The sequence below is a fragment of the Anguilla anguilla genome, chromosome 3 (genome assembly GCF_013347855.1).
Source record: "Anguilla anguilla isolate fAngAng1 chromosome 3, fAngAng1.pri, whole genome shotgun sequence".
NCBI classification, from domain to species: Eukaryota; Metazoa; Chordata; class Actinopteri; order Anguilliformes; family Anguillidae; genus Anguilla; species Anguilla anguilla.
In genome coordinates, this window is record NC_049203.1 from 48868711 (window position 1) to 48981767 (window position 113057).

General features: G+C 44.1%; 2 protein-coding genes across 8 annotated transcripts; both read left to right on the top strand.

Annotated features, from left to right (window-relative positions):
* Nucleotides 1-1045: 1045 nt before the first annotated feature.
* On the top strand, nt 1046-26249 carry kpnb3 (karyopherin (importin) beta 3). The gene is made up of 26 exons (XM_035407875.1): nt 1046-1187; nt 3945-4025; nt 10773-10965; nt 11668-11770; nt 12165-12261; nt 12503-12607; nt 13263-13385; nt 14087-14207; nt 15285-15372; nt 15924-16030; nt 16484-16608; nt 16829-16918; nt 17339-17512; nt 18107-18325; nt 19431-19514; nt 19601-19733; nt 20162-20283; nt 20746-20842; nt 21358-21530; nt 22030-22141; nt 23022-23077; nt 23666-23788; nt 24340-24559; nt 24745-24973; nt 25072-25213; nt 25374-26249. Exons 1-26 carry the CDS (start codon nt 1110-1112, stop codon nt 25458-25460), a joined length of 3282 nt encoding a protein of 1093 aa, XP_035263766.1. The 5' UTR covers nt 1046-1109; the 3' UTR covers nt 25461-26249.
* A 1441-nt stretch (nt 26250-27690) lies between these two features.
* Nucleotides 27691-111755, top strand: farp1 (FERM, RhoGEF (ARHGEF) and pleckstrin domain protein 1 (chondrocyte-derived)). 7 transcript variants are annotated; one of them, XM_035407877.1, is made up of 27 exons: nt 27691-27970; nt 38636-38832; nt 77838-77942; nt 78954-78996; nt 79956-80034; nt 83618-83715; nt 84901-85015; nt 86960-87107; nt 87672-87767; nt 88928-89094; nt 89285-89353; nt 89864-89939; nt 90265-90481; nt 96700-96887; nt 97192-97281; nt 98465-98598; nt 100294-100375; nt 101466-101703; nt 102109-102239; nt 102741-102809; nt 103439-103528; nt 104953-105035; nt 105439-105551; nt 106024-106187; nt 108173-108280; nt 109257-109408; nt 110449-111755. In XM_035407877.1, the coding sequence occupies exons 2-27, from the start codon at nt 38662-38664 to the stop codon at nt 110528-110530; spliced, it is 3108 nt and encodes a 1035-aa protein (XP_035263768.1). In that variant the 5' UTR covers nt 27691-27970; nt 38636-38661; the 3' UTR covers nt 110531-111755. The 7 variants fall into 7 exon arrangements, with proteins under 7 accessions (XP_035263768.1, XP_035263773.1, XP_035263772.1 ...); XM_035407882.1 differs by having other exon boundaries at nt 38640-38832; nt 96700-96875; XM_035407881.1 differs by having other exon boundaries at nt 38640-38832; nt 88931-89094.
* The last annotated feature ends 1302 nt before the right edge of the window (nt 111756-113057 follow it).

Here is a 113057-nt window from a genome sequence, read left to right on the forward strand (position 1 = left end):
GAAAGGATGTGAGCTTTAACAAACAAAATCTTACATAAGGAATACCATGTCTCTAGTTTTACATGGGCACTTCTGCAGTCAGTTGACATAAGTCATGTTGAACAATAAACCTGATTCGATTTTGGCTGTCTGTAAATTGGCATGAGATACATTGGGCCTAGACACAAAAGAATTTCTTGAGAGAAGACATTTAACACAAAATATATGTGGAAAAACAAAACTGATATGAGCCAAAAGGAATGCATGGATGCAATTATTGATTGTTTTTATATATTAATTTCCATAGTTCATCGAACAGAAATAATAACAATCACAGGCATTCTGGAAATGTGTCACTTGGTCAGTAAATAAATAAATAAATAACATGCTCATTGACTAATCGATAACATGACAACGAGATACTTATGAAACAATTCATGACGTTTTTTGAAGTCATTTTAGCCTACCATTCTCAATCAAATATACTGAGAAAATGCCCTGTCAATACAGACTACGCTATTCTGTCTACTAAAGCAATTAAACACTAAATCAGGGCCCCACCCAACCATAAAATCAAACGTCCTTCACCCTACTAAAAAACACCACCATCCATCCATGTGTTGTACTATTTTGTTATAAACAGGGGTCAAATCTATTAATTGATAGTACTGCTGAAATAAATGCTGCCACAATATTCTTTCGATGTAAGGTATTAGTTTCTTGAATACTTCTCTGCTTTTTTGCACATCTCCCGCGCTTTCAGTTGCAATTTCTGTTTTCACATGACATCATCCTCTCGCTCGTTTCCCAACCCACAAATTTTTTAGCGCGGATGTAACGCGGAATCCACCAGTGGCGTTACGGGAAGCTTTTTGTGGCGTTTGCTTGAACCAATAAAAATGTAAGCATTTGCGCAGGCTATCCAATGGCTGGTGAATTTTGTCTGGAGGACCTTCATCCAATCTTGCAGTTTTGACTCTTGTGGCTACCCAATCTGTTTTGAGGTGGTTCATTGTTCTCTCCAATCAGATCTTGCGGGTTGTCGTGTCCGGTTCGAGAGGTCGCTCCGCCCGCCGGCTTACCTTCCGTCTTCCTCCAGGCTGTGGCCTCTTTTCTTGGATCGCACTGCAATGGCGGAGCAGCAGCCGTTCTACCTCTTACTGGGCAACCTAATGAGCCCTGACAACAATGTCAGGAAACAGTCAGAGGTATGAAATTATTTCTGTAATGATTTTTATAACAACTGCGGGTGAGAAGGAAACAACTATGTTGTTAGCTAGCTAGAATGGTGTGGAATGGAACCAGCTGTTTAAGGCTGGCCCAGCACACGTGTGAGGCAGCGGGCTTCGTAATAGCGTCAAGTAAGGTATTGGAGTGAAGAAATGTATCCGCCACAGCCCGGGACACGTAGCTAGAGCGCTCTGTCATCAAGATTGCAGGTTAATTGCTTACGTTAATAAATTCTTCGCTGGGCCTTAGCTAGTTAAACAGTGTAATCAAGCGAACAAATAGCTGTCTCTCTTGATGACCATCGTTTAAATTAGTTGCAGCAGTACGTTTGCTAGCTTAGGAGGTAAGTTGGCTAGCTTTCATTAAAAGTGACTGGATGCAGAAATGTATGCTGATTTATTTCTAGCTAACTTATTTGCGTTTTGATTTGAGGTTGATGGTGTGTCGCTAACTAGATTAGTTGGCACGCTAGCAGTGCAACCTAGCTATCGCTGTGGCTAGCGAGTGCATAATTTGTTTATATTCATATATTGGCAAGCTAGCTGTGCTCTCTTGACGAAACGGTCATGAACGTTTGCTAGCTAGTGATCTTCGTGTATGGTGTTTCAAAGAAGTGACTCGCTTGCTAATGCTAGCTGAATATCATTCGTTGGCAAGTCGACGATCTTTAGCTAGCTAGTCTCGTTAAGTTGTTAACATGTTCCACGCCGAACAGGTGGGCGTTTCTCTGTCGAAATGGTAAATTTGTTTTCCTTTTGACGGGGTTCACGCTAGTGCCGCTGACTTGTTGATGAAAATCGATCATTTGGCTATCATTAGTTACCTAGCCTAATTTTAAGTAACGTTAGCCAACGCTTGTCCAATATTTCCAGTCAGGTGGAGCCGACAAATTTGGCGTTCTGTGCCGCATGTTTTATTAGTGAGTTGTCTACTAGCTATCTGGGTTGACTTTCGGCTTATTAGCTAAGCAAAGTAATTTGTGTCCCGTGTATGGAGAAAAAGCACGGTCAGAAATTTTTTTCCCGCAACTATGCAGAGTGCTAGCTAGTCCAAAATCACGCTAAACCATAAATATGTATTCTATCAGTATCCGCTCTCTTGTAGCTAAACGTAAACTGGTTGGTCACTCACTTAAGGCGGGGAAAGCTAATACTTTCACTGGCCTCTCATAGATGACTAGTCAAGTCCCTTTTGGGATTAATGTGAGCTGTCGAGTTAATTCTTTTGTTCCCACTGAGTTTAAGCGTATCATTTCTAAAGCTGAGCGGGGAAGCCATACTGAATTAATGTGGACTCCCGGGTTTGCTACAGCAGGACCTTTCATTTGGATGCGAGGGCTGAATCTTATCACACGGCAGCCCCTCAGCGGTCAGCACATTCTTTAGTGAAGACAATGAGCGGCTAGTGTGCAGCTAATGCCTAGCGAAATCCTTTAGTCAGACACGGGATGAGCTAACGTTACTCCGCTGTCAGGAACATTTCCTCCCTCGCTTTGGACACACTGCGGCGTTTGTTTTATGAGGATTTCTGGTTCATCTTTTTGTCTGAAGTGATGCATGTGTCAGTAAAATATTAAATGGGGCGTTGGAACTGTCGACCTCAGTGTTGTTTTCTAATAAAGAAAATGAACCCTACTTAAGGACGCACTTAGATAATCTGCCTCTGGCACAGGTGGAAGGTGACAAAGGAAAATTAACTTGTTTTGTGCTCAGGAGGAGAACTATGAAAACAGGCCAGACTGCAATTGACAGCCAAAACTGTATTTCCAGAACTCCTGTACCGTTTAAACCCAGATTGTTTTAGTCTGTTAACTTTAACAGGGCCATTTTTCTGTTGGATTTGGTACATTTAGAATAACTGAATGTTGATGTTTTTATTTTAATGCCCTAAATTAATTTTGAAATGGTCCAGAGGCCATTTGCTGCAGTTCTATTTAAAGTAGTGACATGTACATGGTTGTTGTTCAGATTTTACATGGTAACGCACACATATCAAAGCAAATGGTGTATCCACAGCAATGATTAATACAGGTTTTCAGAGGCCTGTATTTTGTGAATGTTGATGATCTGTGGATGTTGTAACTGAAAGAAGGCTGCTGGTTATGTTTTCTCATTGGCCCGTTAGCTGCTGAGTGTTAGTCACTTTCATGTATGTGTCAATCTCTGAGGTTACTCTGCAATGCTGTGGTACGTGCTAGTCATACTGCTACCAACATGAATAAAGCTGTTGGCAATGAATTTGACTCTGGTGCAATTGAGAACATATGACACGTCTGTCTATGGTGTGCATTTCCACATTGACTAAGGCTTAAATATCCAGAACATCACTGGAATCCCCACACAGTTTTTGCATTCCGATAATTTTATGTACAACTGGCTGGTAATATGCATAATATAATGAGACCTTATGTTTGGTGTTCAAAGTACTAATTGGGTGATCGTGTCACATGACTGAGTAAACAGGTGTTTACTCTGGGGGAAAGGGAGAATGGCATTCAGTCTTTTTTTAAAATACCGCTAGTATTCTGAAGACATCGGTTTCCTTATGTGCTAAAGAAATGTAATATCCTCCACTTCCTTTCCTCCAGCTGGTGGTGTTTGAGGCCTGATCTGCTTGGTCAAAAGCAGCGCTTGTTTCAGAGGCCTAGTGCCTTGTGTTGCTGTCCTGTAAGCTTTTTTTATGAACTGGCCAGCAGATGTGGTGTAATGTCCTCTGTTGCTTCCCGTCTTATGCAGGAGACCTATGACAACATCCCAGGTCAGACGAAGATCACGTTCTTGCTTCAGGCCATCCGAGATGTGTCCGTCGCTGAAGAGGTATGTAGCCTTGGGCCTACGCTGTCATACAGTCAGGGGAAATGAAAGCTCCATGCCAGTCAGTTACTCATGTTAGCAGATCATGAACAAGCCACCCGGCAGTACTGTTGAAGAACACTTCAGTTTGAAAGCTGCCGTTTCAAGTTCCAGTGTGACATTGCTGCTAATTTACTTGAATTGCTGGAGTGAGTTGTCCAGCTGTGTGTAAATTCAGGTTAGGATTTAAGTAGATCTGCAAAGGAAATGTGCAACAATGGTCGCCATTTCCTTTGGCTTCGTTATAATTTCTCCATTATGACTTTCTCGCTTGTTTTTACATTTTGTTTTAGTAGTAATCGAGTTTCAAGGTTTTTTTCGTCACAAAATGCATTTGCTTGAAAATACAGGTTTTAAAGATGTGCCAGGTATCTATGACTAACGTGAGCTCAATTTTGATCTCTAAAGGATGCCAATTAATGGTGCATTGTGCTACAGTAGCTCTGGGTGCTGCCTTCAGCCACTGACACCCCAGTGGAACTGACCCTTCAATGAGTAGTACAGTAGTGATAACGAGCAGAAATAAAAAGCAGAAAAGCCGCATCATCCTCATAAACATGGTAGAGCCCTCAGGATAAAAGGGAATGAAAGTGCATCTGTGAATGAGAGGAAGGTTGAATTTATAGTGGAAGAAGTGCACTGTCGGCCAAGTAAGGGATCAAGAGAGACTAATGTTTTGGTATGAATTAAACATTATTAACATTGCACTCTTCATTATCACAGTATACAATACTTTAAGGTGATTTAAGATTTACTGACCACCTTAAACTGTGATTAAGAAATGTTTTAATTATAAGGAGAATAAATCCAGAAGTGCCTGCTAGCTTTGAAATTTAAAACTAGGGCCTGTATCATGAAGCAGGATTACTAAATTAGCTGGATAACTGCACTGTGTAAAACCTGGAGCAGCCCATGTTCCAGATTTGGGAGAGTTCCATGTTTGACTCGGTGCAATTCTCTAGCTAACTCAGTAATCCAGCTTCATGATGCAGGCCTCTTCATGCAACATTTTCAAGCATGGAGAGGGAATACCAGCTGTGAGACGGGTTTTATTAACATGTGGTTGAGCCTCATAGCTAGGGCTATTTTCACCAGTTAAACAGGTAGTTGCGCCATTTTTTTGGCGATATTATAGAAGGCAAAGTAAAAATTTCAGTACGTTTGCCCTTAATTGTGATGGTTAGCCACATACCAGTATTTTGACTATTGGGTGTGATAACTATTCAGCTAATCTGGTAGACGAGCTAGCTGTTAATATTTACACAAGACTTTACACAAGATTTTGTGAAATGAGAATTAAGAATCAGGATTGAAAATTATTTTTTTAATCCATTATCTATTATATTTTGGCTCTGTGGATAGCTATGCTGTGGTATACACATGCACTTTAATTTCCAGTTTCCAGTTAGGTCTATGTTCTGTTTCTTTGATGTATATTAGACAAACCAGAAGCTGCAGTCCTTTAGCAAGATGGTTAGCTGCTACTAAGTCTCAAGTCATACCATATCCTTTGAAGACTAGCAGGCCCACTATTAATCAGTTCAGCTTTACTTTGCTTGCAATTCATTATACTGTAGCTTTATCTTGGAGGCAACAGTTACGTGTGTGGGTCCCAAAATATTAATACAATGTAAATTACTATTATAATAGACAGACTTGTGTAAAATGCCTCCTTAAACCTTTGACGAAACTGTGCTTTATTTCCTGCGTGGTATTTGAAAATGAGTCGTCTGTATGTTTGTTAGATGTTTACATGTATGTTTTTAGGGTAGAGATTTATGGAGTTCAAGTTGTTTTATACTTGTTCTTATCTACTCTCTAGTGGTTAAAGAAGTACCAGCTATGAACTGGATGTTCTCATTAAAGATTCTTTAGTAGCTCATACTTGCCATCCTCCTCACTGTCTGCCTCTAACCAACTTATCTAAGCTTTTTCTGTGAGAAACATTGGCAGTGTTCTAATGAAAGACATCTATCAAATGGAATGATTTTGGGATACAAACTCTGTTCAAATTGTTTTGTTTTATTTATTTATTTTTTAATTCTGTGACAAGTCAGAGAGGATGCAGAATAGGCATTTGGGTGTACCCAGAGGTAATATTTCTCTCTAATTCTTGATTTTGTAATTCACCAATCACCTACAGATTTTACTTGGTTGTACACACATATAAGCGATGTTCGCTTAATAGTTTTTACCGAAACTATTGTTCTGTGCAATTTATACGCAAACTTCCTTGTTTAAAAAGTTTATTTGGTTTTTATTTGGTGTAGTGTCATGTGAGGTTTTCGGCCCTGTTGCTTCAGGGTGTGCTGAGTATTGCGTTTCTGAGCATGTGTCGTGGAGGCAGATTCCAGTATCATGATACCCGTAGCCAGGTGTGAGGGACCATGTCTGTCTCATAACTCATCTGTTCGGCTATTGGCCTTGTTCCTCATGTTGTGATGTGTGCTTAATGCAGGCTGGAAGGCCCTCTTGGCTGATGGGCTTTGCCAAACCAATGGAAAGGGAAGCTTCCGGGCATTGGGGTGAAAGCTGTAGTGTGCTTTCCTGTGGCTGTGATGTCGTCTCTCACACTGATCCCTGCTCTGTGGCCTGGGCAGGATGGGCTTTGTCTGGGTAGTGGGGGCTAGGGGATTCTGCTCTTTGAGTTGCCGGGTGAAGAGGGTTTTTTTTTTTTTTTTTTTTTTTTTTTTTTTTTTTTTGCAGTGCGGGGTGGGGGGAGGTTGGTTTATTGGGGTGTTCCCCTCTTTGGCTGAGCGCCTATTCTTCCTCAATAGGCCAGAGGCCCCTTCAGTGGGAGGCCCAGTTCAGTTGGACATCTTTTATAATGGCAGGGCTGGTTGGGCATGACTCCCAGACGCCAAGTCCAACCGTCCTCCCACCCCCCACTGGGCCGGGCTGCTTGATGGCTATGTTGAAGCGTTGCGTGGAAGGAGATGCCTGGTCAGCCTGTTCCAGTGAGCAGAGCACTGGACTCTGCCATCACTGTTAGAGATCCAGGGTTCAGTAAAGCCTGCGTACATTCAGACTGATGTTGGAGGGGGCGGCTGTTTCATTGTATGGGAACTCTATTGTTTAGGCAATAAGGAGCTGTGGGTACTGTGTAAGTGGAGCAATTACAGGATCTACCTGAATGAGCCAAATGTTAAATTGACTCCATATGATTCCATAAATTTTTTAAATGATTGAGCTGTCTGCTCTGCCTCCCCAAGGGTTTGTATGTTTTACCATGGATTAACAAGAGAGTTTTCAGTCAGCACTAAGAGGCTCTCTCACATCATTTTTTTCCTGGAGAAAGAGATTGGTCAACTTATAACTTTTCTCTGGAAGCCTCCTGACTGACTGGGGCATTCAGCAGAAACTGTTTCACATGAACTGGGCCCTTTTAATGACATCGTAGCACATGCGCTCATTTCTAAGGTCTCCCACAGCAGTGTTCAAATATTTTTTGCACTGCTGCCGTATTTGCTGGAATTTTAATGTCCATAGAAAGCTTTATTGACCTATCCTTCTACTAAACAGATTTTCAGCCAGATGCGTTTGTCTGTGCAGTAAGCTCACAACCAGGGTCCTGAGCGCATCAAGGTACTTTTGGTTTTTGTGGCAGTTACATACGGTACACATCAGTCACACTTTCTGTAAGACTGTAGAGACTGCTCTTTCCAATGTGATAGAGACTAGGGATGAGTGTTTTGATAATCTTTAGTGCTTGTGTACCTGGGGCGGGGGGGGGATTTCGATAATATTTCAGTGCTCGTTCATTCCACGGGGGTCCCATGATTCTTGCTGCGATTTCCTCAGTTTTTACTGCTTTCCATTACTTTTCGGCAATTTGAATGGGAACTGTCATCCTTACCGTAGCACCTTCACCATGTTATTGCCGAGAGAAACAAAATGCTAGAATGTCGATTCTAGAATTTTCTGGGATCGAAAATTCAGTCATTTCAGATGTTGTGATGAAATGTTTGACAGCACCTGTCAACAGAGATGCACCTGTTACTGTTGCTGCAGTTGCACCTGTCGTTTCACGCATTAGATGTATTAATTTAATAAATGAATGCCGCTTTTTTCAGTTTTCCTGATTTTCCACAACTTTGCCGTGATTGACAACAATCAACAATACAAGTTGAAAGTCCCATTTTGACATAATTTTCTAAGCAATTGAATGCTCAAAATTGCTTAAAATCATCGACAGCGGTCAAAGAACATCGGTGTTGGCTGGGTTTGTACCCTGAGGCCGACAGTGGTGAAAACTCCACCACTTTGTCACAACACCTGCTGAAATAACCAGACTGCGGGAGCAGGGATTTCTGAAACAGAATTACCCATAAAATAACCAACTGCTGAAGCTGCCTTATAAGAATAAAGAATAAAACTAAACGCTTTAATTTGCCTGAATTTATTTTCAGGTTTTTTTTTTTTTCAGTACTGTATAGTGCTCGAGCAGTCCCCCATCTCTAATAGAGATGTTATTGGGCATGCAGTTACACATTTTAATCTCAATAGCCGTGAAACTGTAATTGACTCAGTCTGTACAATTTTGTTGTCTGTCAATAGTGACATGTAGAATTTGAATATGGCTAGGTAACCCTACCTTGCCTGCAGGAGCAATAAATAGAATTGACTCCTGTCAGAGCTGTGTGCAACATTAAGGAAGTAACATGACCATTTCTCCTTCTACTCCCAGGTTTCCCCCTCACTAGTTTTCATGTTTGATTCCCTATGTACAGTGAGCTCCATAATGGTTGGGACTGTACTCAACCATTTTAGATTTGTAATTGGTGTACATGTGGTTAAAGTGCTGATGCTTTACTTTCATTAAAGGGTGTACTGCAAGATGCAAACCACTAGTTAGCCATAAAAACGGGACGGCCAGGTTAAACTTCGCTAAGAACTACCTAAGAGAGAGCAATTAAAGGTAGAGCAAAAAAGAGGTCTTGTGGAAAGATGAGACCTAGATTCACTTATCAGAGTGACGATGTGTGGAGGCCAAAAAGAACTGTCCAAGATCCAAAGCACACCCCTCCCCCCCAATCTGTGAGGCCGGGGTGTTATGGATTGGGCATGTATTCCTGCTACAGATACTGGCTCACTTGTCTTCATTGATGATGTAACTACTTACGGCAGCAGCAGAATGAATTTTGAAGTGTGCAGAAGCATGCTATCAGTTCAAGCAAATGCCTTCAAACTCAGTGGATGGCACTTCATCCAACAGCAAGACAAGCAGTGCTAAAGCAACAAAGGAGTTTCAGTTTTTTCCAAAAATGTTCTATTTTCAGGCGCCCGCCATCCTCAAATTAGGCGACCCCACATGGGGCTGCCACCCACAGTTTGGGGGCCCCTGCATTATGGTTTATGTCATCTTGGCTTCACGTTCACATTAGCACTTCAGGAATGTGAGGTAGGAAGTTGACATTTGCACAATTCCTGAATGTGTCGTGATGTCATGTGCGGTAGATGAAGCCAAAGTCTTCGCGTGACCTTCCTTTCCTGCGCTGTTTACGTCTGAGCCAGAGCACCACAAATCATTTGCGGAGGCTGCCTTTTTTGGGCCGTAGCCTAAAAGCAGGCAGCGCGGTTTTGTTTAAGATCGGCGAAGCTGACGTGGGTCGGTCCGCAGGCCCGGGCACTCGCTCTGCCTGCTGCTCCTGCCGTGGCTCAGGATATTTTTAGAGCCGGGAAACGGGAGCAGCGTGCCCCGGCTCCAGGAGCAGCGGCTCTGCGGTGACTTGTCTTGTCTCCGGAGTTTTTAGGCTGCGGCCCCATTCACTCTTTAGTGCTGGTGAATGGGAGTGCTACCCCTGTTTCAGAACCATTCATGTTTTTTCCTTTGTGCATTTTAATGTTTTTACATGTAGACATAGTTAAATTTGGTTCATTTTGATTTTTTTTTTTTTGTGATGGACTAAATAGAATTTTAGTTTTAGTCGTATTTTCGTAGTTTGCATGATGTTTGTTTCAGTCTTGTTTTAATCGATGAATACTAAAGTAGTTTTAGTTGACAGAGTGCAGCAGCTTTATTCGATGGAAACTAACCATTTTAGTCTAATTCTAATGAAACATTTTCCATAATTTTCTTTTTGTTGGAATGTTCTTATAAATTATTACTGCCTGCCTGACACAGATGCCACAATCATTGTAACTTATTGCACAGTATTTCTGTAGGAATATGAAAGAAATATATTCCAGTTCTGGAACTTGGATGGTATTTATCCATCTCTGTCATAGATTACATCTTGATCTGTGCAGAGGTGATTTCTTGGAGGCAAAAAAGGCAATTGCTTCATCTTATGGGGGAAAAAAAAGCAACTTGTATTTTATTTTATGTAAATGGGGGTGAAGACAGGCTCAGCAGGAGAATCAAAACCACAGGCCATTTGATACCGTAAATATTTTAGTATTGAAAAATGTACTTCGCTAACTACTTACATCATGTTATAGTATCTTATAACTAATGTATAAATATAGAATAATTTAAAGAATAAAAAGAAAATTGAATGCGCCTTAAACAAACAAAAAAACACCTACCAGCTTCACATACGCTTTGACATATGACTCTCAGGATGCAAAATAGAAAATGCCACTCAAGCCAATAAACTTAGCTGGGTAGCTAACTTGACTGCAGTGCAAGCCACCAGTCGTAGCTTGGCCGCTGGTCCGGTCGGTTTTGGGCGTGCGTCACGCTGAAGCCCCTCCCCCCGCTCTCCCCAGGTCAGGCAGATGGCGGCGGTGCTGCTGCGGAGGCTCCTGTCGTCGTCCTTCGACGAGATCTACCCCTCCCTCCCGCCCGACATGCAGACCGCCATCAAGTCCGAGCTGCTGCTGGGCATCCAGTCCGAGGCCCTGCCCAACATCCGCAAGAAAGTGTGCGACATCGCCGCCGAGCTCTCCCGCAACCTCATCGGTGGGTAGAACCGGCCGGACCAGGGGTGCCGAACGGGGTCTCGGGTAGCCCAGAGCAGGGTCAAACGCCAGGTTCTTCCTGCTAAGATCCACATGGGCTGAGCAATTGTCTGGGGTCTCTAAAATCGGGTAAATCGGAGCATGAGTTCTGCACACCTGGTTATGAGCCCCAGGGTGTATCGTCATTGTTAATTTGACACGCAGCATTTGGTTATCTGCTTAGACATTAAGTATGCCTTTAAGTGCATCTACATTAGATTTTGGCAACAATCGCTCTTGAGTATTGATTGTGGAAAATACATTAATCGGAAGGTCACGTACGTTTTGGAATTGGCCACCATGATTTGTTTTAAAATGAAATGGCCTGATTTAGTTCACGTGACTTTTTAAGGTCTTGTCTGATATATAGGTATCCATATTTTATGGCCTATATGTTCCTAGCTCAAAGCAAAGGGCCACTTGTACAGGCACAGCGTGCCACCCCCACAGCTGATTAATGGTCAGTACAACAGCGCAGTTACGTACTGTCATCGGATTAAGAGTATTTGAGTATTTTGCATGCCCCTCCCCCCGAGGAAAACTGTTTCCCCCCCAATCTACTAAAATGCCGGCCACTTGTGAAGATGGGTGGGTTTTGCTGCAGTTGAGTGTGTTCTGATCCAGGCCAGTGGAGTCCTCATTCGTGTGCTTGTCCTCCCCTCAGATGATGATGGTAATAACCAGTGGCCCGAGGTCCTGAAGTTCCTGTTCGACTCTGTGAACTCTCAGGATGTGGGCCTGCGGGAGTCTGCCCTGCACATGTTCTGGTGAGCCTGCTGTGACCTCACACACGGCACCTGCTTCTTCCCTCCAACGCTGGCCATTTTCTGTTTGGTCTTAGCTCTAAGTTTGTAAGTTTAAAACTGGTGGTTGGTTTTCATATTAAATGATTTTTCCATTAAATTATTTGTCTATTTAAAAAAAACCACTAAGATAATGTATCCGTAGTGAGCAACTTTTGCCAGTTATTCTATGGATTTATTTTGACAGTATCTTTTGATTACTCAAAAGTTCAAGTTACAAGCGTGCGCGTGAGTGTCTCTGTTGGACCCTATTTCTTTTTGCTCTTCTTCACTCGCTCCTCAGTCTGTGAACAGTGCGTAGCCAGCGTATAACTGCACGTCAGAGTCCGGCAGTGTTTGATGCGTGTGTGCCTTGTAGGAATTTCCCGGGGATTTTTGGGAACCAGCAGCAGCACTACCTGGAGGTGATCAAGCGCATGCTGGTGCAGTGCATGCAGGACCAGGACAACCCGCCGGTGAGCAAGGCCCACGCCTCCGTCCCCCCTGAGCTTCAGAGACCCGCCTTTCCCCGTCCAAACCAGGACTTTTCTGTCCCCTTACTTCACGTGATCGTTTTCTTATGATGGCAAATGTAATACTTTTGCCCAATGAAAGCATTCCTTAGATGGAGTGAATTTGAAATTGGTCGTCGCTGGTCACTGCAGGGGTCTGTGGTGGAAATCTTTCTGATCGTTCTGTTATATTGTTCTGCCCCAGATCAAAACCCTAGCGGCCCGGGCTGCGGCCTCCTTCGTTCTGTCCAACGAGACCAACACGGCCCTGCTCAAGCACTTCTCCGACCTGCTGCCGGGAATCCTTCAGGTGAGACCCGTGCCCCGTAGCTGACCCCGGGCTGACCCTCTCCTGACCTCTCACCATCCTATCAGAACGTGTGGAGTCACAGCTATGGCTCTTCTGACCTCACGCCATCCAGTCAGAACGTGTGGAGTCACAGCTATAGCTCTTCTGACCTCACGCCATCCAATCAGAATGTGTGGAGTCTCAGCTATAACTCTTCTAACCTCACGCCATCCAATCAGAACGTGTGGAGTCGCAGCTATAGCTCTTCTAACCTCACGCCATCCATTCAGAACGTGTGGAGTGACAGCTATTGCATGAATATGTACTGTGGACTGGCTATAACGCAGGAGGAAATTGGGACATGCAGCTCTAGTCTTGTCATTGTGCTTATGTGAAATTGTAGCATAACTGCTGACGTGTTGTAATGGATGTTGGCAACAAAGTAGCGAATTTTAATAGTGGTGATGGAGCACACAGCAGAGTATCAGGCTTAGTGTTCATTTATCTAGCCTTATGAATGATACATAGGATGTAAGCTGTGCAGTCCACCCTGGACAAAGCTCTGCCTGTCATTTAAATCTCTGAGCGTGTTCTGTGATTGATAAATGGCTCAATATGGTCGTTGCATTAACGTGGTGAGCATTGTTTATTTTCTTATTCTTCTTCCCGCGCACAGGCCGTGAACGAGTCCTGTTACCAGGGAGACGACTCCGTGCTGAAGTCGCTGGTGGAGATCGCCGACACCGCGCCCAAGTACCTGAGACCCCACCTGGAGCCCACACTGCAGCTCAGCTTAAAGGTGAGCCCCTCCAGGGTTACCACGGCGCTAACGCAACCTGCCTGCAGTGGAGGCTTGGGTATGTGAACACAGGAACAGTGCCACTCGCCTTTATTTCCTGTTCTTTTCTCATCATCATCATCATCAGAGTGCTCTTATACAGAGGCACTCCCTTGGCACACACTTTTAAATTAAAGTTCAGTTTATTACTATTTTCAAAAGATTTTGGGTAACGTTAAGGTGTTTCCCGTTGGCCAGGGCTCAGCTCTCGATGAACGACTGCTTAATTTGTCAGTTCGGATTTGTCTGCCTGCCATTGGAGTTATTTTCTGAAGTAAGGATCAGATCAAAAAAGGATCAAAAGAAAATATCGGCATTAAGTCTTTGCATCACAAGCGCCAAATAAAAAAGATTGCATCTGTAATCAAAAGTGACCTGAGACCAAAGCCAGTTTTTTTTTTTTCCTCCTTTTTTTGGTCAACGAGTGGAACAGTGTGCCAAGTCATGTAGTAGAAGCAGAGACTCTTGGGTTAAGTCCAGGCTCGACACAGTGCTGAATACCCTTCAGTGTACCGGTACATTGTGAGCTTGGATGTTCTGAATGGCCTGTTCTAGTCTATTGAGCTTGCTGCTGTTTGAAACTGTTTTATTGGGGCTAAGCTGGCAGTAGAGGGGCTTGAGTTTGCTGTAAAGTTGAGCGTTGCGTCGCTGTGCTTCCCCAGCTGTGCGCAGACACCAACCTGACCAACATGCAGAGGCAGCTGGCGCTGGAGGTGATCGTCACGCTGTCCGAGACCGCAGCCGCCATGCTGAGGAAACACAACAACATCGTGGCCCAGAGCGGTAAGGGACCGGCCGTGTCTGCTGCACAGTGGGATATCTGGGCGCTTTAGGAAATCTTTGGTAGAGCCCTTTAAAGAAATGTTTTCCATGCATTACATTACGTTTATTTAACAGTCGCTTTTATTCAAAGGGATGCACAAAAGTGCATGTCATGATCATGGCCATGCATTGATTTGTACTTTATTTAAAAAAATGTTCTCCCCCCTGTTTGGAATGGCCAGTCCTTTTTTATCCGTGCCCATTGCTGCAACATCTGCAGTCACGGTACCATTGGTGGGCCTTTCTGACCCCTGGGCAAGGCTACAGCCAGTTACGCGTCCGACAAGGTTTTCAGTAATTTATACACTAGAACAGTGCCTTAAGAATAGGACCGCTCAAATGGCCTCCTAGGGACCTTTCATTGGCAGTCAGAGAATCGGCCAGTCATTATAGGAGGCTTGCAAGGTGGAGCCTGTTGTACCTTTTTAATATGGTCATTTTATTTTGCTGTAGCCAAGTGGGCCATTAATTTAAAAACAAGGGCTCTCTGAAAAGGTAGCTGTGTGAGATTCCATTGGGTAGAAGTTTTGTTTTACTTGGGAAAAGTTCACTTGTGATATGGCAGTGGAGTAAATTGTCTGGTTAAATTAGTATTTATTATTGGGTCTTGGTGCTCCTCAGTGCTCTGGCAGGCAGTGTTAATATTTCGCCTGTTCTGATCTTCCTGTTCTGTTTCCACACTTATCCCCAGCTCTGATGGGATGAGAATGCGACCTGCATATCGATCAGTTTTATAGAAATGCCCTCTGACTTGCAAAGCTCATTAAAATTCACATGAAGTGCCATCCTTTCTTTATTTGGGACAGTGTGCCTAAATGACACTGAGAGAACCAGTGGGTACACCCCAGCACGAAGAACAATTTAATATTTGCTTGTTTCTCTGGCAGATCTTCCAGTATTTAACATGTGGCCATGATGATATTTCTGATATTTTCAAGTCTTTGGTTGGGTTTCCTTTGTGACCATGAAGTGTTGTAAAAACAGGTGGTATGCTGAGAGAAGTGCATCATGCTAATCGTCCATATTGTTTCTGCTCAGTCCCCCAGATGCTGGCGATGATGGTGGATCTGGAGGAGGATGAGGAGTGGGCCATGGCAGATGAGCTGGAGGACGATGACTTTGACAGGTACGGCACCCTCTGCTGTTCAGTGGCCACCCAGCGCCTCTACGGCTGCCCAACCCTGTTCCTGGTGATCTACCGTCCTGTAGGTTTTCATTTCAACCCTAATTTGGCACGCCTGATTCTACTAACCAGCAGCTCAACGAGATCTCTAGCTGTTGAATGAGGTGTGCTATGTTAAGGTTGGTGTGAACCTGCAAGGACAGTAGATCTCCAGGAACAGGGTTGGGCAGCCCTGCACTACACGGAGAAAGGAAATCTATCCTTGAGGTGTTATTTCTGCCGATGTGTTTACACCAGTGCTGTAGTTATGTGCCAAAAAAGGGAACCCCTGGCTGTAGAACAGTGCATTTGTCTGACTGGTTACTTAGTCGCTTTGGCTTGCTGTGGGTGGAGAGGCAGCAGCAGAAGGCAGCCGTGCCCTTTGAGGCAGTGAAATTGTAACTGCCGCACGACAGGCAGCCTGAGCAGCATAATGGGGCTTTTATTGTAGCGTCTCTGAGCCCCATCGAGACGGGCCATGCAGTTTAAACGCTCTTATTTCCCTCCCCACGCAGTAACGCGGTGGCGGGCGAGAGCGCTCTGGACAGGATCGCCTGCGGCCTGGGAGGCAAGATCGTGCTGCCCATGATCAAACAGCACATCATGCAGATGCTGCAGAACCGTGAGTACACGCAGGTGCACGCACACGTATGTGCACATGTACATGCATGCACACACTCGTATTTGTCATTTAACTAGGTTGAGTGTGTTGTTTACAACAATTTTGCCTGTAGGCTCAGTAAATAGAAACGCATGTGTGAACATGCATGTTCCCCATTCACGACTTTCAATGTTACTCAAAAACCCCAGCTTTCGCTACATCACACTCATCCCACTGAGCAAAACATCAACGAGCATCTCCTATATTAATGCCCACGTTGGTCATTAAGCAGACCATGAAATTGCTCTGAGCGCAAATGCATTAACTTAAAGAAGGCATAATGATGATGATGCTAAAAGTCTTGCTAGCCCTTGGTGGTGAATGCAAGGCATCAATTGTAAAGCGCTTTGGATAAAAGCGCTATATAAACGCAGTCCGTTTAGCCCTTGAGAGTGGTTTTGACTGTGTCTGCAGCGGACTGGAAGTACCGGCACGCTGGCCTCATGGCCCTGTCAGCCATTGGAGAGGGCTGCCACCAGCAGATGGAGGCCATCCTCAATGAGATCGTCAGCTTTGTGCTGCTCTTCTGCCAAGACCCAGTAAGTCCCACTTACCTTCTGTAGCTGACCATGTCCCTGTAGTACATGCTTTGTACTTATACTTGCAATGTATAGATGTTTACTGTAGTCAGGTGAAGTACCTTAAAGGGCATATAACAGCAGGTTTAAAATGGCTTCTCTTCCTTGTGCTGTTTAAAGCTGTATGTTAGGTACTATGTTCTTAGAGGCTCTATCCAATGACTTCCCGCTCCTCTTGCAGCACCCCAGAGTCCGCTACGCTGCCTGCAACGCCATTGGACAGATGGCCACAGACTTTGCCCCCACCTTCCAGAAGAAATTCCACGACAAGGTACGGTATTTGAACTAAGCAGCCCCAAGGACCAGCCTCAGCGGCTGTGACAGACGCCGTCACTGAAATCTGCTTTGTCTGAAGGGTGCATGATGTGTAAAGCTGAAGTTTTAAATGGTGCATACTCGAGGGTCGTTGGTCATTGGTCACTTCCTCCCTGACTGACCTAGCTTGCTCTCTCATTGGTCATCTCCTCCCTGACTGACCTTGGTTGCTCTGTCATTGGGCATCTCCTCCCTGACTGACCTTGGTTGCTGTCATTGGTCATCTCCTCCCTGACTGACCTAGCTTGCTGTCTCATTGGTCATCTCCTCCCTGACTGACCTTGCTTGCTCTGTCATTGGTCATCTCCTCCCTGACTGACCTTGCTTGCGCTCTCATTGGTCATCTCCCTGACTGACCTTGCTTGCTCTCTCGCAGGTCATCTCGTCCCTGCTCCAGACCATGGAGGACCAGACCAACCCCCGCGTCCAGGCTCACGCCGCCGCCGCACTCATCAACTTCACAGAGGACTGCCCCAAAGCCCTGCTCATCCCCTACCTGGACAACCTGGTTCAGCACCTGCACGTCATCATGGTGGCCAAGCTGCAGGAGGTAGAGCTAGCACACATTGGAGCTCATCTGAACTTATGCATGTTATACAGTATATGTGCATCCTTAGGGATGTTTTCCTGTGTGCGTCATGCTTTTTTCAGAAACTGCCTTGACATGAGGTCAGCTAACGGTCAGCTCAAGAAAGTTTTGCAACTACTTCATTAAAAAGGCTGTGTTTATATTTCAGGATTCTACTGTGGTCTCATTTTAGGAGCATTTCCTCCTGAAAATTGCTGTCTGCTAACTGGAAAAAGAATTTAGGGAGGACATCTGCTAATTGTGATGCATTAGTGTGCTCCTAAATTATTCAACTTTTTTCCCCTCCTAATATTTTCGGCAAAAAATGTAGTACAGAACCCTGTATTTTCAGCTCTGCTTATTGCTGTTAAATAATGTGAACCCACTGGCACAGCTCAAGTAAACGGCTATGAAAGTGACCAGGAAAAGGACACCAGCTGGATTAAGCATGTTTGCAGCCCTAGAGTATACTTTAATGCAGACTGTTTCTCTACAATATGAGCACATGTAGAATATGTCCTGGATGTGTGAATGAACCCATGGGAACTCTGCTCACCATGCTGTCTCCTCACACAGCTGATCCAGAAGGGCACCAAGCTGGTGCTGGAGCAGGTGGTGACCTCCATCGCGTCGGTGGCGGACACGGCTGAGGAGAAGTTCGTGCCGTACTACGACCTGTTCATGCCCTCGCTCCGGCACATCGTGGAGAACGCCGTGCAGAAGGAGCTGAGGCTTCTGAGGGGCAAGACCATCGAGTGCATCAGCCTGATCGGCCTGGCTGTGGGCAAGGAGAAGGTATTTAGTATACACCTCAACACCATCAGTTTAATATACACCTCAACACCATCAGTTTAATATACACCTCAACACCATCAGTTTAATATACACCTCAACACCATCAGTTTAATATACACCTCAACACCATCCGTTTAATATACACCTCAACACCATCAGCCTGGCTGTGGGCAAGGAGAAGGTATTTAATATACCCCTCAACACCATCCGTTTAATATACACCTCAACACCTTCAGCCTGGCTGTGGGCAAGGAGAAGGTATTTAATATACACCTCAACACCATCAGTGTAATATACACCTCAACACCATCAGTTTAGTATACACCTCAATACCATCAGCCTGATCGGCCTGGCTGTGGGCAAGGAGAAGGTATTTAATATACACCTCAACACTATCAGTTTAGTATACACCTCAACACCTTCAGCCTGGCTGTGGGCAAGGAGAAGGTATTTAATATACACCTCAACACCATCAGTTTAATATACACCTCAACACCATCCGTTTAATATACACCTCGACACCATCAGCCTGATCTGTGGGCAAGAAGGTATTTAATATACACCTCAACACCATCAGTTTAATATACACCTCAACACCATCAGTCTGATCGGCCTGGCTGTGGGCAAGGAGAAGGTATTTAATATACACCTCAACACCATCAGTCTGATCGGCCTGGCTGTGGGCAAGGAGAAGGTACTGCACGCGGGGTTAGTGTACATATCACCACCATCAACCTCATTTAATGTACACCTCAACACCATCAGTACCATTGTCCTAGCGGTGGGCAAGGAAAAAGGACCACACATCATTCCCTTATGCAGGTTTAATACTGGTGCATACTGGTTCCTGATATGTAAAGAAAGGAAGCGCTTTCAATGTTTAGTCGTTCCCAGCATAAAGGGAGGTTGGAGATTTTTAAATTTATGAAGGGAATTAAAATTGAAGTAAAGATTTTTCAGGTTGACTTAGTTATTAGGGGATTATAGGTTAGAGTTTGGCTAGAAGTTACTTTTGGTTAGAATTTTCCATCTTTGCTGCAAGTCTGGCAGTAGAGTTCAGTCTTAACAGCATTTTGGTAAGAGTCCATGTCTTCGCTGTTCTCAGTTCATGCCGGACGCCTCGGCCGTGATGCAGCTGCTCCTGAAGACCCAGACCGACTTCAACGACCTGGAGGACGACGACCCCCAGGTGAGCGCTGAGCCGCGACTACGACTTCCCTTTCTGCGGCGGTTTGAGAATGCGGCTGACTGTGACCTTGTGGGCCCTGTGTGCAGATCTCCTACATGATCTCGGCGTGGGCCCGGATGTGTAAGATCCTGGGGAAGGAGTTCCAGCAGTACCTGCCCGTGGTGATGGGCCCGCTCATGAAGACCGCCTCCATCAAGCCTGAGGTGGCCCTTCTGGACAGTGAGTCTCTGCCTTCCGTGTTTTTACCAACAGTGTTCTGTGTGTGGTAGGGAGAGGGCACAACCTGTCTGCAAAGCAGGCCAAGGACTGTGAGTGGGTCTCTACAGAGTAGGAGGGTCATTCAGAAAGTCAGTGTAGAACAAAATGCTGTACTGATGAGGTCAGAATTGCTGCTTGGGGTAATGGTAATAGTATTTTGAAGTAATGTCGAACATTGCGTACATTTCACTGTTTTGAAGACCACCTCCATTTCTGAAGTGTTTGCATCTGAGAGGGTTTACTGTGCGCGTAAAAGTTAAAAGCTCCAGATACGTGGCACAGGTGTTCTTTAACTTCGCCATAAACTACGTCAGCGGGTTTTACAAGGCGCTTTACGGCGACGCGTACGCGATTCAAAGTGGTCTTTCCGTCACGGTCAACCCCTCCAGCCCAAGACATGGAGAACATGTGTGAGGACGACGGCTGGGAGTTTGTGAACCTGGGCGACCAGCAGAGCTTCGGCATCAAGACCGCCGGCCTGGAGGAGAAGGCCACCGCCTGCCAGATGCTGGTGAGTCTTCCAGGCCCACAGTTGGGCTGAGGGGTGGGGCTAGAGGGACCGGCTCTGCTCCTGTCTTCTAGGCCACTCCCTGTTGAAAGTAAATTAAATGGTGGTACGTTAACTGTAAGGTAGTGCTAGTAGGAGGCATGGGTATATTAAATAGTATTGTGTCATTTGGCATGCTTTTGGCAGTACTACTCTGGTTGCCATGTCCATAAAGCACCATTGAAATTAAATTTGTACAGCTCTGATGAATTAAGTGCTCAGATTACATGGGGAGCCGGTGGATGCAATCAGTTATTCAGTTTGAGAATTTAATTTTTTGTGTTTGGAGAGAGTAGTGTTACTGTTACTGGATGGATAATGCTCTTTGACAGAAGTTTTTACTGGCTGGCTGTTGGTATCCCTATTGCAGCATGTTTATGAAAATAATATTTTAAATAAATGCATTTGTTGTTTGCCTCCTCTTAGGTTTGCTATGCTAAAGAACTGAAGGAAGGATTTGTGGAATACACAGAGCAGGTGGTGAAGCTGATGGTCCCGCTGCTCAAGTTCTACTTCCATGACGATATCCTTCCCCTGGAGCCTTGAAATGTCCAATCAGGAGAATAGAAGCATTTGTGCTAATCAGTCACCTGACATGAATCATCAAGTCACGCTTGCAGCCAGTTATGCTACACTATATTGGATTTCTGCTTGAACTAAAGTGGCTTTGTTTGTTGGTTCTAATGAGCGATTTAATCTTATTTTAAACTAGAATTACTGAAATGGATGTTGGTGCGCTTTGGATGCCCTTGGACCATCTGTTTTTCAGAAGCATTTTCAGAATTTCAGAACACCATTAATTGACTTTGCACCAGGTCAAATTTAACTTGATTTTAGCTAAAAGCTTAATTTTTTACGGTCGCCTAATAAAAACCGCTCCACTGCCGATGAGCGCATTTGAGCCTAAAGCATATGCCTGGTAGATTGGAGTCCACTCCCGGTTCAGTGTGTGAGTCACGTAATGCTGAAAAGCTGGAGTGAGAGCTGATTGGCGTGTGTGAACATGCTGATGCCAGTGTGGTCCTTGACTGTGCCCACGTGTGCGGGTGGCAGCGGCCGAGTCCATGCCCCTGCTGCTGGAGTGCGCGCGGGTGAGGGGGCCTGAGTACCTCACCCAGATGTGGCACTTCATGTGCGATGCCCTCATCAAGGCCATCGGCACCGAGCCCGACTCCGACGTCTTATCCGAGATCATGCATTCCTTCGCCAAGGTAACCTCCCTGAGAGCCGAGAGAGCTCCGAAGCACTCCCTGAACTCGCGAAAAGTAGCACGTTTATTTTAAATGTCGTTCTTTGGTCCTTCTGACCTTCAGAGAGGCTTTTCAAAGCTCTGGCGTGTAGCTTAGTTCAGCTTGTTAAACCTCTTTTTTTCCCCTCTCAAAATGCATATGTGGAAATTTTCTTCATTACATGAGTTTTACAATACATTTCATTGCGTTTTAACTTTTGTTCCACCTGCAAAAAATATTTGCTCATGAAAAGAGCTGCTTTCTCAACATTCCCAAGAGAGTTTAACAGTTGAGAGCTCTGGTGTTGTCTGTTCTCTTCAGTGAGTAGTTTTAGTCAAAGCTTAAAATCCTGGGCATTGACGCAAAGGCACCCATTTTAGAGCCAAAATGGCTTCCTCCCCAGCCAATAGAAGTGAAGCTGTTGACCCTGAAACGTTTGTGAGGTTGTTGAATGGTGTTGATGAGCCTCTCTGTCTCTCAGTGTATTGAGCTGATGGGAGATGGTTGCCTGAACAATGAGCACTTTGAGGAGCTGGGAGGAATCCTGAAGGGGAAGTTGGAAGAGCACTTTAAAAACCAGGAGCTGAGACAAGGTGAGCAATGGTCTTTAGCAGAACTAGCACACATGCACCATATTATATATGTGCTAAATGGATATGTTTAGTACATCTAGGTCATATGCACCCCAGCACATATTTGCTAAATGTTTGTATAGCATGCAAGCAGCTAAGCAAATATGATAAATAGGCCTATTTACCATATCTTGCTGTGTGTCTTTATTATTATTAAATTATTCACACCTCTGGGGGAAAAAAACCTAACTACTCAGCTATAGGTTTATTCTTTACTGTGGAAAATATTCTGCTTTAATAATCATTCAGATTCAACCAAATTAACAAATTCTGAAATATACATTTTTCATAAAGATGTCAAATGTTCACACCTATGGATCTCGAGCTGTGGCTCTTAATTATTCCTGAGCCATCTGCCTCACTGCATGTGGGCTGGGTCTCGTTAAAGTGCTTTAACCCACAACCTCTGCCAGTCGGTTTTACCACTGTTGCAGTGATTTTTTATTTTTTATTTTTTTTAAGTTTATAAAGTCAGCAGACTTGTTCAGGTTACCCTTTGTCTTGTTTCTTCAGAAAGCTCTTTTCTCATAGTTATGGATGAAATGTATATTTTGCATGTGTGCAACCTCATTTTTATACCCTAATGAAATGGTGAGCCTGGAGGCTGCAGTTTTATTCCCTAAGATTGAGATGAATTTAGTTTCCGCATGTTAATACAGATTTTATTGTCAATTTTATTTTAATGAATGAGTATTTTGCCAGCCTCATTACCTGCATTTATGTTCTACACCCTCCATTGCTTGTGTTTATCAAGGGTGTAAAATAATTTTGGACAGCAGGGTATTTAGAAGCCTTTAGCGTCTTTCTGTTCTCCCTCATTTAAATGTCTTTTTTTATTCAGCCAAAAGACAGGATGAAGATTATGATGAACAAGTGGAGGAAACGTTACAAGATGAGGTAAGCATACAGCACAAATGTAACTATTAGAGGAGGGCACATTAGGTAGCATTAGCATAATAGCAGCTGAATGGTTAGCTGATAAATTAGCATCATACATCAGCAGCTGGGTGATAATTAGTTGGGTATACTCTGATTGCCTGCCTGTTTTTATCGGATTACTCTTACTGTAATTAAAGGCCAGTGGACAGTGATTGATACCTTGCTAGCCAACTAGACATGGATACCTTTGAAGTTTATTTCTGGAACTTGTTGAGGTAGCTGGCTAGTGATAAGTGCACCTGTACATCACATTGAGGTTGTAACTGGTACAAGGAAGCTGTTGCGAGCTCACTTGTCTGTGCAATTAATGCAGCTGTTTTATATATTGACGTAGATTGTTTCTTAGTTTTTTACAGCATCTTGAAACGTGGCAAAAAAAACATCTATGATAAAAACCACTTGTCCACTTTAGGACATCCAGCAAAAAGATTTTAATCAACAAGATTCTTAGTGCTCTTCTCTAATTTGTTTGTCTTAACTGGTTTTCAGTTGGTTATTTGAAATCAATGATGTTGCGCATTTTTCCACTCCATTTTCATGATGTAGGATGAAAACGACGTGTACATCCTAACGAAGGTGTCGGACATCCTGCACTCTGTGTTCAGCAGCTACAAAGAAAAGGTGTTGCCCTGGTTCGAGCAGCTCCTGCAGCTCATAGTCAATCTCATTGTGAGTACCTCCACTCCAATAACCAATATGGGATGTGTTTCTAACTGTACTTCAATCCTCTTTGGGAAGCATTTCCATGTTTTGTTAGGATTTTGCAATGGGGTCACACTGAATATGTTGTTTCACTGAAAATGACATAGTTGAAAGTGTTTGGATGGATAAACCAAGCGTTCATCAGATAAATTTTACTACTTTTCCTTGGGGTGGGACTGGTGTGTGTAGACTAAAGCCAGCTTTCCCTGTAGTTTAGGGAATTATCTTACTGAAAGATTTTTGTTGGGAAAGCCTAACTGATTATTGAAGAAGTTTAAAATGGGGCTCATACGCTGACGAACGATGGAGAGACGCTGGAGGGCCATCTAATTTTTTCAGCTTTGTCTGTGCTTTTTTTAGATCTGCATTTTGCATTAAAGTTTTAAAGAAGTTGAACTTTTGATAAGTTGCAGCTTACACTTGCAGCTTAACCCATTTACCGTTTGCCTGTTTTTCCTGCCTGTGTGACGTGGTGGCGGGTAACTGCAGTTCTGAGCCTTGCTTTTGCCTCCCTGCAGTGTCCGCACAGGCCGTGGGCCGACAGACAGTGGGGCCTGTGCATATTCGATGACGTGGTCGAACACTGCAGCCCCTCCTCCTTTAAGTACGCAGAGTACTTCCTGCGGCCCATGCTGCAGTCCCTGTGCGACCCCAGCCCCGAGGTGCGGCAGGCGGCTGCCTACGGAGTGGGCGTCATGGCGCAGTTCGGTGGGGAGAGCTACAGGCCCTTCTGCACAGGTAATGTACAGTACTGCACAGTGCCTGTGCAGTAGGTCTCAATGCAGAAGTGCCTTAACCCCACACAGACACTGGAAAATGCTGCATGGTGCAATATTTCTTTCGTCTCCATGAGAAGATGCTCCAGTGGAGGTTGGTGGTGGTACATCAGATTTGTATTAACGTTACGCTGTCTGTTCTGACAGAGGCCATTCCTCTCCTGGTGGGTGTGATCCAGGCAGCCGAATCAAAAGCCAAAGAGAATGTTAATGCCACAGAGAACTGCATCTCCGCCGTCGGCAAAGTGATGAAGTTCAGACCAGAGTGTGCCAACGTCAGCGAGATCCTTCCCCATTGGCTGTCCTGGCTGCCCCTCAACGAAGACAAAGAGGAAGCCGTGCACACATTCAACTTCCTGTGTGACCTTATTGAAAGGTGAGGCCGGCATGTTCTGTGCGTGCGCACACAAAATATGCATGGGGTTGTTCTGCTTATCCAAAAGATGCTGAGATGGAAATCTGGCTTCCCTACAGCAACAATCCCATCGTCCTTGGACCCAACAACTCAAATCTTCCCAAGATTTTTTCCATCATCGCCGACGGGGTCGTGAACGAGTCCATCAAACGCGAAGACGCATGTAGCAAACGGTTGGCAAACGTTATTCGTCAAGTACAGGTCAGTCCAGTATCTTTTCTGTTTCCTTTACATTTTTTTCCTGAACCAGTGTGTTTTTTCAAATTTTCGATTTTTTTTAAACTAGCATCACTTCAGAGGAATTAACACTAGCTTTACTGTGGATTTGAGATGAGAGCAGTGTTGTGTGTGTGCCCCCTAGACTTCTGGAGGACTGTGGACGCAGTGCGTATCGTCGCTGAACGAGCCGCAGCAGAAGGCGCTCCAGGACCTGCTCAACACCGCTTGAAAGGCCTTAACCGTCTGTCTGCACCTGTAAACCCTGCTCCTGATAATCTTCTGTGCCCCATACCCCCTTTTTTCGAGCAACGGACTGTAGCATGAGCGGACCTCCGGTGCAGCCTGCTCCCAGCTCCCTCCCCTCGCCCCCCCACAAGCCTAGCTGCGGAGTCCAGGTCTGCATGTGCGGTTGAGTCCCGCCCCAGGGGAACCCCCCCCTCCCCTCCCCCAAGACACAACCACATTACCGTTACTTGACACTCAAGAGTATTTTTCTATCCGAGCGTCACCCTCATCTCGGTGAAAGGGAAGAAGGAACAAAAGAAAAAACAAATTAGGAATTAATCGGTCATCCGTTTTACTGTTAGGCATAATGAATTTCTGGTCTTCACATTGTATTTTTCTCTCCCCCTTTCCTTTCAGTTACTCATGTAGGTGTGCGATGTAACAGTGTAAGCATTTCTGTTCACCTAGTGTTAAACTGTGCTAACAGGAGGGCGCCAGTTAGATAGCCAAGCCTCCTTTACCCGGCGTCACGGCGGACTGGAGTAATGTCAGCGGGAGGTGTGGCAGGGGTGACCACCTCCTGCTGGGATATCTTTGGGTTTTTTTTTATTTTAATTTTTTTATTTATTTTTATTTTCTTTTTGTAGACCAGCCTGAATTGCTGAAGGAGGGATGCTTCCCTGTGCAAAAAAAAAAAGCTGTTGGGCCAGCTTTCCAGTTCAGCTCTGAAAGTTAATGGCATGTCTAGCAGTAGCTCATTCACTCCATGAAATAAACAGCGATGGGAAAACAAGACTGTCTTTTTCTTTTATTTACCAAATGGAAATCTGTGCCTCTATTCAATGGGAGCAGTCGTCCAAAAAAGACAATAGGCTGTTTTGATACACTTCAACTGGAGGGATTTTGGTCATTTATGCATTTCTCTTCATGGAAATTTGTGAAAGTGTAAATGATTTAGTATCTCACCATATCCCCCAGAAATCCATCAGAAAATTCACTGGTGTTTTTGTGTATAAAATTTTAAGGTGGATTGAGCTCTGGAATGCAGTGGCTGAAATATGACAATCCATTAATCATTTTTACGTGACTGATGTCTGAAGATTGGAGCGTGCAGCCTTATCCTTCACCTTAGTTGCAGCAGTGCTGGGATGATGTTCATCACGGAAACTGCTTGTAGATTTGAAACCTGAATACATTGTGGTTGCTGCTGCTTGTCAATTACATTTTGATGTTTCACATGCATTCCACTTGGTGTTTGGTTATTTCAAGGGCAGTATGGGCTTTTCCTGAAAATAACTATAGCTTAGCTATAATAACTGTAGCTATGACCAAACGGTGACAGTCTAGTTTGTTTTAGTGCGACATACATTTCCGAACATAGTTCTCTTTGGTCTTCTCCGCGAAGATAAAAATGAAGTTCTATCAATGCTATAGCCACAATTAAATGTATATTGCTCCCATTAATTTGTGCCAGATTCGGAATCTGTACTCAAAATTCTAGCGGCATCCATACAGTGATCTACTGTTGACAGGTTGAGAAATGATTGTACGAAAGGGCACAGGGTTTAGGAATGCATGTGTTTAAAAAGAAAAAAAAAGACGTTGCCTGTTCGAAAAAAACGTGCGTGCATAATTTCATTCCGGGGTTTCGCAATAAAAACATTCCTTGAAATTTCCAGACTTCGAGTGAAATGTGCTTAGCTGGAACTGTTTTAGAATTGGAACTGCTAATCCTTATTTCACAAATTAGGATATCTGTTCCAGTAATGTAGTTCTGTGGTCTCGGGTTTAAACCCAAGCCAAGCACACTACAATTGACTCCACTTTTCACCGCTGTGTCCTCTTCGACTGATAGCATACGTTTAAAGGGAAATATACCCCACTGCTAGGCCAACAAATAGTGAGGCGCTTAACATAGTCGCAAGCTGATTTTTGGGCCGTGTCCGAATCCGCACACTTGCCTACTGAGGCTACTGTGTTTACCGGTACGAACCTTTGTCAGGAGCGGCATTGGTCATACATACTAGGGATTTTTTGGTAGATTGTCATCCACGAATGTTCGTAAGCCTTAGTTTGCAGCCGTTTTTCCGATTCAATTCTATTTCTCTTAAATTATTGGCAGGAAGTTATCCTTAGAACACGACAGGCTTCCAGGACACGCGCATTTTCTCGACCGAGGCAGCAGCTAGATGGTGCTATATAGCCATATGATTCCTTCAGTTGATTTGATTAGGTTTGGACGGGAGATGTAGTGCCAGTTGCAATGGCTGGAGGCACTGTGCTGCCTTATTGTTCGTTTGACTAACAAACTCCATGCGAGTCTACCGCTTCTTTCAATGTAATCCTGTATGTTTAACCAGTCGGTCCGACATGGCGACGATGAAGAAGCCTTGTATTGGAACAGTCAAAATCTAATCTATGAAGTCATTTGCGACTGGAATTGCAAGGGGGATTCCTATCCAATAACGCCCTGGAAATTTTACACGTGCGCGACCTGCAAATATTTAGCAAAGGGTGAGAAAACTCATATCAATTTTCTTGTTCTCGAAGCCTTGCCGCTAGCTAACTTGTCCGGGGGCAGATTAGTGCTAAGACTATATCTCCGGCTACCTGCAGTTTGTTTCATTTTGTGACCTTGTCGTGTATTTATGTCTACTTCAAATGTAGTTCTTTACTTTGTGTTGTTTGCATGTGGCATTCAGCTACTATTTTATAGCGTTTTGTCAGCGCTGAAAGATCCGCCGTATTTGCCGGTGCTATTCTCATCAAACGAAGCTGTAAAACCACAAAGACACGCAAGGCACTTGGTGTTCGTTACAGTTACACGGACCTGTCTGGAGGCAAGTGAACATGTAGGGCTACGGGGCAGGCTACTAAAAATATCCTCATATAGAAAATGATTTCGAACATTATTCAACAGGACAGTTCTCCTCTTGTCCGCTTAATGTTAAACTCGTATCTTACGCGCAAAGTCAAGGGACTTTGGGATTCGTAATTGTTCTCTGAACTAGCCATCATTATATGGGCTAGTTTTGATGGACAGTGTGCATCACTGTTCTGATGATTTCACCAATTTTCCTTTCTCTGACTAGTTTAATATTTATTTAAGGCAACTAACAACGTATACAAACAAGACAGTTTAAGACTGTATGAGGAATATAAGTAGGCTACAGAGCCTTCTTTGGCGACCGCGCGTGTTGCGTGTGAATGAGATGAGAGCTAATGTTGACTAGTTGCAATTTATCTGCACCGCTACCTTTCAGTGTGAAGCTGGCGTGCACAGACACAGCTGTGGCTATGTCTATAGTAATTTACCTGCCTTTGGTTTAGCCTATTGATTTATTACATTAGGATTAGACTCCGCTAAACTACATTCCGTGGAGCCCAGCTTCTGTGATGTTAGTGGCTGCCGTTGGATTGTATCAGGTTCCGTTTTGTATTTCAGATTGAGGTAACAAAAATTGTTTTGCATTTTTCGGGAAGTGTATGTCATTGCACTTCGTCTATTTGTTCATACACCCCAGGAACTATTCTATCGTAGGATAATTTTGTGTGACGGCGCAATTATAGGCTACTGAAATGACATGTAGGCTAAGTGCCAATTTATTTTTTGTTAATAGGACAATAGCCTACTATTATGATAAGCATACATTATTATGAACGCATATGCTCAGGTGAAGCTTGTTCATTTTTTAATTTGTATTCTGTGCGGTTTCCAGTGTTTTCAATTCCAGTGGCCTGTAGCATGAATGGATGAATGAATTAATAAAATAAATAAATATATTGGTAAGTAATAGCCTTTTGTTGTTGACATGGCCTACTCGTCCATAGCCATCGGTCACCCCCTCATAATTTGTCATTTTCGAAATTTCTGTATCTTCATCAAAAAGGATGGGAGTAACCCATATACCATCGTTTTATTTCGTATGAAAATGTTTTATTGTCTTGGTGTTCATGCAGATTAAATATTACTCTCATCATTAATCTTCTGGGTCTGGTTAAATCGCCGTTTTATCTGCCTGGTCTCAACAATCAAGAACTATATTTTTCCATGGTTACTCCAGAGCAGAACATTACTTTCCTTGCGGTAGGCTGTATGCTAGATTATATGTCTGGGCGAAATTGTTCATTTTACAAATCTGGCAATCGTGTTCCTTTTATTTTTGTATACACAAGGATGGGGACGGGCCAAATAACTTACTAAGAAATTTCACAAATTTACATATATTTAGGCCTACTATTGAACAATTATACCCATTAGCCTACTTGTACATGCAGTGCGGGGGAGGTGCCATTGGCGTATCAATTTGTAAGATGCAGGATCGTTCAATTACGAGGAAGTCATAGGCTATGTCAAAGCCTGGTCTTTGAACGTGTGGCAGTCTAATTCAGTCTGACTATCCACATTGCACAAACTGGCACAGAGAGGGTTAAGTCGTGTGGGTGGCAATGCCTAACGTGCAGAAAAAGATCTCGGCCATTTTTTGTGAGGTCCCAGGGATTAATAAATGTGTGTTACCACAACTACTATGCAACTGAAGGGGGCGTTGCCAGTGGAACTGGTGGTATGTTTGTCTTTGTGTGGGGGTAGCAATGTTATGAGATCTGCTACGGCCTGATCCAAGTGTCAGTGTGTGAACTTTTCCTTTATATTTAAGCATGGACTCCATTAGTATTCACTGGATACGGGCCCGATTTTACTCACTGTAAAAATGACCTGCAGAGGATGTTCTTAAATTAAAACAAACTGCAAGAATTGAATGTCTATGATTAGTTTGTAACATAATGTGTGAACTCTAGGTCCTAATTTAGCATTCAGACCAAATAAGTGTTAGCCTATGATTTGCACTGGAAGTGCAAGCAGAGGTATAGCTGGCACACCAATTGAAAGCAGAGAAAGTGGGACACTTTTTTCTTGAGTCTCATAGGGAGTTGCACTGGCAACTCATTCCATCAAACCACCATTATATTGTGCTAGTGACCTGTGGCCATTTGTTTGAGCTGAATGATAAATACTATTAAGCAGGCAATGCTTTATAATGTAATCAGCTCAATGACATTTCTCCAAGAAAAGCAATTTAATTTTTCACAGTAATGTCTATTAAAATGTAATATCCCTCAATTTTAACTCGATCATACGTCTGTCACAGTGGACAGCCATGAAGTCATAAGTTATTTGAAATTCATCATTAGCACCCGGCTACAATTGAGGTGGTGTCGTTAGTTTGGTGTAGCCGTTGCTCCCACTGAAAGTATGACTTGCACTGTCTGCACATTCTTGTGGAAATAATGTTAGCATAATTGGTTCTGTTGTGTGTCCAAGAAATACTCTGAGGATTTGTGTTGTGCAGATATCCTTGGTACCTACCCTTACTAGGGCATTTTTAGGACATTTTTTTGCAGTTTAATGATCAATGGTGGCTGCAATATTCTTTTTGCAGAAGACCAACTGTTTTTAACAGCCTTTTAGTTCTAATTTGGTCAGTAACAGTGAGTTCTGTGCTGATTCAAAACTACGGAACGGTTTATGTGTTGACAACTACTGTCTATTGTGACTGATTTGATTTGCTCTTTGCCTAAAACTTTGTGTGCACTTTTCTGAGTTGTAAATTGCCCTGGATAGAACTGTGTACTATTACCTGAATGTAATGTGTAATGGTTAAGAGTTCTTATAATGATGGTAGTGAATGTGAACATATTAATTTTTTGGGCATTTGTCATCACTTGCTTCCTTCCTAATGGGCAGACCTTTTAATGCTGTTCGACCAATCAGAGCACACTCAAAGCACATTCAGGCAAAATTAACGTAATTCCGTTATTACGTTTATTCACCTGTTTTTCATATTGGCAAATGCGGGACATTATACCACTGGCGGCCAAAATATCCCCTTCTGCTCAAATTCAGCTGGCCTTAATGAAACCCAGTTGTGTGTTTTGTACATTGACTGTGAGGAACCTGTGTTCCAGCTCAAACGCCCTGGGTCTTTCTGCTCTGCTAAGCAAGCACGTTCAAAGGTAGGTTAATGTGTCCCTTGTGCTCCTCCTCGCTCCTTTATTCAGTCTAGATGCGGAGCTGACCTATTCTGACTGGATGCCGTGTTAGCCTAGCGCTTCTTCTGGGCGTCCTGAGTCTGAATTGCAGCGCAGGCAGGGCATGCTGTCGCTGACATTCCTCCGGCCTGTTCGCTTGGGCTGAGATAGTGAAAAGGGCAGCAGTTGGTTCTCTAATTTGCCAGTTTTTTGGGGCAGTGGAGGGCAAGTGTTGCCAGAATGAGGGGCTGCAGGATTAGCAGGCTGGTCTCTTTTTGTCCCAGATCTCACTTGAAGTGCTGTTTGGTCAGGGAGCCAGGCGGACCAGGGTGCTGTCATTGCCTGTGTGATATGGTGAAAGAAAGGGGTCAGGGAACAAGCAGATGTTACCGGGATACAAAATTTTACAAGGAGTCAATATGAACAAACAGGCTTAGCTTTGTCCAGGTAACTTGGTCTGTATAGCTTTTTAGAGTGAGGCATTAATCCAGGATTTTGGATGGGTTTTGTCTGTTATTCCTTCACAATGATAGTCTGCTCTGGAGACAATGAACAAGGTCCATCATAAGTAAATGCTTACCTATAATGGACCTTTTTAGTCATTAGTACCTTTGAACTAACCCTGGTTTCACTAACACACACTTGTCGGTAATTATTGTTTACACCTTTTAAACCTTGCGATTCCATTTTGTCTGTAGTAAACAAACCATTTCTGGGGCACCATATGGCCATTCTGTGTGGAGAAACTTAATTTGCAAGTATTTTCAGAAAGTGCATAATATGGCCGAGGTATATGTATGTGCATAGGCATCCATACATTATACATGCATGTGTATTGCTTGCATATTCTGTTCATCTGTCTGAATATCTGAGTCTGGGCCTGCATACAGATGCAACTCTCTATCTGTATGCAGGCATGTGTGTGCGCGTGTGTGTATGAGTCTGTGTGTGACTGCGTGAGTGAGTGAGAGACAGAGAGAATAGCATGGTTAGGATAAAGTCAAGCATTTCTGGTTCACAGTGAACATTATTAGATGCCCTGATAAAGGAGTGGTGGATCAGAAGAACATGGCTGAACTCAGTGTGGCTCATGTGCAGTCGACCCTAATGTCCTGACCGTGTTCTCTGAATGTCAGTGTTCTTCACAGTCCCATAAAGACCACTGCACAATCAGATTAGATCTGTTTACAGCCAAAATGAGCTCAGTCCTCCCACTGACAGTTAAGGTGTGCAGTTTATGAGCATTTAACAAATTACCAAAGTAAACCGTGGCATGATTGTTTGTAAAATACAGGAGGTCAACCATGCTTGGCCTTATTCAGCTCTCATAGGCCGTGTACTTGACTGATTTTTACCTACAAAAGGAGGAAATGGTGATTTTAGCTAAAAATGGCTTCCATTCACAGTTGAAGTGGAGGGGGGTGGAAGGAAAAACAGAAATCTCTGTAATGGGATACAGTTGTCCAGCTCAGCTGTAGAGCATACTAGTTTCCTTATTGCCCATTACTTCATGACCTTCCTCTTGCTTTGGCCATGGGTAACTTGTCATGGACCATAGATTTAAGTGGTTATGATTGATTTAAGGAATACTATTTGCAAGTTGCTTAACCAGTGGAGAAGTGTAATGTCTGCAGGCTGTTCTGATCCTGTTTCTGCATGTTGGTTTTAAGCAGTTTTTAAAAGGACATAGGCATTAGGTGTTGGATCTTATCCAGAATGGACTAGTATATCTTTACAGAGTTTTGTATGACATTCTTACTCATTGTCATACGGAAGACGTGAAGGTGTTATGTTTCTATTTTGACAAAAGCTTGCATTTATAAAGCGGCAGAATTTCACTTCCCTTTTGTCTGAAAATGATGTGTAAAACTGTCGCAAACACTGGCTGCTTGCTGAATGTATATAGGTGTGGACAGTACATGTGCATGTCACCTGGATACCTCTTACAAGAATTAGGCCTAGATTGTTGTTTGTTCTGCTGTAGTTCAACCTGAGAGAATCTAGTGTTTACTAAATAAACAGAACCTTGTTTGGCTAGATCTGATTTTTTAACTTGGAAATAGTTCTAATGGTGCATGACTTTAGGGAGTACTTATTGTATTGTTCTCGTTTAGAGGGTTTGGAGAAGTGGCTAACCTGGTCTGAGGAAATGAGGGAGCGCTAGTCAATACCTTTCTCACACAGTTGTGCCGCTGGTCTCACAGTCAGCTGCATGGAGCTAAGGCCCAGGCTTGGGTAAATGGACAGCTGTACAAATTGGGGGCTTGTTTGCAGAATGCAAGTAGCTCTGGGTAAGGGCGCGTCTGCTAAATAAATAAAAACATTAGAAAAAAAACCTTCCTATGATCATGCACATATGTGGATGATTAAATGAATTTACTTGATCCAAGTTCACCATTCTGTTTTTTATTCATCCTTTATTTATACAGATTGTCTCATTTGAGATTAAAATCTCTTGCCAGAGGCCTGTTCACGAGAGAGCTGTTTATGGCCAGGCATTAGTGCCTGGACCCTCGTGACGATGTTGAATACTCACCTCAAGGTAGCCTAACCGATGGTTTATGCAGTTAAAGGTCATGGGCTGGCTGGCCTGAGGTTGAGGCAGAGGTGTAACCTGTGAATGATAAGATCTATTGATTGTGTAAACCTTCTGTTTAGTATGTAAGGTGGACATCTGATATATGTGTGTGTTTGTGTGTCTGTGTGATATTTAATCCATTAATTAGGCTACATTCTGTTTGATATGATGCCTTTCACATTGTCCGAGGGTGCTGTGGAAAGTGCAGAGAAAAGAATAGTAATTTTTCTTGTCATTAAATGATCCATAAAATAAAATTATAGTTGCTGGAAAATCTAGCTTTGCAAAAGGGCAGATGCAAAGGTTGGAATTGTATAGAAGAGACAGAAGCATGCAAACATAACACACTGACAATGGGAAAATGGTATTAAAGAAAATAGCTAAATTTTTGTAGTAATATAGGCTATATAAATGACTGCACAGTACTAGGTTCCTGCTGTAGAGAAGATGGATCTAATGATAAAGTGATACAGACTGTATCATCATCAGTTACAAGAATCAAATGAATAATATGAACAAACTGGTAGCAGGATCGTAGAAGAACAATTTTCAGAGTATGTGATGGAACAAGGTAAGCAATTCTATTAGGATTCAGTTGGAGGTAAAGCTGTTTTAGTGAAGGACTACAGATTTGTGCAGTGATGATATGAAAATGCCCAGTCCAAGGAAGGGAACTGAGGTGAGCAGATTTGGTCAGGGTGCCCATCCCCCTCGGTTCACAGCAGGTCATCCATGCTACAGGGCCCTACCAGTCCCTTTCATTTGTCACTGTCTTGTCTTGGTCTTGCTTTGCAATGGCTTCATCTTATTTGTGCCCAGAGGGCTTTCGATCAGGCTGCTTCCTGATTGGCTGTGTGGTGGCATAACCCTCACACAGTGCTTCCTGTAGAATAGTGCGAAATCCTCTAGCACAGGGCTCTCAAACTCAAATCCTGGAGGGCCGCTGTGTCTGCTGGTTTTTGATGTGTTCCTGCACTTAGGTACTTAATTTAAGTCACCGATTGGCTAAAGGATCAGTCCACCTAGTTTCCAAGGCCTAAATCGGCTGCCGGTTGAAAGGAAATCACAAAAACCAGCAGTGACTGCAGCCATGCAGGACTGGAGTTTGAGACCCCTGCTCTAGCACATATAGTTTTTGCTATAACTTTAATAAAACTTCAAGTTCAAGGAGAGTTCAAGGTCATCTAAAGTCTTTGACTAGAAAATGTACTGTAGGTCATAGCCTATATTAAGGTGTAGAAATGGAATGTTAATGGGATTCACATGCCTTTTTGGTGAAACACTGCCAAAACGTTAAAGTCAGTACGATATTGTATTGTTGAAACCAAATAAAGCCAGATTTGGAAGACCAGCACCACTATTTCAGCATTTTGAATGTATTCATTTATATGCATCAATAAATAAGGCTTGAATTGATGGAATCCATGGGCCTAAACTGTCTAAAAGATTTTGTCCTGTCTATGGACTTAAACTTGTGCCAACCCTTCTGTTTTTGAATAAAAGTTGATCTTCTCATTGATATCTCCACCAATGGCCTTCTATCTCTGTTCCCTGTATCTGAGATTCATGGTGACTTTGATCCAACTGGCCTTTGTTTCTTATGTAAATCTGGACACACACTTGAATGCCTCTCTGTAACTGTTGAAGTCTTTGGTCATACTTTGAATGACATCACAGCTATGGAATGTGTAGTAAACAATGTAGAACTCTGCTAGCCCATGCGCAAGCCAACGGAACAGTGCCGCTGCTCTCTGCCAACCCACAGTGAAAGCTTCTGTTGCAGTTTTTTTAAAGGCCAACAAGCACATGCTGCCTGGGAATAGCACAGTAGAGCCATACTTCTTAGTCTTTGTATTTTGTCTTTGATAGCTTAGTTGTACTAGGAAGTTTAAATTGGACCCAGAGGCCAGGTCTTGATGAAGTAGGAAATTGCAGCATCTAAACTGAAAGCAGGTGATTCGGGAGCTTGGCTTTCATAGCATTACCGTTTTATGCCCCCCCGATTTCCGAACATTGTTCATTTCACTCCAGAAAAGTGATTATTTGGGCACACTGACAGATTTCTCTTGGGTTACTTGCGAAGGGGTGCTGGTTGGGTTTTATTGATCAGTGGCTGCTGTTCCACCCTGTTCGTATTTAAATGTTGTGTTGCTGGCTGCATATTGTCTTAATATGTTTGTATTGACAAAAAGAGGTGCTTAATGTGAACGGCTCTGTCTCTGAAATATTGCAGGAGCTTTTTAACTTGACAAGGATGTAACGTGTTTGTTATTAAACTTTATTGCACAGGTATAGTGTGATGGTTAATTCTAATGATTCAGTGAATTGTGATTTGCGCTCCACTATAAATACAACAATGTGCACTTAAAGGTTGTTTTTATCATTGGTATTGTTAAGAATATTTAGCACACTTGCCTTTTTCACAAATTTTCAGAGCATGAGAAGTCAAAATGTCAGACAATCTGCGCAAAAATGTTATTCAATTTAAAAAAGAGCTTTTCCAATGGATTCACAGTTGGGTAATGAGTAGGTCATTGGCCATCTCGAACAGTTTAAGTGTCCAGAGCAGTCAGAGCCACAGTTGTAAATTACCATGTGTTTTAGAAAAGTATTAAAAGGATTAATTAAAAAATTAATTACCGAAGACCAAAGAGATTAGGTCTCTGGGGATGGGAAGGAGCTTTGTGAGAAATAGTAGATGAGGATGGGCAGTATAGAAAGGATAGAAAATACATTTTAAAATTTTAATAAAAATAAAAAATCTCAGGCTGTTGAGTAGCTCATCCTGTTAAGGCACAGCTCTAGTGTGTCAATTGGCTCTGCAGTGTGGCATTGAGTCCAGACCTTGCCAGTGCAGGCTGTGGCAGGCAGCCCTACAGGGGCGGAGTGTAATTGGATGTAGCATTGCCAGAGGTGGGAAGCCACTGGGGCATTTGTATCATTGTGCGCCGGTGACCTGCCCTGGCCAATCGGACACCCTCAATCTGGCTCCTCTGCCTGAGCTGGTGAACTGGTGGAGTGCTGAGTGAAAAGAAGCAGCGATATGACATCACATGTTTCTGAGGCGAGTGTGTACTGAACCGCCGGAGGAGGCTGCAGTGGTAAGCACAAACACTGCCAAATCAGGTGTTGCAGTTTGGAATAGAATTGGTGTGAAATGAGAGGGAACATCAGCCATTTGATTTCTGATAGTGTGGTCCCATTTTCCTCACTGCCTTTGGATTTCCTTTCATCTGTGTGTCACACCTAATGGACGGCAGCTTCTGGTGGGCTGATTCTGCAGTACAGTGGCTCTTTTGTTCAGACTGGTCGAGTGAATTGAGACTAATAACGGTGCAACATGAGAGCAATGATCTGTGGTGAGCTCTAGCCAAGCAGAGCGTTAGCGCTGTATTGGCTCAAAATCGCAGAGCTTAGGGATAGCTGCAGCACAGAAGCATTGACTCCATATGCCGCCAGAGCCTGGATAAAACTGTGAGATACTTTCATAATTCATCATTTCTGAATTTATAATGCATTCATTTCTTGTGGTGACAGAGTGCTGTTCCTCCCAGGGTATTATAGGAAGGGATGGAAGTGATAAACACAATAGAAAGCAAAATGTCAACCCGTGGAGTTGAAGTCGGAAGAAATAGGAATGAATAATTTAGATTGACAAAATACATTGCAGGTGAAATATGCTTGTCTTTCCCTCAGCTGTGTTTTTAATTAATTTCCAAAGCGTCCTGACAGTCCAGTATGTAAATGTAATTGGCAACTTGTACAGCTGTGATAGATCCCTGGGGGGTGATGTGAAGCTTTCACATCCCATTGTTGCGGTCACCATGGAGACCGATCTTCGGGGACTCCGTAGTGACACTAGGCCGTTGTCAGATGATTGGTACCACCGTAGTATTGTCTGCTGGGAAGCACTTTCTTGGCTTTTTGCTCCTCATGTTTCCTGGCTTTTATTGTGAAGGATGAACTCTTTCCTTTCATAACCAGATCCTCTTTTGTGGCAGGTAATTGTGTCCACAGATCCCGGAATAGATGCCCTCGCCTTGCTTTCAACGTGTCCTAATTGTCTCTGAGACGTAGCCTGGCCCTTTTTGGTTTAGATTCTTAAATTCCCATAGCAACAGTCAGTCTGTGTGATAATAGGCCATTGACTGTGCGCTACCTGTTAGATCACTTTTTTTCTTCTTTTTTTTACACAAATCTTTTCTTCAAATATCAGTCAAAGTAAGAAATAAGCAAAGACTGAACAAGTTGCATCTCTGAGCTTCTGCCCTGTAATTTTGAAGTTCCTTATAAAACAGAAATAACTTTTTCATTACTGTTACCAGATTGATGTTCCTCATAGAGATGATCAGCTCTATAGGCTAATAAATGTTTACATGCTCCCACACTAACCAAAATGGACCAGCTCTATGTTCTCCAATACCCACCAAGGTGGTTGGTGTTAGGCTAACTAAATTACCAGCCAAAAATGGCTTACATCCACATTTGGTGGCGTGGCGGGTGTTGATTTGAAGCTCTCATGCTCGTACGCGTTTGTGAATGTCATCATATGGTGTCCCATCTCCATCCTGGCAGGAGCTAGGCTGCGGGAGGGACCATGGTGGATGCGGAGCCGAGACCGAGAGCGGGCCAAAGGCTGGGCGCTCAGGAGAGCCTGGGGATCAGCACCCTGGAGCCCGGGCACAGGCCTCCCGCCATGCCCGCGGGCCGCCACGTCCCCCTCAAGGTCCGCATGCTGGACGACGCCGAGGAGGTCTTCGACGTCTCGGTGAGTCACGCTCCGCCCTCTCGAAGGCCTGTCTGAAATTGTGCTTTTAAAATTGCGTGTCATGTACAGTTCCTTCAGTGTTTCGGTAAAATGTATTGTTACCAGAGCTAAGACAAGCGCCTTGTAGTCCAGACATGAAAATGAAATTGTCATGAACGCAATTGACTCACGAAAGGCAACGTATTTTATTACATGCCTGATTTAGTGCTGTGGAGAACGATGTAAAGAAGGTGCCCAAGTGTGTCCCAATATCTTGCCATACTGCTATTGCAGTCATCAAAACGAATACAGTAATCACCAACAGCACGTTTATTTGTACGTCTTTTAGTACAAAGGGTATGTGACAACCATGTAAGATTAAGTACACTGGTGATATCAAGCAAGTAGCTGTAAATAATCATTTACATGCCAATTATAGAGTACATAGTTGTTGGACTCTGAATTAATCTGAGATACTTTCATAGATAATACTCTAATTTTAATGGGATATAAACCTTTGTAAACAAAATATAAATATAATTTTGGGATAAATTATGTATTTCTGTGTTTCCCTACTTTGTAGATACCCAAGGGAGTCTTAGAGAGCCTAAATTAAATGTATTTTCTTTTTAAAAATGTTTATATTTGCTTTTCTAATGATATGGGCTCCTGCTGGGTGTATTTCTTTTGCCCAAGAAAGCCGTTCTTTAAAGAGGGAATATTATGTGGACAGCAGTCTGTTGTTATGGGTAACTTGTTGTTATGGAAACCGAATTAAACTTCAAGATTACCATTGCATGAATGGGACAACAGAATGATTGGTCTAAATTTGTCAATAATGATATATTGCCTTGAATTCTCTACATTTCATTTTACTTCCTCTCTGGTCTAGAAGACAATTTCCTTTTTGTTGGATTCGGGCACTAAAAACAAAATGCAAGATGGTACTTTTACAGAGAGGAGCTATTTTTCCAAATCCTCTGCCATTACTCCATTCCTTTGAATGGCTCATAACACTAAATATAGTTTGCACATAGATGGTTTGAATATCATGTAGGAAGACATATTTTTGAGATTTTTATGGAGAAATTGTCAGAATTTATTGCACATTCTATTGGGAAAAAATGTAGAGTTGCTTTTTGAAAGTTCCAGTTTTTCCAATGTGTGTGCCAGTTTATGGCACTTGTTTTCCATAGTATAAATAAATGACCAGTGTGGACCAGATAAGGTTTATAGTTGTTAATAGGTGTTAATGAACATCCAGGTGTTCTGTTAATCTTTAATGCCTGTCTAGCCAGTATTGCTTAATGGCTTAACAAGGTATGCACTGTTTTGAAAAATACTTTCCTGGGTTTGTAAGGCTCTCTATTAGAGGTGATGTGCAAAATGGACTGGAGTCATTTGCTGGTTTCCAGAGGTTTTTATAATAATACCAGCGCTAATATGGCTGGCTGGCAGTGCAGTGCAGTGCTCTAGGCTCAAAGTTTTTGCACAAAAGCCATTTGTGTGGAATCACTAACCTGAACCAGTCAATGAGCCTGTTCTTTCCTCCTCAGGGACACTGCATTTAATTATCTTGCATAAAACAACAGTGGTATTTGAGTGGAATTTGCTATTCGAAATGTTGACATTTATAGAGTAAAATGTGTGTATATATATATATATATATATATTTGTGTTGGGTTTCATTTTTTTAATTGGCTAGATGATCTGATTAAACAGTGAACAAGACCAGGTCAAATCCTAGTATATGGCTGGACCTAACACACCTCATCCGGCCAACCAATGGTGTAACTTCATCACTCAGTCACTCAGTCACAGACATTCGCGTTTGTAGGGCTGGCCCCGCTGTTGCGGTCCAACCAAAAATATGTTTAGATTTAAAATAAGGGAGTATAAAATATACTTAACATGCATACATACTTAGATGGCTGACTAAATATATTGACATTTTTACTAGATTTGCATTCAAAGTTTTTATAGGATTGTGAGCTGTAATGTGCATTGGTGCAGGACACTTGATAGAGTTTGTGTTGTCTTAGTTCATTACCACATGCTCCTGTGATTGCCACAGGTAAAGAATAGCCACAGTGCTAACTAGCATACAGGGCACTCCAGGACTCTCCTCCACAACGTCCAAGCTTCTGCAGTCAGTGCTTCATCTGTTGTCAGTCGATTAGCAGCGAGTGACCTCCCAGAGCAGGCCCATATGGCACCAGCTATTGAAGGGGGTAGGTGTAAGCGCAGACTGCGTAGCTACGGGCTGCTAGCCTTAGCCTTGACCTCGGTCCAGATGGTCTCTTTGTGACTGTAGGTGGCTGTGCACACGCCTGGTGTTCTCCTTTAAACAGCTGCACTGGCGGCTGGTGGCCCATCCGCATGGGACTCTGGACGTTCCGTAAAATCGCAAAGAGTTACCATGACAGCTGTCCTGTTGTGCTTTGTTCCCTTGGCTTGGTAGAGAGGAACAGAGGGGTATGTTTTTCTTCATTTGCCAAAAGTAGCACAAATAAAATATACCTTTAGTGAAGATTTGGGTTATTTTATGACCTAAAGTGATTATAGCCAGGCCCAGTAAAAATGTAATATAATTGATATTTAATGTTTCATTTTGAAACATGTTTTGCTTATCTTGGAAACAACTTTTTTGGAAAGATGAATTAAAATGACTCTGGTAGGAGACATTTAATTTGCAGGAGAATTTGACTCGTGTACAGGCCCTACAGGTTTAATCACTCTGTCACGAAGGACTGTATTTGAATTTTGCTAAGATTTCATGGTCCTGGAGAGCTGTATGAAAGCACTGAGACTGTTGGCAAGATAAAGTTATAAGCACTTTGGGGATTATTACTTTGTGAAAGATGGGGTGTTATTGGGAATTGTAGGCAGCTAATGACAAGACGAGCATGTCCAGTTATGAGGTAATATGTTTTTCGATTGTCACCATGGGAGCATTCAGTTCTGCCGTTTGACTGGCTAAGACTGAGCACAAAAAAGGTCTATTCTCAGTTCTTAAAGAGCCACCTGGGCTTCAAGGCTGATTTGAAGGTAACTGAACAATCTCAGCACTGTTTGGACGGCTGTGAAAGGACAACACGAGGCTCATTCAGAAAGCAGGTTCAGGTAGTCACAGCAAGCCCTTATTACACCTGCCTCTGTAACCTAGCCTGGATTGTGTTCCCATTTGCTGACATGTATATGGGAGGAGAATGGTGATATGTGGTAACTTTGGAATATTTTAGATTTTCACTGCCAGTAGTCAAGTTCCCTCTTGCTTTGTCCTAGTTCACTGATGTTTTTGTGTACTGCTTGGCATTTGTTTCTTCAGCGTTAATGTCAGTCAATATGTACTTGAATTCATGAGGACGCTTTCTTATACATGGTTAAACTAAACAAACCCTAGCTTTTCATCGGCATGGAAATGCTGTACCAAAGTACATTTGCCCACAGATTTATCCGTAGATATCTCTGATTGCTTGAAGATACCAAGTGTGAGACTACTGGGTTGCCTGGCACGTGGATGGGCCCCATGGTCGGGCATTAAATCTCGACCATGCCGGTGCCAGCTGTGGCTGGCAAGGAGACGCGCAAGTGTTTCCCAGCAATCGGAGGGTTTCATGAAGTACTGATTAGTTGTCATTTAGCAGAAATAGTTTTTAGTTAATCTTGCAGTAAGTCTCCTTTATGTTCGCCGTACTTGTGGTTGTCATGGATTAATGAGTTTTTTATGTTAATTAAAAAGAAAAATTTAACAAGAAAGTCTAGAACAAGTACAAATGGGAACATTTGAATGCAATGAAAATTATTTTTATATATATATATTTTTTTTAAAAGCAATTTGTTATTAAAGGCAGCTATAACGTTCCTGTTCAGGTTCAGCTTTTTACCTTAGAAATGGACGTCCGTCTGTCACTATAATGCAGTGGCGGTGGAGGAGCCGAGGTAAGCAGTTTCCAGCCCCCTCTCTATTTGTGTGGCTCTGAATTTAAGAATTTAACTGCGTTAATCCATTCAGCTGACACAACCTCATCAAGCAGTCAAAGACTGATACTGTTCTGGGGATGATGGGAAAAAATCTAATTGGTGAAATATTTCTGTCCCTCCTGTGGGAGGGTTCGAAGCATACTGATGATGAAGAGAGATCATAAATGTGCTAAAGCCCACTCAGCTCAAAGTAATGCCCTGCTAAAACGCCTTGTTATTGCATTTGGACACAGTTAAAACAGGGTGCTTCTTTTGAAGAAGTGGGGTAGTTAAAGCAAACTTGCCTCAGCATTGATTTCAGCCTGCACTCGACAACCTGCTCAATGTGGGTCTGTTCTCTAGACGTGGAACCAGTGCATCTGCATTTTCATTGCATTCAGTTAGCAAGAATCTGGTTTGACCTGTAGTTTGTTGGTATTACCTGGAAGCACTCTCCTGTTTAACCAGTAAGAACGAGGACAGAAATGTGAAACTTCTCATTGGGGGCTGTCTGACATCATTCTCGGAACATCTGTGTCATTCTGAGGGGTAGTGCAGGGAACAGAGAGGGCAATAACACAGAAATATGCAGGAAGATAAAGTCAGAGGAACGTTTAAGGAAAGGCTTAATAAAGAGGTCTTAAGTAGACTGATGGCCCGAGTGAGTCAGTGAGGAAGATATCGTCTTCAATTAAGCTGAATTGGCAGACGCCCAATTTCGAAGGCCTAAGCTGTGTTCATGCAGTCGCAGTTTCCTGTGGAGGTTCTGAAGACTGTTTCTTTGAGGAGTTACTGCGGACTGCAGCAGTTTTACAAAAGACACAGGCACAGTCCACTTTATACTTTTTTGTACTTTGCACTACTTATGGAAAGTCTATAAAAGGAAAACAACCGTTCTCCTTCGGAATATAAATGAGTGAAAATTTCTGAAAGTAATTTCCCTTTTCTCAGACAGGAGAGATTCAGTCCTAGCTCTGAAAAGTATTCTTGTTTGCTCAAGGTTTTAGTATAGACTATTTTCTTCCTTCAACAAGTTTTTTTTTTTGTATTGGAAGCAACCGGATATTCTATAATTAAAGGCAATGTATAATTCCCAGCCACAAATACCAGGATTTTTATTGTGTAAATCCCTTCCCCTAATTGCTCTGGGGAAAAAACTGTTGTGCTTCAGTATTGTACTTATGGTTTTTTTCATTGCATTTCATATAAAATAAACCTCTTAAAGCACAGTGGGTTTGACACTGCAAACAGGCTCCACTGTAACCAGTAGGGTTTGGTATGACCTCATGTTATTCAGTAACGTTTAAGGATGTTTTCACACCAAGTTCCCTGGTAATAGGCTACATCAAAGCATATACTTTGAACCAAACTTGTGGTTTCCCTAGATTGATTTGCTTAGCTGTAGGCAAGGAAAAGCTGAATTTTCATTTTAAATTAGTTTTTTTTAAATAAATGTGGGGTTATTCCACTTGCTGCTGTGTACAGATCAGATTTTGATTGGTTTTACATTGCAGGTTTCTATCATGCTCTGTTTACTTGTTGTTCAGCTGCAGTCTACAAGTACAGGGCAAGGAATACAAGACCCTACATACTGCAATCTTACTTTTCCTGTGCATTATTGGTGCTTTCAAATATTAACTGCAGTGAAAGTAACAGTCTGAAACGTTGAGAATACTCCTTCGAATAGTCCTCTCAAGAACAACATCTGGACAGGAAAAGACTTAAAGGTAAATAGGTGACAGTACATGTCACTTCCATGGTTTGGTTCCCTTTTTGAGAAGTTATTCTCCAATTGAAATTGAATGAATTAATTTCATACTCCAATTTTTTTTGTTGCCCCCCAATGTTCTGACTTAATTTACTGATGGCCCCAGACCACCTTCTCTTATGGTATCTGTTAGATTTATTTTACACCTGTGATTATGTCACTGCCAGAGGTTTCACATATAACGCAAAACTAATTGAACTGTACTTGTATTTGAATCAAATGGTAAGACTAGCTAGGTGTGGAAGCACCTTTGCTTACTTGTAAGAACTAAACCAAGAAAGGTTTGTGGTTTAAATGCCATGGTTCATCTCGGCTGCATTCAGAGTGTGTACAGTGTGATCGAACGTGTCTTTGAACGTGAAGTGCAGAGGATCCATGTCTGGGACCAGGGGCTACGTGGGCTTGGGTGTGCGTGTTATTTGCTACCTAATACGACATCTGTGACTCCACTCCACTGGTACCAGACTCCACTCTTTGGCCAACTCAGCCCTTTCTTTTGTGTTCCAAAGTGGAATATATTTCCCTCTGTCTGGGTATAAACTTTGGAATTTGATACTGTTCTGGAACCCTATAGCATGCTGCATCTTGCTGAACGGAATCAAGGTCTCCATAACTCCCTGACATTCCTCATTGTTCGTCTGTGGTTGTGCTCCTCACTCTGGCTGACATTTGAGAGCGCTTTGAGACAAATAATTATCCTCTTTCTTCACTGCGATGCCTGACACCCAATATGGGAAATCCTGTGGGTGGGGGGAAAAATTTAATCTTGAAGGCTGTGCCCTGTAGGCTTTAAACAAAAACTATTGTAATTTATTCATCTCTATGTTTAATGCTGCACAGAAAGGGTACATACAAAGCTCACAAAAGAGATGGGAGAGGCAGAGATCTGTTGATGTGGAGTTCCTGATTCCCAAAAAGATTTTTTCTTTAATTAAAAAACCGTAATGAGATAAAACGTTCTTTAACTTTGGGTGGGTGCACTTAAATTAATGTCATAAGTACTGTTTCATACCTTTATTTATCTTATTTTGGTTGATATATGCATTCATGTAGAACTATTTCCTAGTGTTGCACTCATAGGCAGATCTGATAGCACTGCAGTGATTGGCAAGGTGCTATGATTGCCTTAGACATCTGTTGCTAATATGAACTGAAAGAGTGCGTTTGACAGAAACCAGGTTTAAAGAACATGCTTTTGAGAGCAAGGCTCTTTGAGGCATAGACATTCTCTGGTGATGTAAGAGTTACCTGTATCAAATACTGGCACAAAAGAACATGCACACAATGTATGAAAGGTTCCAAGCACACCAGTTTAAAATACTGTTTTTTAGTCCCATTTTCCCCAGCAACCATTTTACCTATTCTCCTGAATTGTGTCTATTTTCAGATGAGACTGACGAACTCAGTAGAGCGTGTTTTTTTTTAGTTTTGTTTTTGTTTAGTTCGGCACTGTCTAAGCTTGTTTGTTGGAAATATCACATTTCAGTGGGTTCATTTATATGACAAAAGTGATGTGTCTTAGCTCGTTATAATTTCTGCCCTAGCAAGTAAGAAAATGTCCCCTACAGGAACAGACCCAGCATTTCTCCACCCTAGAGTAATTAGACAAATTGTGTCTTGCTATTTTGGCCTACTGTAATTGCGGCTGAAAATAACAAGTATGTGAATTAGTGGTGTTAATCTTGGAATGTAATCTTCCGGGGGTGTGTCAAAGGGTGTGGGGTATACTTGGAGCATTGCGGTTCACCACCTAGATGCTATTAATGTGCATGTTATCCGATTGTATTAGTTTTAGATCCTATTGATTATGAACATTCATAATTGTCTTCTTGGATATACACTGTAGATTCACATATCAATAATTGGTATCTTGGATATACACTGTAGATGTGCATATCAACATGGCTGTGCTTAACCTCTGAAGGGTCTATAAGGTGCAAGAAGGCACCTAGCAAAAGATGGCCCTGGTTAGAAAAGAATACAGACTGAGACTTGTTAGTTGTGGTGTCTTACTGAGCAGCATACTGGCCATCAAAGCCCAGTGGAAAAGCTCCTCCAGTAAAATGAACTATGTGCCCTCATCATGGCCGGCAGCCTGCAGCCACAGTCCTCCTCCTCCTCCACCTTATCGCCCTGCCGTTCACTGGACCTGCATTGGCTCATTTCGTTCTGTGGCCGAAAAAGGAGGACTGTGTGAGTCAAAGGCAGTGTGACTCGGTGCAGCATTGGGGAGGCTTTGATGTCACAGCGGCGTGTACTGGACGATTGGGGTGTTGCCTGTGTTTTCAACGATGCACATCTCCTGGGTGTTCCACATCGATTTAATAGAATGAAGTTCCGCTTTATCTGGTGTTACACTAATTCTGCAGTTGGTATGTGCAGGACTTTTCTGTAGAAGTGCGTTTATTTTAAAAAAGCATGTTATGGAGTAAAATAAACCTAATTCCACTTTAACTGGTTGTACTGTAATTCTGCAGTTAGTGTGTGCAGGAACTTTCTCTAGAATTGAGTTCATTTTAAAAGGCCTGTTATTGAGTACCAGTGAATTGCTTAATTATGCTTTGCTTTAAGATTGCAGAAGCTACCTCTGTATTGTTTTTCAGTGGCTACAGATGCAGTGTTCTTTATTGAAGCTGTAACTTCTTGAAGTGGCTGCGAGGAATGCTTCTGATGTCTTAAGAACTCATTAAAATAAACCCTGTGGCTTTTTCCTGTGCAACCAACCCGTCTCGTTTCCCATTAAGGCTACTTAGTTTCCACAGTTCAATTTCTTCATAAATCGTACACAGTAGGCCCATAGCCACGTGTGAACTTCCAGGGTCTCGCTGTACAACCTGGCTTGGGATGTGCGCAATGGAATGAATTTTTGATAACCGATTAGCCCACAGCTTTGGAAGTTAAATAATTGATTAATCACATTTGATACACATTTGAATTTCTCATCTTTAATTAGATTTGTGCTAATTTTTTCAACATGGGCCTAAATGTCATCACTGACCAGTTAATTCTCATTTGAATTTTGGCTTCAATGATCCATTACTGTGCTCATGTTTCAATATTGTTGCATGGATTTCACTCTGTGATTTTCTTTTCTCCTGATTAAGACCGTATTTTTTGCATAAAGACAAACCCACATTGTCTTTTTTAAACCTGTCATTGAGTTCTTAATAGAAGCCAAATTGATCACCTTTGATCCGTGTTTACCTGACACATTTAAATGATCCTTACAATTGGAATCGTCTTAAAACTGAACTTGAGTTTGTCTGATAAAATGGCCCTTTTAATATGAAGATGTATTCATATTGTGAGAAGGGAGAGACTAAATAAATTTCCACATTCCTCAGTTAAAGGACAGATTGCACACTGGGTTTTCCAAGTCAAGTTCACCAGATGCTTTTGGTGTGTGTTGCAGTTATTCTTCTCACGAGGAGAAAATGTATAGAGAACATCTCATCATGTAATTTTTTTGTTTGTTGACCTACCTCAAAGCAAGCGCTGTTATTTTATTTTCTGCGACAGACGATCGGAGATTTATAGGCATTCAGGGGCGTTTATTCTTTTAGCGACTTTGTTTTTTTTAGGCCCTTCTTTCTGACCTCGGCGGAATGCGAAGGAAACCCATTAAAGTTCTGCTGAATGAAAGGGGCTTGTGTGCGGCGGGAGATGAACAGTCCCCCGCCTCCCTGTGCGTGTTCCAGCGCTCATTACTGAAACGCACATGTGAAGAATGAACCTGCTGTCCCTGCCGCTTGCCGCTGTGTTTTGCGAGTGAAACGGGAGCACTTTACCCGCTCGTAAAACTTCAACTTTTTTTGAGAGAATCAGCCGCCCTCAGTCTGAAATGAAGCCTGTTGTTCTCAGCTTGCTTTCCGAGTCTGGTTTAACCAGACTGGTTACGAACGTAAAGCTCGAAAACGGCTTTCTGTCTGGTCTGTGGAATAACTAATGAAGCGCAGTTATCCGTTTCGTAACCCGGCTTCCCGCAAATTGTTTTGACGGTATCTTCCATTTTGCCATCTGTTGTGTGCGCGTTTGTGGTGTGTGAATCTTATTCCTTTCTTTCATTTGGGTCATATGTAGTGCTTTGAAAAGCCTCCATTTTGGCATTTTCTCCTCTTTCTCATGGTCTTAAATTCTTTAATCCAGTACAGATGGGTTTCACTCCTGATCCTCTGTCCCACACAGGTGCAGTACATGCAGTGCCAACTATAGCTGTACCGGCAGTAGATTAAAGTTAATTGGCAAAATAAGAAATTGAAGTATGGAATTGCCACTAATTACCTTAATTTTGTTCCCCATATTTCATTTACCTGCAATTTTTATAAAACGGAAAGTCTTTTGCCTTCAGAAGTGTTTAGTCAAAGCTTTTATAATTTTTCACATCATGATTCTAATTGCCATTTCCCTGTAAATTCATTGAGAATTTGCATTCTTGTTGCTTTCTGTTGCTGTTCAGTTGTACAGTTCTACCTTTTATACAATTCTATACCTGGATAATATAAAATATAAAAATAGCTTTGGCAGGTCAGAATCTTCCCTCATCCTGGATTTGTATGCTTCTATAAGAGCATCCGCTCTTATAGACGATGCTATTCTTCTCTGACAGGCTCATATAGATCGTGCTACGGCGGGTCACAGCCTGGTTTTTGTGCCAGCTGCTCTCCTCTGCAGCGACGGCGCGGAAGCTGACGGGAGTCGGGGGTGATTAAGGCAGCGGTCTCGCCAGCCTCTCCCCGGGGCGCGCATCTTGCTCCAAATCACACTCCAAATCACGCTCCTGTCAGAAAGGGGGTCTGACATCGCATGTCCGCGGGTCGCACATGCATCTTCACCCGCCTTTGGCTGGGAAACAGGAGGATCATGGGAGTCTGGTTCCACTGCTGATTGTGGGTAAAGTCTTTACAGGGAAATATGTACTTGAGAAAAGGTCAGCATTCAGACTGCTTTAGTTTAGTCTTTCTATGTGGAGCTGAAAATAAAATCTCCAAGTTCAAGAAATGGTATGAAAAATAATGTATTGCCACACGTCATTGCTTTAATCATCTTTTCTAACATGTCGTGCCAAAGGACTCAAAGACAGTAAAGGTAGAGCTGTTGAACTGTGCATGGGAGAATGTAATGTGTTCTGCATGCAAGGTGTAATTGGCCATAGCGTTGGCCAGGGAGAGATGGTTTTATTCAGGGGCCTCCATAGGCAGCTAACCCTGTAGCGCCCACTAGCGCCCCCCTGGTCAATCAGACGCAGGCAGGCTGCGCGTGCCAGCTGTGTCTGCCGCGCAGGCCGCAGGCACAGTAGCTGCCGCAGCTCAGCTGGTGGTCTGACGGGTGGAAGGGGAATACGCAGCTGGCTCCACGCATTTCTGAGGAAGCGCATGCTGGTGTGCAGCCCTTCCAAAGCAGCGCATGGTAGAGAAGTAATGGCACGTGCCCACAGCTATAATCATGTATTCTAGATTAATGCGAAAAATGGAAAAATGCGTAGTCAAGGAAGTGGAAAATGAGTGAGCGCTATGAGGTGGCACGTGTGGAAAGACTAACAATGGTGAAGGGGAGAGGCACTTTTTAGAGGTGTCTGAGATGGGCCGGGTAGTGGGCGCGCACTCTCATGTAGCGCTGGGGTTTAGCGTCACACAGAGTGTGGCCGGCGACGGCTTTGCCTTCGGAAGTGGGACACTGCTGGAGATGCTGTCTGTCATTCAGCACGGTCAGTTCCCATCTCTGCTGATGTTCCCTGAGAGGATATTCTGAATGTCCAACCGGGAGCTAGCGATGTGTATTGTATCTCTTGCTTCGGAAACTAAATGCACGTGCCGTATCCTTATTCCACATATCGTACTGTTTCTCATAGCTCACCTTGACTTTAATTTGTGTTCTCTCCCAGCCAGATGGTGTACATTTTTTTGGGAGATGCTTTACAGCATAATTGTGCTATCTCTGGCGCTGGGAGTCTCTTGATTTACAAAGAGAAATGATGGAGTGGAGCAGCTGTTCTGCACGTCTCCTGCTTGTGCATGAGGATGTGACAGACAGTGTGAGGGTGGGGGGGGCTGGGGGGGTGGGGTGGGGCTTGGGGGGCTGGGGGTGGTGACAGCAGCCAGTGGGTGTGGCTCCACACCGCTCTCATTTGTCCTTGGACACAGATCAGTGGAACCAGACGCAGCCAAACCTTTCACTGTTATTACCCCAACCCCCCCTCGTCTTAAATCTCACTGAAACGTTCCAGTAAAATGGCTGGCCCCACCATGTGACCATGGTCCCTCAACCATTAGCACTCCTATAGCAAGGGCAAATGGATTAGGCTTTGGCCTGCGCTGATAGTCACAGTCTGTGCCCCTCTTGCTTGTCGCTCCATTTCGCTTTTTAATCTCTGTCTATACGTACGACTCTGGTTTCCTAGCAACCAGGGCTCATATAGGGGGGTGGAATTGCAGCTACTGATTCTGTAGGCTTGAATTGGTTATTTTGTGCAATTAAAATGAATTGGCTGGCTCATTTGTGCTATGCATATTAAAATGTGGATTCAATTTTTTGTGTAAACTGTATTAGCCATGCCATTAGTACCATTAGCGTTTCGACCTCAATTTTTCCTCATTTGCTACAGTGACACTGCATTAATATTTTATCTTTAGCTTTCCAACAGTTTTGCTATGAGGCAAATAAAGAAGATTATTGTTGATGGTGAAGATCCACATCTAAACAAAGAAAATATTTTTTTATGGATACAGGGGAGTACTGCATGATTCTTATATTTACCTATATTTTATCGATATTTACCATTTCTGGTTTTTGGTCTGAGCAGCAAAGGCCATACCTTCAGTCGCCTGTAATATCTGATACCCTTATCTCTCTGAATGGACTTAACATAATTTGATTTGCATATACAGTAGGCAGTCCTGACCCCTGTATGTTAGAAGAAACGATAATAAGCTAAATCCAGTAAAATGTTAGCCGTGCAAACTGTCCAGTGTGATAATTGCATGCAGGTTCGCACCAGGGACTTCAGTGGCACCCTGGCAGTCTGGAAGATGCTGCCAGCCAACCCTCCGTCTCTGTTAGGACCGAATTTCAGGCAAGTTCTGCCAAATTCCATACTAAAAATATCGAGTTCTATGGCCAGTAAGCTGCGACGGCCTCTCTCTCTCTCTCTCCTTCGCGGGGCTGTTTTTATGCCCCCGCTGGAGTCCCATGTTCCATGGGAGAGGTGGGAAGCAGGAAGGGGCCGCTTGTTTATTGGACAGGGGTCAGTCGCAGGCCTCCTGGGAAAGGGCACGGAGCCTGAGAGCGCGGGTCCTTCTGGGAAGGCGCTTTGACATGACTGATGCGTCTCTGCCGTTAGACCCCCTCCACCCTTTCACTCCACACTCTCACAAACCCACCCCCCAAAGAGGGTCTGTATGTGTGTGTGTGTGTGTGTGTGTGTGCGTGCGTGTGTGTGCGGTAGGGAGGGGGCGGGGGGTAGGCCACCGAGGCAGATGTGGATTTCGCCAGCCTAACAACGCATCTGTTAGACACCTTAATGACGTTTTAATGGACGACTCCATTCATTCCGACGTTCCATTGCGAAAACTCCATAAATAATAAAAGCGCGAGATTGCTTGGGCTCTCGGCCCCTGAGTGACATCGATCTGATCTGCAGTGGCTGTGACCGCTGGGGCAGCCCTGTTTCTGTGGTCTGCGGCGTGCAGTGTGTTTTCAGACCGATCTAGCCGTAAATCCCGGCTTATCTCTGACGCTCTCCTCGACAGGGACTAGCGCTGCTATCAAAACCATGGCTGAGCTCAAATCACGCCAGTGGTAATGCAGCGAAAGCTGGCCAAAGCCATAATACATTAAACGTTAAGCATGTTTCATGAGTGTACTAATCATGTAGAGACAGAGTCGGGCTGCTGCAGCAAGAAGATTATCCCGTGAGCAGCCGTACTCTCCAGTGTACACCCTGCCCTCTGTTCTGGAAAACAGGGTAGTTTTGGATTAGTGCGCAGTGACCAGTTGTACACACCAGTTATTTGTCCATATTGGTGACTGAATCTGTCTGTTCATTAATCTTGTTCCCAGTTAGGCATGACCAATGGCGTCCATTTTCGTTGTGTCATTTGTTCATTATTATTCTTAATGGATCAGCTACGGAGTCACTCTCGAAGTAACCTTGAGGTGTTGGTGAGGGGGTGTGTAATGTGAGCCGTGTGTGTTTGCTCATACGTGAGAGGCGAATGTGGCGTTGGCCCTGTGGGGGGGGGGGGGTCAAGGGGCAATGGGCTTAGGCTGATACTGCTGCTCCAGGGAACCAGAAGGCTGTTTATTCTACCAAAGGGATTGACCTTACGGCTACCTTACCCAGATTAATCTTTCTAACCGCTGTCTTTTACTCGTGTTGCGTCTGTTCCCGCTATTAACTTTCCGCCCTTTTAATCTTCTGGAATATTCTCTTGCTTTAGCAGCGAATTACAGCCATTGAAATTGTTTTGTGTATGAAAACAAAAAAATAAGTCCTTAAGTAATAAAGTAAAATAAATAAATACTGAGACATGATGAATGCGTTCTCTTTTATTAAATTAAACCAAGGATTAATTTTGGTATGTTGTGCTTACGGATGCAGATTTGATGTTTTGCCCGGAGATCTGGAACAGCATTTGCGGCACACAAATGCACAGATTTGCGAGAAATATTTTACCATTAGTCACACCGAAAGGTCACTGAAACGAGTCAGTCAGCTAGCTGGTCGATGCAGGTAATATGGATAAATTTGGTATGCACTCGTCTTGATTAATGTAAGTTTGGTTGGCAGTGAGGCTGGGGTGGGGGTTGTGGGGAGTCATTTCTGTTCACGCACATACAAGGTGGGTGCTGCACATGAGTGGTGGTACATTTTCCCCTCTTTCACTGTAATGCACTGTGAGATCATGAGATCAAAGGTGCTATATGAATTCAGCACATTATTGTTATTATTATTATATACATATTTAAATTGATACATGCCATGCTCTATTGAAACTACTCAGGCTAAAGGAGCAAGCAGAGGAGGAACTCAACAGTCAAAACATCTTGTCCCTGAGAATCTGATGGAATTCTGTCATTCACCAGTCCTGCAGACTTGACAGTGATGGAGTTTCAGTTGGGAGCTGAAATGCATTGATGTCAGAAAAGATTTTCTAATGGATGTTCGCCACTCTCTTCAGAGCATAGTGAAGGTCACCCTTGTTTCCTAGTTCAAGTCTACTCTCAAATGCAAAAAAAGAGCTACCTAGAATGGTTAAGCGGCAAGTCAGCCTTTAGCATTAATTTACTGCAGCTGTAGGAGATGCACTAGTTTGTGTAAAGACAGGGCACAGTGAATTTGCACAGTTACTGTGCTAATGCAGGTTTTCATAGGGCTTTATTAACTAGCTGTGTCCAGTGGAAATGGAGGCCGGGTACAAAGGTGAGATGTAATTGCACTGTGCGGCTGCGGTTGCTTTCCATCTTGGCTCTACCGTCTGAAAAAAGTGCCTAAAAACGTTAACTGTGCTTATGATTTGCCAAAGCACACTAATCCGGCTTTTTTATGAACGCATTCCTTTTTGCTCATGCTGCACACGTCAGTATAAAATCGCCTGGTTATTTATAGACATGAAACACACAAGTTTAAAAGACAACGATGAAAGTTTCATCATGTACGGGAAATCGTACATATAAAAAGGAATCGTTCGTATAAAAGAAGCAGGAAAACGAGGTAAATGGAGCCGCGGTTTAGTTAGCCTTCCTGGCTGTAGTTAGTGCAGTCGGCCTCATGGTTGCAGCAGGGTAACCGGGAGCAGTCTGTGAAGGAGACCACCCAGCCTCCCTTGGACGGTCTCCCGCGCTGATGTGTGTGTCTCCAGAGCGGAGCGGAGCTTAGCGCCCGGGTAAGTGGGCCAGCCCGCTCACTCATCATTCGCCGCTCGCTGAACTGGAACAGGACCGCGGCCCTGACGGGTCCCTCAGCGCTGTTTCGGTGATAACGTAACGAGGTCCTGAGTCACACTGGAACGAGGTCGCATGGTCTATGAGCTGCGGCAGCAGAGACCCAGCCTTCTTGCCTGGCACTCGACTGCGGGGGAGGGTCTCACAGCAGTAATGGGACCACCCCCTAGACTAAGAGCGGTCGCCCAGTTCGATCCGCCTCCCCCTCCCTGTCCTCCAAGAAGGACACTGGAAAGCCTGTTCCCTGGAATCATTAAAATAATCTAAAAACACTATTACGCTTCTCTGGCTCCCATAGTAGTGGAATAAATTACAAGAGATACCTGTGGTCAGAGGCCGGCTGCACAGTGGTGTAAGTTATGAATGTGCCTCACTAAATCAGAAACGATGCCAGAGAATACCTGCTTCCCTGGGTGAGCAAACTGGAAAAAATGAAGCTTGGGACAAATGCAGTGATTTAGAGGAGAGGTTTTCTCAGAAGTGTGTCAAGGAGAAATATTTTTAGAAGCTACTACAACAGTACAGCTAGCCTGAAAAAATTCAATTAATGTCACTTGAGATTTGCCCCCCACCCACCCCCGTTACCCCATGATTAATAATTGCAATTTCAACACTTACACTAATGTTATAGATTTTCACAGGTATTGGCGGTTCAAATAACTTTGTTTCATTACCTTGTGCTTTCGAGTTTAAGCAAACGATACCACTCCAATGAACCTACTCTTCAAAATGGACGCCTCTCTGACAAACCTGTTTCCCTTCCCTCCCTTTACCTGACTGGTTGCTAGGTTACACCACAGCACACTAACTGTTGGGCTCCTAGGCTGATGGCTGTTCTGTGTGGCTTGCAAGTATTGTTCATTAATAGCAAACTAGTAACACACCAGACTGAAGCACAGACTGTGCATTCTACCTGACCTGCTGGCCCACAGTAAACCATATGAACGCTTGTATAATGCAGTATTGCCATGTTGTGCTCAGTATGTTGGAAAGCATCAGGCTTTGTGCTAATAACAGCTTTGGTTCATATGATGGTGTCTGAAACACTACACTGAGTTCTGTACCAAGTTCTGTTGCATGCATCATACGTTCATGGTGATGGTTCATTTCATAGGGTGAGTTGCTTTAAAAGAAAATAAAATCTTTTTTTTTTTTCAGAAATGCTGGATCTGAAGCCAGGCCAGATTTTGAATGTTAATGTTAAAAGGGTAGAAAAAATATTTATAGATTGATGATAGTTCCTCTGCCTGAAGTGCAGACTATGAGAGTGAGAAGGATGGTTATGGCCTGCTCTTTTAGCAGCAGAGATGGAGACCTGAGAGGGGGTTTGGCTTAAATGGCAGTTGCATTGTGGGAAGGTGGATCAGTGAGGGTCTCGTGGGTCATTGGCGGTCTGAGCTGCACCCCTGCTGGTGTATCTACAGCCCCCTCCTCCCCCAGCTGCTCACCCACAGGGGTGGCTATATTTAAGCTGTACTTTTGCGTTTCATATGATTATTAACCTTCTCCACACATACACACGCACGCAAGCAAAGACGCATACACACGCGCACACACACACACGTACGTGCATGCACACACAAACACACTCACACAGTCGCAGACAGGCCGGCACACACTCATTCAAAAACAACTCCCCAGGGCTTAGATTTGTAAAAATAGCTGCTGTTAGATTGTCTTGCCAGAAATGTAGATTGTGATTTATTTCCTTATTGAATTTTGTTTTTTTCTGTATTCCCTCTGTTAATTCCCATTTTGATCATTTTCACATACAGGATTAAAGAGTGTTTGCTTTGCTATCAATAGCAATATTATTTCCCAAGAACCGACAGCAGTATGATTTGCAGTGCATTTTAAAACTTGTTTAAAGGATATTTGTTTGACATGCTTGTTAGAGGTGACAAAGGCCAAGCGTAAACAAACAGAAAGACCCAGCTCTGATGTGTGTGACGGCCATCCTTAAGCAAACCTGATGCACAGGAGGATTATGGGTCATCACGATTGAAACACCATGATACCTCCTCTGCCTGAGCTAGAGGGGCTTTTAAAAAAAAAGAAACTCAGGATGTAAATTTCAGGAGCGAAAAATCTTGGTATCCATGGTAACCCAGTCTCTCGGTCGAACTGTGCACAGTTACGGTCGACTCCGGCTAAACGGTAGTTAAGGACAGGTGCTGCATTTGCCCTCCTGTGAATTTGTCAGAAAAGCTGTAGACTCGTGGTTGTGAGGTGCAGGTTCGTGGTTGTGTGCAAGGCGTGGACCGCGTCACATCTTCTGCCTGGGATTTTCCCAGGTTTCAAACATCGGAGGGTGTTTCATTGCCAACGTCACACTTTTCTGTAGGGTTCATTATTTGGTCCTGCTGGGAATGATTCATTTGTTTGGCTTGGGTTACATTGGACTTTTGTCGGTTACTCGAAAAGAGACAAATATTTAATGTTTGCATGTTGAGTCATGTGGGGAGACAGGGAGTCGGGTGCTCTAATGTCCGAACCGTACTGGAGTTCGTTTCCACGCCTGTGTGCTGCGATAACCCTGTCATCATTGTTTAAGCTTGAAGAAGCGATTGAAGCGCACCGCTTATTCACACCCCTGCTGGATGATCGGCATCCCTGATTAGCCTCTGCTGGGAACCCAGCCTCATCATGAATGGGATTGTCAGCGTTCCCCCTCTCCTGCCGCCTTTGATTCCTTCGGTACCTTTCAGACCGCTTGTGTAGCTTTCTCAATGTTCATTTAATTATCTTCATGAGCTGTGCTTTGCGATGGTCCACTGAAGTAGGCACCGCGCTTTTGCGTGCGTCCTTGTGTGTGCTCGTCTGAGCGTGTGCGCATTTGTACGTGTGCATGTGCAGTTACCGGCTAATCCTTATACGTCCGTTTTGGGCGTTGGCCATACGCGTTTGCAGGCTGCCGTTCCCTGTCGGAGGGTTGCCATGGTGACGGAAGAGGACACGTCTCAGGGTGGCGTCCCCTGGTAGCGGCGCTGGCCTTTCTGTGATTCTGGCCTCCAGCTCTCCCCCCTCCTTTGAGGGGGAGGGGGAGGGGTTCCAGAGCTGGTGTTCATGCACCACTGCAGTGCCATTCTACCCCAAGGGGGGAAAACCAAAATCTGGCTCCACTGTCGGCCATGGGTAGTGTCCACACAGGGCTCCAGATGTGTCATCTCTGCCTGGAGCTTGGCCCACGGTGCTTAGAGGCGATGAACCCTTTGTCTCATTCCAGGCTTGATTGACCCAGTTTTGGATCAAGGGAGCCATTGTTTTCCATGGGGGGGAGGAGGAGGAGAATAAACTTTCCCTTGGTTTACTGTGCCCGGGGAGATGTGGTAGGCCTATATGGGCAAGTTTATCACTTAGGCTGCATGGCCTGCATTGAATTTATAAGTCATTGAAGGTTGGCAGCTCTGTCCTTATCGCTTTCTCTGACTGTTGGATTTATCGGTCGTGCCGTTTTAAGAGTCCGTGACAGATCGCACAGGTTTTTATTTCTGTAATTTACTGTTTTATCCCTGAGAGATTGTAAGGACTTCTCTAATCCCCCCCTCTCCCAACATTAATTCCTTGTCCCTAATCACATCATTTTCATCAAGAATTTTATGCTCGGAGAGATGCCTCCGAGGTTCCTCATTTGCGTCTGTGCTTGATTATTCATGGGCTGCAAATAAACACTACCCACAATTCAATTCTGTAGATCAAGATTTCTAGAGAGTTAAATAATCTCCTCAAATTGCTGTCGTTTCCTTCCTTTGTCACCCTTAATTTACAATTTTTAAGCTATTCCTCTACTTGTGGTGGATGCAAGTTAATGGGTTTCCAGTGTATTTCTGGAAATAAGTGAAGTAGCTTTCCTCTTAAGCTTAAGTGTGGTTTGTCTTTGGCTTCCTAAGGGAGCAGTGCCTTCTCAGCCATAGTTTTGTATGTCTTTGTCTATTTTTACCCCCCACCCTCTCGGTTTCTCACGCCCCTTTTGAATGACGAGAAATGTGAAACGATCCTTAATCTCTTCCAGGGACCCTGCCTTCTACATTTTCGCTGTTCCAGTTTTTGGCCTAATTGAGCCTACAGGTCTGGAAGCACCTGAACACAGTGGAGTAGACCAGGATGGTGATCTACTGCTGGGTGTACTGAATACAGTGTGTGTGTTGGGGGGGGGGGGGGATGTCTGTCTCATTTCTGTCAGGGAGGGGACCCTGGAAAAAGAAAAACATGCTTTTGACTGCTGAAAGAGGCCTTTTGAGTCCCTGCACTGTTTTGAATGTGAACAGACTGCGAATGTGAAGACCGATGAGTGAGAAGCAATTTCCCTTGTAACGGACCGATAACAGGTTTCAAGGCCTTCCCAGTTTGATGATGTCATCATCAAGCACGTACTGCTTAAAGAGTAATTGCGCTCACTGTTTCAGTGCAGTTTCAGGCTCCGCCTATTACACTGTTTTGAAAAATGGGTCCTGGGGTGGGTGGAGTTGGTGTGTCCATCTTATTTGCATAAAGTATTCTATATGCAAATGCATTTGTGTGCCTGGCTCATGAAACTCTGATAAAACTGTCAAACTAGGGGTTTGCTGATAAAATATGAATCACGATTCAGCAATTGCATGGCCTATTTCTCACCTCAAATGTCTTCAGCAACATATCCTATTGGACTGTTTTGGTGGAATACAATAAAGTTTATAAAGAGGCCACCATGTTTCCCCGGTTTGAAAAACTTTGGGCCGAAACCAGTCTAGCCAATCAGGTACTGCAGTGTTCCGTCATATTAAAAAAGTAAACGAGACAAATTTGTGGGTGGTGACAATTTTCCGGCTGGATATCTTGATTGACATCAAAATGATGTAGTAGTGCCTCCAAAGAGGTACTCTGATATCATGAGTGGGGCGAGGCCAGAGTTGAATGCCAAAAGCATTTTTCAAATGTTAGAAGGCAGCACATTTCAGAAGTGTTGAAATAATGACATGGATTAAAATGTTTTATTGTAAAGTAGGCATACAAACACATTTACAGGGAAAAAAAACGTGATCTCGGGTGTAATTACCCTTGATCTTCCACTTGGTGGTAATTTGTGGATGCTGATCAGGTGCAAGTTCACCATCTCCTCCAAACGTGTCTGTGCATTCATTCTTTTTCACTGTTCTTTGAAGCATAGTGTTTGTGTGTAGTTAAGCTCTGTGACTCCTAATGTACTTGATCCGTTGACTGTCAACTGATTCCTAAAGGGTGGCCTCCATTTCTGTAGATACTTTGGCTTGACGCCTCTCCTTGTTCTTGTGGACGGTACTTCAGCTGAATGGATAAATTATCTGTTCATTTCTGAAGGATTGCAGAGGGATATTGATTTCTAGGCACACTTCTCTCAGGCTGTCTTGGTACATCAATGTCCACACCCTAACTTATGTGGTTAGGCTGGGATTCTCTCTGTTTGTTTTCTTTCCCCTCTGCTCATTGTGAATGTCAGCCCCTCAGCCAATGGCATAGGACTAGCGTTTCATGAATGGCAGGCTCAATACCTCTCAGTCTGTAATGATCCAGCCATACCTCACACCAGAATGATGGCCCTTGGTGAGGCAGTAAAACAGGGTGGATGGTGTGTGAAACAGTGTCACAAGGGCCACATAAACAAGCATAGCTTACTAACCAGCCTGCTGTAAATAACAAATTGCAGAGGAAACTATAAACTCACTCTGTGCCCAAATGCCAAATTTTTCATTGGTTACCCTTGTATTGTGAATGCATTGTAACTCTAAGGGTTTGATGCCATTTCCTCCTCCCTCCCTGGGAACAAAGCCAATGAATAATGCACTGCGCATTCATTTGACGGCGATAAAATAAACCCATTTACGTTATAATCAGAATGTCCGCGTGCGAAGCCCGCGTGGATTTGACTGTTTCTCCGTACGCACGGGTTCACCACCTCTGCCAGCGGTGTAGCCGTTCCCATGGAAACTGGGAGGATTCTCAGCGCTGTCGGTGCTCCATTCATATCCGCTACCGCAGAGGGTCTCGACTGCGTCTTCTGTCCTGCCAGACATGGTTATGTAGGGGTCAGCTCACAATGGGTCCACCTTCAGGGAACCGACTCTGAAAGTCTTTCATAAACTTCATTACTATGGTTGAAATCCAGTTTTTGATTTTTTTTTTTTTTAAGTCGTATTTTGATTAATATGATTTTGATGATGTTGGTTTTTGTAGTTTCTGAGGATCTCTTCTGTAAACGGTAGCCATTTCCCTATGTGACTGCTCCTCTGTCCCCAGTATGCACAGTACTCACTGTTACCCTCTGAGCTCCTCACTCTTGACGAGGCCATTATCGCATAATCCATGCCACATGTCTTCACTAAAATTGGCAAGCAATTGCCAAGAGGCTGAAGGTTCACAATCTGTCAAATTAGTTTCCATCACATACCTTCCTATTAGCTCCCCAAATCACCATAAAGTAGCTTTGCAGTGTGTTTCTAAAAGTAGAGATTTTACTGGGAAAAAAAACAGATCGTGTTTATATTTTCACCCAAAATTCTGTTTGGCAACATTTTGTGTGAAAATCTCTGAGTTTATTTTAATAGCAGATTGGTTCCCTGAGATTTTCTCCCTATCAAAGGAAAGCGCTGCTTGTCTGTGTTCATGTCAGCCATAACTGATAATAATGGGTTGTGGCATGTTCTTTTAGGTCAGGTGATTCAGTGTCTATGTCTACAAAGTAAAGACCCTGGGGTTTGCCTGACGGGACAGTGCAATTCAGTCACGGTCCTGGAAGATTTAATTTAGGTGATGTGAATAGCGTGACAATCAAAATTCTGTGTTGAAAATCTGAGATTCAGAGCCTGGGTACACTTGGAAACATTTAAAAAATTGAATAAGGGTAAATCAAGATCTACTGGCAGCAATAGTCTATAAAATGGGGTTTGCTATATGCTTGCCATTTGCTAAATGTCTACTCTTTGATTGAATAAAACATCATGGCTTTTATTAGTTTGAAATGCTACTACTATTAGTTGTTAATTATTGTTGTTATTCTAAGTCAGTATTGGTATGAAAAATGACAGTGGCAAAGTTTTGTTTGGTTCCATCCTTAGTTCTCTGTTCATCCGTACCTCTGTGTGCACGGTTGGTTTGTAATGTAATGTGGATCTTTCTGTTTTGGTGTTATTCCTGACCATGTCCCGGCTGATGTTTATGCCAGTGTTTCTGTGGCTGTCAACATCCTCATGCTGGTAATTCACTTGAATGGAGAAGCGGTATCAAAACTTAGTCAGTCATATTTCTGAACAGCCACACTTTTCACCACACCTCTTAAAAAATTTGAAACGCTGTCAACATTCCCTGGAATTGTGAGACTCGTCCTGATGTCTCTTGATCCTTCACATCAGGCAATTAGCCACTTCAGCTCATTTGACAAGGGCTCCTGTGAGAACTTGTGCTCATAACTCTCATGTGATTTGTTTTCAGTACCTGCTCTCTGTAACCATTTGCAAGCATGAAGCCTCGTGTTATGTCGTGACGTTGTGTTTTGGCCTGATGTGAAATGTCTGTTTTGATCATTTTGCCTGATGGATTCTGTCTGGACTTCTAGCAGTGGCATTTCCCTATGGCTGGAACATGGCCTCTCTCAGTGTCCCAGTCCACCTGGGTCTGTAATTACAGATTTGGAAACCTGGGTTACGTTGGGTCAAGGCTCATTCGATCTACAAACCCAGCTGTGCATCTCTGGATAGCAGCTACCGAAACCATGGCAGCTCTCCTCCGCCAATTAAACCCAAAGTGTTATGTAAGCTTTGAAGAAGAACTAATCGTATGTAAAAGGGAATGGTTAAACACTAAATCTAATTTGGCCGGAGGCACCAAATGTGCTGCCAGAATTCCTGATTTTCCTCAACAGGCGCTCTTTTGAGACGTTTTTTTTTTCTTTTTTTAAACCAGGAACTGAGCCACCCCTCGGTGAGGGAACTTCCTGTGCTTGTCCTGCTTTGAGAGCCGTGCCGGGAAGCCCCGTGGTGACGGAATGAAAGGCCATTCTGTGGAAGAGCCGTTTCATTGACCGCGGTTGTATAACTGGGAACCCTTCCATGATGCATATCACAGGGTCTGATGTTACATGAGGACGGCCTTGTATGTAAGCGTTTTAACTGGACTGTTCCAGATTGTGGACCCATCCTGGTTGACACACACGTGGTAGTCAGGTGTAGAACTGTTTCTCGCTGATCACTTGTGGCTGCAGATACACTGAACTACTGTACTTTGAATTTGGGGTTACAGAGTGTCTGCATTTCCAGAAATTAGTTTTGCGTGTTCCTTTTACCCTTCAAAGACAAGACCAAAACGCAGAAGTGTTTATAGCATGGCGCTGGATTTCATTAAAAGTCTTAATTTGAAAGAGATGGAGGACCGACTGCTGTCTGGTTATGCACACCACATGACTGCAGCTCATGGCCAGTCTGTTGTGTCTGTGCTGGCTGTCCTATGCTTTACATTGCTGAGACCTTTTCTTGCATGATCCGAATAGTATCACTGCAGCAGTTTGTCAGTGCCTCACCAAGCCTACGACTGATTGTCAGGTTTGTTGGCCAATAGTCAGGCGTACATCACTGTGCGGCTGTGTGATCATTGGACCAGAGGCAGTGAAGGATTGATGGATTTCACAACCATATCCAGCACTTGCCACACACCACAGAGCTCATTCTGTGTAGCTGTGTTGCACAGGTTCTACATGAAAGATACTGAGTTACTGTGGACTTGTGCTGCCTCTTCTGCTGAGCTCGTCTTCACTTTTAATTTACTTGAAAGCTGATCCTTAGTCGAGTTAATACACTTTACTTTGTTGGGGCAGATATGATTGGTGGAGATGGTGTGTGTTGTGTTCGTGTTTCTACCTATCCATTTCTAGTCCTGAAGTCTGAGTTCCAGAATCAGAGGCGTCCCATGGGTTATGCCCCGACACCACACCCCACTTGCTGCTGTCCAGATGCCCAGAGCTCCTGTCTTCCTCTGTAGGGCAAAAGGGGCTTAAGCGTCCTCACAATGATGGGTGCAGCTAGATTAATTTCCGCCTAATCCTTTTATTTTTCGGGCGCGGGGGTACTTAACAGGGTGCATTTTGGCTTAATCTGGCCATGACAGGGCCTCCCTTTTAAAACTCTCCCTTCCACCTCCAAACAACCCCAACCCCCCTCCCCTCCGTTCTGGTAAAATTCCAAGCCTGCTCCGACAGCCGAGTCCCAGGGAAGCTCTTCCGAAGCCCAGTCCCAACGCTCTGAATGAGGGCTCCCCGCCGAGTCCCGGCCTCTGTTCATTGTCCTGCAGAGTGGAGGGATAAATGGACTGGAGAAGCAGTGGAGGAATGCGGCCAGGGCTTAGATGAAGTGCGGCCTGTTAGGGAGAACTCTGTCAGTGCCCCTAGGTCTCCGTCTTTAAATGCCAATGTCATGATTAAGTTCTACCATCTTTGTAATGGATTTCTGTATCTTTTATATGGGCTTGTCATTGAGTGGCCAAAGAGAGAGTGTGGTTGGTACAATGGCGTCATGTCTTCTATTTAACATGGTGATGCCACTTGCGGCCATTGGATGGTCTCGGTGGTACAATTGCAGGTCAGCTGCATCCTTTACGGTTTAAAACATTTTAACTTGGTGAGTTTAGCTTCATTGCTTGTAAAAATGGCTGAACCTGACATGTACTTGAAGCTGCATTTTGTTTTGTTCTGAGGTCAGTCTAGGCATAATGAGAACTGATGCTGATTAGCTTATACAATAGACCTGTATCTGTTGATTGAAAATGAACATTATCCCTCCTTGATTAAAAAACAGACTTTAGTTCTATAGAGGGATGGAAAGTTGCCATGGTTACATTGTTGCCCTGTTGCAAGGAGTGGATTTTTGATTACAGAATTGATTTTTCTGTAGGTTTTTCACAAAGGGCCTCATCTGTAGAAAGCCTGAGGCCTCACAACTACAGCTGCACATTTCTTGTAGGCGGCTTGGTTCACTTTATTTGTGATATTTCTCAGAGCCGTGTGAGAATGTAGGAGTCCACCTCGGGACCATTCCTGGACCGATATTAAGACCTCAAGTCCCAGTGGTGCATTGCATTGAGTCTTATTGCATAGAACACCCCAGGCATGGGCCCTGAAGGGTGCTCGCATGTCCAGGAGGAAAGTCAGGCCAATTGTCACTCCATAAGACTACATATAGCTCGCCACCACTGTTCACGTGGAGTTCCAATCTTTTCCCAGGGGAAAAGGGATTCTGCATATTTGTTTTAGCCTAAATCAAGCACTAAGGCATTATTAATGAGTCCCATTACTACTGGGTAAGCACAAACAGAATGGCTCTGTATTCCTGTCAAGAGTGAGCACTTTATGCAAAGGGAAGAGATGAAAATGTAATTTGCACTCTAAGTGCAATTTGTGCTATTTGACTGAGACTTAACTCTGTTCATATATTAATGGAGATGTCATAGGTTTTGTTTAATACTGGGGCTTAAACTAATAATGCTATTTAAAATGAATTTAGTTTATGGCACTCGTATGCCATTGATTAATTTGAAGAGCACTGTAATGTAATGTAATGTAAAAGCACTGTGCATTTGTGTTTACTGGTGCATATGTTTGTGTGTGCATGCATTAATGTCTGAGTGCTAGCCAGCGTGTGTGTCTACACATTCTACGTTGCCTCTTAAACTGGAGACTGCTTTTTATGTCCCGGAATAACTGTTTAAAGGTACCGTACTGGTATAAACAGGCTGATTAATTGCAACCTCTCTGAAAACTGTAATGTGTTTGTATGGATATTCATGGAGTCATTGAAAAAGAAGGCATCTCTGACGTCAAACACTATGGCTGTCTTTGTTGTTGTGTTTAACTGTGGTCTCAAATTAAAGGACTAAAATGTGTCCGACCTCCTTGTTGGCTGAATTGTAATACACACTGCTTCTGAATACCATGTCAGCCTATAGCATGACATGCAAAACAGACATTCTCATGTTTCTCAGCATTGTTTGAACACAGTTTCCATTACCTACCTTTAAGGTACCTACAATTCAGCTGTTGTCTGGTGTCTAGCACAGCTATTCTCTGCTTCCCCCCACCCCTATCCCCCTGGCTTTTATTCAGGCAAATTTAGTAGGGGTTCACAATATGGAAATTCAGCACCATGACAATAAACAATGTTTGTCTGGTCGTAATATGTGTATTGTTAGGGGTCTGACAAATGGTGGTTTATGGTGACAGCTCAGACAGGAAAGATGATTCAATGACAGACACACACACACACTTGGCTTGGCTCTTTGCTGTGTAGAATGAGTGTTCATGTCACGTTACACTTTGGCGTGTGCTCAGTTCAGCTGTCTGGATTGCCCGAAGCCATGGATAACACTGAACCCTCTCCACCGATTTCTCAAAACGGAATTTCTCTTAAAGATTTATATTCTGGTGGTGGAGGCAGATATTCTGTCTCGGGCAACAAGATTAGGAATGTGGCTGCCTTTCAGTTTGCACTGTAAACACCTGGGGTGGCTGAGTGTGTTGACTGAGGATTCAATCGCTGGTTTGTGTTTCACATAGATGAATGATCCTTTGGAGGGAAGATTTTTAGAAGCAGCTGTGTCCCTGGGCCACACAGTAGTGCTGCTGGACTACATATAAAATATGACCCCTCACCCTGGAGCACCCAGGGCTACAAAGCCTCTTTCATCAGTACTACATTCTCACCCTTTGAAATGTTTCCTTTGGATGTATTATGATTAGCCTCATGGGATTTGATCTTCGCTATTAGTGGAAAATGGTGCAGATTTGGCCAGTAGGTCACACCATGTCTTCAGTGTCATTAAAAAACTTTGTGTCTCCATTTTTGCGTTGGATGCATAAATAGAAAACGTGCGTCATCAATTATGTGCTGTCATTAGCCATTTTCTCTCTTGAAGCCTTACCCAGCAATGCTCTGGGGCTTTACTGTGTAGGACACAGGTGTCAAACTCCAGTCCTGGAGGGCCACAGTGTCTGCTGGGGTTTGGGGGATACTCGGCACAAGTATTTCGTTGAAGTCATTAATTGGCGGCTGATTGAAAGAAAACCACAAAAACCTGCTGACACTGCGGCCCGCTTGGGATTCAGTTTGACACCCCTGGTATAGGCTAGGGGTTATGAGAATGGGATTCAGCTTTCTGGAAAAGTTTCTCCTGAGGTTTTCTGACTTGGGACATAGTAACATTTACAGGTATGTTCTGTTGTGATGTTAGTATAACAAAGCTATTGCACTGCTATGACAAGATTTCAAAAGCTGACTTTATTCATTAAGACATGTTATTTCTATAAAATGTTCTTTCCTCGTCATCTCGTATTGTGCCATATTTTCAGGGCTTGTGTGCTCGCCTTTTAAATTACGCGCTTCATACCGGGGGTGGTTCTGTGACATTAAGTTTAATCCCCTGCTGGAGGAAGTCAGCAGTCTGCAGCTAAGCATCTGCTCTCCTGAAGATCAAGTCGTGCTGCCTGCGGACAGCTCCTCAGATTAACGGGCCGTAATCTGTGCGCCCAGTGCTGCTGTTTAATTTAGCAGAATGACTACGCAGTGAGTGCAGTGAAATACCTTCACTGCGCTCCCGTTTTGTGTGTTGCAGGGCGCGCTCACACCTTCAGGGATCTCAGAGCTGGATTGTGTTACCTGTCATTAGCCATTAGTCTTGCAGGTGTGAAAATGCGTCTCTAAAGGCAGCAGAGCAGCTAATCAAGTTTTCGGTATCGGTTCACCGCTCAGTGTCTTTATTTGTTTTTATTATGATTTACTCCTTCTCTTCAGATAAAGTTGAGCTGCTTCCGTGGGGTTTTTTAATCAAGTTTCACATGGGGTCGGTGAAGAATTTAAAAGGTATTGAAAATGTCTTTGGTGAATAAACGAGTGGACCATACTATCGTAGTTATAAGTGCACGTTTAGTAGATATCACGGTGGTAATCTGTTACGAAAAAGGAGGTGTATTTTTTCCTCAACCTCACATGACCTTGTCCTCTCGGCTGCCCCACATGACCCCATTTCACGCCTCACAGCACTGGAATCTGTGGTCGTTTCTCTTTATCGTGCAGTTTGCTATACCGGACTCCACAGCTGTCTCTGCACCCTTGTAAATAATAGCGTGAGCTTCGCTGTCAGCTTCTGTTTAATGACTCCATTCACACTGGTAAGATTTTCAACTTGTAGCCCAAATTTGGGCTGGTCTGATGGGACACCTCACACTCTCGTGGCGTAGAGCGACGGCGGCTTCATTGCGCAGAAGGTTAAGTAGTTTACGTTAATCTGGAGAAAGCGAATTGATTGGTCTCCACGGGAGGGGAGCATCTGCAGCTGTCATCATTTATTACCGGGCAGATTAGAGGCGGGCGCTTTGGACGACACCCGCGGCCGGGTCACTTCCTCCAGCGAGCGAACCGGGCGCGGAGGAGGAACGGACGGGCGTGTTGCGAGGAGACAGATGGACATCACTCTGGCCTGTAACTGCAGCCCGTCGCTCATGCCAGTGAAACCCCTGAGTCTGTCTGTGGCACCCCACGTGCGAAGTCATTAGAACCATGGTGGGAGAAGGCTGGGGCTGCTGGCTGTGAAACTAACCAGGAAAATAATGAGTTGCGCATAGCACCATTCGTGCCTATTAAGGGTTTCATTGTGCTTAATAAAGGAATAACACAGAGTGCTGAAAGACTGGAGGAGATGTGCTGCAGGATTTCATCCCATATTCCTAATTAAGTACATGCTGTATATGCTGTGTTTCCTGGAAGAATTGCAGTTCTGTACTGACAAGCACTGTCTGAATTTTAGCCATGTGTTTGTCATTTAAAATGTATGTTACTACAAAGCATTGCTCTACTGCTGTGTGTTTGATCTGAAAAAGAATTGGACCTAATTTTTAATCTGAATTTGAATGTAGATGACCTTGGACCTGAGCTCACTTAGTGGTTGTCCGTTGATTTACTTCACCTGGTGATGTCACCTGTTGAGTGGCCCAGACCTCTCTTGACCGTCACCTGGTTTGTGCGCACCAGACATTGTGCTGTGACACACCCGCCCTATAACGTCTGCTGTCCAGTTCTTCGGGAAGACCCTTAAAAGCAATCAGATTTACAACAGAAATTAAGAGCTGTGATGTCTCTGCATTTGTTCCATCTTTCTCTGATTTGCCCCCCAACTGTTAACCTGCACTTCAAATGAAATTAGAATTCATTAGAGCTGATTGGCCGGTGGAAAGCGTATGCCTCCCAGAGTGCCTCTGCAGTAGCCTCCGAGCTCCTGAGCTGCACGGTGTTCTCATTAGCTCTCATTTGCACTTAATGTAATTAACCAATTTCTGAGGCGTGGAGGATCTGCGTCCGCAGATGCAGCTCTTTAATGGAGACGAACGCGTTTAATGAACACGTTTGCTCTGCGGCTGATCATCAGCAGGCACTTGCAAGCACAGGTCCGCGTACGCTCATACGAGTCAGATTAACCGTGGACACTGTAGGTTGAAACAACGCTGTTCAGATTTTTTAAGCACATTGGGCTGTGAGCTGCCGCTGAACGGGTATTAGTATTAGTGAGTGTTTTCTGGTTTTCTTATTGCAGAATGACTTCCCCCGTAACTGTAGTCCATCTGTTTCATATCTAATGGAGCCATCCAGTCAGCAGTGGAAAATTTCTGGGAAACTGTTTTGTATTTCTTACGAAGATTTGGGCAGAAGAACTGCAATTCCAGCAGCTGCCTTTCATGTGCTTAAATGTTTTCTGCTGTGTGGTCAGTAGGTTCGGATAAAGACACTCTGCCAACTACAGCACTTTCCCTGTTCTGGAACATACTGACTGGCCAAAGCCCAAATTGCTCCTACCTCACTTCACTGGAAAAGACACGGGATGTGTAGAACTGGAGCTGTGAATGATAAGCTATTGAAATATGATACAAGTGGTCCTTAGGTTTTGATCATACTGTATATTCAAGGGCAAAGACAGGAACTGTGAATGAGAAGTTATTGAAATAATAAGCAGTCATTAGGATTACAGAACATGTTCAAGAGCTAAATGAATAGTATCATTTTTCGTCTTTGCAAGCAAACTGTTGGTTCTCAGTGGTCTGTGTTCTTGACGTTTTTTTTCTTCTTTTTCTTTTTAACAGGAACAGTTTGAATAACCATTGAATAGCCACTGCGCTGAATGGGCTTTGTCTTTCTGTGGTGTTGCGTAACTCTTGGTCGAAAGCGATTGCTCGCCGTCCTCTTCGTCTACTGGTGTGTAGTCATCGGGGCATGTTAAATAAAAAAAACTTGCTGTTGGCTTTTGCTTGAGGTTTTGGCCATTATGGTGCTTTGTAGTGACACGGGCAGTCCCAGAGGGATTTGGAGTGTATATCAGGACTTGGCTCAAATGGACAGCTGGTTGACACTGGACTCTGTCCAACAGGAAATAGCCTTGACAGGTTTTTTTTATTCTCCTAGCTTTGATTTAGTTTAAACATTTACCTCTATTCTTCATTTTCTTTCATCCCCTGTCTAAAGCTTTCATCCTTCAGAAGTCCCAACTCCAGTTCCCACGAGCGCCTTCTGTGCCAGTTTCTGCTTCTCCACTCAGCTTTATTCTGGGCTTGTTTAAATGCAGGGGAACTTTCCTTGTTAGTCTCAGAGTGTGTTGCCATCCCTGTATTTGTCTTACCCTCCAAACATGATTTTTGGAATTTTTTTTTATTTCCTACAGTTTTCCAGTTTTCCTTACACTCACACTGCCGATAAACACATTGTGCTCTGCCACTGGGTCAGGTAGGCCTAAATTTCAGACATGGCCAGTTTTCTCTGTCTGTGACAGAGTCTTGAACCCTGAATGAGCACGGTCTGTTTGCTGTCAACAAAGCTGGCGGTCCTTCAGTTCGGGCGGGGAGGTAAATATTTTTGCCCTGGATGTATGGAGATTGGCGCTGCCAAACTGGTTTGATACGCTGGGCCGCCTTTCTACTTCATTGCCGTCATTAATCCTGGCACCTCATTGGGCACCCCAGCTTGTGGATGAGTGGAGTTGTATAGTCCTGGCTCACCTCTTTTCCAGGAGTGCCATGGGCTCTCTGCCTGTTTTACTGTTTAATGGTCTGTTCTAGGTTTCCTCAACTCCAGTCAGTGACTGCCATAATTCAGCGTGTTTTCCATCTCTCTATAACTATCGCCTATCTGAACCGGGGAGGGGAGCTGCAGTGCTTGCTGGCTGTTGTTGAAAGCCAAGAATTACTCCACTTACCTGTCAATCTTCGCTCTGAAGCCCTCCGGGGCTAGATTTGAGCTGCAAAGCTCCATCAAAAAAATTGCTCACCTCCCTGAGACAGGTAGCGCAACTGTGGTTCAGGAAGCATTCGGGAAGTCAACAGCTAAAGAAACACAGCGATTTGAAAAGGACCTATTCAAGAGGGAGATGAATGAGCTGACTAATTTACTGAGGGAAAATGTCATCACACTGCGAGTCTGCTCGACTTGTACAGTTGCATGGCAACCAAATCATTTTTGGAATGTGCGAGGCGAGGGAATTGGTACAAACAGCGAGGCACCAGGGACAGAAGTTTCCAAACTGCTGAAGAATGCAGCGTTCAACATATAGCACAGCTGTCGTTCCCTTTGTCATTTAGCAGACTGAGAGATTAGTGATGCATGAGCAACCTGGAGACTAATGAATTCATGATAAATAATCAAGGGACTTTCTTTTTTAATACGCATGGTGTTCCTGGAATTCATTTTTTACTGTCGGTAAATGTGTTGTGTATCGTACCACACAAAGCACATCCTGTTTTTTCATAGAATGTGCACTCAGCTTTCAGTTTTATCATTTTTCACACACAGGATACATGAGAGATGCTGATTAGTCATTTCATACCTGTGCCCCATGTCATTTTTAAGCAAACAAAATTAAAATGTTAAATATTTAAAACACTCGAGAACAATAAAACTCTGCAGTCTGCTGTGCCCTATCTGTTGGCTTGGGAACAAAAGGACTGGCAGTACACTACCAGATGAAGATTATTATTGTTTTGCACTGGTCGCAGCTGTTCCCTGTGGCAGGCTTTACGAGCTCAGGAGATGAGCGTGACCTGGGCCCCAGTAGGAAAAGGAAGAGCTCGCTCCACCCACCAATTAGCAGCATCATTTACCCTCCCATTATGAACTTCAGACTGTGGATGGAATGGATGTGCTTTGTGAGAGTGTGATGTCCCTCTGAGGTTTACATGGCCACTGCCTTTCCCTCGTGCAGGGGTCTGATGTCTCGATGTGTAGGCCGGTATTTGTTTCCACCAATTACACTGGCTGTTAGCTAAATGGCCGTTTATACAAACAACATTTTAGATTAGACCATGTTAAAGGGGTTCATACAGGGACACAAGGACAATCTTCAGTTGATATATAGTAGCTTACCAAGACTTTTTTGTATGAACTGTCAGAACATATTTGCGAGTAGAAGTTGGCAACTGATATGGCCCGACTTGCCAAATCTCTGCAATTCGAAAGCATTATTACTGAAAGCTTGTCACCAAAATTCTTTTGCTAGTCTTTCTTGGGGTCAGATTCATTTTGAGAATGGTGCACATGGCCAGATGTTTTCCACATATTATTTATGAAACAATATTTTGTGTCTCTTACGTGTGTAAACACTCATTTTGTCACTAATAGAAGGAATGCAGACACTACGGATGCAGAACTGTACATGGTCACAATTTTTGATACTTCAGGAAGAAATCACACAAACAATAAAATAAGGGAAAAATAAGGATTTCTGCCGAGTCAGCGTTGAACCATTCAAATATTTACTTTTGCGTCGACTAGTGCCTTTTTGGTCAACTGTGGTCTCCTCAGGTTTGTACATTCCAGTAGTGTGAGGCTGTTCCAGTTTGTCGAATGCAATCCTGTTTACCAAAAAGTAAGGGACCCTCCGCTGGGAGAGGCTTTACCCTCTCTGGGGTCGGTGGAAACCCCTCCCATGGTCATTTCCCATAAGGCGGCAAACTGAGGCCGTGTGACATAATGGCTCTGACAGCTGTGACAGTCCCATGAGTCCCTTTATCCCATCCCTCCACCACTTTTTCACCCCATGCGTTTTCCTAGGCTTGTGAATTAATATGGAAAAGGAAGAGAGCATTGCAGAGGAGCTGCTTTGTGCCTAGAATGCTAATGTATTTATTTATACGCTCACTACATTTCTTTTATTAACTGATTATCAGTGCCCAGCCTCAGCCATTTTGCTCAGTTGATTTTGGTCGTTGCACTCTGTAAAAATTGGGGCGACATGCAAAATCTTTCTGTTACTTTTTGAATTGAGTGTTTTAGGAGTTTTATCATATGTAGGAATGCACATGATTGTGGGAAGGTTGTCTGGATCTTCACAGAACTTGAAACCCCACTGTAATATATGTGTGTGTGTGTGTGTGTGTGTGTACATGTATATTACATGTTTATTATATGTTAATAAACATATTTGCAACAATATTGTTTTGCTGTAGTATCAGAACTCCAGCAAGACTTGGTGAGCTTTTCAGGCCAAGGTTGGAATATAGGATTTGAGCATACTGTAGGTTACAAGGTCCGGTTACAAGGTCAGATATTGGCTTTGGAAGTTTCCAGTTCTGTTTGGTGACTGTTCTGGGGTCTCTAAAATTCGTCAGAATATGATGTCATTTCGTTTAAGGCTTGTGAGTTCTCTATGTGAGAGAATTTATTGCAAGGTGTAACTACAGAAACACACCTGCAAAAATGCTCCTCATGTTCATTATCTGAATTGTCAACAACTTAACCCCAGTGGGAAGAACCACTGCATCTGTGTAGTTTCTCATTTAATTTTGCACTTATTGTGAAGTTTTAAACAATTGTTCAGCTTATTTAATTTCATCTTATAAAAATAAATAATCAAATATATATATATAATATAATCAAATTCAATCATTCTAATGGTTGATAAAAGTAAGTGGTTAGAAAGAGCTGAATGAAACATGAGCACAGTGGGGAAAAAGATGAGAAACAAAAAGAATGGAATTGCCCAACTTAAAACTAGTGGCCTTATCATGGCGTGAGTCTGACCATTCACTTTAACTGAGACCTCTCTTTCAGCCCTAACCGCAGAAAACTGCGTGAACAATATCACATTGATTTGGAGGTCATGTGAAAGGAAATGACTGTTGGAGGGAAGATTGTGACCCCTCCTGGCCTTGGTAGCTTAAACTTAAATTTTGGGACGGTGTCAAGATTCCGTTTTGGGCTTCTCAGTTCTTTAATAATAATGTTCTCTATTTACGAATGTGGCTGGTACAAGAAGTAGAAATTTTATTGAGAAAACTGTACCTCTCCAGATCTCTGAACAGTACCACATATGTATTTATGTTTTTTTTTTTCATTTAATCATACATTATGTAAATAGCCATTTATTTTAATTTATTTTTTGAATGGCCAGTTCTTGCATCATCTCCCTGCTAACTGTGCTTTGAACTAAGCTCTGCAGCTGAAGTGCATGTACTTTCCTAATACATGCCTCTGAGCCATATTGCATTGCACACAGTAGAGCCAGTGCCAATCAGAGGAGAGGTACTGTACATTTACTGCAGCGGGCAACCTTTAGCTACCTGAAGAGCAGCTGAAGCAGCCCTAATTGTCTTAAGCTCTCTCTCACTTGATGGTTGGATTGCCAGGCCTGATAAATGACTATTTGCTTAATTTGTTTTTTTGGTGTTTCCTGATGTCTTTTAGTGGAAGTAATGCTCCATTCAGATGCTGCATAGGAAAAATCCACTGCCTTCATTTAGCCCATTGACACAAACCCAGGATAAGACAGAAAATCGTGAAAGCGAAAGTCGTAAAGTGCACGCATTCCCATCTTGAATCATGCGAGTTGCTTTATAGTTTAACTGCCATTTATTTAGCTTCCCCTGTAAACAGCAGAATTGAATGAGCATGATTGGAGCCTCTGTTTCAGCTGGTCTGTAACATCTGTTTCTAATGAACGCTCCGCAGGGAAGCCCAGAGCAGGGGCGAATCTGCTACTGTATCCAGCCTGCACTCTCACTTTACGCCAGCCAATCAAATGCTCTGGAAAAAACTTATCATCTATTCGACATTGGTTATTTTAGCCTCACTTGTTTCTGCAGCTTCCAGAAGCACTTTTTTTCCTGTTTGGGGCATTAGAGTGCGTCCACAGCAGGCCTCGATTATCTCGGCTCGGTTCAGTTCTGTCAGGTCTAGTCAGCGACGCAGTACGATGCTGTGGGAAATGTAGTCCTTCTTGCCATGTCTGACAGAGCATTGCCACTTTGGCCCTGGAATCGCTCAGACCCTGGACTGGGATGGTGAACGCGGTTGGGAAGATTGGGTGGAGTTTGATGATGAGCGTAGTGGGCTGTGGGTATGTTTTTGCTGAATTACAGCAGAAGATCACAGAACAACAACCAGACATATGGGTAGAAAACCTCTTAGATAATTGGTTGAAAACAAGGAAGGTGGGGGGGTAATGAATGGGGTGCAAAAAGACACAAAAACATCCACATTCAGACCTTTCCCTGATGCATGTAGCAGCGGAGGTGGAAGTGCTGAGGCACACAGCACATGCTAATGGGTAAGCTGCTTGTTACAGAAATGCAAACTGTCCTCCAGTGTCCTCTTTGAGAAATCCTCCATTCCGTGGCCCTTATATTTCTCCCCCCCCCAGCTGCAATCTATTTGAAGAACGAGTATAATCCAGTAATGGGCACAGCAGCATTGCATTACCGGCAGTCCTAATGAATTTAAATGAAAGCCCCTAACATTTACCCATAGAACGGAGCATTTCTGAGACTGCTGGCTCTGTATGTCATTATAAGAGTGGGGTGTCATGGCCTGTACTTGCTGATGCGGTGTGACCTTTCGCAGGTTCTGTGGTTGGAATATGCAGTCTGCCCAGAGGGCTGGGGCTGTGCTGCTGTGCGCTGAGAGAAGACACTCTGCCGGTTAATGAGGGCAGGGTCTGTGTGCTGATTGGTCGCCCAGAACGTCGTCACTAATGCTAATGTGCTGGGGGCAGATTGGGAGAATGTCATGGCAGCACAATGCTGACCTTAAATGAAGCGCACATTCAAGTATTCATTTTGTCAGTAATACCCTTTTTATTAGATAATGGTTACGATTATTATTAATTACAAGTATTACACAATTATTAATGATATGCACATTAACTGAGCGGTGCTGTGCTCATCCAATAGGGAGGGATGTTAATTCTGTTCTTGGTAGGGTGTTTCTGTTCTTCCTCCTTTCAAGTGAAACTGTATTCTGTTTCATACCTCATTCCTATTAATAAATAAAGATGGACTAAAAGCACACATCCGCGAGAAAGGCATTTGCTTTCTGTATCCGAGCATGTTTTGGTCCAGCAGTTTTGCTCAGGCGGCGCGGGTAGACGCCCCAGGCGACCCTTCCCTGACCCCGCGGTGACGGGACGGGTCGGCATTCGGGGCCCTGCCCCGGTCCTGCTGCAGGTGTGGGCGATTTGGCAGCGCTGTGGGTTGGGTTTGGCAGCGAGCCCGTGCCCTCCTGTTCACGCATGGCCCCCCTCCTAACCGCCCTGCCGCTCTAATAGAAACAGCTGGTCCTCCGGGCAGCGGCTCGCCGCCTCTCGCGTCTGCCTGAAGCTAACCGAAGACGGCAGGCGGGAAGAGCTGAAGAGCTGTAGTCGCTGGCCGCCGCTCTCTCTCCTCGCTTCTGAAAACATTTCATTCTCATAACTTAACGCATCAGACCCTTGCTGACAGACTGACCCATTTTTAGAAAGTACGATGACCAAAACTATGAGACGTAATGCAAGATCTCCTGGATGTGAAGGTCTTAGAAAAGTGCTGCCCTCTAGTGTCTGTGCATAGTTGGTGCATGATCAAGGGCTTTACTCAGTAGATATTATCTCCATTCTCCTGTGGGACTCGCAGTTCCAGTATTGTTTGTTTCTGTGTTGCATTCTGGGACAGCAGATGATGCAGGTTGTTCTGGTTGCCCTATCGCTGTCTGGTGTGAGGGAGCCGCAGGCGGGTGTTCCGCTGCCATGGCAACTTGTGGCTCGGGTGTCTCAGGAGTACGTCCTGTCACGTCCGGTTTCCAGTGTTGCAAATGGGACTAATGCCTGACCTCTCCAGGGATGATGTGGGCGGACAGATGGGAAAGACTGTGCAGTGTAAACACAGAGCCTCGCTCTGGCTCTGTTTGAGAAAAACCAGCCAAAAGTCTGGCAGTAGATCTGACCTGACAGTTATGGCAATTAACTTGACAGTTATGAGGAGCACAGCACCCCTGCCCGCCCCACAGACACACACACACAAGCATATGCACACCCCTACCATGTCTGGGAAAAGAAGCTGAATTCAGTCTTCTGAATATTGTGTTTCTTATTTACCTGGTAAGATTTCTGCTAGCTGTAAATAAAATCCCTGATCGTGTGACTTGAAATGAGACCAAATTGCGTTTGTGCCAGTATTTCTAATCATGCCCTTTACGGTTTTTTACCAGTAAATTTTGCAGTTTGTGATAGAGTTGCTTATTCCAGAGGCACTTTCTCACAGTAAAGCCTTATATTATAAATGAAGAAAAAGAAGCCTTTTTGTAAGAGCTCTCTAGATATGAAGATGGATCTCTTTCCCCGGTTGAGATGGCAGCGTATGAAAGAGCGCAGAGCCGTCGGTCCCGTGGGCCGAGGCGGTGCTGCTCCTGCCCGAGCTGGAGGACGAGCCCCCCCCCCCCCCCCCGGACTCCATTGTGAGGCCCATTCAGACATCGCACCACACAGCGAGGGGGAACCCGGCGCCCGCAGTCGCACATTCCTGCTGGTTCCCAGCCGCAGAGCTTGGCGACTGCGAGGCCGCGGCCGAGTGTGAAAGCGCTAGCCGCGTCTTCGCCGCAGCGCCGGGGCACCGGGCAGCCTCATCAGTCATCAATCAGGCCGCGGCTGAACCGGGGACAGCGGGCAGACCTGACCACAGCGGCTGTGTGAGAGCCCTTCCCCTGTGCGCTCACATATGGGCAGCATCTTTGCCCGGTGCCCGCTGGTTTTACGTGCGAGTTTCATTGGGGAACGTGAAAGCCCTGCAACAAATCAAGACCATATCAGCAGAAGGCACACTAAGGTCAAAGCTCCTTACATCAAGGAGGTTTCTTAAAACCAGCTTCTGAGCGAGCAGGAATGGCTCAGCCTGGCTGTGTGAAGGATAAACCCAGTGAAGTCTGAATGAATCTTCATTGAATGGATGTGGAGATATGATGATGTTAATGCTTGCAGCCCTACAGTAATAAACAGCTGTATACTCGAGTCACGTGACCAGGGAAGAAACCATGTCTTCACTCCAGCAGTTTCTCACTGCTTTGCTTCATTTTTCCCACAGCAAAGAGCCCCAGGGAAGGTGCTGTTCGACCTTGTGTGCGCCCACCTGAACCTCATCGAGGGCGACTACTTTGGCCTGGAGTTTCTGGATCACCGCAAGATGGCTGTGAGTTGGGGGGGGGAGTGGGGAGATTTGAAATGATTTGAAATTTATTCACACAATCTAGAAATTAATCTATAAAACAATCTCGACTATTATAACGTGCTTTTGCTTTTTCGCTTTGACCCACGCCTCTGTGATTTATTTTATCCGGGAGTGGGAATAAACTGTGCTTATTTATGCACCATTAATATATCCATTCAACAACCTGAGACCGTTTGGCCTGAAGCCATCCAGGTCAGCCAAGCCATTCTGAAACTCGTAGTTCAGGCAGACTAAACAAACGGGGATTAATTAGGCCTTCGGTAAAGCAGCGAAACAGAATTGCACACGGTACACTGCGATTCTGAAGGCATTTATAATCCTGGGATTAGAAAATAAGTCTTTCAAAATGTGCCCTTCCATTTATCACAGTTGGCAGCTTTCAAAGTTTTCACACAAAGCCTTTCAGTTCTGTTGCAGGCAGGAAGTGTACATAATCTTTGAAATTCTTTTTTCTGCAGAAGGAGAGTCGGTTCACGCTACATTATGTATGTGCAGATTCCCACAGATGGGCAGTCCCTCTGGGCATTTATATCATTCATGTCATGTCACTTGTGTTTACTTCAGCCTTAGCAAATCAGTACCTGTTACGTTTTACTGTTCTCCCTCACCTGGGACTACTGGAATTCCCTCACCAGTCCAGGTTCCCTCCAACAACTACAACACTACAATGTTAGTTATTGTATTAGTTAACATGAGTAAAAATACACATACATAAACACGCACACACACACTTATATGAAATAAAAAATATTTTTGCACCAACATGGTCTTCCCCAACATGTCAATCTTTTGATCTGAGCCATGGTCCTACGCCATCTTTGACTGAGAGTGAAGTCAGCAGCCTAACAGGACTGAACTCAGAATCCGGCTGGATTACTTACTCCAGCGCTGCTGGGAATGAATCATTCATTCCTGCCTCCGTAATTCAGCCGTGCGTGCGGAAAACATCTGACTCTCGGCTTGTTTTCGCAGGTCTGGCTGGATCTGTTGAAACCCATCGTGAAGCAGATCAGAAGTGAGTGCCTGCATCGGAGGAGAGCGCTCCTCGCTCGCCGCGTCGCGACCGCGGGCGACACGGGGAAGGGACAAACCGCCATTCTGGGGCAGAAAATCGCAGAGCCCGTTAGGAGCGGAGCGGATGCACAGTGCTGAATATTTTATTAGGCACTTCAGTGGAAATAAAGCCCAAGTGGTTGATGCCTCCCATTTTTCACTTCCTGTTATTGTATTGTTTTGTGTATTGTTTATTTCTCATAATGATATAGTACAATTATAGGTTTTAAAAAAATGTTTTATCGTACACAGCAGGAAAGGAGGAATGAGTGCTTTTTTTCAGCGTTGAACCCACAGGGTGGTTTAAGTCACTGTTTTTTTTCCTCAGACGTTACGTTACATTGCATTCATTTAGCCGATGCTGTCATCTAGACGAGCCGCCATAGCGGGTGCAACAGGTTAATTAGGCCAGCAGTCGAAACTGAAATGCATTTTTCACGACCTTAGCGCCAGTAGCAGTGCAAAATAGAAAGTGCTATAAACTAAATGTAATGCTGCTTGTGCATGTTCAATGTGAATTTAATGTTGATGGCCATTTTTGATAGGCATTTCAGTGGCGCTGTGTGTATTGAGATAATGAATTGCGTATATATATATGGACAGTAATACCATAAAATCAACTCTAAAGGGCACCCGGAGCTCTCTGAATACATATTGATGGTAGCAATAGCTGTTTTAGCAGCAGCTGCTGTCTGATCATGACAATAAAAAGATTTGTTGACTTAATACTGATCAAATTGCATTTAAAACAAAAGCTCGGTTTTAACTTGAAGTCATCTTTGGGATGTGGATGGAAAGAGCAGACTGATGGCTACAGATTTGTTTTGCATTATGAAAACCATTGTTCAAACGCAACTGTGTGCTTTAAGAGCTACTAACGTAATTGAAGATGATCACTGATTGTTCTCTGTGCCTTTGCAGGGCCCAAGCACACTGTGTTGCGGTTTGTGGTGAAGTTCTTTCCCCCTGACCACACCCAGCTGCTGGAGGAACTGACCAGGTAAGGCCAGGGGAAGTGACATCACTCTTTACCCACAGTTCTCCTTCTGTTTCTGTACTGTTCTCACCTCGTATATTCATGTGATCTCTCTCCAATGTTAGCTTTTCTCTGCCCTACCTAGCTGCAGCTTTCCTGTGGATAAAATAGAGCTGGCAGGAGCCTGTTCTGCCATTGTTGTTCCATGAGTGCATTTATTCTCAATGTCCTTGTTTCTGTGTATAAATGCATGTGTTTTGGTGGTGTAGCAGTAATATATATCATATCATTAATATTACAGAATGACAATATTTCTCTTTGGCCATAAGGAAATGCTGGTCATGAATAATAAGTTTCACATTCATGTGTAATGCCTTAATACCACAGCTTCCATTAGCATTCATGTGGAGACTCACTGCAGTACAGCCTCAAAATGCTACAGTTAGCACATTCGCAAGGTATTTACTCAAATAAATTATTTTAATGAATGCGTCTTTGAGGCGTTTAAATATTGCCACTGCTGTTAAAAGCTTGTTTTGCGTGTTTGGAGACAACCGCTAATAGCAAGCAATGCTAGCTTTATAACAAGGGAAATTGCACCGGGAAAAAACAGATGGTGAGAATCTCAGTGCATGATGAAACTGTAAGCTGCAATGAGCAAGAAGCAAAATAAATGCAGTGTGAGGAGAAGCCTCCATTCTGCAGAAATGTGTGATCGTACGGCATTGGGAAATCTTTAAACTCATCCAAAATGTGTCATGCTGTGTGATTTCTGGAGCTGATCATGCTTTAGTTGGCCTCATCCAGGAGGTTAGAAGAAAAAAATGCTCTTCGTTTGAATTTGTCATTTCTGATGCTTTTATGCGTGATAAGAGCAGGTGTACCAGAGAATCGTTTAAAGCCTCCCCAACCGTAGAATCATTCCATTTGTTTATTTTTCAGTTCTGCCCATTTGTTTACCTCTCATTTTGCTCTCTGCTGGTGTTCATCCGTTGCGCTGGGCCCAGTGTGCCAGCCTCATTAAATGAATGGATCAATGTTGGCCATTTCAATGACGGTTATGATGAGCACTGATTGAAGTGCCGTCAGCTGTAAATCACCTGACTGGTACTGGGAAATACCTACTGTGCCCACAAACATCAAAGCGGTTTCTAAATGCCCTCTGCTGCCTGAAAGCATACCTTTATAGGTATTTATGCATGCTGTTATTGTGTGATTTATTTTAGCACTCTCTTTATAACTGCACTGTGTTTGTTCATTACTTTTTACCATCCACAGTTGAGCAAGTGCATTCCGTATAATGTGTGCCTGTAGTGTGCTCTGTGTTGTGAACCACACAGCAGCGTCTGTCAATCAGAGGACACTGAGCGACTATAGGATTCAGCCTTCCCTTAAAGCAAGCGCCCTTACAGCCTGAGCCAATCAGAAGGCCACGTCGACGTTTTGCACAATGGAGCATTTTGTTTGTTCATGCTTTCATTCAATGTCAGCCATATAAAAGCTTGTGGCTCGGTGAGAGATTCACGGACAGGCCACCGTATGTGAATAATAATATTCACATGTATTCCATTAATGAATTACATGTTGGAGGGGATGCTTAAATAGGACTTCCAGTGGTTTTGCTTCTAAAATGCTTACAAAAGGGAGAAAGTTCTGGATTTTTAAAGATGAGGTGACCTCTGAGCTAAACATAGTTTCCCTTGTACAAAACTCTCTGCTCTGTTCCACTGAGACAGACCGCCAGTCCCATTATGCAAAAAAATCTCCTTGAACTGTTAGTGCGGTATTTCATTTGAATAGAAGAATGCCAGGATTAATCTTTTGTTTCCAGGCTTTTAGCCTACTGAGAATTTAATATTTGATTACTTGCACCAGTGACAAACAACCTCCAGAGAGCTGCAGCGCCTGCAAATGCAAATGATGTAAATGGCTGCTGCTACTAGCAGTAAGCCATTATCAGTAACATGCTTCCCTTTTCATTACAATGGGTCATTCCTAGATTGGGTCCTTGTATTTGGTGATTTCTCACATCTGCTAGAATGTAGCCTTTGATCCATTAATGTGTAATTACTTGAGAACCTTTCCTCTAGATTAATTCTTTCCTCATCCATGCAAATTCATGTTATCCATTTTATCCACATAAAATTAGGCTGTAATAAACGATCATCAATGTCAAGAAAAAAAATTTTTTAAACTCCAGAGTCAGATTTTTTTTTTTTTTAATAAATAAAAGAGCACTGGAAGGTGTTAATATACTTGACCATTTATTACCCAACTATGATAGCAAATGATTCAAATATCTTTATCTGAAATTGTGATGAATAGATTTTGGTTTGCTCTGCCTTGATATTGGTTATGCTCTGAGTACAGTACCAAAAATTATCCTAATGCCCAAAATTCTTGGGAAGAGCATTGGTGGCTTTTTTGGCAAATGGTAGTGACTGAATTGTTGCTACAGTGTGTGCGGAACTTCAAACTATTACCGCACCAGCGCCTGTGACGAACCAATGAAAGGTCTTGCCTACAAGGGTCTTGCCTGGAAGGGATAAAGTAAAGACCCTCTCGATACCCATTTCATGCTTTGCTGGCAGCGCAGGACCACTGATTTAACAGAATGTTTACAGCGAACCGGCCTGTTCCCGTCACCTCGAGCAGTGGCAGCAACCACCCGTAGGACAGGATGTTAATTGAACTCGCTTTCTCAGACCTTTTAATGTTCCCGTAAGGTTTGATTTGAGACCGCTGGTAGCAGCCCGTGTCTGGTCGTTTCGGAGGTTTGGCGAGCATCGATTTTACGAGAAATGTCGGGAGGGCGCATCGCATTTTCAGAGTCAGAAAGCTGATGCGGGCGCGGTCTTTCAGCCGCGCAAATGGACCGACACGTAGGCTCGCGCGCGCTTCAGAGGTCCGAAGACGGTGGTAACTCATCGGCCACTACCAGATGAGCTTTTATGATGCGCAGCGTCTCCTGGGGTACTGCGGTAAATCACGTGCTATTTGCGAAAAGCCGTAATAAATGGCAGTGCAAGGTAGCAGCGATACAGCTCCTTACTGAGCACGGCCGTGTTATGAGAATGAGCTTGGATACATTACCGTCTTTTCTCTCTCGGACACATGGTATTTTCAGCGAATTTTTAACTGGCTTGCAGAATGTCCTCGTATGTCACATAATGCTCGCAGTGCCTATTCATTTGCGTGTACGTGTGCGAGCGCATGTATGTATCTTGCGGGGCGGGTGGCAGAGGGGATAATGAAAGAGATGTCTAATTAGGCACTTTCATTAGACATCCTGTTAATAACTCTGTTTAATTAGTCTGCTTAGTTCCATGAAAGTGAGACTTTATTAGGAATCTATGAAAAATAATCATTTATGTTTGAAAAGTCACAAGTAAGGCAGTCTGTTGCATTATATAACTGGTAGTATTTTCACAAGCTTTGTGCTGGTAGATAAGAATCCCTGCAGTGGCGTAGTTTCAGATGTTGATTGACAGGCAGTGCTGGAGCTGAGGGTCTGCCACCACCCAGCCTGAAATATAATTGTATTTTAGGAGCAGCCAGGCTGAAATGATTCGGTTTTCCTGTCTCTCTTCCCCTCTGTCTCTCTCAGGTACCTCTTCGCCCTGCAGATCAAGCAGGACTTGCTCTGTGGACGCCTCACCTGCAACGACAGCAGCTCTGCCCTCATGGTCTCCCACATCGTCCAGTGTAAGTCTGTTTGTGTTCTAATGTCCAATGCTACGGAGTCTTAAATCACTTAATACTTTTACCACTGAGAATCATTGAAAACTGTCAAGGATGTATATTTTTAAAGTGCATTTTTTATGCCATTGTGGTTACTAGATGCTAGCTCATTATGTCAAAAAGTGCCCATGGAAGTTTATTATGAAAATTAAACCCATGGAACGTTTTCAGTTGGACATGGTATTTGTAATCAGCTTTGCAATGACAATTGGAACAGTGCATATTTGGTATGCTCAACCAAGGACTTTTCACCATGGTCCATTTTCAGATAACATCCAAAATAAGAATATAATCACTCTGGGGTAGAATTTGACCTACATGTTGAGTGTAATTGAACTACCTGACCGTTTTCTCTCAGAATGACCTTGGGTGCCCTTTAAGCAAGAGTTGGACAAAAGCATTGTCATGTAAATATGAGGAAAAATTTGTCAAGCAAATAGATTTAGAGGATTGTCTATTACATTGTTATTCATGCAGTGCCATTCTTAAATTGTGTCAAACAAGTTACGGGGCAACAGTTCAAAATGAGAATTACATAGTTGCTATGGAGACCTACTCAGTGTTCCATCTCAATGAAATCTAAAGGGCTGCTGTGGAATGCCTTAAGGGGCCAGAGACATGCCAGAGACAGAGCCCCTGAGGAGGCACTACCCTTTCTCTTCCGATAGATTCTCATCTTAAAACCTGGAAGAATTGTGCTGACTCCAGTGTTCAGTACTGCATAGATGAAGGGGACTTGCAGAAATGCATCGCAGGTTTTGTAGCGCTAAGCTAAGTGACGTGCCGTGGCAGCATTTGCATTCGACTGTCAGCTATGATCAGAGGTGTCTGCTCGAGATGCTGTAGCTGTGCAGTTAGAGAGCCCAGCCTGTCTGCTTTTCTTCAGCAGACAGACAGGAATGTGTGGCATGCCCCTTCTGTACTTTCCTCACCCTGTTAGCGCCCAGGTGAAACCTACACTCTTATTAGTCACGCACAGGTGTTGTCTTCACGCGTTCTGAGGCTAAAATAATGGAAAGCTTTTAATCCTCTTTAGTCAGCACTCATTGTAGTTCACTTTATGTAAAATTGTGGTTCATTTCAATAAGGCCTTTTCTTATCCATGTCCTTCTCCCCTGCTTCTCTCTTCACTTCTCTTTTCTCACTCAGCTGAGATCGGGGACTTTGATGAGGAACAGGCCAGACAGCATCTTCTGACCAACAAGTATATTCCTGACCAGGAGGCCCTGATGGACAAGATCATCGAGTCCCACCGCAAGCATGTGTAAGTAGAGTGTGTGCGTGCATTTGTCTGTTCATGCACATTTATGTGTTTGCATGAGTGAGTGAGTGAGTGTGTGTGCTTGTGTGTGAGGGTAAGGCTCTGTCTCTCAATCTCGTGCTCTCTCCCCTTTCCACTGAAATTGTCAACCTCATTTTTCTCACACACTTTCGCACCCTTCCTCACTCACTCAAGGGCTCACACTGTTGACCGTATCTCCAGATGCCCTGATAGTTCTGAAGCATGGCAGAGCTGGGGCTCTGTTTGTGCCCAGACTGTGGTAATGCGGTTGCACGCTGCCACTGCTCTCCAGAGGCTCTGATGCTTGCGATTTGGAAGGATTTTAAAGACCTCAGACATAACCTCAGGAAGGCGACTGTTTCCATGGCGACCCCTGTATAAAACCTGCAGCCGAACGGAATACCTCACCTCACCGGCTGCGTAACCAAGCTTAGACCCAGCATAGCCCAGAGCTCCTCCCTCTCCCCACAATCCAGGAGTGCTTTAGTGCCAGAGGCAGGACTAGGTGTCTGGTAAACTCTGCAGCTGGAGCTGTCTCCCCTCCCGACAAAGAGCCGTCTTGTGCTGTGAGGAAGCGCAGGAATCCGCTCGGGGGGCTGAACCTGGCACGTTCGTAATGTTCTGCAGTTGGGTGGTTATCAGGGCATTGGCCTCCGTTTCATCTGAAAAGCGTATGTGTCAGCCCACTTTTCCAAAGGCAGGTTCATGCAAAGGAAAGGTGTGACTGAGGCCCAAAGGTTTTGAAATCCCCTTACCCCCTTTGTCTTTAACGTTGACTAATGTGTTTGAGGAGTGTTCGCTTTTTTTCCTCCTTTTTTAATCCTTCTTTCATGTATGACGAAGGGCAGGGAAGCCAAAATGTTGGGTTTAACTGACGCACTGACGCACCAAAAAACTCCTGAAGCAGAATTACACCACTTGCCTGAGCAGACTATTAAAAGATTAATAATACAGTTAGCATAGGGAGTATTTTCTTTCAGTATGTTCTGTCCTGCCTTCATTAAAGATAAACCATGGAAATGTCATGGTCCATCCTGTAAATATTTCAAAATCAAAATCCTTGGACACAGAGAATGAAATGGAGGATGAGGGTGAAATTTCCCAGATTTCCTTGTGGGGAAATGACAGACTTATGGCTAAAGGCTCTAGCACTGAATCTACGAGCCTTTCCTGCCATGTCCCTTTTTTTCTTCTTCTTGGCATTGTCGATAACGCTAACCGCTACTGGTCTGGAGGGAGGCCACACCGATCATTAAATCTGTAGTTAAGCACCACATACAGGAAGCAGGAAGTTATTTTCACATATCAGATTAAGGAAAGCAAGCGTTTTCTCTGAGGTCCCAGTGCTACCAGCAAAATTTCAAAAGGTGCTCTGGTTTTTCATACATGGGCCTGGGTAAAAACTTTTGTTATTTGCAGTTACTATAAGGCATGAAAACTGAATACTAGGAAGCCTAAGGGTTTAGTTTGTCTTTATTCTTTCATTTTATGTATGGCACAAACTGGAGTAATGCAGTGACATTTTTGTTTGATTTCATCTTTTTTTTCTTAAACAGCCTTGATTTAATTACGTATTGTCTTAGCGTCACTTGAGATTCAAGCCTGAAGCTTTTTGGCCGTGAACCCCATTCCTTAACTGTCACTCCACGCTTCCTCAATGTGTTTTAGACATCAGAGGAATGTGTGAGAGTGCTTTCATCTGCCAGTGAAACGGCAGTCGTTCGCTTTCTCCACACTCGAGGCTCCAAACACATGGGTTGAGTATTAAACAAACGTGAAAAGGATGAGAATGGCCTTCGCCCCATCAGTCTTGCCGGCATGCACCGAAAGGTGAAACGGCCAGCAGCGTCTGTTGGCGTGGAGACTCGACAGTGAATCACTCCTGAGCACCTGTGATCATGTGGGCCCTGTCCTGTGGTTCCTCAGGGGGCAGACGCCGGCGGAATCGGACTACCAGCTGCTGGAGGTCGCCCGCAAGCTGGAGATGTACGGCGTACGGCTCCACCCTGCCAAGGACAGGGAGGGCACCAAGCTGAACCTCGCGGTGGCGCACACGGGGGTCCTGGTCTTTCAGGTGACTGGCATGCATGTGACATTTCATGGTTCAAGGCACGCAAATCCAGTCCTGTAGGGCCCTGGGAAACCAGGCGTGTGCACTCTTCCACCACTGACTTACATTAAGCACTTAAGTAGTGAAGCACAGCGAAGCTCTGCATCTCTGATTTATGTACTGGGGTCAAAGGTTATTGTGCACTGTTCAGTGTGATACACACCAGCACTGATCTGTACTCTGCTGGCAAAAGAATGTTCACAACATTGAATTTTTATATTAATATTATATCTAATTGTCAAGTTTTTGTGTGCTTTGAAAATATTCAAATGGTTTTATTTCTGTGTCAAAACATATTTGAAACCTGTATGCAGTTTTAACAGCAATAAAAAAACATGACATTAATAATCATCGTGAAAATTAAAAAAGGTTTATTAATGTCATTTTTCTAATCTGTCAAATGATATGTAATATAGTTGTGCTTTTAATGCAGTAAGAGTAACTATTTTTTATGACTTGACTGGTTAAAATCGGACAGGTTCACACTGATGCTTTTATTCCTGTGTTCCATGTCATTTTATCCTAAAGGGGCACATGAAGATCAATGCCTTCAACTGGTCCAAAGTGCGCAAACTGAGCTTCAAGAGGAAGCGGTTTCTCATCAAACTGAGGCCGGACCTGAATGTAAGTCTCATTGCTGTGAATTCTGAAAAGTAAACATCACATGACATTTCTTAATTAGCAGGTGCCCTCGTTCAGAAGACATTGCAGTACTGAGTCTCACAGACTATGTAAATCTGGCTCCTTACTGCGAGTATTTGGATACAAACTCTATGTCTGGGCCATGAAACCCCAGTCCTGTAGGGCCATAGTGCCTGCTGGTTTTTGTGATTCCCTTTCAGTCAGCAGCCAGTTTAGGCCTTAGAAACCAGGCGGCCCTCTAGAACTGAAGTGTAGCACCCATGATCTCGTTCTGCGGTGCACCAACAGTGACTCAAAATAGGCAAACCGTTATGCATACCTTGTGTGCATGCATGCGTACGCTTAATTTGGCCTCAAAGAAAAAGTTCCAATACATTGCCCTACGAGCTTATTTTGTTGTGTTTCAAAAGTCATGACCGTAAAAACTGATGTCACCCCAAGGGTTAATTTGACATGTGTCATTCGTCTTTTCTTTTGAGAGGCTATTTCCCATATTTCAGTGCAAGTCAAACTGTGTTTAGCTGTTACAGTTCATGCTGAGTTCAGTTTAGAACTAAAAACTTGGGGTTTGATTTACGTGCCTCAAACCTGGACTTCAGGCATCCCTGGAATCTTCCATCTGCCCTTTTCTGTGGAGAATGCATTCAGTATATGCCACATTTTAAAATGTTTACCTCCACCAAGGAGGTTATGTTAATGACTTCTGTCCATCGTTTGTCCATCAGTCCGTGACTGACATATCTGGAATTTTAATGGAAAGATGGCCACGAAATTTGCTGCGCACATTCATATTCCCAGGAGGAAGAGAACTATTGACTTTGGTGGCCCCATGACCTTTCCTGTAGTACCACCATCAGGGCAAACATATCTCAAAAAGCTATGACTGGTTTGCCAAGACATTTGCTGTGCAGATCCATGCGAGTGGAGAGCGTTGTGCCTTTACGGTGGTCTGCTCTGCACTCTACTGTGAGCATTCTTTTTAGTTTTGTTCTCTTTCTTCCCCCACATTGATCTTCAACCAGGCTAGTCTGGAATGTGCTGTGCCATGTTGAGCAATATTAAACAAGGAAAAGGAATGAAAATAGGCTCTGTTTTTGTGTCGTTTCTGAACATTGTGTGCGTGTTTTGACTGTCCCCTGCAGCAGAGCGCATACCAGGACACCCTGGAGTTTATGATGGGCAGCCGGGACTGCTGCAAGGTGTTCTGGAAGATCTGTGTGGAGTACCACGCCTTCTTCCGTCTATTCGAGGAGCCCAAGCCCAAACCCAAGCCCGTGCTCTTCACCAGAGGATCCTCCTTCAGATTCAGGTAGGGTCAGCCATGGGCCTGGTGGTGGGAGGGGCCATAGATTTCCGGTCAAGAAGTAGGAACCCAGATTGTTCAAGCGTTGCTGTCTACACCTCACACAATCTCCTGTGATTCTTTGAGAGCGTGGCTTTACGGTGTGTGTTCCTTCGCCCGTCCGTCACTTCTCCTTTAATTTCACCTCTCTTTAAAGTGGGCGGACACAGAAGCAGGTGATCGATTATGTCAAGGACTCGGAATTCAAAAAGATCCCCTTTGAAAGGTGAGCGTTTATTGTTTGGTGTTGTGCTCCTATGATGTAAGTGGCTTTCAAGTCATTACCCCTCATTTCCTGATGTATGCGTGTCTGTGCAAGTGGTTATGTGTCTAGAGATGAAAGAAACAGCTGTCATGACTCATGAGTAAGGAGAGAACTGTAATAAATATAATAATAAGACCTTTTTATGTGGGCTTGGATGTCCCTTCCACTGACGCGTAAGCCTGTTGTGTTTGTGTATTGTCTTAATCTTGTTATCACAGTGGTTGACTTTGATTAAATTCTTTAATATTATATATTGGAATTGGGGGAGGGCGGTGGAGGCAATTATGAAGTTAGTCGAAGCAGAACATTAACATGATCTTTGATAACTACGTTGAGGTGGAGTTTTGGAAAGCAATAACCACAAGTACCAGACCGTGGAAGAGGACAGATGGTAAAGGGGAGTTGGGCGTAGCTTATGAGAACTCCATCAGAATGTGTGACACGCCCCCTGCCTGTCTCTCCCTTTTACAGGAAGCACAGTAAGGTCCAGTCCAATAGCAGCCTGTCTCCTCTGCCTTCCCAGCTGCTCACTGAAGTGCCAAAAGAAGTCAGTGTCACGGTCACCGTGGAGTTACTGTTTGTGCTGTGTGTTGCTGCCTGTGCTGTGTGTTGCTGCCTGTGCTGTGCGTTTCCCCCTGTGCTGTGTGTTTTCCTCTGTGCTGTTTGTTTCTCTCTGTGCCGTGTGTTGCTGTCTGTGCTGTATGTCGCTGTCTGCTGTGTTTTTCTGTCTCTGCTGTGTGTTACTGCCCGTGTGGTTACCGATGCATTTGCATCTGAAAGTGAGTATTTCTGTTCAGGAAATGTCAGGAAAAAACCAGGTAAAATTGCATCTCTGCTCTCTCTGTATTGCCATGTCACTCTCTACTAAACAGAGCGCAAGCTGCACTTCCGGGGACAAGCCGGACTCCCCGAGCAGGCCGGGCTGGAAGAAGGCGGTGCCTGTCACTGTGGAAGACCACGGCGGCCTGCGGAAGCACGCCAGCCCCTCCTCCCTGCACAACGGACGCGAGGACCGGCCGGGCGCCCGGGACGAGGAGCCGAGAGGCCAGCCGTCCCCCGGCAGGCAGCACGCGGACCACCTGAGCACAGGTCCAGCCTCGCGGGCTGCCAAAGGCAGCAGCTCCTCCATCCCCTACATCGACTGCAGTGACATAGATAGCGAGTACGACGTGGCCAAGGGCCGCGTCACCAGGTCCCACTCTCACACAAATGACAATGACGAGGATGAGCCGCCGTTCCTTAGCAGGGGCCCCGCTAACGGGGGCTACCACCGCCAGCCCCAGTACGAGCGGGATCGGGGCCCGGCCAAACAAACCCGCTATAGGGAGTCCCCCCCCTTCTCCGCCCCCCCGTTGGAGTTCTTGGACGACGAGGCGTCGAACGTGTCGCTGTACGGCGTCGGGCTACCCCACGCCCCTCTCCACAGCACGCTGGTGGACGAGGCTTTCCGGGGTCCGGCCCAGCGCAGCCCCCTGGTGGCGCGCCACGTGGCGGGCAGCCGCAGCTCCGGCCCCAGCCCCATAATGAGCACCTTCCACCGCACCGGCTCTCTGAGCTACGGCGAGCAGAACGGGCACGGCGGGCGGCCGGGCCGCTGGGACGAGGGCCGCCGCTACGGCAGCTACTCGCCCATCGCCAGCCGCTCGCCCCACCTGCAGAAGCTGCAGGGCGCCCGCAACCGGTCCGACACCGACCCCCTGATCCTCAGCCAGCTCACCTCCACCCCCGCCCGCGAGCCCCGCCCGGTCCTGTCCCGGCCCGAGCGCGCGGCCGCGCTGGAGCGCCGCATGGTGGCCAACGGCCTCTCGGCGCCTGGTCAGCCCCGGTCCGGCCCCGCCCAGCGGCTGTACGGCCGCCCGGGCGCCGAACACGCCGGAGCCGTCCAGATGATCGACGGCTCCACCAGCAGCGGCACGGAGTCCAGCGACTCCGAGTCGGAGACGGGCAGCTCCTGCAGCCACCCGCTGGTGTATGGCAACCCCGGCGCCGACGGCGCCTCCCCCATGCCCCGAAACAAGTTCTCCTTTGGGAGCCTGCAGCTGGAGGAGGAGACGGAGGAGGACGGCTGCTTTAATTTTAGCGACGAGGACGGGGCGCGTGTCTTTAGCTGTTAGCACAGGCGGCTCCATGAGCCGGCTGTGGGGATGAACTTGGTAGCGAGCTCTGGGCTCTTTTCATAGTCTGAAGTGGTGTGCCCCCGGTGGTGGGAGGTGTTAGCGAAAGAGGGGACTTTGCCCCCTCTCCCCCCATGTGTGTCTGTTGATTGTGGTGGTGCCACACTTTGTTACAGGAGACCACACTCGTGTGGGGAGTGTACACATAAACAACAGAATGCTGAACACTGCCATAAGCACTTTTCTGCTGTAGGGGCCTGATTTCTACATCATTTGTACAAATAAGGAAATGGCTGCCGTGTAATCAAAATTGAAAGGTTAGCCTTGCTTAGCCCTCGCAGTTTGATCATGTACATACATACTCTGTCTGCTTCTGCAAACAGTGTGAAGTCCCTCAGACAGAGTTCTTCCAAGTGCCAAGCCGCTTTGATCACACGCTGTACAGCTGAAGATGAAATCAGTAACCGGAGAAGACTTAATGGCTAAAAATGCTTTGTTTTTACTGAAACCCGGGTTGGGGAAAATGCAAGTCACATTCAGCCTATGACTAATTCATTTGCTGCCCTTCTGTCTTGAAACCGAGCTGGGGTGACTGGTGATGAAGGTTCTATTTCCATTTTTGTTGTGAGGAGAGCTTTCACAGAAAGCTCTGCTTGGATTAGTGGTTTTATATTGCCATGAATTTGACTCTGCTGTAATAACTCGTTATTTGTGCATTGCGTAAAAGGGTAGAATCAAAGCATTTGGTCAAATTGCCTTCATGTGTCTTGATAATTGGAGAGAAAGTACTTGTTGATGCCATAAATGGAAGACTTAGCTGTAGATGTTTTATTTTGACCGTTTGATAGGGAATTTGATTGTCTTACTGTAATCTTACTGTAAGTGTTTTGACTGCACTTGTTACAGTGTATGCTGTTTGAATGATTTTTGTCCATCATAGTCTTGTGGAGTAGGTAGGTTTGTAGGGCATACTTATAGAGCAAGCTGGTTACTAAATGATTTATGAGTGGAATGCTGTAGTATACAATGTGATGTAATTGGTGTAAATTGTAGGTAAAGTGAAGTACAGTTGCTATTTCAGTGTTAGACATTTTGACTTAGCCATTTACGTATAATGAATGTTTCCTTAGACTGAGCAATTTTACTGTTTAAACTGTTACGCCAGGTGCAAATAATTTAGTGTCCCACTACGCCTCACATTCCAGTTAATCCAGTGCTTTTGTTTACAGTATGCTCTTTCTGCAGCTGTTGTAAATTGTCGGAAGTCTGGGTTCTTTTCTTGATGTCATATCAGTGGACTTGATGATCAGACTCTTAATGTTCATTCAGAAAGGGCATTTGGATTTTGTAGTCATCTGGTGTCGAGTTAAATGTCCAAACCATTGAGCAGTACTCTATAGGATACCTTAGTTTACATGCATCTCAGTGTTATCCAATATGGGTAGCAATATTAATAATCGTTAATAGTCTCTTGCTGTTTCAATAATTGTTTACTGGTGTACTTTTATGCTGGCACATATCGTCTAGAATTGAGCTTTGGACTCTGTTTATGTGTAGTTCCCAGGGCTTGGGAAAGTTGTGGAACATGTACTGTAAATTCTGGACGTTCCTCCTTTCATATTATCATAACAATTTACAATTTAGGCATTTCAGCCATAGCAGCTTACAGAAGGTGCACTTAGCTTGGATAGAAACCCTCAACCAGAGCTCGAGCTCAGCTTCAGTCAAATCAATGCGATCACAGAGACAAGTGCCACAAGACCTGCAACCTGCAAAATAACCCCCCTACTTCACTCAATATCTCTTATTATGCCTTCGATTCATGCTGTGCGGACAGGAACTTTTCAACTAAAGCACTAACCCCTGCAGAAGCCAAGGCCAGGCCAGGCACAGCAAGCAGGAGTCCCTGTTTCCCAGCATGCATTGCCAGCAGAGCAAACTATCCCCACGAAATAACTTTGCACTTTGACCTTCATTTTTGCTTTGTTTTTGTGTGTTTTTGTTATTTTTGCTCCCTAATTTTCTTCTTTTTTGTTTTTTGCAAATTAAAGGCTGCCGGGGCTTCATTCTCACCATTGTCATTTGTTTGCGGTTTATTTGCAGTTCCTATCATTTTTATGAGCAATTGGATATCTGCGCTATGTTTATAACACACTGCTTTTTTGTGTTCTTTTCGATTTTCCCTATGGAAGCACTGTTCTGTCAGCATGTATCTGTGGGGTTGAAGTCTCACGTTGTCTCTGTTCCTCTCTCCCGGAGGCATGTGGCCCTGTTCTGTTCCTGCGCTGTGCCACTGTTCTGCTGTTCTGTCACTCACTGTGTGTGAAGAGACCAGGGTAGCCGGGCTTCCCTTAGATGCAGTGATCCTGGTAACTGGGAGAAAGGGGGAGACGGGACGGGGGGCGGGCACTGGAGGTTGTTCAGGACAGGAGAATAGAAGAAGGGACGAATAGAAGGTTATTTCCGTAGGTACTGCATGTTTGTCTGAAATGCAACCCGATGAACTGGCAACATCCCACGGCTCATTGTCCTCATAATTCACCTCCACCGTATGCTTATGCCTGCTTTCTGGGTCATGTATTTATTTATTTATTGATTTATTTATTTGCATTTAATTTGCTTACTGAATCTTGTACGCACTGCTTGAAACTACAGCAGTAAATGTCAAGTCATGAATGAAAAACTTAACAGTTTTGGCAGTTAACCATTTTGTTGACAAAATAATGAATCATTATAGACTGTCAATGTCAAAACATCTAGTCTGTGTTTAGTCTGCATACAGTGAGGACATTTTGAGGTTAAAAGTGCACCACTGCTCAATAGAGACCAGTGCAGTATGCCTAACTGAGCTGAAATTCTTTCTTTGGTAATGTGATGTCATAATATTCTGAAGGCTGTAGCCATTTTATTTGTTGCCAATGAAAGAACCCTTTACGTGAAGACTGTGAAGCAAGGAACGGCCGTTGTTAAACGTCTCTAAGAGAACCCAGCAGTCTGTTGATGGGAGTCTTCAGTGGCCATTGAAGGGGGGGGTGTAATGCCCAGCCACAGCTACAGAGAGAAAGATAACCGCCCAGTTCAAAGTGTCAGGATAGTGTCAGTTCCTGGATCACTGCAGATTCAAAGAGAAACCTTGATGCACCAAGCGCTGCCTTAACGGCTTTCTATGGGAGATGCTGCACATGGCCAAAATGCACAGCTCTGCTCCAGTTGTACAGGGATGCTGACGGGTTAAGTTAGTCCCCAGAATATGTAGTTATTTGCATGTGGTTATGATGCATTCGATTTACCTTGACCAAGGAAAAGTAAAAAAATAAAAATAAAAAAAAAGATTTTAAGTCTGAGCCAGTTCCTCCCATGTTAGCCACCAGGGCAGGCTTGTGTGTTTTCCCCGATATCGGTGTCACCCCTTTGGGCATTAAGCATGGGTCCAGGGGGCGTCACTGCCCAGGCAGCATGTCTATGGAAAGTAACCCTGTTCACTGGCATGGTGTGTTGCCCCTTTTTGCAGACTTTTTTCAGACTGTGCCCCTCACACGCTGAAGCTACAGATATAATCTTTCACCTGGCTGCCACCGAAGTAGCACGTTCAGCAGGTCTTGTCATTAGAAATCTTTTTTAAGCATATGTATATACAGTAACTATTCATATTTTCATTTTAAATGTGAAGCTTATTCTAGTACGCAATTTTATATCGGTATTTTGTATTCAATTTAGCCTATTGTATAGTACTGGCTACTAATTTGACCAATTTTTGTGGGTCAAAACATAGTTACATTTTTAAATGTACTGTACATGTATTTCATAGCAAAATTCAACCTGCAATTTGCAGATATGTCTGAATGCCTCTCTTACTGCTGAATGTGCTACTTTTAATGTCAAAATGACTTGAAATGGAGCATAATGGCTTGTAAATGGACTAGCCTGATTGTACCTTAACCTGCTGTGTTTCCACCTAAAACAACTGTTTCAATAAACGATTAAAAAAGTGCTGGTAAGCACTGGGTCTTTAACCACTAATACTTGGACTATTATGAAGCCCATACACAGGATACTGAATTAAAGCTAGAGCAGACCCTGGGTTTGCTCGTTTTTCTAGAACCAGTCTGGTCTTGTTCTAAGGTTAGAAGGCCTGTGTTGTGGGCCTGGCCTAGAATGTACCTGCACAATCTCTTAAATCTCTATTCTGCTCTTTCTCTCTCTCTCCCACTCTCACTTCTGTAACACTGTGTATATATTGTAGTCTTGTATTTGTACTGGATTCCTCAACTGTTTTTTTCTGTTTTCATTTTGCTATTTCACTCTTTTGGAAAGGTTTCTACACTTTTTAACATTGTATACGGTTGTGCACTAGTGTCAATAAAAGTTGACCTTGTGAAGCGGGACTCCAAGCATCTTATTTAAAGACACCCACCAATGTCATGTGATCGTCCCTAGATGCTAGTGATCCCCTCCCTTCCGTCATGTGGTGTCTTAGAGAGCTTCGTCTGTTTAGTTGTCGTGTGTATATAATGTGTGTTTATATACATGCAGATATGTGTGCGCGTGTTCAGTGTCTGAGTGTGTTTGTTCAGCATGTGGTGAGGTCACATTTTGTAGTCACTGTCACAGCTCTCCCTTTCATTTGTAGACTCTGTCTTAGCCCTGTGTTAGAGAAGCACTAGTTTAATCACTGTTTTACCCTTACCAACACGGTGCAATCAGAGGACAGAAAACAGTGGCGGGCAAGTATGCAGTCTGTTACCGTATTAGATGTAGTGGCTAATTAGTGAAATCGGGTAAGTGATTTTAACTGTTGACCCAATCAGCCAAGGCACAAGGCCTTCCCTTCTCCATGATTTGATAGGATGAAAACAGTGACAAAAGGTGGGATGAATTTCCAAATAAATCCTTTGAAGTCACATAAATTCTTAGGCTTGGAACGCATGTGCTGAACCAGTATGAACTACATGAACTATGTGAAGAATGACTCATCCATGGCTGTCTGGAAGTCATCTCCTAGCTTTAGTCAGCCTGTCTGTAAGATTCTATGGTGGCTAGCCACTGCTGTAGTTCTGATGGTTTAGTTTGCACAGTGCAGCATTACAGTAGTTCTTGCTAAAATGTATTTAAATGTGACATAAAGTCTAACTTTTCCCCTTCTCTCTTTTCTCTCCGTCTGCCTATCTTTCTCTGCCTGCCTGTCACCCTCAGCTTTGGTAGCAAACAGTCCTCGGCTCTCTGAATCTTCTGGACAGTCTCAGGGCCTGGTCAACGGACAGAAGCAGAGTCTGGCCCTCAGTCAGAGCCCGGATGGCCGGCAGCCCTCTCCCCTCACCAGCCCCCTGCTGAACGACGCGGGCTGCCTACGCCCCGACGAGGAAGACGAGGTTCGGAGGAAGGTTTGTGGTCCAAAGGAAGGCCAGCTAGGAGAATTTGCCAATCGTGTAGCTTTGATCTTAAGCACTTTGAGCTGAAGAGTCTGATCTCTGGCCCCAGTGAGGAATGAGATGGCTTACCGTGGTTTATTATAAATACAGTTTACTAGAGGCAGACAAACTTTAAGAATTTAAGTGACTGACTGCAGTCCACATTCCCCTTTGTAATGTTGATTAGCATTGCAGTGTAGTTTGCACCATTGCATAATTGGGGTTAGTGGCAGTAGCATTCAATAAGTGCTGTTGCCTGAATCCTCGCTCATTCCAGAGGTTCCCAACGGACAAGGCCTACTTCATCGCCAAGGAACTGCTGACCACAGAGAGGACATATCTGAAGGACCTGGAGGTCATTACTGTGGTAAGGCTTACCAGATTGGTGTACTTCTTACAACCTTTTCCTCCTCTTTTCTCCACATCTTAATTCAGGCATAAGGACCGCATTATTGCTGGCACAGTAACTGCCTTATTACTGCATAAAAAATGCAATCGCCTCATCAGCTGGACTGTTGGGATGTTTGGGTTTTGCTGAAATGTTACCTGAATTGTGGTTAAATTGGTCTCCTGCCCTGTTTGGCTACCTCCTGGAATGTTTTTGGTGGTGACAGGTGGGCTTTGACAGCTCCTGCTGCCTGAGGGTTTCTCTTTTCACAATCTCCTTTCCCAGGCTCGTTATCTCCTGTTTTGGGGGCGCTCTGTGGCTGCTGCGAACATCCTGCTGGCTGTTTTTGCACAGGCACACAAACACCTTTTATTTGTGCCTCCGAGGCCTCGCTGAGGAGAAAAAAGGAAATGCACTGGTGGGGGGTGGGAGAGGGAGTGAAACTCCTCCTTTCTAATGAGGAGCAGGGCTCCGTCACAGCGGATGGTTTCCCCGCCAGACCGAGCAGGACCGATGAGGTCCGATTACGGTTCGCTGTTTCTCTAGCCCCTCCCAGTGACCTCGCTGGCCCTCGGATGTCCAAAAAGAGATTATTTTTAAAACACATCCTATAAATATTTGTGTTGGCTGCATCGCTTGAAACTCCACCCACTTACAGCTCCTTTGTTTTTTTTGTTTTTCCACTGCCTGTTCCAACTTCCTGTGGAGTTTGTAGCCATCTGAGATGCAGCTTTTCACCTGCTTTCAAGGGCTTCCAGCAACCTGGCTTGCCCAACCACTGCAGCAGCCACTCAATGAACCAGCCAATCAAAACCCTGCACGGTTTCCAATAGCGGCCAGGCCGTCATGTTCTCATTCCTGCCGATGCAGTTTCGTTAGATGAATTTGTCCCCGAGGGCTGTGTCTGCAATGATGGTGGCATCGATCGAATTGATCCCGCACGGTCATTATGAGATTTTCTTCAAGACTTGGTCCTGACACGTGGTCGTTGGCTATTGATGCAGAGCTCTTTTGACAGAACGACTCCAATACAATCACATTAGCTGGCTTCTCATTGAGTGGAAACTGTTTTCTCCTTCCTTTTCCCACCTGTGTGGAGCCACTCTGCTGTTTGAGCCTGATGGCTCTGAGGCGGAGTGACAGCACCGTGTCGTTTCTCCAGGCCTTCCAGAACTCGGTGGGGAAAGACGAGGCCATGCCCGATTCTCTCAGGAACGTCATCTGCTCCAACTTTGATCCTCTGTACAAGTTCCACACCGGCTTCCTGAAGGAGGTGGAGCAGAGACTGGCCCTGTGGTGAGGATGGGGCCTGGGCATGGAGAGGGGGGAGGGGGAGGGGGTCAGGCAGATGGGCTGGTCTGCATGGGGAGATTCTTCTGGTGAAAACAGATCTTTATCTACACAACCAACTGTACAGAGTACTGCACTGTACATTTTAATGTGAGATTCAAAGCTGTAGTTTAACATTTTCATATGTTGAGCGCATGTAAACTTAGCACCATTTTGAAAATTCTGTTGTGGACTGTCTTAAGCCTTTTAGATTTAGATTTATCGTGTTTAAAGTATCCATTTCTGAAAAATATTAGAAAGTAAACCAGGCCAAATAAACTTCCTTTAAATATGCACACCAGTAGAACTCTTTTATAGAACTCCCTTGTAACATTACGTCACCGTTTATCACAAATGCCTTCCAGAACAGCCCAAGGATGCTTCTGTATATCATCATAATTGATCTAGGCACCAGGCCCACTGATGGCTTCATATCCAGTACTGGTATGCTGTCTAATTTGAATACAGCTGAGAATGTGAGGGAAAGCAGTGGTCTCCATGGCAACAGCCAAGCAGTAAGGGCAGCCCCTGTTGCCCCACAGCCCTTGGGCTCCCACTTCCTGTCTCTTTCTTCCTGTGAAAGTCCCAGCAGAGAAGCTTCTCCCACTCAAATCACATCTCATTGAACTGCTGGGCTGTGGCATCTTTCCAAACCTCAAGGGATTATCCCCCAACCGCTGAGGCCCGCCCCTGCCCCCACTCCACCACAGCGACACTAGCGATAATCAGCAAGTCCCATCTTCACATCAAAGCTTAACAGAGCTGGCTGGGAACAGTCAGAGATGAGGCTGTCTGTTCAATACGGCCTTTCACTTGGGTCGCCCTCTGGCCTTCCTGAATCAAGCATCACTCATTCATAATTCTGCCGCTCAAGGAAAAAGACCGGCAGTAGCACAATCTACATGTTGTACATAATTGAGTAGCCATCAATGGCATTCCCAGTAGTAAGCTAGCCTTTACACAGCTCACAGCCATCCAATTTAGAGAGACCCGCCTTGGGCTGAGAGACGTAGTATAAATTGCTCGTAAATCATTCCCTTCAAACACTTGGGGTTCAGAACTCTAGTTGTGCTAGATCTAATTTGCCCATAAAGTAGATCCATGTTGTGAGCACTAATGAGTCTGGCTTCAAGAATGTGAGGGAGAGCCTGATGGCTGAAGAAGATGGGAGTGTTTGTTTTATTGTCCATGAACGATTAGAACATTGCTCGAGAGGGACATCTGCTGGCAGTTCTACAGAAGTGCTCATTCAGAATCTGACTATGGCTTAACCGTCAGTACCAAAATTCACAGGGCTACACACAAAATAAGTGGCACCAATAAATAATTATCTGAGTTGATAGCTTGCATCTCCATTTTTGCTATTTTTGAGTGCATCATTGCTTCATGAACCATAAATGTTTCATGTCTCTGGTACTAATAACATTTATTCAAAATACCTTAAAACTAAAACCTTATTAATATGATGTAAAAAATGAAAGTTTTTGTATTATTGAAAGTATGACTTTGTGGAGATACAAGACTTTTTTGTGTCTATATAGAACGACTCCGATGGCTTAATGATATTGAATGGAGTGACATTTTTTGCTTACCTCTCATAAAAAGAAAAAAATGGCCTGAATGAAAAATGATGTAAAGATTAAATTTCTGTGTTCTGTATAGGGAGGGTCGTTCCAACGCCCACATCAAAGGAGACTACCAGCGCATTGGGGATGTCATGCTGAACAATGCCCAGGGCATGAAGGTGAGGGGGAAAGATCTGTAGTCACCAGTGCCAAAAATCAGTCCCTGCATTTCTCATTTTGGCTTCAGGTAAAAACTTTAGGCCTGTAGGTCTATCTTGGGACCTGTTACAGACCCTGTGGTTTTCTGTTTATGCAAATATATCAACCAGGAAAATAGGTAATTAATTATGCAATAATAATATCAATCACCACCATGAACACAGTTTGGTTAATTAATGTTTGATTAATTATTTGTAACAGTGCCTCTAATCACTGACAGTGTTTGAGTGACTGCCCGGTTCAGTTGTTAATATGCGCTCCTTGCTAATGGGCACTGCAGTCAGGCTCTCACATTAACCAAACCCCCCCCCCCCCCCCGTAGAAAAGGTCTGAAGATGAAAGGCTCAGTAAAAGAAGCTGTGGGTCTGATGTCCTCCACGCTGCCCAGGGGGTGAGGTCTGGCTCATAAAAGGGGCCGATGTTCCTCTGAACTCTGAGTTTAGCAGGAACACAGGGTGAATGCACTGGCCTCTGATGAGGTGGCAGTGTAATATAATGCTTGGGGAACCAGGAATGTACCTTAAAGGTTGCAGGTCCAGTTCCCAGGTTAGATCCCAGATAGAAGCGCTCTAGTAAATATCCAGCTTTATGAAAGGATTGCATGTGAAAATGTACATTAATCTGTGAAAGTCACCGGATAAGAGCATTCAGAATGTAATGAAGGGGGGCGGGGTTAGCGTCAGGATAGAGTTCATGCAGTTTTGTGGGGAGTTAGAGCAAATGAGGCCAGCCCAGCACATTTTCCTGGCGGAGGCTAGCACGGGGGGAGCGGTGGAAAATCCAGCCGTCTGTGGGAGTGCGGCAGCGGCTGTGTGTGCAGGATTCACTGAGCAGCAGGAGTGAGCCACCCTGCCCGTATGGCTGGCCCCCTTTCTCACAACCTGCGCTGAGCTTTCCGTCGTCGTAACTTAAGCCTTTCGGAGAGCTTAATGAGGTCATCGAGAGGGGAGGAATGCGTGTTAATAGCAGCCCTGCTTAACCTCGGGTTGAGGGCGGGATAGGGACACCACCGTTCCCCATCTGACCCCCTCCCCTCCCCTCCTTTTGCAGCTGCTGACCGCTCACCTGCAGAAGCACTCGGAGGCCTTGCTGGAGCTGGAGAAGGCGTGCCGGGCCTCCCGAAAGCTGGAGGCGCTGTGCCGGGACTTTGAGCTGCAGAAGGCGTGCTACCTGCCACTCAACATCTTCCTGCTCCGCCCCCTGCACCGCCTCATGCACTACAAGCAGATCCTGGAGCGGCTGTGCAAGCACTACCCAGCCACGCACGTGGACTTCAGGGACTCCAGAGGTACAGAGCCGACACACTGCTCACTATCAACTAGCACACTGACAGGGGACAGCTGGGGATTCTGGGTAAATCTTTTTAGTGAGGGGGTGGGCTGACTTCTGCTCTTTAATTATTCAGTGAACCCAGTCGTTTATGCTATGTGGCATTTCAGTCAAATTCATGACTGACAGCTGACGACTATTCTCATTTTTCTGTATGAAACCGTTTGCTGGTGAACTAATGTACAAGCAAATCTTCGGTGAAAACAAAATACCACACTGGACCTCCAGGATTGGAATTGCCCACCCCTGTTTTAGGACATATGACAGATATGATGACAGCAAGAGGCCATTCAGCCCATCTACGTCCATCATTTTATAATCAAAACTCTGGTACTGGTGATGACATCTGTGCCCTTCCCCCCAGCCGCACTTGCTGACATAGCAGAGATTGTGACCCAGCTGCACAGTCCCATGATCAAGATGGAGAACTTCCAGAAACTTCTGGAGCTGAAGAAGGACTTGGTCGGCATCGATAATCTGGCCATTCCAGGACGTGTGAGTGCACAGAAACCATTGATGGTAGAAATACTGTATGATGGGATGAGGGATCACTGAATCTCTCTGTTTTTAAACTGCCGGTTGGTGCCATAGTGAAATGTAAAATGTAAAGGTTCATAAAACAAGTAATGTATTACTTAAGTGATCGTGATAGTTACCCAGCATTTAGCTATCTAGTTGCATCAAGCTTTGATGAGCTCTGTTTTGATGAGTTGCTTTAGTTGGCTCACAGTTTAACTGGCAAGGTGGAAAATGCTTAGTTGGCTAGCCACAGTAGCTTGTGCTCATGAATGCTAATTCTTTCAAAATCAGCATTCACAGGGGAAGAGGTTTATTAACTCTGAGTACAGTGGAACGTTGCGTGTTCTTTCCACAAGTTTTACTTGTCTCTTCCATCAGGCCCCTTGGATCATAAATGGATCAAAGCTGTTTGGTAATACGAAACATCACGTGAATATATTTTCCCCATATTTGAGATGCGTTTTTTGTGTTTTACAGGAATTCATCAGGCTGGGCTGTCTCAGCAAGCTCTCTGGAAAAGGCCTCCAACAGAGAATGTTTTTCCTGGTAATCCTCTTTCTTTTCAGTGTACCACATACTGTAGGCTTGATAGAATGATCCTGACCTGACTGCCTCTAATTGGCAATGCACATCTTCAGTAGCACCTGGGTATTGTTTGTCCTGCTTGGACCAGATTATTTGTTTTACATCCACAAAATTAGTAATACATGACAACACAACATCTCAATACATGTATATGTATTGTATTACATTATATTATGTTCATTTATTGAGAGTGACTTATAATGTAATAAGAGAACATGTGTGCTGTCACCAGAGTTGCATGAGCAACTGTGCCAGCCTTGGTTAGCAGGAATACATCTGTGTATCGATCCATTCAATGAAATATGTCCCCACAGCTCAGTACATCAAGCTCTTTATTCACACAATAGTTGTTTGCTGTTCTGTGAGTCACCCAGAATGTTAGATCCACCATGACAGAAATGTGTTCACAAAGCGTGCTACACACCTACACCTGTGTGTGCGCATACCTGTCTCTTAATCTCTGGTCATTTCCAATCTGCTAGTCAGTTTACTCTGCAAACGGGCTAGGAACATTTCTGAATAGCTCCTTGATGATTGGGGCTAATGATGTGCTTTTGTGTTGCTTTTTTTTTCACCCTGCCTGGTGACAGTTCAATGATGTCCTCCTGTACACGAGTCGAGGGATGACGGCGTCCAATCAGTTCAAAGTTCATGGCCAGCTCCCCCTCTATGGCATGAAAGTGAGTTTCCCACCGACTTCCCCCAGTATGGATACTGGAAGATATGGCTCCTTGCTATACACAGACCAACAGAAAGACAGAGAGAGTGGGAGTGAGAGAGGTAGAGTGCGAGGGAGAGCGTGAGAGAGAGTGTGAGAGAGAGAGATAGAGGGAGAGAGATGATGAGAGAACAAAACAGACAGAGTTGGTGTGGGGGATTGTGAAGAGGGATTCTAAGCCTACTGCCTCTGTATCCACAGCCAAGCTGCTAATTCTGATGTTACACAATGAAGAGGGCCATTGTTCTCCTGCAAACACAGCCCAGCAGGGCAACAGAACATTTCATTTATCTGACTGACACTGTGTTTTTCCAAAGAGCTCATATTCGTCATAAAAAAAAACCTAGCTTGAAATTTAAAAAAAACTGTCTGTAACACAGCGGTATGCAAAAGAATAGATGTTGGGCTTAAACTCAAATACTGTATTGAGATTGTACCACAGAGAGGAACAATTCACACTTTCACAACTTCTGAGCAATAACCATTGTCCATACAGCTTCCCACATCATTGTTGTGCTGCATATTTATATGCAACAGTGCTGCCATACAGTTGAATCCAAAAGTTTACATACACTTAGGCTAAAGACATTCAAACTTTTGAACTTTTGGCTCAACTGTATCAGATAATAATGTAACTACCAGATGATAATGTTAACATAACATAACATGATATAATGAGGAGAACAGGCCATTCAGCCCAACAATGCTGGCCATTTTCCTAACCGAATTGTACCTAGTGCTCCGATTACCTGCAAACTGGATAGTATCTAACATCGTGTCAAACCTGGTCTTGAAAATCCCCTCTGCTACGTGACCTGGCAGGCTATTCCACACATTGACCACTCTCTGTGTGAAACAATTCTTCCCAATATCTGTACTGAATTTACCCTTTGCTAATTTCCATTTATGCCCCCTTGTTCTACGAACAGAATTCAACCTGAAGAATTTCTTGCAGTTATCTTTGTTAATCCCCCTTATGAATGTGTTGAGTGAGTTTTCAGTAATCTGACAATGAGCAGAGCTACGAAACGCTGCCTCACTGATTTGAACTAATAATTCAGCCTTTCTGTGGAGAGTAGTAGATCTGTCTAAATAAACCACTGATTGACAGCTCATTGTTCAGTAGTTCTATCCATTATGGTGTTCACAAATGCTCATTCTCCCATCACTGTCAGAACAGGAACAGGCTTTCTGATGTATCTGATCTGTCATGTGACCTGTTGGGGTATCCTCGGCTGTGCATGGGAAGAATTCATATTCTTCCCATTCATATTCACTTAATTGGATTCAGCAGAGAATTAAATTCAAGTTTGGTAGTCCATCAGGGGAGTGTGTCTGGTGGCTAGTGTGGGTGAAAAGGCTATCTCTCCCTCTCCCTGTTCTCAGATCAGAGAAAGCGAGGAAGAGTGGGGCGTGCCTTACTCCTTCACCTTGTCAGGACAGCGGCAGTCCGTGGTCGTGGCAGCAAGGTAACACCACAGAATTAGCTTCATGCGCGGCTTTACTATATGTGACAGGTTCCTAACTGGAAGGGAAGGTGCAGTTAAGATGGCGTATCTCCTCTGTCGCAACTAAAACTATTTATTCCTTGTATGAAGACAAAAGTGCATTTGCTATCAAGTGCTGCACAAAAACTGTTCATAAAAACAACTGCAGTTGGGCAAAGAGTATTCAGTGGGAAAGCTGCTATGCTTATAAATGTTACTCAACAAGCTGATCAAAGTCAAATCCTCTGTCCTCAATGCTTTGTTTTTTGTTGCGAAGGCATAAGTTCAGTGAAATATAATGTCGGTCACTGAATGAATGAAGGTACTGTTAACTTGTGTGGTTAGCGGTCACCTGCACGTGGACTGACCCTGTTGTCTCCTCCAGCTGTGGGGCAGATATGGAGAAATGGATGGAGGACATCAGCATGGCCATTGGCCTGGCAGAGCAGTGCAATGGCCACTCCTCAGACCTGCAGGCCGGAGCTCTTTCTGAGAACAGTGAGTCAGCGGAGCGCCACGTCAGCCGTTCCCCGCGGCCCAATGGCGGCCACCGTGTCTCGCAGGCAGAGTCACCTGATCCCTGGGCTGTGCCTGCATTGTTCCTTCGGTCTTTTGTCCCACGGTTCACCTGCTAAAGGATTAAACGCCTTCATTTAATGCCTCCTTGGCCAGTCCCTCAGTTGTTGTATTTATATTCTGGCCTGTGGCTGGCTTCTGAAATGTTTTTTTTTATCCCACAAGAAGTTGTTAAGAAATGTGTAGTGATGCGTCACAAACAGGCCCTAGCTGAAATATCTGTAGACTGTTTGCTGCACTGAGTTCAAATGGAAACCTGTCTGAGAGACTTCAGTCCATGGATGTACCTCTTAAAACATAGCCACGTGTTGATGGTCTGCTTTGGTAAACATTCAGTGTTTGTAACTCGAGAAAAGGTCACTTTATTCACGGCTCCTTTTACTCAATTTCCCAGAATCCCCAGAGGACTTGACTTTAGAGCAGGAGTCCGAGGACGACATAAGCGCCTCTCGCACTTCCCTGGAGAGACAGGCGCCTCACCGTGGCAACACTACAGTGCACGTGTGCTGGCACAGGAATACCAGCGTGTCCATGCTGGACTTCAGCATAGCCGTGGAGGTACCAAAATCCAGTCCACCTGTCACTGTGTCTCTGCTCTGTGTCTGTGTGTGTCTGTCATGTCCATATGGGACTCTTTCCACTGGGAGCAGCAAAATTCAGTTTCCAAATGTTTTTTTGAAATGCTCGGACCTGTGAGAATTTCTCTAGACTAAGGCCCAGTTATAGTAAAGGTTATAGTAAAATACAGTAATACATTTGGACCTATTGGTCTTTACATAAAATAACATTAGCTGCTTTTTCCTGCTCAGATGGCCTGAATATTGAATATACATTTATATACAGCTTGATTTCAGACATGTCATTCGATGTTATTTATGTCTAGTCTAATAAGGAGGAATAATAAAAGCATTATATTCTGTGCAGTATAGATTTATACTCTTACTCAAACCAGGATTACCCCCAGGGGCTGTACCTGCTCCTGTCATCTTTCCAGCTCTCTTCAGGCCTGACTTTTTGCTCGATGGCCTAGTCCCGTCTGCCATAGGATGTCTGTCCGTACGTCTGTCCATATCTCAGACTGCACATGTAGAGTTACGCTGGGCCTGTACATTTCCTCACCAGTCTTCCTGAGTTTATGTGCATTTAAACTGAGGTCAGATTGAGTTATTTCACTTGAACCCTATTTACCCATCCTTCCTGCCCTGCTTATGAAGCTGTGCAGATGGGTAGCAGTGCAGTATCCTGAGGACACCATAACTCAGGTAGAATTATTAATGGTAGCAGACATAATATTTCAGGGGAAAGGTAAATCCAATCTCTGGTTTTGTTGACTGAGTAACTCACCCTGCATTATTATGTCCTGAAGGTAAAAGGCAGTGTTTTAACCCCATTGGGAGAGAAATGTTTAATGTCCTTAAAATGGTGTGCCCCAGGGTTAGAGCCCTGTTTTTACTCATGATGAGGGTTTCCTTCACAGCTGCTGCTCCCAGGATCACTGCTGGCTGCCGCGTTTAACCTGTTGTTGGTTGTCGAGTGTCTCTGTGTGTGTGTGTGTGTGTGTGTGTGTGTGTGTGTGTGAGTGCGTGTGTGCGTTTCACCTGCTGAGTCCGTATACCTCTTCCTCCCTCTTTGTCTGTCTGTCTGTCTGTTCTTCTGTGGTAGAAGATTCTAGTCCAGTCATTGCCTCAGAACCCGTCCCCTTTGGGCCTAGCAGTGGCCAGGGACCAGTGTCTGTCTCTCTGTCTTATCTGCTGGTTCCAAGCTCACAGCCTCCCCTTAGTGATACCTGCGGGAGCTCTGAGGTAACAGTGCCAGAGAGGGGGAGTGGCCTCATGCATGATGTCACTGCTTACACATACCCCCTCCCCCCAGTCCCCTCCCACTCTGCCTACCTGCATAAAATATGCACAGATATATAAATATAAAGTGAAGAAACATATGTTTTATCACTTAAATTCTGGGTGTGTGGCATAATCTAATGTACTCTACCTGTGCTCATAGACCAACTAACTATAGCTATACTCATAAAATTTTAACTGCAATAAAAAAATTGTTTAATATAATGAAGGGTCTGTGTACTTCATTTGCAATTCCACTAGTTGGTACCACTTTGATTTCAGTAAAAGGCTTGTGTTCAGAGCAAGTTACTCATTTCAACAGTGAGTGGAGTCTCCACTGAGTCGGCTCATATAGCTGTTGCCTGGAGGGGAGAATCTACACCTATGAGATTGAACTAATTCTCTGGACACTGAATGTAGGGTAGAGGATGTGAGCAGTCTTTCTGGTGTCCCATACAAGCTGGTTTTCTACTTGCTGTGCTAGTTATATAATATTTGGGCCTTCTCATTCCTTTCATGGGCTTATAGATGGTTATCTCATGTGTATCTCGCATTTATTTGTACTTCACTCATACAAATGAATGTCTTGTAGTGCAATATGCTGTTTGTGCTCCTTTGTCTTGGTTTTGTTTGTTAAAAGACTGAAGAATAGAGATTTGCCAAAGGCAGACGACCACGGACAATCACTGCTTTTTCCTCCCCTAGAATCAGCTGTCCGGCAACCTGCTGAGGAAGTTCAAGAACAGCAATGGCTGGCAGAAGCTGTGGGTGGTCTTCACGAACTTCAGCCTGTTTTTCTACAAGTCCCATCAGGTGAAGCCCCACCCCCCTCTGACCTCTGCTCTTTGACCTCTGTGCCACTGTGTGGTCATGTGTCACTTAATCAGTAACTGTAAGCTCATATCCGGTGCCCCAGATCTCTCTCACCGAGCTCTGCATGAGTTTGTTTGAATTGCAACGGGCTTGAAAAATGTGCAGCCACCCTTGGCATTCCTGAACGTGCTGACTGTATGTAGAGCTCTAGCATGGCAGCGCTGTGTATGTTGTTTCTCCCATGTGACGGGATTGATCAGTATAGTGGGAGTTCCTTATTCCATTAGGCTCCTCTTTCCTGTCTGGCCTGGCTTTTTGTCTGGACCTCTGTGTCAGGAGGATGATTTCAGTAGCCATTTTGTTTCTTGAAATTAGGAATAAAGTAAATGCCACGGGATTCTTCTCAGAGCACGAATCAAAGCTGGCCATTTAATCGATACCTCAGTGCACAATCACGGAAAGGTCATTCAGCTGCAAAGCCACCTGAAGAAGTGGCCTGTCAGATCATCAAAGACAATAGTTAACATCCAGACTGCAGAAGACAGAACTGTTTAAAGATTTAACGAGGCCCTGGACAGTGATAGACCTTTAATTACATTTCCTGTCCCTGCTCTCTAATGAGACCTAGAGAGATCTGTCAATACATTTCCAACAACTCATTCTCCCTCTTTAATGAGAGATTATAGGCACCGGTTGGAAGTAGTGTTTTGGAAACTATGCCTGTATCCATCATTCTAATATGCAGTGTCCTGAGCATGAATTGACCTTTTTTTGCGGAACTCGGGAACTAAAGCCCATTTTCCACCAGAGGAACCAGGGCTGATTTTGGTTCCTGGGCATGTTTTGTTAGTGAAAATGGTGTATTCCACTTTGTGTGGTACGGGTTTTATTTTGTTGTGCGGTGGAGTGCTGTGATGCTGCTGCCCATGGCTAACCCAATGCTCCCCCCCCCCCCCCCCCTCCCTCTTTTCCACAGGATGACTACCCCCTTGCTAGCCTGCCCCTGCTGGGCTACTCTGTCACCATCCCCTCTGAATCCGAAAACATCCACAAAGACTACGTCTTCAAACTGCATTTCAAATCTCACGTCTACTATTTCAGATCTGAGAGCGAGTACACTTTTGAGAGGTATGCCACACTGACTGGGGGAGTGAAGATATGTTTTTCTCAGTCTTGCAAAAACCAGGAAAAGGGTTTAGTTGGTTATTTAGATAACCATTTAGATATGCTTTGGTGAGTTCCTTATGAGCAAACTGTAGGTGATGTATGTCATGATTATTTATTTTACTTACCTCTTTATTGCTTGATATGGATATTTGATAGGTACTTATACATATTACATTGTGTAAACCAAAATTTGATGTATCTTACCATAACAATTATGACTTGTGCTACTTTCCAGTATTTGTACACTTCAAAAGAGTCATCTCATTTTCTTTTGATATTTGGAATGTTGAATATAAAATGGTTAGTTCAAATTTTTGGAGAAATTAGTTTTTTGGTTATCTTACCCATAGTTATATTAGTCTATTTTAAAAATATTAGACAATTTCTACAGGCTACATGCTAACTGTGTGACCACTAAGAATAGCTGCAGATGGATGCACCGTTAGCTCTGATAAGCTACGTGACAGAAATACAAGCGTGAGTTTGGGGTTGCCAGGTATCCGTGTCACTGACTTTAAACTCGCTCTCTAACTCCCACTGCAGCCAATAGCACTGCATTCCTGGCAAACCCAAACTCACGCTTCAAGTGGTGCTGCACAGCGACTAATCACTACACCCAGTGGATGGATACATGGTTTTGTCAATAGTCCTGCATTTACCTGCCTCTTGTTTCTCTGTTTTTATTTTTACTTGTTATAAACACACAGGAGGCTAGTGTAAATAACTCAGCTGCATTTCCATGTTAATGCTGCTTCTGTTTGCAGCCATTCATAGTGGTAGCACAGTTAGTATGCTGCCTGTAGATATTGTCTAATATTTTTCTACTGGATGCACAGGGATGAAATGTTTATAGATCTTATCATCTAACTATGGTTTAGAGCATTTCCAAAAAAGTTGGACTGTCTCTTTAAGAGCCAATAAGAACAGCTGGGATCTCAGTGTAGTTGATGTGTGGAGTAGCACTAATATCTGCCTATCTGTCTGTCTGTCTGTCCTCGTAGGTGGATGGAGGTCATCCGCAGCGCTACCAGCTCCGCTAGTCGCTCCCAGATCTCGAGCCGCAAAGAGCCACACCCCTTCTGATACAAAGTCCCACCTTGCGCCCCCTACCTCCAACTCCCATTTGTGCAAACCCAACCTCTTCCGCATCACCACTCCCCCTGCAGCCAGTAATGCTGTTACGTCCCATCGCACCCTTTTCACTGGGAATTGATCAGGTCTTTCTGTTGTTTCGTTTTCAACACTAATAGGACACAGGTGCATAGACCAGTGTCCAAGCACAACGGCTGAGCTTTATTATGCTTTAAAGGTCACATGTCTGCTACTGTTTTCTGCATTTTTACTGGACTTCAAACCTTCTTTTGTAGGATGTCATTTTATACAATTTTTTAAAACAACCTGTGAACCACTTGGTAACTTTTACATATTGTCATAGCTTGTGTTTTTTAGAGGAAATCCTGTTGATAATGATGGGATTGTTTGTTTTTTAATTCAAACTTATTGAATAGATAACTGAATTTTCATAGCTAGTCCCAAACATTGTTTTGTCACCGTAATTCAAAGTGTTAATTGTTCTTTTTCTATGTTTTGAATGACAGTAGCTGCTTTAAAATGCAACAGCTTGAGTGCCAAACATTCTACCAATGTTCCTCCACCTGTATTGTTTGATTGCAGTATGTTGGTGATGCATAGGTTTCTAAAAAATTAAGTTCAGAGAATTTATATTATTTTAAGAAAACACATATGCACCTTTAAAATCTTTGTTGAGAGTTTCCCAAAAAAACATGGAGGACACGATGATCAAACATGTTTAAAATAACACTACGAGATAAGTCTAGATAAAATGAGGTTTCCCTAGCTAAAATGTGGATGTGGTGATTACATTAGTGTTGACTCTACAGAGGGGCAGTGTGCAGTATAAAGTCTACCCTCAATTCAAGTGTGTGACATTCTCTTAAACTAATTGAAATGTTGAACAATGACTAATATTACTTAAAATTGAATTGGTCATTGGAGAGAAGCTTTAAAATCCAGAAGAATCTGTAAAAAATCAGGTTTATGAAAAGCCCTGTCTGTGTCAGAGTTGTGATATGGCAGCCATGTAAAGAATCCTTTACTTATTATAATGAAAATATGCACATGAAACATTATGGGGTGCAGCAGTATGAATATTCTGTGGTCTCTATGGCAGATAGATTTTTTGCTTCCCTCAAACACCAGAGAGCTCTATGGAAAAGGAAAGCAATAAAACCACATTTTACGAGTTATTGTATTGTTTTGTTTTAATAAAACATTTTCCACAATCATATTCCAACTGTGCATTTCATTTTCTCCACTTTTTCACCTACACATTTGCTGTTCCTCATTCCTGTATATGTTCCAATTTACTTCTGTTTTTATTTGTTAGTTGTTATGGGCATGATATTTCTTTTCTATGCAATAATTTAAAATGTGCTGTATTTCATGCGCCAGCAAAATACTTTGCATATATTTTTTCAACAGTTCTGTTTCTGAATTGAAAGGAATGTGATCACTGCTATTCATATTCACCTCTGGTGAAGTTATAGTGCCGTACTCCATTAACTGCACACAAGTGTCTTTTTGTCATGGCACTAGAGGGCACTACTGAGTCAAGCTGCCAGGTTATCCAACAGTCCTCTTAAAAATAATAGATCTAGACGACTTTAGATTCCGTAAATCAGGTCATTACAGGCTGTGATGAATCCACTGATTTGTGCCAAACTGTATTAGTAGTTTCACACAAATTAGTGGAGCTGTTTATTTCCATTGTGGTACCAATAAATGGATGGTTGACTTAAACCAATTTGAAAAAAACTGGAAATCTGTGGGAAGTAGCCTTTTCCATGTAATGGCAGGCCTTTCAGTTCCATAAATCATATCAATAATAATTTGTTCATTTAGCACAGTGATTCCCAAGCTGTATTTTATGGGAGGGTTTGTGGTGGTTCGTAAGATGACTCGCGTGACTAAAATAACAGTACATGACATACACACTTCCAGTGCTAGTCACATGACTAAGGTTGAAAACAGCACCTGCAAGCACTGCACTAGTTACGGAGCGCATGCAGTTGTGTAGAGGTAAGTTCAAAACATTTTAATTCCATATCTGGGCATATGTCAGAGCACATTTCAGCAAAGGGTGGGTTTACTAAAGGAATTGGCCATAAGTGGGTCGTAGGGTCAGAAAGTTTCACAACCCCTGGTTTAGCAAGTTTTGGTGGTAATCTTTTATACCCTGGTTTAAGATATTCCATGGTCTGTCCAGGTGTTCTTTATTATTTTTAAATAATAGCCTGTATTCTGAAACTTTGACATACAGTATGGTCAAAAGGCCATTATTGTTTAAACTTAGTTTATTTAGTTAACATAAGATTTGCCAAATTTATCCAAAATATAAAAATACGTGAGCTGGCTATGTCTGAAATATTGAAGGTCATCTGTGTAAAGGGAGACCCTTAGTTCCACACCTCCCCAAATAACACCTTGTGCTAGCTGATTACAGCATAGAGCCCAGGCAAGAGGTTCAATTACCAGTTCAAATCACAATGAGGATAAGGGACAACCCTGTATTTTTCCTCAGTTGAATGAA

What these genes read in the sequence shown, in the direction of transcription:
- kpnb3 (XM_035407875.1), top strand. Translation starts at nt 1,110, where the DNA reads ATGGCGGAGCAGCAGCCGTTCTACCTCTTACTGGGCAACCTAATGAGC. An exon ending in GAGGACGATGACTTTGACAG is followed by an intron (nt 15,373 to 15,923) that starts GTACGGCACCCT and finishes CTCCCCACGCAG; the next exon opens with TAACGCGGTGGCGGGCGAGA. An exon ending in TCATGCATTCCTTCGCCAAG is followed by an intron (nt 21,531 to 22,029) that starts GTAACCTCCCTG and finishes TCTGTCTCTCAG; the next exon opens with TGTATTGAGCTGATGGGAGA.
- farp1 (XM_035407877.1), top strand. Translation starts at nt 38,662, where the DNA reads ATGGTGGATGCGGAGCCGAGACCGAGAGCGGGCCAAAGGCTGGGCGCT. An exon ending in CTGCTGGAGGAACTGACCAG is followed by an intron (nt 80,035 to 83,617) that starts GTAAGGCCAGGG and finishes TGTCTCTCTCAG; the next exon opens with GTACCTCTTCGCCCTGCAGA. An exon ending in CGGAGCTCTTTCTGAGAACA is followed by an intron (nt 105,552 to 106,023) that starts GTGAGTCAGCGG and finishes TCAATTTCCCAG; the next exon opens with AATCCCCAGAGGACTTGACT.